This window comes from Carassius carassius, chromosome 4 (assembly GCF_963082965.1).
Source record: "Carassius carassius chromosome 4, fCarCar2.1, whole genome shotgun sequence".
Lineage (NCBI taxonomy): Eukaryota > Metazoa > Chordata > Actinopteri > Cypriniformes > Cyprinidae > Carassius > Carassius carassius.
The window spans coordinates 28,693,891-28,838,069 of record NC_081758.1 but is presented as its reverse complement, the minus strand read 5'-3'; the positions used below and the strand labels follow the sequence as shown (position 1 = coordinate 28,838,069).

General features: G+C 37.8%; 6 protein-coding genes, 1 long non-coding RNA gene and 1 pseudogene across 14 annotated transcripts; 3 read left to right on the top strand and 5 right to left on the bottom strand.

Moving 5' to 3' along the window:
* Positions 1-35,012: 35,012 nt before the first annotated feature.
* Positions 35,013-36,060, bottom strand: LOC132130884 (uncharacterized). The gene is made up of 2 exons (XM_059542736.1): positions 35,932-36,060; positions 35,013-35,850 (listed from the first exon to the last, which is right to left on the bottom strand). The coding sequence occupies exons 1-2, from the start codon at positions 35,934-35,936 to the stop codon at positions 35,199-35,201; spliced, it is 657 nt and encodes a 218-aa protein (XP_059398719.1). The 5' UTR covers positions 35,937-36,060; the 3' UTR covers positions 35,013-35,198.
* A 753-nt stretch (positions 36,061-36,813) lies between these two features.
* Positions 36,814-42,553, top strand: LOC132130876 (POU class 2 homeobox associating-factor 2-like). Its single transcript, XM_059542728.1, has 5 exons — positions 36,814-37,118; positions 39,397-39,497; positions 40,566-40,608; positions 40,730-41,034; positions 41,748-42,553. The coding sequence occupies exons 1-5, from the start codon at positions 37,106-37,108 to the stop codon at positions 42,162-42,164; spliced, it is 879 nt and encodes a 292-aa protein (XP_059398711.1). The 5' UTR covers positions 36,814-37,105; the 3' UTR covers positions 42,165-42,553.
* Positions 42,554-43,303: 750 nt separating this feature from the next.
* On the top strand, positions 43,304-54,449 carry LOC132130872 (serine/threonine-protein kinase 36-like; annotated as a pseudogene).
* Positions 54,450-57,014: 2,565 nt separating this feature from the next.
* LOC132139696 (uncharacterized) lies at positions 57,015-62,299 on the bottom strand. Its single transcript, XM_059548250.1, has 4 exons — positions 61,536-62,299; positions 59,824-60,069; positions 58,312-59,512; positions 57,015-58,096 (listed from the first exon to the last, which is right to left on the bottom strand). The coding sequence occupies exons 2-4, from the start codon at positions 59,963-59,965 to the stop codon at positions 57,910-57,912; spliced, it is 1,530 nt and encodes a 509-aa protein (XP_059404233.1). The 5' UTR covers positions 59,966-60,069; positions 61,536-62,299; the 3' UTR covers positions 57,015-57,909.
* Positions 62,300-71,078: 8,779 nt separating this feature from the next.
* Positions 71,079-110,699, bottom strand: LOC132139694 (pleckstrin homology-like domain family B member 1). 8 transcript variants are annotated; one of them, XM_059548242.1, is made up of 24 exons: positions 110,516-110,699; positions 103,930-104,031; positions 102,332-102,455; positions 101,101-101,271; positions 97,357-97,482; positions 90,722-91,929; positions 86,324-86,560; positions 85,425-85,562; positions 85,032-85,169; positions 83,922-84,050; positions 82,075-82,230; positions 81,844-81,954; positions 80,395-80,481; positions 79,836-79,955; positions 78,446-78,565; positions 77,998-78,156; positions 77,603-77,746; positions 76,636-76,705; positions 76,298-76,541; positions 75,105-75,195; positions 74,612-74,758; positions 73,195-73,414; positions 71,917-72,002; positions 71,079-71,603 (listed from the first exon to the last, which is right to left on the bottom strand). In XM_059548242.1, the coding sequence occupies exons 2-24, from the start codon at positions 103,987-103,989 to the stop codon at positions 71,463-71,465; spliced, it is 4,227 nt and encodes a 1,408-aa protein (XP_059404225.1). In that variant the 5' UTR covers positions 103,990-104,031; positions 110,516-110,699; the 3' UTR covers positions 71,079-71,462. The 8 variants fall into 8 exon arrangements, with proteins under 8 accessions (XP_059404225.1, XP_059404226.1, XP_059404227.1 ...); XM_059548243.1 differs by having other exon boundaries at positions 75,105-75,192; XM_059548244.1 differs by having other exon boundaries at positions 82,075-82,227.
* A 3,063-nt stretch (positions 110,700-113,762) lies between these two features.
* Positions 113,763-123,603, bottom strand: LOC132139693 (coatomer subunit delta). The gene is made up of 10 exons (XM_059548241.1): positions 123,434-123,603; positions 121,883-122,146; positions 120,137-120,316; positions 118,701-118,900; positions 118,449-118,613; positions 117,669-117,834; positions 115,604-115,751; positions 115,398-115,506; positions 115,039-115,243; positions 113,763-114,631 (listed from the first exon to the last, which is right to left on the bottom strand). Exons 1-10 carry the CDS (start codon positions 123,434-123,436, stop codon positions 114,542-114,544), a joined length of 1,530 nt encoding a protein of 509 aa, XP_059404224.1. The 5' UTR covers positions 123,437-123,603; the 3' UTR covers positions 113,763-114,541.
* A 14,854-nt stretch (positions 123,604-138,457) lies between these two features.
* Positions 138,458-139,128, top strand: LOC132130864 (uncharacterized). Its single transcript, XR_009428795.1, has 3 exons — positions 138,458-138,555; positions 138,748-138,861; positions 139,108-139,128. It is a non-coding gene; the product is annotated as an uncharacterized LOC132130864 (long non-coding RNA).
* Positions 139,129-142,000: 2,872 nt separating this feature from the next.
* On the bottom strand, positions 142,001-142,611 carry LOC132130855 (histone H2AX-like). The gene has a single exon (XM_059542698.1). The coding sequence runs from the start codon at positions 142,573-142,575 to the stop codon at positions 142,147-142,149; it is 429 nt and encodes a 142-aa protein (XP_059398681.1). The 5' UTR covers positions 142,576-142,611; the 3' UTR covers positions 142,001-142,146.
* Positions 142,612-144,179: the final 1,568 nt, after the last annotated feature.

Here is a 144,179-nt window from a genome sequence, read left to right as displayed (position 1 = left end):
TGTTCATGCGTATGTCCACTTGTTTATTTGGTTTATCAGAATACAAAATTGTATAGTGGAATGGATATTATAGTGATATATCAGGGTACGTGTGGTTTATGATTAAATGTATAGGGTAGTCATAATTCAGATCGCTTAAAAACGAAATTTAATTAAAAAAATGCACGTGCATGCAGCATTTTAGTGTGTGGTGCTACTGTAGGTGTACGGTTAAAATAAATAATTAAACAGCTTTTTGAAAAAGATATGATATAAAGATGGATATAAAAGGTTTTAAATATAATATAGAAAATGTTTTGCAACGATTAATGTGAAATGAATTTAACTGAATTGTGTCAACGACACATCCGGGTTCCTCAATAGACCATATTCTTCATTGTGTTCAATTATATATTTTTTCCCCGATCCTGGTAAAATGTATATTTTTAGTGATGACTAAAACGAATGTAAATGTTTTGTTTTATATTGTTTGCGAATGTATAATGTGTTTATATTCATTAAAAGAAGAAAATAAGACTTGGAGACGAATGAATGTATGAGAGGGAGAGAGAGAGGGGTACAAGAGATGCTAGCCGCGCACCAACCGTAATTCATAGGTGAACCGTCAGAAAACTGTCAAAACACGGTACTCCTGCGTGAGATACGTTAGTTTTAATTAGCAATGGCTTTGAAGATATTGTGATTTTGTAGTAAATTCGGACGAGTGTGCACTGTAGCGTGCAGACGTAGACAGTGGGACACAGAGGGTCAGGATCAAAGCTGATGTGAAAACAGCTTCTTCTGCCCCCTAAAAAAATGGATCTTGTTTTATTTGAAACAGTCGGTTTCGGTATATTTTTTAGAAACGTTTCATTTATAACCTTTTTAAAAGTACACAATGTTTTTCAACCTTAGTTAAATTGCTTTTAGATTATGTATATTATATAAAAGATAGAATATAAAGAACGGCATGTTTTTCAACTTTAGCATGATAATTAATTATATTATATAAATTATATAAATATTATATAAATTATAGAATGTTTTATATATAAATGTGAAATAACTAAAATGTTTTCAACTTTAGCATGATAATTATTATATTATATAAATTATAGGCTGTTTTATATATAAATGTGAAATAACTGAAATGTTTTTCAACCTTAGCATAATTAATTATATCATATAAATTATATAATGTTTTATATATATATATGTGAAATAACAATGTCACATATATGAAATAACTAAAATGTTTTCAACTTTAGCATGATAATTATTATATTATATAAATTATAGAATGTTTTATATATAAATGTGAAATAACTTAAATGTTTTTCTTTTTCAACTTTAGCATGATAATTCTAATATATAAATTATAGAATGTTTTATATATAAATGTGAGATAACTGAATGTCACATATATGAAATAACTAAAATGTTTTTTAAACCTTTAATTAATTATATTATATAAATTATAGAATGTTATATATATAAATGTGAAATAACTGAATGTCTCATATATGAAATAACTAAAATGTGTTTTAAACCTTTAATTGTTTTAGTAATTTATATAATGTTTTATATATAAATTATATAATGTTTTATATATATATATATATATATATATATATATATATATATATAAATGTGAAATAACTAAAATGTTTTCAACTTTAGCATGATAATTATTATATTATATAAATTATATAAATATTATATAAATTATAGAATGTTTTATATATAAATGTGAAATAACTGAATGTCACATATATGAAATAACTAAAATGTTTCCAACTTTAGCATAATTATTATATTATATAAATTATATAATGTTTTATATATAAACGTAGAACACACCGATCCCATTTATACACTGCTCAGGAATGTGATGGGAGGGGGGAGAAGCCATATAATCACACACACACACACACACACACACACACACACACACACACACACACACACACACATAACCGTATAACTGGGATAAAGTTCAAACAAGTTAGCTGGCACAAACTTCAAACAAGCTAACTGACACAAAGTTCAAACAGCTTCTGTCAAAACCACATGATCGATGCATCGGGAGGGTTTCCTAAAACCATGATTTAGAACTAACTAGGGCAATAGGGTAAAACTTTCTGTCAAAACCACTTGATCGATGCGTGGGGAGTGTTTCCTTTACCGTTTAAACTAGCCGTCAAAAACTATAATTTAGTACTAACTAGGTCAATAGGGTAAAACTTTCTGTCAAAACCGCATGATCGATGCGTGGGAAACGGTCATAGGTTAGCCCCTGAACTCATTCCGGAAGTTCAACCCATCCATCATAAGGTCACCGGAAGTTCAACCTGTCAAAAGGTCAAAGGTCAAAGTCATAAATCATCATGACAGAAGCAGTAGAATAATTACTACTGACAGCTATCACCTTGTAAACCCACAGTCTTCCGTCATTTAACGAGATTGTACATTTGTCCTGACCTGGTCTTGATTATCACAAATCTGAGCTTTTGGGAAAAGTAACAATATTGACATTGGAAACACTCTCAGTACACAATGTAACCTTCCTATCTCTCTTATTTCATATCAAACAAAATCACTGCATGTAAAGTGTCTGCTAAAGATTTCAGCTTTTCACAACTGAACTGGCTTGTCCTGGTCAAAGGTTCACGGTCAAAACCATGAACATCATTTGTCAGTTCAGGTTTTCAAAGCCAACTAGTCAAACGTTTTCTCATAGTAAACAGACAAGTCAGTGTAAGACAACAACAGAACAACACACATAATTTGCAGGCGCAAATGAGGTCTATTTCATAAACAGATGCACATTGAGCAAGTAAACATGTCAGTCTATGTTACGAGAGAAACCGTACTGAAGCCAGGATGGAAAAAGATAAAAACAGATTAATTTATCATCTTTAACAAAGACGTTGGAGCCCCCCTCTTCAGACAAAGAGCTTATTATTGATTTACACCCCATCATGAATCGTTCTGCACACCTCATCTTCACTTGAGCTTTGCAGTTAGCATGCTGTGTTCACCATACAATCTGCTCGATCTGCCATAAAAACACAATGAAACATTCACATTATTATTAGTACCATAACTGAGCAGCTGAAATCACTGACCTTGCACTGATGGGCAGTAAAACTGACTCTGCTTTCAATTATACTTGTCATCATGAATGACAAACACTTCAGCTTCTGCTTCATCCATCTACAGAATCTGGGAAATTTCGATAGTGTGTAAGGCCACCATCTCCCTTTTGGCACAAAGCCCCCTGCGTCATCCTTTTGATTACAAGTGGTCTGATCCTCTAAATACTTTCTGACATGAAGGACTGTGAAATCTAGACATAATGACTGCTGCAGAGATGTGGTTAAGATGAGTCCATAAAAGTTTGGCATTTTCATTTCAGGCCAGAGTAAATTTTTGGCAGATGTTTTATTAATTAAAGCAAACAATAGCACACTTACTACAAGAATGGTCCCCAAGGAACAATTACATATCTGGCTCAAGGACACAATGATGATAGTATGCTTATGAGTCTTTGGTCAATGCCACTACAAAATATTTTTCATTTAAATGTATCTGTAATATTCAAGCATGAAATTGCAAAACTTATCAATTTAATCAAATTATAATTAATGAAGAAAGCTATACAGAAGAAAATCTATCATGTTAAATTAAGCGATCATGGTTTGTTTATTCATTGGAACTGATGGATCCTCTGCAGTGAATGGGTGCCGTCATGTCCAAACAGCTGAGAAAAACATAATACAATAATACAATACATAATACAATAATTCACAAGAAAAACATCACAATAATCCACAAGAAATTCACATGACTTTAGTCCATTAATTAAGAAACAAGCTGTGTGTTTATATATATATATATAAATGGTTGCACTTTAAATAATGAATGTTTCTTACAAACACAGCTTTTCACTTCACAAGAAGTTAATAGTTGGGCTGGAGTTCTGCGGATTACTCATAGATTATTGTGATGCTTTTATTTGCTCTCTTAACTCTCATTCTGTGGGCACCCATTCACTGCAAAGGATCCACTGGTGAACAAATGATCCAAATCTGTCCAGATGAAGAAACAAAGTCATCTATTAGAACTGATGTAAGTTAATCTTAACAACCTGCTCTAGTAAATGCCACTCGCACAATACAAACAATATTTAGGCAATAATCTGACAACACAGCAAATGCAGATCTGAAAGTGCAACCATTTATATAATTAGTGTACCTGATAAATGTGGAAAACTGCCTCCATTGCTGATACACAAAAATAAACAATGAATATTGACATGCAGTAAAACATGTCATTGTTTATTATATATTTATATTTAATGCATTTGCCCAGTGTCCATAGCTCAAGCTTTGCAGGACATGTTTATTCACAAATATGAGCAAATACAAGGAATACTTATAAATTAGACTTTATCTTCCAGACAATTGTTTAAATTCTTGTGTTATACACTGTTTAGTTCTGGCTATTGGTCTTAAAAGACTGTTGAAAGCATTACATCTGGTGTTTGAATCTGAAGTCTCTGTACACCTGTTGCTAACATGCAGTCATCACACTTGAAAATCTAGCGCGCAAATCAAGCTGAAACAAGTACACAAAGTTCTTCTAGAATGTGTGCGTGAGTGTTTAGTAAACCACCAAATAATAACACATGGATTTTATTATAGCCCCAGACAATTGATGGCTATGCATGTGAGAATGAAAATAACAAGAAATTTAATCTAATTCTGCTTCACTGGCTTCCTTAATAAACCTGGCTTTGGTTACAGATGTTTAAAACAAGGTCCAACTCTGAAACCAGACTTGCAAGGCCAAGTGACTTGGAAATAGCAGTCTGGCCATTTTAGGTACAGACTTCACTGTTACAGCAGCCAGATTCATAAATCGAACCCTGTGGGCTCATTCTGATCCTCCACTGATGATCTAGCTGGGCTCTGCTCACTCTCAGAGTTTTTTAACATTAACCTCCATCACCAGTGATAAATATATGATCTCACTAAGATCAGTATAGATATTGTAAATATTATATTTGTTATAGTAAGTAACATGAGAAGATTAATGTGTGAAACATTCCAGAAACCTTTTCATTGAATTTAACTGAATAATACAGAAAACAAAATGTAAGACATATAGATTACTGTTCAAAAGTTTGGGGTTTTGGTTTAAGATTTTTTTAAGATTTGTATTAAATCTGTTTGATCAAAAACACTAAATATTGTGAAATATTATTACAATTTAGCACAGCTAAAGCAGTTCAGTCAGTGTACTGTTTGAGTAGATGAATTACTCCGGGATATTGGTTTATTTTAACTCAGAGGGATTGTCAGCCACATTAACAAAGTTAACAGCCTAAGTCATTTGTGGATTAATGCTTATTGGAGACGTAAACAGTTTAAAACGATTCAGTTCGATTTGGTGAACTGGTTCAAAAAGATCCGGTTACATCGAATGATTTGTTCGCGAACCGGATATCACAAACTGCTTTGTTTTGAACTCTCTCTCACAACAGACACGGAGGAGAAGACAATGCTGAATAAAGTCGTAGTTTTTGCTATTTTTGGACCAAAATGTATTTTCGATGCTTTTAAAAAATTCTAACTGACCCTCTGATGTCACATGGACTACTTTGATGATGTTTTTCTTACCTTTCTGGACATGGACAGTATACCGTACACACAGTTTCAATGGAGGGACTGAGAGCTCTCTGACTAAATCTAAAATATCTTAAACTGTGTTCCAAAGATAAAAAGAGGTTTTACTGGTTTGAAACGACATGAGGGTGAGTCATTAATGACATAATTTTGATTATTGGGTGAATTAACCCTTTAAATACAGTGCATGCCATTTTAAAGTCTATCCCTCACAGCCTCGTTTCCAATACAGCGTCCATCCTGAATAAAGTGCATACTGTATAAATATATAAAATGTTCTACATTTACATTCAAGAGTCTATTCGAGCGGCCTGTCAGGACTATGATGTGAAATGAAGGTCACTTCAAATTTAGTTAGAATGGACAATAAGCCAAATGGTGCCTTAAACCAGTGCTTCTCAACTGGTTCAGCCATGGAACCTAGATTTTCCCATGGTCATCAAGCTGCGACCCACTTTAGAATATATATATATATATATACTTCAGAACTTGATGATGTAACAGAAACTATGGACTCTCTCTTTTCTAGCACTTTAAATACAGTTGCTCCTTTACGCTTAAGGAAGGTTAAGGAAAACAGTTTGACACCATGGTATAATGAGCATACTCGCACCCTAAAGAGAGCAGCCTGAAAAATGGAGCGCAGCTGGAGGAAAACAAAACTAGAGGTATTTCGTATTGCTTGGCGGGAAAGTAACGTATCCTACAGAAAAGCATTAAAAACTGCTAGATCCGATTACTTTTCTTCTCTTTTAGAAGAAAACAAACATAACCCCAGGTATTTATTCAATACAGTGGCTAAATTAACGAAAAATAAAGCCTCAACAAGTGTTGACATTTCCCAACATCACAACAGTAATGACTTTATGAACTACTTTACTTCTAAAATCGATACTATTAGAGATAAAATTGCAACCATTCAGCCGTCAGCTACAGTATCACATCAGACAGTGCACTATAGACCCCCTGAGGAACAGTTCCACTCATTCTCTACTATAGGCGAGGAAGAATTGTATAAACTTGTTAAATCATCTAAACCAACAACATGTATGTTAGACCCTATACCATCTAAGCTCCTAAAAGAGGTGCTTCCAGAAGTCATAGATCCTCTTCTGACTATTATTAATTCCTCATTGTCATTAGGATATGTCCCCAAAACCTTCAAACTGGCTGTTATTAAGCCTCTCATCAAAAAACCACAGCTTGACCCCAAAGAACTAGTTAATTATAGACCAATCTCGAATCTCCCTTTTCTGTCCAAGATACTAGAAAAGGTGGTATCCTCACAATTATATTCCTTCTTAGAGAAAAATGGTATATGTGAGGATTTCCAGTCAGGATTTAGACCGTATCATAGTTCTGAGACTGCTCTCCTTAGAGTTACAAATGATCTGCTCTTATCATCTGATCACGGGTGTATCTCTCTATTAGTTTTATTGGATCTTAGTGCTGCGTTTGACACAATTGACCACAACATTCTTTTGCATAGACTTGAACACTTTGTTGGCATTAATGGAAGTGCATTAGCATGGTTTAAATCATACTTATATGACCGCCATCAGTTCGTAGCAGTGAATGAAGATGTATCCTATCGATCACAAGTGCAGTATGGAGTACCTCAAGGCTCAGTACTAGGGCCGCTACTCTTCACGCTTTATATGTTACCCTTGGGAGATATCATCAGGAAACATGGTGTTAGCTTTCACTGTTATGCTGATGATACTCAACTCTATATTTCTTCGCAGCCCGGTGAAACACACCAATTTGAAAAACTAATGGATTGCATAGTCGATATAAAAAACTGGATGACGAGTAATTTCTTACTGCTAAATTCTGAAAAAACAGGTGTTAATTATAGGACCTAAAAACTCTGCTTGTAATAACCTAGAACACTGTCTAAGACTTGATAGTTGCTCTGTCAATTCTTCATCATCAGTTAGGAACCTAGGTGTGCTATTTGATCGCAATCTTTCCTTAGAAAGCCACGTTTCTAGCATTTGTAAAACTGCATTTTTCCATCTCAAAAATATATCTAAATTACGGTCTATGCTCTCAATGTCAAATGCAGAAATGTTAATCCATGCTTTTATGACCTCAAGGTTAGATTATTGTAATGCCTTATTGGGTGGTTGTTCTGCACGCTTAGTAAACAAACTACAGCTAGTCCAAAATGCAGCAGCAAGAGTTCTTACTAGAACCAGGAAGTATGACCATATTAGCCCTGTCCTGTCAACACTGCACTGGCTCCCTATCAAGCATCGTATAGATTTTAAAATATTGCTTATTACCTATAAAGCCCTGAATGGTTTAGCACCTCAGTATTTGAATGAGCTCCTTTTACATTATAATCCTCTACGTCCGCTACGTTCTCAAAACTCAGGCAATTTGATAATACCTAGAATAACAAAATCAACTGCGGGCGGCAGATCCTTTTCCTATTTGGCGCCTAAACTCTGGAATAACCTACCTAACATTGTTCGGGAGGCAGACACACTCTTGCAGTTTAAATCTAGATTAAAGACCCATCTCTTTAACCTGGCATACACATAACATACTAATATGCTTTTATTATCCAAATCCGTTAAAGGATTTTTAGGCTGCATTAATTAGGTAAACCGGAACCGGAAACACTTCCCATAACACCCTATGTACTTGCTACATCATTAGAAGAATGGCATCTACGCTAATATTTGTCTGTTTCTCTCTTGTTCCGAGGTCACCGTGGCCACCAGATCCAGTCTGTGTCCAGATCAGAGGGTCACTGCAGTCACCCGGATCCAGTACGTATCCAGACCAGATGCTGGATCAGCACCTAGAAAGGACCTCTACATCCCTTAAAGACAGCGGAGACCAGGACAACTAGAGCCCCAGATACAGATGCCCTGTAAAGACCTTGTCTCAAAGGAGCACCAGGACAAGACCACAGGAAACAGATGATTCTTCTGCACAATCTGACTTTGCTGCAGCCTGGAATTGAACTACTGGTTTCGTCTGGTCAGAGGAGAACTGGCCCCCCAACTGAGCCTGGTTTCTCCCAAGGTTTTTTTCTCCATTCTGTCACCGATGGAGTTTCGGTTCCTTGCCGCTGTCGCCTCTGGCTTGCTTAGTTGGGGACACTTCATCTACAGCGATATCGTTGACTTGATTGCAAATAAATGCACAGACACTATTTAATTGAACAGAGATGACATAACTGAGTTCAATGATGAACTGCCTTTAACTATCATTTTTTCATTATTGACACTGTTTTCCTAATGAATGTTGTTCAGTTGCTTTGACGCAATGTATTTTGTTTAAAGCGCTATATAAATAAAGGTGACTTTGACTATGTATGTATGTATGTATGTATGTATGTATATATATATTTGTTAAAAAAAACATAACATAATTTTATGAATAATGCAACAATTCTAACCCCATACATAACAAACATAAATTGTAAGAATATGACTAATACTGATGAATAAACAAATAGCAATAAATAGCAGTCCCAAACTAGTTTTTGTTAATACAATTAAGTTGGTATGAGCAACCACAGTAATTTAAACACATACAAAATAACACAAAGTGAAAATAAAATAGCATTTTTGGGTTATGGAAACAACAGTTACGTACACTGCTCCTGAATAGAATGAATAGCATACCTTCATGCAAATCCTTCCCAGCTAACACACGAAGTACAAGTCATGTGGTTTATTGGTACTTATGTTTTTTTTCACATGTTGCATGCTCGTAGTCTCTTTTTGGCTTTAGTGAAATGATATACAGTGTGTGCTGCCGCATTTGCGTGTGCAATTGAAGAGTGCGTGCTACAAGTATAACATTTGGCAGGAGAGGATAATCATTTTTTTCTGAGATGAGAGATGTTTTATTTCATAACAAGTTACAAAAATAACAATAGAATAATGAGACTAACATTAAATCTGACAACATCTCATCTGACAGCACATACTGTACTGAAAACATGTTTTTCTCAGGCAGTCTTAACTTAAAAAGTGTCAACAGCTTTCACGCATATCTTTCATATCTTTTTAAGGACTGGTGTAATAGCTGCAACTTTAAGGGCCTTTCGAACTGAATCAGTAGTGAGGGAGGTGTTCACAATGTTCAAGATAAGGGGACAAATTGAAGAGAGACACCCCTTTAGAACAAATGTTGGGATTGGGTCAAGAGTACATGTAGTTGTATTCATTGCCATCACTAATTTCAGAATACAATCATTAGTGACTATGTTAAAACTAGAAAATGCACTTTCGGGAAAACTAGGTGGAAAGATCACAGGAACTGCAGAGCAGGGTACGAAAGTGATAGACCATTTCTCTGCTGTGTGGTGCACGTGTCCCCTGAGCTCTTCACATGTCATCTGTGTGACTGACAGTGGGAAGCTAAACTGATCTCCAGGGTCGCGTGCCTCCTCACCAGAAATAGCGGCCAGAATGATGTGTTTACACTACACACTAACATACACACAGAAACACTGAGACAGACATTGTTACGTTCGTGACCCAGTAAAACACAGGGAGAGAGAGATCCAAGAGCAGGTATGTTTATTAGGGTAATCCAAAACGTAATCAAAACAAGCTGAGGTAAAAACCAGAAATAAACCAAATAAACAAACACGGAAGGGACAGGAAGGGAACAGGAACTCGGAAAGCGAGGAACTCGGGAGATGAGAAGACTGGGTATGGCAGGAAACGTAAAGACACGTAAATGCGGGCGTACACGGTGCGAATTCGGATGGTCGGAAGATCGTATGTCCACGCACACGGCACGAGTGAGTTTATCTGAAAATCGTACGGACGAGATGATATACGACACGATTTTACAACCTGCGAATTCCAGAAGCAATCGCACGAAGTTGATAGACGCGTTCGACTTGAAGCACCGCTGCACGCACAGAAGGTATGACACTAAAGTACCGCGAGAGCGCTAAGAGAGCACACATATCCAATGCATTCGAATCGCTCTCGCGGTACTTTGATGCCATACAGGTGATGTCATTCTGTGCAGCGCTGCTTCAAGTCGAACGCGCCTAATATAACTGCTCTCCCTCTCCCATAACTGCATATACAATATTGATACAAGCCGTGACTGTTTCCTACACGTACATGTTATTTTTCAGCAATAGGAAACCGGGACGTTTGGTCACCCTGTGTGTGTGTGTGTGTTCTTGTAGGTTTATAAATATCTGAAATAGGTATTACAATGTAAACATGGTTTGTGAGGACAATTCCTGTGCCCTCGTAAACCAAATGGCTTTAAAAAAATACTATACGGTGTTTAATAGAAATTTTAAACATGCATTTTCCGTAATGGATAGAGGTAGTGTATGGGGATATACAGTATAGAATACCGTTACGTCTATGGAGAGTCCCTGTAAACTACATAATGCGTGTGTGAGAGAGAGAGCGCGCGCGCGAGAGAGAGAACTAAAAAGCATGGTACACGTTTCTAGAAACATCATACAGCGCTCGCTGTTCCTGTCAGACTTCAGCGAGTTTATCCTCCTGGTCAATAGTCCACATTCGCCGTGGCGCTGCCCTGTTCGTGTTTCCTCTTCTGTGGTTTTCCTAGTTCGTGATTGGTCAACTTCAGATAAATCAACAAATCGGCTCGTTCAACCGCACACGTGTCACGAATTCAAACCGATAGCTCACGAACTTTTTAGACATGTTTAAAAATGATCGGGAGGTCGGGAAGTGCTCGTAAGCCACTCTGCTCGGCTCGTAATTCATCGTAAATGATACGAGCCGCGACCATACGAGCATATGCGATTTCCATACGATTGGAAAAAAATCGCATGCGAACTCGTACGACAGCAAAAATCGCACCGTGTACGCCCGCCTTAAGGCAAGGACTCCATACAGACAACAGGAAAAGACTAGTAAATATACGGAGGCTAATGACTATTAAATGAAGGCACCTGGTGCAATTAACAGGAGTGCGATTACTGTGATGAAGGGACAAGGCTAGTGGGAATTGTAGTGCCTACGGTGAGGTGCCCAAGGGGAAGTGAGCCCACTAGTGGACACCCAGGGAAACAAAGATCAGGCAGCGTGACAGACATATACACATAAACATATTGAAGGAAACTAATTCTGAACTGAATATGATTGATATTCATTACTCAAAATACTTTTTTTGCGGAAACTACCACACAAACACATACCTCCAATGCCTCACTTGTGCATGCACAGACACAGACTAAAGAAATAGGCATGCTGCACAGTGGAAATAGGTAATCAATGTCGAGACCACAAAAATCTTCAAGTAAAATATGAGGCAACAAATAAATTATTTTTCCCCTTTTCATATTATTATTATATTATAGTTTCATTGCATTAGGGTAAGCTATAAAAATTAGGATACTCTATGAATTCATTAAGAAGAATTTCACAGAAAGACTTTCATATCACAATCAATAGCTCTCATTTTTTAATAATGAAACTATGCTAATGACAATTAAATATGGAATGTTTTGTCAACCTAAATGTAAAGAACATTTATAAACTAAGACAATTACAGAAAGCAGTTTTTTATATTTTAAAATTATTTGAACAGTTGTGGAAATACAGAATTTCTGCTAATACCTGACTGACAATGTTTCTGCTCTTAATCATATTGAAAAAAAATTGTTGAGACTTGACATATAACCTCTGTGAGACATCTAACAACTACAAAAGATCACTGTATTCTTTCACAATAAAAAAGTACTGTACTTCCACATTGCTTTCTTTAACCTAACCTCCTCTCACTTAAAAATAAATACTTTATTGATTTTGATTCTCAACACACAGTCTTCTGCCAAGATGTAAAAAGAATATATGGTGAGGCATTAGTTAAGATAACACAAAAACCATAAAAGTGTTGAGTTGTACAACAATCTGTTCTTGTATAAGTATAAATAGAAAAAAAATATCAAATATGACCCCTTGACAGGCAGGTTTTTATCTAACAATCTGTGTGTAACAATGTGTATAAAATAAAATGATAAAAAGAGAAAGGGAATAGGCAAAAGACAAAACAGAAACATACAGATTCAAAAGAGAAGCTCTGTACCAACTGATCACTTCAAAATCATTGCACACACTTCAACATACTTACTGATGTTTACCTCATTCAGTTCAAGTAAAGACGTATAATGGTTACCACAAAAAAACTAAGCAGCAAATCAGTTTGTTATACTGATTTCTGAAGGATCATGTGACATTGAAGACTAAGCAGACTACAGTTCCATAGCACTGACTTCAATCATGATGAAGTGCTTTGAGAGTTTAGTCATGCACAACTTCAAAACCAGCCTCCCCAACACACTTGATCCGCTCCAGTTTGTGTTACCCGTATCAGGGCTTAGAAGCCTGAATGGGTGAGGTGAATTAACCACTTCTGCCGGCTCTGTAGAAAGATAAATGAAACGCTGTGAGACAGGAGTACTGGCTGTAAGCTCCGGCAAAGTTTAATTAACTCTCTCATTTTTCTTAGTTCTCAATGTATTCACAACATTCACAGATTTAACTTTTCAGAACAATTACTTGTTTCTTTGTAACACATTCCATTAAAGAAAATAACTTTTCAATAAAGACTTTTTCCTAAATTACTTTTGTCTATATTGAGTTGTTCTGAAACACATTATAATCAATCACAATATATTGACCTGCTACTGTTTTCACATGTTTTCACATCCTCATGAACACTAATTCCATTTTCACACGATCACATAAATGAATCTTGCATTTAGTTTCACAGTAACCTCATGTTTTACATGCAAGACACCATTTTGCCTCTAGTTCACAAATACATGCACTGCCATTTTGGCTCGAGATAACTCCAGTAGCCATGGTTGCCAGGGTAGCGGTTTTCCCGCACAATTGGGCTATTTTAGAAAAGGAGTTGCGGGAAAAAATACAGAGTTGCGGGTTGCAGTTTTTTGGGCTACTTTCATAATGTTCCGCGGCCTCAAAAAAATAAATAAAAATAAAGTAAAATAATTGTTGACAAAGATAAAAGGGAACCTTTTATTAGTGGGTGTTGATCCCCGGGAATGCATACTTGGCAACAAACGCTGCTTCTCGGGAGATGCGAGTAGGCGCGCGTGCCACATGTGCTTTGACATCACAAATCAAGCATCATCACATCAGTTACATCATGAGAGCGTTGTAGTCAGAAGCGTCGGTTCGGTTGTCTGTGGATGAACAAGCAGCATTCTAAAATGTCAGGTAAATAGGGAAAGTATGGAAAGAAGTATCGCAAAGAATGGGAGACAGAGAAAGGATTAAATGAGTGGATTCGAAGTGTTCCAAATGATGATAGAAAAGCGTTGTGCAAATATTGCAAATGTGAAGTAAGAGCTCACCACAGTGATCTGGTAGCTCATGCTGTGACTGAAAAACATAAAAAAATGCGGCTCCTTTCTTAAATGCGCAGAACATTATTTGACACAGGCAGTTCCTTTCTAAGAAATAATGCACCTGTGAAAGAGGCAGAGTTGAAGCTGGCTGCCCATGTTGCTTGTCACTCAAGCACTTCAACTGTTGACCACTTAGGAAGTGTTGTGGAAGAAATTTCGAAGGCATTAGTTTACATGCACAGCACTAATTAATTCAGTGATAGGACCAGTAGTACATGAAGACCTTTTGGAGGATGTAGGAAGTGGACCATACTCTCTAATTGTTGATGAGAGCACTGATGTCACACCCAAAAAACAACTGTGTATAGTCATCAGATATTACAGCAAAAAGCCCTCACGAATCATTAGCACTTTTGCAGGAATGATCAATATAGCTGGTGATTCACTTACCATAGCAAATGCTTTTTTCAAATTTCTGGATGAAAACAAATTGTCCATACTGAATTGCATCGGTCTTGCAACTGATGGCTGTAACACAATGTGTGGGCAACATAATTCAGTGCTACAGAAATTCCGTGACCGCAATCCTCATATTGTCTACATAAAGTGTGTGTGCCATTCTCTTCAGCTCTGTGCATCAAAAGCCGTCAGACATGGTTTCTCAGACCTACAGTTGGTTTTCAAATGCCACCCAGCGTCTCCAAAAATATTCGGAACTGTACAAAACCATAAATGTAGGTGAAAGCCCACTGAAGATTCTTCAACAGTCTGACACTAGGTGGCTCGCTATTAGTGAGTGCATCAACCAGATCCTTGCACAGTATGTGGAGCTTAAGTTGCATTTTCAGTTGACAAAAGACAATAGACAAAAGAGCTATGCTGCGGAACTGCTGTACCAAATGTATAGTGACAATATTAACCTGATATACCTGAAATTCCTCCAAACAATTCAACTTCACAAACCTGATCCTGCAAAACTTCTTACGTAACTTCTAACATTTTACCGGTCCCTGCTTGAGCGCATAGGTTTGCCGAAGACATTCCAGAGCTGGCAAGACATCATGGAGTTTAACCTTTCTGATGAGAATCTTTTGCCACTTGATGCCGTAGACTTTGGGGTGCAGTTCTGTCTTGCTTTGTTTGAAGTGAAAAGTGAAGTGACATTCAGCCAAGTATGGTGACCCATACTCAGAATTTGTGCTCTGCATTTAACCCATCCGAAGTGCACACACACAGAGCAGTGAACACACACACACACACCGTGAACACACACCCGGAGCAGTGGGCAGCCATTTATGCTGCGGCGCCCGGGGAGCAGTTGGGCACCTAAGTCGTGGTATTGAAGCCAATGGAATAAGTGACCTAGCTGAACAGGACATGAAACGCACGTACAGGGACTACGTGCTAGAGTTATCTAAGGAAATTAGGAAGAGATTCCAGATAACATTAAACAGTTAGAGGCTCTCAAATTCCTGTCACCGAGTCATATTCTGTCGTCAAGTAACCCAAGGATTGATGATCTTCCCTTTTTCCACCTCTTCAAGGGAGATGTAGGAAAAGCAGAGCAACAGTGGAGAGTAATTCACACTCTGGAATGGAACAATGCAAAAGATGGTAAAACAGAGGACTTCTGGGTAGAAGTTTCTGTATACACAGATACTGCGGGTGATAGAAACTTTGAAGATCTTGGGAATTTTGCATTGAGTCTTCTTGCTCTACCATTCAGCAATGCAGCAGTTGAGTGTTCATTTTCCCAAATGTCACTGATAAAGAACAAGCTACGAAACAGGCTAGAGCAGAAATCTTTGCTAAATATAATGAGGATTCGAGCTTACATGCAAAGAAGAAACATATGCTGCCATGAATTTAAACCATCACCACGGATGCTTTCTCTCTTTACTGCTGAAATCTATTCAGCACCACCTTGAGAAGGGTGGGGAAGAGAGCACCAATGTCTAAAATAAAATTATTTGTAATAATATTGATAAAAGCCAGTGTATGTTAATTTAGTTTAACAGTGTGTTAATTTTAATATTGATGCTTGTGTGAAAACAGAACAGCTGCAGATCTGGAGAGACAAGCATCAGAGAAAGTGCTGAGAAGAGAAAAAGTAAGTACAAGTTAGTACTTCTGACTAGGGTCAGAAAATATCAGAGAGGATATGTTCTTATTTGACCTTTATTGTATGAGATTGTGTATAAAAAAAAAACACAGTGTGTGATATTAAGAATTTGGGTAAGACAAAAGGCGAATACTTTAAACTTAAACTTATATAAATTTATTTTAACGCCCTTTGTGGGAATCCAGCCGTTGTCTAATCTGATTGGACACTGAAAAATTGGGCTAGTTTTCATTCCATTTGGGGGGGTTTTGAGTTGTCATTGGGCTGGAAATATTTCTGGGACCTGGCAACCCTGCCAGTAGCAAATATACATTTAACTTGCTTAAACTTTATAATCCAATTACAATCAACATATAAAACACTTTAGGAACATTCCTAAACTCTTCCCAAATGAGTATTTTCTCTCATTTCGCTTTAAGTTTACATATCACTCGTGTGTGATCTGATATTTGACTCATTACTACTGCATGCATATGAACAAAACTAACAGTCTTTCTCAGTAACTTAACAAAAATCTACATATACATGTTTGAAACACAGTTTTTAACACCAGTTAAACCTTAATTAAACAGCGCTAAACGCCCTCTACAGGAAACAATAATAAAAGCAACATTTTCTTTACCCACAACAAAGAATGTAACGATGAATTTACCCATCAAGAAAAAAATGTTGAAGGCATCATTTATGAACAACACAAAATTTTAAAGGGGGTGTCCTTTTTTTCCTCTTTAATTTTAACGTATATATATATATTTTTTTTTTTTTCAACCTACTACACTTGCATAGCGTACAAACCGCTCTACAGACGATGCAATTTCCTCCACCCTCCACCTGGCTCTTACCCACCTAGAAAATAAAGACTCCTATGTTAGAATGCTGTTAATCGACTTCAGCTCAGCATTCAACACAATAATACCACATCAACTCATCAACAAACTAAATCTGCTGGGCCTTAACAGTTCCCTCTGTAATTGGATCCGGGACTTTCTAACCTTTCTTATTAAAGTTCTTAAAACTTTTTAGACCTCAGTCGGCCACAACACCTCAAGTACTACCACACTGAGCAAAGGTGCCCCACAAGGCTGTGGGCTCAGCCCACTGCTTTTCACGCTGCTGACACACAACTACACTGCCAAGTTAAACTCCAACCGCATCATCAAGTTTGCAGATGACACAACGGGGGTAGGTCTCATCAGCAACAATGATGAACATACTACAGAGAGGAAGTGGCAAAGCTGGCTGAATGGTGTGGCACTAACAACCTGTCCCTCAATGTGGAGAAGACAAAGGAGGTTGTGATGGACTTCAGGAGAAACTCCGTTGACCAGCCCCCACTGACCATCGGCAGCTTGACTGTGGAGAGAGTCAGCTCAGCAGCACTAAATTCTTGGGGGTGCACATCACAGAGGATCTCACCTGGACCACCAACACCAGGTCACTCTCCAAGAAGGCACAACAGCACCAACACTTTCTCCGCCAACTGAAAAGAGCAAGTCTCCCTCCACCAATCCTCACCACATTCTACTGGGACACCATTGAGAACGTGCTGACCAGCTGTATCACTGTCTGGTACAGCAACTGTAGTACAGCAGACCACAAGACCCTCCAGTGGACAGTGAACACAGCTGCAAAGATCATCGGTGCCCACTTCCATCCATCCTGGACATTTTCCTTACACAATGCTCCAGCGAATCCAACAATATCATGAAGGACTCCACCAATCCCTCCTACAATCTCTTCCAGCTCCTACCTTCGAAGGCAGTGCCTAAGCATCAGAGCATCAAAGCATCAAATCACCCCACCCTCCTCTGAAACCCTACACAAACCCCCTACCTCCTGAAATGTGGACCATCTCACCTCCTCCACATCACAGAAAAACTGTCTGAAACATAATTTTTTTTGTGTGCAATTCAAATCATTTTTGTGCAGTTCTCCTCTATGCGCACTAGACACTTTTCACACAATGCTGTATGTACATAATTCCACAAAAGACTCAGTAATATGCGTGTTTACATGCTCATTCACTACAAATCATCTTGCACAGTTCCCCAGCCAGTTGCTTGACTTATGTTTCTCTTTGCACATGTACAGTACTATGTGAAGCATTCGTATAGTCTATATATTTTTTTTCAGTCTATGTATAGGTAAACATTTATATATAGTACTGTATATTCATATTCAAAATCTGTCAGTAGGTTAGTTGTGTATAGGTACAGTGTTTATGTGTACCATTTGTATAGTTTGTATTTTTTAGTTTATGTATAGGTAAACATTTATATATAGTATATTTAAAGTCAAAATCTGACAGTAGGTTGTGTATAGGTATAGTATTATGTGGAGCATTTGTATAGTCTGTATTTTTTTTATCTCATGTATAGGTAAAATTTTATATATATTTATATAAAAAAATCTTTCGGTAGGATACTTGTGTATAGGTTTATACTGTTCTACTAAAGTGTTGTCTGTATGTCTGTCTGTATTTATGTAGCACCGTGGTCCTGTGAGGCACGACATTTCATTCCACTGTACGGTATGTCCACACATGTAGCGGAATGACAATAAAGCTCAACTTGAACTTGAACTTGAACTAAAGTAATGGCTGCTGAAAATTCAGCTTTGCCATCACATGATTAATTTAGATTTTAGAAATATATCAAAATATAAAACAGAGAAATTATAAATAAATAAACAAACAAATAAAGTTTATGGTCAGTAAACAATACCAGATCACACACTTGTGCAAAGCGCAATAGTGTAAATCGAACAGAATGATGGTGAATGCTGCATGCTTGTCCCACCATTCATGTGCATTTTTTTATATCCTGTGCTGTGTTTTGAATTCTCCATTGACTGAACAGTAAAGACAGCTGACAGAGCTAATTTGATTTGGTTAACTGTCAGACACAATCAGACAAATTTTTCAGATCACCTAACAAAAAGGCAAATGTCTAGCAAAAATAAAAAGACAGCTGTCTGAAAATGGCAAACTCTAAGCTAAGGAAATTACTTCTTTTGGGAACAAAGGAAGAAGTATTTCTGCTACTCTGACTTTATAATTCATCCCTAGGACATCAACCATATAACCACTTATGTTAAGAAACAGACTTTAATGGTGTGTGCTGCCCCATTGTGGTTAATCAATAATCAACCTCATGATAAATGCATATGAATGCCCTGGTGTCTGCTGCTTTGATGTCTCCCGACATGTCTTAGAAAAACAGAGAAAATGCACAAATATAAGGCTAAGTACAACCTTTTATTTGTTTATTTATTTTTTGAGTAGGGTTTACATTTGTGTATTATTTATGTTTATACCATTTGTAGAATGATCAGCATCAGACCATAGAATGATCTTCATTTTATTGAGTATGGCCTGGGATTTTACAGCTTACCGTGTAAGTGAGTTCATGCAGTAAGTCATCTACATCTGTTCAAAATTATTTCCAGCAAATCTGGGAAGTGTCATCTAAGAAAGATCAGCCAGCAGTGGTCTAATCCTATTGATACTCCAAAACTAGTGAAGAAATCCTGTCATAATGAAAAGAGCAAGATATTAACAAACAAACAAAAAAAAAAGCTTTCAGTTTCAAAAGACATACATTTCAGTTCATCACAAGCTCTCTGGAACCACCAAATATGCTCAAATATGTTTTTTACAACTATATAGATTATGTATACTACTAGACATGCATGTGATGTCGTTCTCAGAATTAGGTTTAATTAATCGGCATAAGGCAACATGAAAACAGAACATCAGATGATTTCTAAACACACAGACCATAAGGACTCAACTGTATTCAGCCAAGATGCTCTTGTGGTGACACAAGGTCTGCTGCAGAAATATACAACCTACTGTGGTGTTTATGCTACCACATTTAATGGGCATCGCCAAATTCAGCGACTGGACGAAACAGGATCTCTTCAGCACTGAAATCAAAAAGCCCAATGCATCCTAACCCAGTGAATTTATAGTAATGTCAGTGTACACACCAAAAACATTCCTGGCCCACGTTTGGTTTACATTATCAGTGGGACATTTATTCTTGCATTTCAAGTGGGACATTTTATACTTAGACAGCAGCACGCTGCTGACAAAAGACTGGAGCAGTTTGTTTGTCTGGTGTGCATTACATGCTGATATTAATTCTGGTTTGCAAGTGCAAAATGTGGCCTATTTGGACATTTGTTTGTAGGCCAGTAAACTGCACATTATGTCCTAGAAAACATGGAATTTCAACTATACAAGCATTCACCATTTGATGTTGTGCATTGGCTAAAAGCACTAGGCCGGTGATAAAAATCCACAGCTGCAAGGAATGAAGTCCTTGTGACATATAAAGCCTCACTGGAAGATATAAAGTCATAACTGAAAAATTCAAATTCAAATTGTGAAATATTCTTATATCTGAAACATATACTGTCTTGCATAGGTTTGAGAACAGCAATAACTTTATCAACAAATTTATCTTTATCAGCAAACATTGTTGGAACCTTAAAGCTGGCCTGTAACTAAAGTAGCAACAGATCTTTTCTATGGAGCCAAAAGAGTCTCAATAAAGATAAATGCACACACTACATTCACATATGCACACATAGGATTCATACATGCACACACATAATTCATAAATACACACACAGGATACACAAATGCGCACAAAATTCACAAATGCACACACAAAATTTAAAAAGATTCACAAATGCATAAAAAATTCAGAAATGCACACAAAATTCAGAAATACACACACAATTCAGAAATGCGAACAACATTTACAAATGCGCTCAAGATTCACAAATGCACAGGACAAGATTCAGAAATGTATTTCTGATGCACACACACATATATCTTGATTTACAAACTGCTTGCGGTCTGTGAACTTCACTGCATTTGTGTGTGAATTTTGAGACTCCCCTGACTTGGCTCGACACACAAATGCCATTTTTTAAACAGGGAATGATCTGCAACCAATCAGATATCTCCCTTGTTTAAGCCAATCACAAGAATGCACCCCACGTGGGGGATTGTTTACTTATAAGCCAATCAGCGAACAACACTTTCCTCAGCGAACGACTCACTTACCTCACGCAGCCGGCGACCCACTTTGCGCAGCCGGACACCCACTTTGCGCAGCAGGAGACTCGCTTTCCGCAGCCGGAGAGTCACTTTCCTCTCGCAGCGAACGACTCACTTTCCTCACGCAGCGAACGATTCACTTTCCTCACGAGTCATGCAGCGAACGACTCATTTTCCTCACGCAGCGAACGATTCACTTTCCTCACGAGTCACGCAGCGAACGACTCACTTTCCTCAGCGAACGACTCACTTTCCTCACGCAGAGAGCAACTCACTTTCCTCAGCGAACGACTCACTTTCCTCACGCAGAGAGCAACTCACTTTCCTCAGCGAACGATTCACTTTCCTCACGCAGCGATCAACTCACTTTCCTTAGCGAACGACTCACTTTCCTCACGCAGCCGGAGACCCACTTTTCGCAGTCAGAGAGTCACTTTCCTCTCGCAGCGGACCACTGACTCTCTCTTCATTTAGGGACCGAATATTATAATTAAAGTGACTTCTATATTGCATCCAAAAGAATATTTAGATATATTTAAATATTCAAAAAGTTGTAAACATTTTTTTTACTTTCATTAAAATATTTCAATAAAATGAAATAATTGCCTATTGCAAATTTATGAATCCATGGTTAACTTTTTTTCTGCAGTCACTGGGCTATATGTATTGAGACATTTTTAAATTTATATTTTGTAAAAAATAATAAAAAATAAACCTGAATTGTAATCTAAACATCTGTATTTTCATACAATTTCATAAATAAATAGGCTATAATATGCCGCACCACAGGCATATCGCAAAGCGTTCATGTGATTGGTTTATAAGTAAACAATCCCCCATGTGGAGTGCGTTCTTGTGATTGGCTAAAAGAAGGGAGATATCTGATTGGTTGCAGATCATTCCCTGTTTAAAAAAAGGCATTTGTGTGTCAAGCCAAGTCATGGGAGTCTCAAAATTCACACACAAATGCAGTGAAGTTCACAGACCGCAGCAGTTTGTAAATCAAGATATATGTGCGTGTGCATCAGAAATACATTTCTGAATCTTGTCCTGTGCATTTGTGAATCTTGAGTGCATTTGTAAATGTTGTTTGCATTTCTGAATTGTGTGTGTATTTCTGAATTTTGTGTGCATTTCTGAATTTTGTATGCATTTGTGAATCTTCTGTGCTTTTTAAATTTTGTGTGTGCATTTGTAAATTTTGTGCGCATTTGTGTATCCTGTGTTTGTATTTATGAATCATGTTTGTGCATGTATGAATCCTGTGTGTGCATATGTGAATGTAGTGTGTGCATTTATCTTTATTGAGACTCTTTTGGCTCCATACTTTTCTTCCGTATTGAGACATAGATCTGAATGTAACAAACTATTGAAACAGGGAAAAAATGTAGGGTAGAAACCGGTTGCTGATAGCACTAAGCTGGCTGAGTGTGAGATTGTAGCCAATTGTAATAAAAGAGTGGAGTTCAAGTTATTACATTTTGATTAGAAATTCAAACAAAAAGGTCCAAAAATTAAAATATGTACAGTAGAATCAATAATAATAAAATCAATAGCATGCATTAAGAAAATAGATATGGTGAATATTTCATGCTGCAAGGCATTTAATGTCACGTCACTTACAATTATGTTTAATTTTCAAATAATAATGTGTGTGCTTGTAATATTTTAACATTCCAGCAAGATCAGTGGCTTTTTTTTTTTGTATCGGCACTGTTCTACAGTACATGTGCAAAGCATGAAGAGTGTGTGTTAAAGTCAAAGCACACCACACACATTGAGCACACAGAGAAAGAAGCAAATGGACCAAAACCATTACATAATAACCCTGTTTGAAGATGTTCCATCCCCAGTGATGCCAATACATGCTTTGAGCCACAGAGAGCCATAAGTTCCCAGATTCTTCTCTAGCTAAGCACCAGAGAAACTCCTTAGTTCTGAAACAGCCAACAGAAAGCTTTCATGATTATCCTGTGGCAAGTTAATCCACTTGAAAAAAATAACTGCTGAGGGACCAATGATTCAATTCAAAACCAGACAGATAAGACACTCTTGCTAACAGTTTGAAAACTGTTTGCCAAACTAAAACTAAACAAACGCATTACTGACAAATGGTGAAATCTGTCTTCTCACATGGTAAATGTGAAGCAGTCATGGACAGTCCTAAAGCGCATGTGAGCTGGCCTTTAGGATGGATATATCATATATAAAAGTTGTGGCTAATTTACAAGGCTGAGATGTTAACATGAAGATGAAACTCGCTCAGTCTCCAACCCCTTATCTAATCCCAATCATGCTTTTTAAGTCAAAATCTATCACAGCAAAGCTCCTAAAAAATTAGTGTTAGAGAAAACGACAAGCCTTACCATATGTCTGACCAAATCTGTCTTGACTTTAAAGGAGACAGAATGGAGAGAGAAGGTCAGTAAGGCTTGAATATTTGTTTCCTGTTTCCATATTATTAGAAATCTCCAGAAGTCTGGGTCCCAACAACATGCTGTGCTGAAATCTGTACTTAAAAGTCAAATGTTTACCAGATGGATTCATGAGAGATTGAAGACATGAGGGCCTCACACATCCTGTAGTCGTGGCCTGGTGGTTAGAGAATCGGACTCCCAATCAAATGGTTGTGGGTTCGAGACCCGGGACGGCAGGAATTGTGGGTGGGGGGAGTGCATGTACAGTTCTCTCACCACCCTCAATACCACGACTGAGGTGCCCTTGAGCAAGGCACTGAACCCCCAACTGCTCCCCGGGCGCCGCAGCATAAATGGCTGCCCACTGCTCCGGGTGTGTGTTCACAGTGTGTGTGTGTGTTCACTGCTCTGTGTGTGTGCACTTCGGATGGGTTAAATGCAGAGCACAAATTCTGAGTATGGGTCACCATACTTGGCCGAATGTCACTTCACTCACTCACTCACTCACTTAGAAAAATTATGGGACACCTAGTACAATTTATAACTAATAACTGTAGGCATTTTATACTCTATGGAAAGAACTAAACAAAAAAATAAACTGATTACGACTTACTAACAATAATTTTATATGGGTTGGCAAATAAACCTGAAAGAATACCCTGCAGCTCTAAGGAATTGCTTTTTTTCAGGAACAAATGTAACCTCGTTAAAAGATTGCTTTCCAGCAGCAGCGCTCCCCTATCAATCTTCAGCACCACAGCAATAGAAATCATATTTTACCTGAGTGAATGTGATTTTGATGGGTTTACTGAATGTGACACAATAAAAAGACTATTGAATATTGGAATATTGGTAAGAAGCATCTTTCAATTGAGAATATACAGCATGACCAGTGTAGTCTGATTCCAAAAACAAATTTAGGGAATATATATATATCCTGTCAATACATTATTGCAGTGTTATTCAAATCTTGCCCTGGAGGGCCAGTGCACTGCAGAGTTTAGCTTCTTTGGCCCTCCAGGGCAAGATTTGAATAACACTGCATTATTGTGTGCAGATATTTCTATGCACACACACACACACAGACAGACCAAAACCAGTACTCAATAACAAGTAAAGCAAACTGAGCAAATAACCTCTGCATCAACACTACATTTAAAATCCAGCATCTAAACTAATCTACCTCTCACCCCATTTCCAGCATTGAACATTCTGTGCACCTCTTTTACAGGAAGTATTCCTCTAAAACTGCAACAGTCCTGATTATGCTTAGTATCATTTGTTGTACTGACCTCAAACCACATGGAATAAAACATCCCGGAGTAATTGCACATGGAATAGTTAAGACGATGTCATGCGTAGAAAATAGCTTTAGATTCAGCTGACATAAGATGCTGATTTTAGCCACACTAATTAACACCTGTCCTGTTCTGGTGATGTCATACAGACGAGGGCAGCCTCAACTGTCACATCATTTAACAGACTTAAGGCCCATCCTAATACAACCCGAATTCCGGAAAAGTTGGGACGTTTTTTAAATTTTAATAAAATGAAAACTAAAGGAATTTCAAATCACATGAGCCAATATTTTATTCACAATAGAACATAGATAACGTAGCAAATTTTTAAACTGAGAAATTGTACACTTTTATCACTTAATTAGCTCATTTAAAATTTAAAGCCTGCTACAGGTCTCAAAAAAGTTGGCACGGGGGCAACAAATGGCTAAAAAAGCAAGCAGTTTTGAAAAGATTCAGCTGGGAGAACATCTAGTGATTAATTAAGTTAATTGATATCAGGTCTGTAACATGATTAGCTATAAAAGCTTTGTCTTAGAGAAGCAGAGTCTCTCAGAAGTAAAGATGGGCAGAGGCTCTCCAATCTGTGAAAGACTGCGTAAAAAAATTGTGGAAAACTTTAAAAACAATGTTCCTCAACGTCAAATTGCAAAGGCTTTGCAAATCTCATCATCTACAGTGCATAACATCATCAAAAGATTCAGAGAAACTGGAGAAATCTCTGTGCGTAAGGGACAAGGCCGGAGACCTTTATTGGATGCCCGTGGTCTTCGGGCTCTCAGACGACACTGCATCACTCATCGGCATGATTGTGTCAATGACATTACTAAATGGGCCCAGGAATACTTTCAGAAACCACTGTCGGTAAACACAATCCGCCGTGCCATCAGCAGATGCCAACTAAAGCTCTATCATGCAAAAAGGAAGCCATATGTGAACATGGTCCAGAAGCGCCGTCGTGTCCTGTGGGCCAAGGCTCATTTAAAATGGACTATTTCAAAGTGGAATAGTGTTTTATGGTCAGACGAGTCCAAATTTGACATTCTTGTTGGAAATCACGGACGCCGTGTCCTCCGGGCTAAAGAGGAGGGAGACCTTCCAGCATGTTATCAGGGTTCAGTTCAAAAGCCAGCATCTCTGATGGTATGGGGGTGCATAAGTGCATACGGTATGGGCAGCTTGCATGTTTTGGAAGGCTCTGTGAATGCTGAAAGGTATATAAAGGTTTTAGAGCAACATATGCTTCCCTCCAAACAACGTCTATTTCAGGGAAGGCCTTGTTTATTTCAGCAGGACAATGCAAAACCACATACTGCAGCTATAACAACAGCATGGCTTTGTCGTAGAAGAGTCCGGGTGCTAACCTGGCCTGCCTGCAGTCCAGATCTTTCACCTATAGAGAACATTTGGCGCATCATTAAACGAAAAATACGTCAAAGACGACCACGAACTCTTCAGCAGCTGGAAATCTATATAAGGCAAGAATGGGACCAAATTCCAACAGCAAAACTCCAGCAACTCATAGCCTCAATGCCCAGACGTCTTCAAACTGTTTTGAAAAGAAAAGGAGATGCTACACCATGGTAAACATGCCCCGTCCCAACTATTTTGAGACCTGTAGCAGAAATCAAAATTGAAATGAGCTCATTTTGTGCATAAAATTGTAAACTTTCTCAGTTTAAACATTTGCTATGTTATCTATGTTCTACTGTGAATAAAATATTGGCTCATGTGATTTGAAAGTCTTTTAGTTTTCATTTTATTAAAATTTAAAAAACGTCCCAACTTTTCCGGAATTCGGGTTGTATAACCTTCCAGAAAAACAACATTGGCTTACGTGTATCTCATTTTAATAAGGGCGAGGCCAAAATTCTAACTTTATCCCAAACCTAAATAGGGCAATGTGAGAAACACATGCTCAAAGTCACCATGCAAGGCCTCAAGGAGAATTGCAGACAGACGGCCTACTTATTTAATAAAGCACTAAAATCTGAGCATATATTATTTTACAAATACAAATTTGAAATTACATTTACATTTATGCATTTGGCAGACACTTTCAACCAAGGTGACCTAGATTGTATTCAAGGGGATTTATTTTCTCTCAGGTTATGCATTCTATAGAAACTGAATTACCTGCAGTACTGCAGTATTTACTTGTAAAAATAAGTCAAAGTAATGGAATGTGTTCACATGCAAAGTCTTATACCGTTTATATGTAATAACCTGAAAATGTCATAACACATGCCTTATATTGTGTTCTTCTATTAAATAAAGATATTGAACTGTAGCAAAGACAGCAGACTGTGTTTGAATGAGAAAAAATCATGCTAATGGGCATAATCAAGACTTTTGTTCATTGCCACGATTTACTCTTTATGCAAACATTTTCACTGGAATTTACTAGCACTGACATGTCTTTTATTTTAGATGACAGAGTTAAAAAACAAAAACAACAATGCAATATAAATGCACTTTTAATGGATTAATTATGCCAGTAATACACCTTTAATGCACTGTACGATCACATGAATATTTGTAATACATTTTAATGCTTATCTTTTCATTATTACACCTTACGGAATTATGATGATTTCAAACAAATTTAAGATGTTACAAGGAATCCGCAAATATTATAATTCCTTTTAACTTTGGTTACAACCTTTCATGAAAAAGTATATAATGCATTACAGTATACGTTATTAATACCTTTATAATATATTATAGATACATACAGGCAAGTTACCTAAACAATTTCACAATCTTGTGTAAATATGGCTTTCTTGCATAGTCATATTTGGAAATTGTAAACTATATTATATTATTACTATATATTAGTATAGTAACATTTATATATTTTGATTCCGTACTTGTTAAACCAATAAACAACTTTTGCTAAAGTTGTGTTGGAAAACATAGGCCTGCTGAAAGCACTGATGGAGGATATTTCACTGTGCGTGCAACAAATATCAACACTGGCACGAGGAGTGAGGTACTCTGGGGAAGTGAGAGCACATGCTGTAAAAATGCTGTAGTCCTTGTGAAAAAGACATGAGCTCACAGGAAGTGTCAATAAAACCATATGCATTGTTATGATTCTTCCTTTTGCAGTGAGAAACACCTTCAAGTTTAACAGGTGATCAGATAACACAGACAGTCTACTACAGTCACCATATGTTTATCAAACATATCACAGAGCTACTTCTGTATTTTTGCATGTGCATGTGCAGACCAGATAACAATCTGCTACCCTACATGAGACAGCTTGTAGGGTACTGAGACTTGACTGAGACTGTTGCCTTATCTACAATAAATAACAATCGATAAACTAAATGACTCATTAATCTTGGGACCATACAGCAAACCAGGCACAGTGGCCTGTGAGGTCTTTTCACAACATGCTGCTATTTTTTTTCCGCCATCACTTTTCAAACTGCTTCTGACAGCTTACATATGTCTGGCCTTACACAAATGACGCAAGCCTCTCGAACCAGATGCAATACTGTTGAATAGCTCACTGGCCAGTTATCAGCCAGCCCTGCTGCTTTCCAATCACCTTCCTGTGCTTTGCCCCTCAATTACTTCTAACTGGGTGGAGTGCAGCACATGCATGAGAAGCTCTGCTTTCCATGCTTCTAAAAAATGTTTTGTTTCCTTTGAAGTGTGATAGAGACTCATTTAGAGGAATGAATGGGCAACTATTCATTGCCCAAATATTATTATTTGCTGATAATAACTGTGGGACACACTACACTATTTATATTTATATACACTACACTTTTTATCCAACACACATACTTAGCGTACACGTAAATCTTTTGCACATAATATACATGTACATACATGGAACACACTACACTACTTATATTTATATTTATATACACATACACTTATTTATCCAACACACATACTTAGCGTACAGTTAAAATTTTTCCACATAATATACATGTACATACATAAATGCTCTTTTTAATATACCTGCCATACATTGTCAATTTGTATATTGTCAATCCTTACCCACCTATTTGTATTTTTTTGTATTTTTTATTCCTTATTGTGTTTTTTGTTCTGTCGCTGTTATGTTGCACTGCGGAGCTCTGTCACGAAAACAAATTCCTCGTATGTGTGAACATACCTGGCAATAAAGCTCATTCTGATTCTGATTCTGATTCTATTAATTATCAGCCTCACCCAAAACAAATGTTCACTTTTCTATATGTGTGTGTGTGTGTGTTTGTGTGTGTGTGTGTGTGTGTGTGTGTGTGTGTGTGTGTGTGTGTGTGTGTGTGTGTGTGTGTGTGTGTGTGTGTGTGTGTGTGTGTGTGTGTGTGTGTGTGTGATGTGGATCAGCTTAGAGTCATCTGGTGCAAGCAGTGAGCCTAGTTTAATTATAAAAGATTATTTATACTTAACATGGTAAAACAATGAGTATCAAACCAGTTTTGGTTTCCATTAAATTGAAAGTCTGCGAGAAGCGAAAATGTTGAAAGAACATGAGGAAATCATGACAGAATTTTCATTCTTGAGTAGACTGTTCCTGTAAATCTGAACATCGTGGTCAGCAAAGTGATTACTGCTTACAGTGGGGAAAATATTTATTTGATCCCCTGCTGATTTTGTATTAAGTTTGCCCACTTACAAAGAAATGAAGGGTCTGTCATTTTATGGTAGGTTTATTTTAATGGATAGAGACAGAAAATCAACCAAAATATCCAGAAAAAAAACATATATAAAATTTAGAAATGTATTTGAATTTCAGTAAGTGAAATAAGTATTTGATCCCCTACCAACCAGCAAGATTTCTGGCTCCCACAGATTGGTTATGTCACCATGTGGAAAATAGATAAGTCCTGTCACTTTAAGAAGTTACTCCTCATGTCAGCTTGTTAGCAAGTGTATAAGACACTTGTCCACATGATCGGTGTCTTCCATTCCAACCTCTCCCACCACCATGAACAAGACCAAAGAGCTGTCAAAGGATGTCAGAGACAAGACTGTAGATCTGCACAATGTTTGAATGGGCTACAAGACCATCAGCAAGAAGCTTGGTGAGAAGGAAACTACTGTTGGTGCGATTATTTGGAAATGGAAGAAATACAAAACAACCATCAGTCAGAAATCATTTTCCCCACTGTAATAAGTAATTTGATCATTGTTACATACACAGGGTAGATTATAAAAGAGCCACCACAAAATTGACCCTTCAAATCCCTTGAATTACTAAGAATTAAAATAAGAGTTATCTAGTGACTGTACCTCACCTTTCAATAAAAGTGCCAAAGAGAAATCTGATGGTTTTCCATATGTTTTCTGTGTACAGCCAACTTTGGTCCTTCATCAGCAAACAAGATATTCATACTGATGTCTGCCATGGCAGTGTCTGCATCATTACAAACAGACAGCAGTTTGAAACATAAAAATTTGGCAGTGTAAATTAGGGTTAAATTGTATCAGATAAATGCTTTGATTTCATATAAAATAGTTAAAGCTACGATACGTTCAATGTAGTTCATCAACACTATACTGCCCTCTCCTGTTTGATGTTCAACATTGTATGTACAATATCACACATATCTTTGCAAGTGAAATTAAAGTTCCCAGTCACCTTATCCTACACAATTTTAATTTTTATGTACTTTTTTTGAGTAAAAAGTACATAAAAAAGTGTTCATGCTCTGGCTTTTGAATTTCTTAGTTGATTTACCTGCTCCTCTTTCTCCCTTTTCTACAGTTCTCTTCTCTTTTTATTGCTAAGTCTTACTAATTGTATTTTATTTTTATTCAGTTCTTATGTCAGATGTGTATGCATGCATGTATGTATCTATATATGTACCAGGAGCACCTTAAAGAAAAAAAAACACAACAAATTCCTTGTGTCTTTGCGCACACCTAGCGAATAAAGCTAAAATAAATTCTGATTCTCATGTGTCCTCCTCCCCCACAATGACTCTTGACACCCCTGTCCATCTGCTTCTCCTGTTCCTCCACAAACCCCTCCAGATCTGACTGGGAGAAACCCTGAAAAACCTAAAGAAAGTGAGGAAAAGAGATGTGTTTGCAACTGGAACACAGAAAATCCATTAAGAGCCAGTTACTGGGAGTACTTAATAAGGTTTCAGGGGTACATTTCAAAGACCTTGACTTACTGGAGCTGAATAATGACACTATTGTCTTGCCATAGCTGCTTTACAGCAGAAAGTCAGAGCCAGTCTGCAGATTTTGGAAAATGGCCATTCAGAGTTGACAGGTTTCACAGAAAAACATGTAATGATGGGCACAAGCTCTGATTTTTTTTTTTAGCTTCAATGGGAGGATATTTGACATGATTAATATTTTAAGCCGATTTTACAACCTGTAGCCCTGGTTTTACAGACAAAGTCTAAGCCAAGCCCCAGACTAAAATGTAAGTCTGAGCTGTTTCAATTGAAAGAAACTTGCACTGATTTATCTTAAAATATGTCATTGCCCTTGTTTTGTCTCAAGATACACAGCAGTAATGTTTTTGTTTTTTGTTTTTCTAAGGCATGTTTATAAAAAATTACACAAGAATTCACAAGAAGATGCAAAAGAATTAACCATGTAATCATCACCATTCACACCTCCTGCATCCCCCCTCTCCCCCACACCTGCAATCAAACCTGATCAGCGAGGATGCGGTGCGCCAGGTCTTCAGGAAGCAGAAAAGGAAAAAAGCACCAGGCCCAGATTGTGTTACACCAGCCTGTCTGAAATCCTGTGCTGACCAGCTGGCCCCCATCTTCACAAAGATCTTCAACAGATCGCTGGAGCTGTGCGAAGTCCCTTCATGCTTCAAACGCTCCACCATCATCCCCATCCCAAAGAAATCCAAAATTACAGGACTAAATGACTACAGGCCTGTGGCTCTAACGTCTGTAGTCATGAAGTCATTTGAAAAACTGGTGCTGGCCCACCTGAAGGACATCACTGGACCCTTGCTGGATCCTCTTCAGTTTGCCTATAGCAAACAGGTCTGTGGACGATGCAGTAAACATCGGACTGCATTATGTTCTGCAACACCTAGACAGACCGGGGACCTATGTGAGGATCCTGTTTGTGGACTTCAGCTCTGCCTTCAACACGATCATCCCAAACCTCCTCCTGCCCAAACTAACTCAGCTCTCCGTGCCCACCTCCGTCTGTCAGTGGATCAACAGCTTCCTGACAGACAGGCAGCAGCTAGTGAGGCTGGGAAAATACACATCCAGCACCCGTACAATCAGCACCGGAGCTCCCCAGGGCTGTGTTCTCTCCCCACTGCTCTTCTCCCTGTACACTAACGATTGCACATCTAAGGACCCCTCTGTCAAGCTCCTGAAGTTTGCAGATGACACCACACTCATCGGCCTCATTCAGGACGGTGACGAGTCTGCTTACAGACAGGAGGTTAAAGAGCTGGCTGTCTGGTGCAGTCTCAACAACCTGGAGCTTAACACGCTCAAAACAGTGGAGATGATCGTGGACTTCAGGAGAAACCCCCCTGCACTCCCCCCACTCACCATCATGAACAGCACTGTGACTGCAGTGGAGTCATTCAGGTTCCTGGGCACCACTATCTCTCAGGACCTGAAGTGGGACATTCACATTGACTCCATTGTGAAAAAGGCCCAGCAGAGGTTGTACTTCCTTCGCCAGCTGAGGAAGTTTAACCTGCCACAGGATCTGCTGAAACAGTTCTACTCCACCATCATCGAATCCATCCTCTGCACTTCAGTAACTGTCTGGTTCAGCTCAGCTTCTAAATCGGACCTCAGAAGACTACAGAGGGTAGTCCGGACTGCTGAGCGAATTATCGGTACAACCCTCCCATCTATTCAAGAACTGTACTTATCCAGAGTGAGCAAAAGGGCTGTTAAAATCACTCTGGACCCCTCACATCCAGCACACTCCCTCTTTGAACTGTTGCCATCTGGTCGACGCTACAGAGCACTGAGCACCAGAACGACCAGACACAGGAACAGTTTCTTCCCTCAGGCAATCCATCTTATGAACAGCTGATAATAACTGTGGGACACACTACACTATTTATATTTATATACACTACACTTTTTATCCAACACACATACTTAGCGTACACGTAAATCTTTTGCACATAATATACATGTACATACATGGAACACACTATACTACTTATATTTATATTTATATACACATACACTTATTTATCCAAACACACATACTTAGCGTACAGTTACAATTTTTCCACATAATATACATGCACATACATAAATGCTCTTTTTAATATACCTGCCATACATTGTCAATTTGTATATTGTCAATCCTTACCCACCTATTTGTATTTTTTTGTATTTTTTATTCCTTATTGTGTTTTTTGTTCTGTCGCTGTTATGTTGCACTGCGGAGCTCTGTCACGAAAACAAATTCCTCGTATGTGTGAACATACCTGGCAATAAAGCTCATTCTGATTCTGATTCTGATTCTGAGAACAACAACTCCAAGAATGCTCCTCTGCCACAGTAACTCAGAGAAACTCCAGGGATTTGGATTGGCAACACTAGGCATTTTGTCTGAGACCTTAATTTAGAAAGAGATGCACTGTCAAATAAATAATTATTATAGTTATATAAAAGTTAACTAGCAAATAAATTTTGTTCAAAATAAAATAAAAAATGGTAAAGTAAGCACAGAAGGTAAAGCAAACCAGTTGTTTTTCAGGTAAATCAAATGAATCATGTGGCAGATCATAATCAGATTTTTTTTTTTTTTTTTTTTACCTTATATTCACCCTCAAGTCATCCTAGGTGTGTATGACTTTCTTCTCTTAGACGAATCCAGTTGGAGTTATATTAAAAAAAGTGTCTCACACGGATCCGGGGAGGTGAACAAAGTCCTCCTGTAGCGAATCAATGCATTTATGAAAGAAAAATAACCACATTTAAGACCTAATAATCAATTTAATCTAGCTTGCGCTCCCTGTTGTACACAGAAGCAGTTCCGGGGGAATGACATTTGTGAGGTCAGCTTTGTGCATGGGCCTCTCAGAAGTGACACACGAAAGTGCAGCGGAGATATCAAAACAAAACAACTAATCAGAAGTACAAAACGAGAATTTGTAAAGAAGAGAGTCCGAGGATTTCGATATAAGCCAAGAGGAGACTTGTTTTCCTCCTTTACTCCTGTTAACAAAGTTGGTTTTCACAAGACTCACAAGCGCATGCACAGCGCTGACTTCCTACGTCATGTTCCCGGAGCTGCTTCCATGTACAACTGTTGGTGCAAGCTACATTAAAGTGATTATTACGTTTTGAATATGGATATTTTTCTTACAAAATTGCATCGATTCGCTACAGGAGGCCTTTGTTCACCCACCGAAGCCATGTTTTTATGGATGGGTGCTTTATATTTCACTTGTTTTGGACTGAAGTACGGCAACACCTGCTGAGTGATCAGAGACAATTTTTTTTATAGAACTCTGACTGAATCCGTCTGAAAGAAGAAAGTCATATACACCTTGAATGAATTGAGGGTGAGTAATTTATGGGCAAATTTTCATTTTGGGGTGAACTAACCCTTTAAGTGCCTTGTTTTGCCATGACTTACCTTACCTTACCATCTGGCACTACAGACCCAGTGGTCACTGGCTTCTACAACCATCCTCTTCCATGCTTGCAGCTCGAAATTGGGCCGCAACCTTATCCTTCTTTGAACGGCATGTTCCACAAGTAAAGAAGACAAGTGAAGGAAAGGAAAGGAAAGGACGTGATGTGTGACCAAGTATGTTGACCTTGTTCTCTGCATTTCACCCATCCACGACAGCAGTGAGAATTGAACAAACACACTGTGAACCACACACCCAATGCTGAGGCACCTGGGGAGCAGTTGGGTATGCCTTGCACAAGGGTCTCACCTCAGTCGTGATATCAAATCAATTAAAAAAACACTTTGTGAGGATTTTTATAGCCTATTTTCTTTTCTAATCTCCATTACAAAGAACAACACTTAGTTTATTTAAACTTAATTAAAAACTTTTTAAACTTTAACAATTAAAATAATTTAACAGCTCAGTTCATAATAACATAAAAAATAAGAGCAATATGTTTCAGCTTACATAATGTGAAAGTGATTTTTTTTTTAATGATAATTAAACTTATACATCTATACACGATTACACACAAAAGAAAGATGAATTAAACAAATACTATTTAGTGTTCAGGAAATAAAAATCATAAGGATGTACAACCCAACACAGAAGTCAGAAAAACCTATAATCTGAAAGATACAGGGAGATTGTTAGGCTACACCATGTTTCTTTCGCTCAACTTTCTTTTACACGCGTGTTTTTCCTGAAAAGGGCAGATGTCTTTCTGGCATTCCCAGCACGGCTGAACATCATGGCCAACAGAAGCGTCGAGATGGCAAAGACTGCAGCCGCCGGTTTTCAGCTTACTTTGAATCATCCGTCGAAGCTCCCTGCGTTTCGAGTCATCCACACAGCACGCCACGTCTACCACACTGATGCGCTTGGGGTCCCACACGCAATCCTCTTCGCGACCAGACTTGATGGCGGAGATGTTGCTTTTTGGCGGAACCCACGCGCAGTCGTACCCGCTGCTGTGCCACGATTTCTGGAGAGGGTGATTGTCACAGTCTATTTTCTTCACTTTTCCAACTCGCACCTTCAGTTTAAAAACGACTTTGTCGTTCTTGTCAGTTTTTGGCGGGTAACATTTGGCTTTCGCAATGTTACGACTGACATAAACCCCCGGGCCCAGCATTCCATCTTTAGAGGGTTCAAATCCTTTATTAATGATGGTCACGGCGTTTTTCAAATGTGTGCCGTGGAACATTGTATATTCACGGCCAGACTCCGGTTCCTGGTTCTCAGACAGAGACTTGGTGCGGTCTTTAACAGCTTTCCAGCCAAAGAAAGACACAACTCCCTCCATTCTAAGATTGAAAACGACAATTAAATAGTTTACACAAACTAAAACAAGCTTTTATGTTTAAAATGTATTGACATTTGCTCACCTCATTCAGTATCTTCTATGTTACCCGGTAACTTTCTACTTTCGATTTCGTTTCATAAGAAAAACACCGAGAGAGAGAGAGAGAGAGAGAGAGAGAGAGAACATCGCGAGATTCTAAAGCGGTTTGCCTTTGTTATCGTCGATCCCACGAAACAAGGTGTGTTAAGCTTCACACTAACACACAACGGATGTTTTATAGATGTGTTTTTAAAATAATAATAATAAAAAAAAAACACACGGTGCTGGTTTATATTATTCCCTTTCTGAGGAAAACAAACGTTTAACATCCCCACGACAAGTTGCTATTTTTTAAATAGTCTAGGCTATATTAGGCTATATAGGCCTAAATTAGTTTTTACAGATAGAGTAGGACCTACTGTCCCTCTGGAACATTTCTGATGCACTGTAACAAAAAACTAAACTTTTCATCATTTGATCAACCATCCATTATAACTTTGATTTAACGTTAAAGGTTATGGAAGCAAACTTAGTTCTTTTCCCCCTTTTCCAGCGGTGACAAGCATGAATCATCCAGACATTAAACCAGTCTTTACATAGCCTAGCCATGTACCCCGTATACCTCATTTCCTCCGAAAGGAAAGTTTTTGGCAAAGGGCCTTTTTATAATAATAATAATAATATATATATATATATATATATATATATATATATATATATATATATATATATATATATATATATATATATATATATATATATATATATATAATTAAAAACACCTATAAACCATACATTTATATATTTGGGATTCTGTAGGCTTATATTTTCTCTTGTCTTCATCTTAATGTGGCACTGAGAAAAATGACCTTCCTCTTTTTTTCTTTTTTTTATTAAGGTTTTAATACGGCTGTCACACTCTCCATTTTTCAACAGTGCAGCCTTAATAGTGTACTCTGATCTACAGTAGGCTACATGCAAATTATTAAGAAACGTCTCCAAGCCAGTTATTTGCATTTAACCAAATGATGAAGGCTTCACAAGCGAAACCATGTGAAGGGTATGAATAAAGGTGCGTGAGCTTGACCATATGTATGTCTGCTTGGCTTTTTAAATCTTCTTTCTTCCTTTGGTATAATGAATGTGGTGTATGAGTGCTGCTGGAATAGAAAACAAAACTGAAGAACTGAGAAACCTGACTGCGCTCAGCTAACATTATGATGGAGACAGGTGAGAGTTACTGAGATTGTTCATGAAAAATTATTACTATTTTTTTTCGATGTTCAGTTTGTAACGCATTACTGGGGTTGTAGCTACATTTAGCCTAAATTTAAATGTGCTTACGTAAGTATTTGTAAATTATAATTAAACACCGTTGTTGTGTTACAAATGTTTGTCGACGACAGCATATTTGTTTATAGCCTAATAATATATTTGTTCGCTCTTTTCATATAAATGTAGGCTGTAGGCTATTTAAAACATCTACTAGCTAAATCTACCTTTTCTGGGAAAGAATACCTCGCTTTAAAGTAAATGTTTTTTTTGTTTTTTTTAAAGCCTTCCTTGGCCCTATTGTAAAACTTAAGTAAATAAATAAAACAATTAAATAACTATACATGTTAAAATCTGTATGGCAACGGACACAAGCAAAAAGTGCTTTGGAACGGATTTTACATAGGCTTGTGATGAACGTTATTAAGCTATAACAGAAATGGGAAGTAAACAATACAAATAACAAAATTATATGGCTACATCAGTGTGTATTTGACACTCTGATTTCCTTTTTATTTATTATTTTTTCCTAAGAATTAGTTTCGTCCCAGGTGACTATAACAGTGGTCTTAGTGGTCAGACCAGAGAGTGTAGTAAATATGACTAAAGGTAGTCATTTTCTGCAATCAAACCAAGGACAACATTAGCATTTCAAGCCCTCTCGTCTTAATCTATATATCAACTGCCATTTATGGTTGTTAATGGGTGGATTATGATATCAGGCAAAAGAACTGTGCGTGCACACCCTAGACCACAGGTGTGTGTCTGAGAGAGAGAGAGAGAGAGAGAGAGAGAAAGACAAGATAAGAGTCTAACACTGAAAACGGAAACAGGCCATATCAGAATATAAGAGAACATGAGAGAAATTCCATTCCTAACAACACAACTGCTGTTTGCCTATGGATCTGAAATATGCCAATTCCCAATACTGCAAATTATTCAGCAGTATTTAACACTAAATGTTTTACAATTATTTTTCCCCAAGCTGGGGTGTGAAAAATAGTTAAGTATGTGCTCTCAGTAACTGTACATTAACAGATTTTATAGCAGGAGTTATTCATTTAGAGATTAACATTTCTGAAAGGTTTAGTTTGTTTTCTATTGAAACTTAAGCCCATGCGTGGCTGATGTTTGAATAGAGTTGATGGAATCTCCATTCACAAGAACATAATGTTTATGTTATTTAAATTACTGAACTGTATGAATAGCTGCTAATCAAGAGCACTTACAGTGTATTAAATCTATTTTACTCACACAGTTTCCACCCCTAAACCATGCTATCTCATCAACAAAAGAAAACAAGCATGAATCATTTATTTATTTATTTTATTTTTATTTTTGCAATTAGGGACTTATTTGTAAGAAATGCATACTGTTTAAAACACATTCAGTTTTATATTTAACACATTATATTGATCTTATTTGTATTATGAGTTTATTTAAAACAACTGTGGTTGTACACAATGGTTTAAGCAATAAATTCTGTATGCTTTTACACAGTCCAACTTTTAACAGATATTTTAAAATTAAAAATGTAAAAACTTTTAATCAAAAAAAAAAGTTTGAATAGTTTGGTCAGGTCTGTATTACTGAAGCTACAGGTCAGAAGAAAGCATGGGCCTTTTCGAAGTTATAAATAAAAGAAAGATTACCGGAGTAAGTTTTACAAGAAAACACCATTTCTTTCTTCAAAGAAGTCTTTCATCTTCAAAAATGTATGTTGAATTCAATGTATTGTGAATGAACAGTGCCAACGAATATTCTGCAAAACTATGAATCTTGTAGTTTCCAGTAATGGCCACCCTGTGAACACTGGGGAATTATGCAAAAGATACTTATAGCAAACTTACTCTGAACTGGTGTTTTAAAGTTATCTGTAGTGATATGCCCAAGTGATATTTTTATTCCCAAAAAGACTTTTAATATCCTCACTGTTAGGCTAATGTTGCTTTGTTGAACCGTAAAAGTCACAGCTCTGAAGTATAATGTCACTATCAATGTGGAAAGCTTTTGGAAGAGATGTCTTTATTATATATTCATATAAATACATGTAGTCACCCCCCCCCCACACACACACACATTTATTATTGCCGGTTATTCATATTAAACAATTCATACTAACCAGAAGGTTTATAAAGCATGGCATTCTTGTTTTTCATCTTTTTTAATTATTTATTTTCTTTGTTTCCTAACACCAGACATTAAACATCGTAAATACATTTCTTTCTCTCCACAGAGTATTCCAAGCGAGTATACCAAGGTGTCAGAGTCAAGCACACAGTCAAAGACCTTCTTGCAGAGAAGCGATTACGACAAACAAATGCACCCCGATTCAGTGTAAGTTAGCCATCCCTCTCACCGTCTGGTCTGATTTTCTCACATATTATCTTGATCATTCCATATCCAGAAGTATTATACTCTTTTTGTCTTTTGCTTAGTATCTAAATCCAAGAACTTTACATTCCCAACATTCAAGCAAATATAAGTGTAAGATATCTCTCACACAGCAACACTGTTTAGCGCAAGCTTGTCATGTCCCTGTTACTTTTAAGAGATAAATATCACCTGCCAAAATCAGATCTACCTTCCTGAAAGGGGACAGACAGGTATTGTTACCAGTAGACGGTTAAACTCAAGCCTTAACTGAGGTTATCACTAAGGGGTTTGCAACAAAATACAAAACAACAGACAGTCCTTGTGCTAAAGTGAACTCTGGGTTAAAGTTGTTGTCTGCTTTTGTTTTGTTTGGTGTCCTTATTGAAACTAATGGACAAGTCGGTTCATGCAAATGCCTCAGATGAGGTGGTTGTCCTCTATATATATATATATATATGAACAACAGACTAGCAAAGAGATACAAATTACATATTCTAAATGATGAATTAAAAACATTATAGAAATAAATAGTTAATTACTATAAGAATTCTCTTAACAGAATATCCAGGATATGTTGTCATGTAGTGCCTGCAAGTCTCTGACAAAGAACAATATCTACTAAACAAATTATCTTAATTCCACTGTGTTCTTCCCCAGCACATCACAGAGTCAACTGGGGTATGTTCCCAGTCATCCAATGATTTCCTTAGATCCTTGTGGCAAAATCTCATGAGAAGAGCACACACTCCACCGGAGGGAGGTGTTCATTTAGAGCGAGGGGGGAGCGCTGTTGTCACACTGGCAAATCATATTCAAATATCCTCCCACATGATTTGCCTGGCTTTCAACAGAACAAGCACCAAAACTTGCCTTCCTGACTTTTTCTCCATATTCTCACTGGCTTCACTGTTTCTCTTTGCCTTTATGTTGTAGGGAGATTCATTACATGCCGTCTTCTTAAGTGAAGTTTAACACACATAGACAGACTGTGTTAGTATCAACTGACTCTATAACTTTTTTGGTTTTCAGACGAGCAGTAGTTCTTCTCAGCCAGCTTTTGTGCCAATGCCTGGTGAGTCCTTCTGGTAAATCTTATACACAACTAGATCTAATTAGATAGACAGGTGTGTTCAGTGAGAGGCTAATTCCTCTTGAATCAGGGAGTTCACAGAATTTCCTGCTTCCTCTTACAGGATCGCATATGCTTCCTGGTTACTACAGTATGCGAAGATCCTTCCTCCCAGACTCAGAGCTCTGCCATCCCATGAAGCAGTACTCACCAGACACTTACTCTTCGGGGCTGGGAAGCAAGGCCTTCTCGTACGACCACCCCTCCTCTTACCCTTCCTTCATTGACAGCTATTACACTCCTGATTCATATGGAGATTACAGAGGGCCAACATCTTATACCACCAGTGGAGGGTCACTGTTTCCACCATCTACATTACCAACACTACTACCAAGTCTGTCTGGAGAGACATCGTCACACTTGCATTTGGTATTCACACTTCCTGCAGCATTAGAATCTCTCTCATTTATTGTAAAACTCATCTGCCAAGTTCTGTTTGTGTTTATGTTGGTTTTTATATGGTTTTGAAAATGAAAGTTTCAATTCAATGGCTCTAAAAAAAAAAATCTGCCAAGAAGAAATAAGAATAAGACTACACATTATTAACAAGCACATTTATAAATATATTTTTCAAGGAATTTTCTTTTCACAAATATAATGAATTTGTAAATATTGTATAATGTAATATAAGTGGTGAGTTGCACCACTTATTTATTTTATTTTATTTTATTTTGTAAGAAATTAATACATTTATTCAGCTAGGACATTAAAATATTCACAATGTTACAAACGATTTCAAGGTTTCTCTCATAAGAGAATTTTAAAATAATTACTTTTGAAAAAACCTTTGAACAGTAATATACAACCTAATGACATAAAAAGTTTTTTATATATAACAAACTTTTTTTTCATATACAAAATTTGTTACTAAAAAAATCCCCAAGAAATAATAATAAAGGATTATGCAAAACTACTTCTATGCCAAACAGGTTTTTCGTCTTGTTTCTTTATACACATCAAAAGGAATTTTAATACAGAAATGTATTTTTGAATGAATTAATAGATAGGAGAATGTCATTGACCCCTTTTCTAACCAAATTAATGAAAAGATTAATAAGCAATGGTGTTTCTCTATGCTACAGAGAGACCCCTGGGATCAGCCATCAGAAGACCCGGTCAGTCAGTCAGAAGTCATATGTCCTGAGGGTCCAGCTTCTGTGGCAGACTCCCCATCCCTGGGAGGGCCTGATTCTGGGAGTTCCTCCCCATACCGTCTATCCTCTGGGCGCAGTGGAAGCTCCATCCCATCCAGCTCTCAGACTTATACCCTACAACCCTTGGAAGACGTCCCGTACCCAGCAGCATCCTACACCACTGCTTCCAGCTACTCCTGCCCACCGTACATGACCTCACCTGGAGATCTGGCTGTGGTGAAGATGACACCTGTCACCACAGAGGAGGCTGCTGGTGGAGTGGTGTCTCTCAGTGACACTACATCCTGGGCTAAAGATGATGGAACTGGCTCCTGGTTGTCATATGAGACTAGGAGGGCTTTTTAAGAGGCTTAAATGACAATACAAAGACTGTGGACTGATCATTTGCAATGACACAGTCTCTTTATCCTTATAGAGAAGGAGATCATACAGGTTCATCATCACCTCCTCAAGAAATGCTGGTCACAATATACAATTTTAAACTGTTTATATGTTTAATGATACAGCAAAAAAATATGTGTTAATAGTTTAGTTAATTCAGGGTTTAATTATGCATCTTACATGCCCAGGCGTTCAAGAATAAATTAGAAGAAATGCTCGCTTTTTTTTCCCTTTCTTAGATTTTCAATAAGTCCTCTTGAGACTGGTCTCGATTATAAATCGCAAATGATATCAAAGAACACTCTTTAAACAACACGCATGTTAGACTTCTGTCAGGAATGGCAATATAAAAAATAAACATGTTTTGGTTTGAAGAAAGTGTCTTATCTTTATAGAACAGAACTGAAGGAGCCAACGAGCGCTGTTGTTAGGACGCCACCTCGTTGTTAAGTAAGGCCCCCTTGGTGACAGGAGTGAATGAGGAAACAAACACATCGCCTGTGCAAATATATCTCACTTCAGTTAACTTATCTCTTATAAGTCATAAATGTATCATGCAATTAAACGCCTAACTAATAAACAAAATATGAATCTTAAAATATACAAATCAAAATAAGTTATTTACTTTTGTACTAATTATTATAAGGGCTTCTATTGGCGAGCCATAGCGTTGCTAGGCGCTTTTTGTTTTTGTTCGTCTGGACAGCAGCGCACGTCAAACTTTCTGAAGTTTGTTTTACATTTGTTATGTTAGCATATTGCTTTTTCAGATGAAAGTTATGTGTACTAGTCTTACTGGCCAACTTTAGCTTCGGTAACGTTAGTATGAATCGTTAAATAGACGTTGTTTCGCAGTTCAGATGTTAAAGTAGATCTCAGAGGAAAAAAACATGTGACGTTAACCTGCTAGCTTAGCCAAGTGTGTCCATTTCGCCTCAGTCTGTAATGCTTTAGTTAGAGGTTACTGTTGTGCTGCGATACAAGCCATGTGGAGAAAACATCTAAATTATATCCCTAAGTGTGTCCACTTTATATTCACTTGGACTAGCTTTTTACCTGAAAAGACACCGGAATTCCTCTGGGTCAATGTTTCCTCGCTGATGATGGATCAGTATCATATTTTGGAGGTTATCGGGGAAGGGTGATTAAGCCGAGTGTACAAAGGCCGCAGGAAGTTTAGTGGCTAGGTGAGCGCTGCATGTGCGCCACAATGTCAGAAATGCTAAGCCTTGTTTGCCACTTTGAACTGAATTTCATGGGCATTTTTATGATTGTTTACCCCCCTAAATATGAAACACCATCGCATCAAGTCCATGTAAGTCAAATTATAATTATATTGCTTGTCTAACAGACATTTCTTCCTAGATGATGGACCATCACCTTCAACTCAACCTTGCCAAAACTGAACTGCTTTTGATTCCAGTAAACCCATCGTTTCATCACAATTTCACCATCAAGTTAGGCACATCAACCATAACTCCTTCAAAAACAGCTAGAAGCCTTGGAGTTATGATTGATGATCAGTTGACTTTCTCAGACCACATTGCTAAAACTGTCCGATCCAGCAGATTTGCTTTATTCAACATCAAGAAGATCAGGCCCTTTCTTTCGGAACATGCTGCACAACTCCTTGTTCAAGCTCTTGTTCTGTCCAGGCTGGACTATTGCAATGCCCTCTTGGCAGGTCTTCCAGCCAATTCCATCAAACCTTTACAATTAATTCAGAACGCGGCAGCAAGATTAATTTTTAATGAGCCAAAAAGAATACACGTCACACCTCTGTTTATCAACTTGCACTGGCTTCCAATAGCTGCTCGCATAAAATTCAAGGCATTGATGTTTGCCTACAAAACTACCACTGGCTCTGCACCCATTTACCTACATTTGTTACTTCAGACTTATGTGCCCTCTAGAAGCTTGCATTCTGCAAGTGAACGTCGCTTGATTGTGCCATCCCAAAGAAGCACAAAGTCACTTTTACGGACTTTTAAATTAAATGTTCCCTCCTGGTGGAATGACCTCCCTAATTGGAGCAGCTGAGTCCTTAGCCATCTTCAAGAATCGGCTTAAAAAACATCTCTTCCATCTTTATTTAACCCTCTAACTTTAACACTCACTATTCTATTTCTATTCTTAAAAAAAAAAATCTAACTACCTTTCTAATCTTTTTGTATTCTATTTTCTTTTCATTTATTATGCAATTGTATGTGTGTGTGTATATGTGTAAAGACCTCTAACACTAGCTTGCTCTATTCTTTTTTTATTCTATCTGTTTTCTTTTTATTTATTATATTATTTATAATCCCATGCTACGTGTACTGTGTTAACCTAACTGAGACTTGTTATAGCACTTATATATCATTGCTCTTTTTGTTGTTTTTGATTGCTTCCACTGTCCTTTTGGATAATGGCGTCTGCTAAATGAATAAATGTAAATGTAAATTTCATTTGGGAGAAAAAAAGATTGTCTGTAAAGTAATCAGAATCAAACATTCTAGAGTCTCGTGGTATCCAATACATTTGAATAAGTGACTTGACTCTGAATACAAAACAAGAAATAAATAAATATAATAGTAACTGACTTTATGAAAGACAGAGTTCCTCTCTGTTTGAGTAACAAACCATTTTATTTTCTAGGTCGTGGCTCTGAAGTTCATTCCCAAAGTTGACCCCTCGGAGAAGGACCTGCGCAGTTTGAAAAGAGAGATTGAAATCATGAGGGGGTTTAAGCATCCCAACATAGTGCTGCTTTTAGACAGCTTTGAGACAGAGAGGGAGGTATGATTGTCATGATCTACTCCCAAGTCATGTTACATTTGCCACTGTTGAATCTCTGTTCTATAACCTGGTGCTTCCAGTATAACGGCTTGTCGAAATGAAATATAGCTCCCAGGGATCACAATTTTCACATTCAAATCTCTATGGAATAATTCTCGTTGGCAAAATGTAGTTTATGTTTAGACGTTAGGATATTGGCATCGGCACAAATGCACTAACCTTGGGACTTTGATCTTCCCATAAAGTGTGTAACTGAAAAAAAAAATATTGGTGAGAACAGTTAAAAAAAAAAAAAAAAAACTGAATTTGTGTCAGAGGAATAATTAGAGCATGTATTCCTCTGGCAGGTGGTAGTGGTAACTGAGTATGCAGAGGGTGAGCTGTTTCAGATCCTGGAGGATGATGGGAGTTTATCTGAAAATCAGGTACACACTGTTTTACAGTAACTGAAAGCTCAACGAATTAGATTTTTATCATTCCTAAATACAGAATTGATTAATTCTGGTGTGTTATGCTGGAGTTATCTAGGACCTGGTTAACATTTAATATCTTGCTACATGTTATAAACTAACAATATAAACACTGATGCCTATAAAAGTTAAAATATGTCATGCAAATTTGAATAAACATAATATTTAGCCTAGAGTAAAGGCATTTCTGAAAAATGCATATAGTTCATCACTTATATTTCTTTGATTTGATGATATGCTTGATTTTTTTGCTGCTCTTACCTCCTAACAGGGACACACCCCCTTGCTAACCTGTTATTTATATCTTGTGTAAGTGTGTGAAATAGCCTGCCAGCTTGTTTCTGCCCTGTATTATCTGCACTCCCATCGCATTTTACACCGTGACATGAAACCACAAAACATCCTGCTGGGAAAAGGAGGAGTAGTAAAGCTCTGTGACTTTGGGTTGGTGTTGCCAATTGGTGCAAGTTCAAACTACTTAGTGCTTCCCACAGGTTTGGAACATACTTGCGGTGGTAGCCAGATGGAAAATCCTCCTGTTACACGCGCCACAAAAATGGTCTACTACATGTGACGGATAACAAATAATGTGTGATTTCACGGCTCTAGACTAACTTTTTGCATTGGTGCGTCTAAGACAAAAGTTAGGTGCACCCAAATTTTCGACCGCATCACATTTAACACTGCAGTTTACAAGTTAACTTTTTTTTTTTTTCGTTTCCATATAGGCAATATTGACTTGTAAATGATTAACTAACAGTCTGGACTATAGAAATGTTCTTTATTTGAAGCACAATTCTACAAGAAAGGTAACTTACTGAAAAAGTGTTGGTGCTTAAAGTGCTTGACTGAGCTGAAATTTAAACTTAAAACATCTCAAGATAAATGAAATAAAAATCAAATCTAAATTAAGTGTTTTAAGGGCTTCAAACTGAACATCTCATGGCTCAGTGTCTTATGGACTATCCTCCACTGCAGTCACATGCCCCTCGGATGGCCAACTCCTGTAGTTTGTCCTTCTTGATCTTTGGCCTTGGCTAAACCAGCTGGCCACACTCTCTAGCATCAAAATCCTCCAGACTTGGCCCCTCTACACCGATTCTGATCAGATCTTCCACTGTGTCTGAATGAAGGGATGCTCTGCCTGATTTCAATAGCTAAACAGTCCCTAAACAGCTTATACTACTGTTTCAGCTATTAAAATAGTTCAATTTTGTATGTAATACATACAAAACTTTTTTATTAAGTTAATTTAGTAAAACATTTGGAGCATTGTTTGTTAAATATAAGTTTAATTTATAAGTTTAATGAACAAGCGGCCAGCGGCAGACAGTGAGCCTATGTTTGATCAATTTAGCCTAAAAATGGCGATGGATTCTAGTATTTGAGGAAGCTTATCTTGGCATGTGTGAATTAAAGCAGAGTGGATACATCATTTTAATCCTAATGTAATCTCTAAAAGCATAGTGAAGTTATATTCTCTTGACTCCTCACAGATTTGCTCGTGCCATGAGTGTGTCCACCTTGGTGTTGACCTCTATTAAAGGGACAACTCTCTACATGTCTCTGGAATTAGTGGAAGAGAAACCTTGTGACCACTCGGCTGACCTTTGGTCCCTGGGCTGCATCCTCTATGAGCTCCACACGGGGGCGCCTCCGTTCTACACCAACTCCATCTTTCAGCTGGTGCAGCTTATAGTGAGTGATCCAGTGAAATGGCCAGACAATATGAGCCAAGACTGTCTGGTACAGAGAAGTTTGCTTTCCACATGAACGCCTCAGACTCTGTTTAAACCTTTTTTGATTGATCAAAAAAATTTGATTTAGTGTTGGCACAGAGATCCAAAAAAGTAGAAGTGTTACATTATGTCAGTTTGTGCTGGTTTTGGTAATGTTAAGTGATGTATAGTATATATTACACAATTTAAAATCCTTTACTTTAATTGTTCTGTCTGTTGTTTCTCTTAATGTAGAGTTTTCTGAAGAGACTGCTGATGAAAGACCCAGAGAAGAGGTTGTCATGGCCCGACCTGCTTCATCACCCTTTTGTTAAAGATGGAGTTTTGAGTGAGGACTGCTTAGTATTTTATTTATGGCAATGTTTTTAGAATTACTGTTATAGTTTTTATCGATATTGTGAATTGGCATTTATTTTGATATTTTCAGTTTTTATTTTAATTTGAGTTAATATTAGTTTAAATCTTTTATATTGCTATGTGCTTTTGTTATCTTTTACAGTATGTCCTTTTTAATATTACTATTTAGGTTTAATTTATTTTTATTTTGGTTCCGTTTCTATTTTTTCTTTTAGTTAGTAATTTTAGTGCTTCAACTTAAACTAAACAAAAATTACAAATGTTGCTTTGGCCACTAACTGAAATAAAGTTTTTCATCTAATGTATAGATTCGATTTGATTTCAGCTTTATTTTAATTAACAACATTTTTTAATAGTTTTAGTTAACAGTAATAATGCTGATTTATGGGAGAGATTCAGTCCTCTAAAAAGTGAAATAGCCTATATGAAAATCTGTAAACACCTATGCAAACATACAAATTAAAAATAACTAATAAAATATTAAACAACTTTTACATAGATTTTACATAATCTATATCAGTCCTTCATCGCAGAATGATGTGGTTTAGATCATACCGTTTGCTTTGACAGCGGTGTCAGATGAGGGTTCGAGCAACCCTCTGACAGTCCTACCCACCCCGGACCTACAGGCCCTGAAACACCAGCAGGCTGCACAGAAGACAACGGCATGCGGTGGAGAGGGCAAACTACTGAGCAAAGCTAGAGAGCTATGGGAGAAAGAGAAGATTTACAGACGGGTAAATAACAGCACACATAAACAAAGATGTGCTTCTTCGGTAAGACAGCTTCTGCTGGAGGAGCCCCAAACACTGGCCACTCATTGGGCAGCACCTTTTCAGTGCATCAAAATTCATCTCAGCCAGCAACCAATCAGCATCAAGCAAATGACAACAGTGTTACCAGGTAGTATTTCCATCTAGAAACTGAATTGGAAAACCTGCGGGCCTCAACTTAAAAAAGGTTATATTAACAATGCTGCCGTGAGAGTGAAAATTATGTTTTGACCAGTGTGAAAGAATGAATAATATAATAAAACCAAATGTAGAGGACTAAAATAGTCAAAAAGCTGTTTAAAACAAGGATAAATGGTTTTGTGAAGTATTATATTACTAAAAGCTAAATGCACATTGTACATATATCCTGTTGAAATAGCAATTTTAAAATAACTCTAAATGGCCCTTAAGCATGTTTCTGTTTCATAAGAGGACCAGAAAAACGTATCACATGTATATTTGAAATATTTTATATTGATTTGTAAATATGAATTTGTTTTGTGCTTTACTCAATTGAATGAATTTGGTATATTGTTTATTGAATGTTGAATCTGTGTCTGCCATGCAACATGCTGATATGGCAATAAATACTGTAATACAGCAACAACATCCCCATGTACACTTTTATTTTTAGAGTGCGCTCAGCTCCACATAAAGGCCAGATCAGTAGAGACTTTGAGAGGGAGTTCCCTTCGGTTGAAGTGGGACCCCGGCAAATTCTGAAGCATCCTGAACATGCACGGACCAGTCTGGCTTCTGTCAGGGTGGACAGTGACCTTGTTATTGTGATCATTTTTGGATTTAATTGCAGGAAACTGCTAATATGAGAACTGTCACATGTTTCTTCCACTAAATTTAACATTAAGAAACAAGATGTCGATGGTGATTATGACTGGCAATGATTGATTGAATTAAGTGATCAGGGCCATGTAAACACTTCCATCCTTCAGAAGTTAAAAACCAGGTTGCTTGTAACCAAAAACCAGGTAACGTTCAGTTAAATGTCACAACATTTGAACTTGGTAAGTGGGTGTGATTTGGTGTTTTAAGACTCCCTGATCTGTCTAGCTATTGGTCAGGAAGGGTGAAGAGGCCCCTTCAGTTCTACAGCCACTGAAGATCCTCAGGAACATTGTTCAGAACTGTCAGTCTGGTGATGCTGAAACACTGGGCAGAGAGCTGGAACTCCCTCATCTACTGTTCAACCTGAACATTCCAGATCTAATGCAGGTCAGAAAATGCAGAGACAGTATTTTTTTTAAATGAATATATATGTTCTATTTATATGATTATTAAGTAATTTTTCTTATGTAATTGTATTAAAATAGTTAATTATTAATTGTGAATGAAAATGTAACATTTAAGAGAGATGATTTCCTTGTAATGATTTCAGTTAATCTATGGGAGCTCATACTTGATTTCTGACTGGTTTTTATTTGATAAAGGACTCACAGGTGAGTTGTTATTGGGAGATCTGATGAATGTTCTCATAATGTACCTGGAAAAGAGCCCGGGCTGGGAGATAAAAGGGAGGAGGTATGGATTTATGAATTGTTATTAATGTACACTTAACGTATACCCCCCCGCCCCCCAAACAAAAATTCAAGTAAAAAAAATTTTAATGAAAGACTATTTGGTGTTAATTGGATGACTCTTTGTTAAGCTGTTGTTATCCCAACTGCTGCTGGGCTTTTAGTGAAATTTTTATATAAAATAAAATATTATTTCTCATCAGAGCTGAGGATCTCTGTCAGCAATTTATATCGGTATTTCTCTGTCGAGACCCAAAGCGTTCAGCGGTAAGTGTCTCTAGCTGAAATATAATTTCTTTCTAGTTTGCATCAAATGCACTTGATGAAGAACTAAATGAAGTACTGAAATCATAGGATGTCTGGTTTCATTTGCATTACAGTTGTGATTTTGTGGTCTCTCCCACAGCTTTTGGCAACAGCGGTCTTAACCTTGTTCACTCACTGTGGTATATCTGTGAATGTCAGTATGGAAAGGCTTACAGCCTTTTTGGGGAATATTTTGACAGACACAGCAGAGGTACGGTTTCATAATTTATACTGTGAATAAGGTTAACTCTGTTTGGAGTAATTAATGTCACTGATGTGATGAAATCCAGTGTAGTCATTCCCTATTCTCTTTCTCTCTTTTTCTTTTCCTCTCCCCCTCCCACCATCTGTCTGCTCTGTCTCTCTCTCGCTGTATAGGCACATAACCCCTTACCTGCAGGTTGGGGTTTGTGTGATGGCCTTCTGTCACTGATTCTCCACAGACTATCTGAGGTAATTCCTCTCAGATTAATTCTCCTAAAATAATTAGACAAAAAGATAATCGGTTTGGCTGATTAATTGGGTTTCGATTATTTAATATTGAATCTATAATAAATGGCACCAGTTGAAGTCTCAGCTGAATAGCATCCAACAACATTATTTACATAAAGTTACTGAACTTTTTTATATATATATATAGTCTAATATATATACAGTACATAACACATAAATATATTACAAAATGTTATTATTATTGATCAAATACGACTATTACATCTCCATATTTTTTTTGTTGTAATATAATTATCATTTAATTGTTAGTAGTTATTTAGTAAAGTCATAAATTAGCAATTAAAATCAGCTGGTCATATTGTTATGGGACACTTAAACATAATCTGGATCACTAAAAAGCACTGTTGGTCATCTGTTGTGTTAAAGTCGCCATAAAATTGAATTAGATATATATATTTGTTTCTGTATTGTCCATTACATCCCAACTGATTATCAAAAAAGAAAAAAATGTAGGGAAGGGACACAGTTTTTTTCATTGGTTGTGGATTGAGCTCACTGAATGTGGCTATGAATGTAGCTTCACCTTAAATTACGAGGACAAATTTAAAAAAGAAACATTTTAGCGTTTCACTCTAAGATCAATAATATGCATATACAAAATAGTTAGGGTGATTTTTTTTATGTTGTGCTGACTTTAAAGTGCTGCCTAATTGCCTTTTTTTCTTCACTGATGAAAGTGTGAGAGCAGCTCAATGCTCGACTTTCAGGACCCTTGAAAGCCCACTGCTTGTGGGCTAAAGTGAACACCACACTGGAAAACACAACACCACAGAGTTGCCTTTTTTCTCCGAATTGTACTCAACATCAAGATAACTTTTATTTATTTCTATATTGCAGCTTTAATGTACTAGTAATTTAATAACATATTTATCTGTTTTTTTTCTCACAGGTCTGTTTGTGTTTCTCTCTCTCGCTTTATTGGTTTTCTCCAGCGATTTGTATAACTGTGTGGCTCTCCTGTCAGATATCTCCACAAACTGCTCCTCTGCCCTCAGCCACCAATTGGTTAGCTTCAAACATTGCCTTTAAGTCTTACTAATGGTAACACTTAAAACCAGTCATAAGTGTTTTTTCTCAATTTAGATTTATACATCATCTGAGAGCTGAATAAATAAGCTTTCCATTGATGTATGGTTTATTAGAATAGGAAAATATTGGGCCTAGACAAAAATCTAGAATCTGAGGGTGCAAAAAATCTAAGTACTGAGAAAATGTACTTTAAAGTTGTACAAATTAAGTTCTTAGCTATGCATATTACTAATCAAAAATTACATTTTAATATATTTACAGTAGCAAATTTACAAAATATCTTCATGGAACATGATCCTTACTTAATATCCTTATGATTTTTGACATAAAGAAAAATCAATAATTTTGACCCATACAATGTATTTTTGGCTATTGCTACAAATATACCACAGCAACTGGTTTTGTGGTCCAGGGTCACCTATTAGTGTTTATTTGAAGTGCATTTCTTACAGGTTTACAGTATATTTCTCTTTTTATAGTGCTGCGTTGCTTGAGTGCGGTATTTTCTGAAGTGACTTCTCAAAAGTAAGCAGCCTATCAGTGATGAGCTGTCAACTTCTCTGCATCCCCTTCTCTCTGGAGTTACCCCTAGAAAAACTTCTTTCTGTTCTCAGATCGTATCAAAGCTCAAATGTTGTGGCTGGTTTAGTTCAGGTATGGTTTTATTAAATTTTAAGTATTTCAGACGGCTGATGTGCCGGTCCATTGGAATATTGGAAATGTAATTATTGTCTTTTGTATTTTTTTGCTGACTTGTCTTCTTGTTCAGATGATTCAAACTCTTCCCATTGCCCTAGTGGTGCTTCCGCTGTGTCTTCTGAATCGTCTACTGCTATCTGACCTGCAGCACACCGCTCCATGCCTTATCACTGCAGCCCAGGCCTGCTCTTTCCTCCCTTACAGCACAGAATACTCAGACAATAGAGTAGACCACACTCAGAATCAACTTAACCACTTAGGGAATGGTGTGGAGCAATTTAAGAGCAATGGAATCGCAAAGAAAACCAAGACAGGTCATATCAAAGGTGACATCAAATCAAAGAAGAGGTTAGAGTGGGTCAAAGCCAATGTAGATGCATCTAAGGAAAAAATGATTCTATAAAGACTCAATATCCAAAAACAAAACTGAGAAAATCTGAGACGCCCAACCAAAAACCAAAATACATCCAAAGAACATCATGGACCATCTAAGATATGAAATAGAGCAGCAGAGCAGTTGTATAGAGGAGCTCATGGACAGTTTGGAAATCCATGGCAGTTCTGTAGGGCTTCTCCAATATCTCCCATCTCAGCAAGGGTGCTACATCAGCTGGCTTAAAGACAGTCTGGAGGAGTTAAGAAGTTGTGATGACCCCAAGGTCTCCACGGCTAAAATTTGATCCTCACCAGAAGAGGTCAGAACAGCAGGTTCCCTGTTGGCTGTTTTGCTACAAAGTGAACGTTTCAGTGGGTGCGCAGTGGAACTCCTTATCCTTCTCTCCCAACTAACACGTCATCTCACCCATCAGTCTTCCTTCTTTCCTCCTGCCAAAACCACCCGACTGCTGTTTGCATTGCACCACTGAGATGATGGAATCCGAGCGACCTGCTGTGTCTTACTGGGCCACCTGGGCTTAGGGGTCAGGCAGGTCATCGGTGAACCAAGTTTGACTTATTCCAGGACCTGTTAGGTTGCTAGTGCGATCCTGCTCCATCCGTTCGTAGGGCAGCTTGCAAGGCTGTGGGAAACTGGCTGAGTGTAATGGGAAAAACTGATCTAACTATTTCCAATAAAGGTTTCAAGTATACGACTGACATTAATGCCTTGTCGGTACAAGAAAAATTGAAGAGGACACCAGCAATGGAAGGCATCAGTCATAGTGAGAGAGACGAATGGATGGAGCTGGCCATAGGAGCTGCTCGTCCCCTCGTGTCTCTGCTGTCAGATGCTGATAATGTCATTCGACAGCACTGCTGTGGGGCCTTGGGTAACCTGGCTGCTTTTGGTGGAGGAGATGGAGCACTTTTCAGTGCAGATGCTCCAGGCTTGATTCTCCAAACTGCCTGTAATGATTCCCATCATGCAGTGCGGCGAGCGGCTGTGGCTACCTGCGTGTGTTTAGCCAGCAAAACACATTACTGCAGGTAAGAGCAGTGTGAATCAGTTTTGCATAATATATTTAGATGTTTCGCATATATATATATATATATGCAAAGAGTGCTGTTCTTGTTAAATTGTATTTAAACACTGAAAAAGAAAAATTAATATCGAGCTGATTTTGTGCTATCTTGCATCATTTTGACAATTGTGCAAAAAAATATGAAAGACAGACAAAGCTGATTAAAAAAAAATCCTTACTGTCATTTTCACATTTTTCCCTTCCTTTCCTGAAGGCTCTGAGGTTTCTAGATGCAGGAAGAAAACTCTGTGGCACATACCAAAGCTCTTTATTTCAGAGGGATTATCAATGGCTTGTCAGCAAGTTGGACAAGTCGTTTGAAGGAAAAACATAAACATCAGCCTCATAGTTTGTGTGTAAGAGAGAGGATGTAATTTCACATTATTTAAATATGGATTGCTGGCTGCTTCTGTGGCTGGGAAAGCTTTCTTTTTGTCTGAATTTATTTTGATCTGTGAGTTTGACAGAAATTGTGTTTTTGAGAAAATGGCAGTACCTCAAAAACATTGTATCTTACATTTAAATTTAGGCTACATTTAATGTACGGTTTTTTTTAATGTTTTTTTATTCAGCTGCAAATGTTTGCATTTTTGATACACGCGTTATATTGAAGACTGTAGAAGTTGTTTGCGCTTTTTTCTGTATATAATAACTAAACCGCACTTGTGATTTTATGAATATTTTGCAGCCTTAATTGTTTGTATTTATTATTTGCAGTTATTTTATAGAAATTAAGCCATGCGCAAAAACTTTAAATAAATTGTATCTATGTACCAAAAAATTGGGTGACGTGTTTCCTAAAGGATATAGTCTACTGTAATGTCGTAAAAGTAATTCTTTACGGGGGGAAATAAACGTGAAATCCGGTTTTCATAGTCACATTCTTATTTTGTTGTTTCCATTATAAAAATCCTTGAATGGACCTACATAAATAGAATTTTATAAAATATGTCTGTCTGATCTGTGATTTTTAGTTTCGCTTTTTGTCTCGACTTGACAAATCGTCTTACCCTGTCAATTTAATAAAAAAAATATAAATCGAAGATGGCTGTTTTATCTGAGATTGCTCTACAGAAAACATCCAAACGTTTAAATTTTCAAACGTGTTTGTCAGAAGAAAAGCATTTTTGACGTGTATCCGAACCACGCAACCTCCTAAACATTTGTTTTTAGGAAAAATTATGTTATCTAAATGATATATTAGAATTAATATTAGTTCAAATACACATAAAAGAAACTTAACATTGAAAAAACAGATTGTTTGACAGACGTGAAACTTACTAAACGAACACTAGCCTATAACGCGCAGATTTTCATTTCTTTTTTTCCCCCAGCTGTAAGAATCCTTAAAAAAATCAGTACAATTAAAATAATTGGGGGAAAGGGGAAAGTGAATTGTAGCGTGTGAATCAAATTAATAAGTTTTATAGGCTATGTGATTATTCACTTATGTCCTCTGAAATGACACTGTCTTGGTCTTCTTGACACTCAAGCACAGAAATATGGTTATACTTTAAATTTGTGTCTGATGATTTTTGATCATATGTTTCCACCTCGTGTGTGTATGAAAAAGACGAACATCAAGAATACATTTAAATAGGCTACTGTTTAGTAAAAGTAAGAGAAGAATTGAACATTAAACACCAGGGATGATCGGTGTTCGGAAACTATAAATAACCGGACCCGTTAAAATGGGCTCGAAATAAATATGAATGAATCAACCGCTATACAGAAATAAGACTTTTGACAGGAATAAAAACGTGTATGTATGTATGTATGTCTGTGTTTGTATATATAATATAATATATAGCTATAATTTCCCCTCCTATTTTCTGCTCCTTGTACCTTTTTTTACGTAAATGTTTACTAATCCAAAACTACTATCATGACACATAAAGAAGACGTAAAATCTACATTTAATTATAAAATACAACGTCTCAATATATTTAGACATCCTACATTTCTTATAATAATTATGTGAAGCTATTGTTTTTTTCTCCCTCACGCACGTATGCTAGCTGACACTCTGTGCATGGAATGATTTGTTTTTCCTTTTCCTCCACGTCGTGCATTAGAGGAATCAGGATAGGGAATAGCACTGCTCACTGCTCCATATTTTGGCTTTTAAAGCTGTAAACAATTTTCCTGCCAAACAAGGGATAAACTCAGTTTATCCGTTAAACTCAAGGTCTACCGATTAAGCTCTAAATATCTCACATGAAGCCATCATCGCCACAGTGCACTGCTGCTGACACAAAGCACTTTATTTGAATTCAGTTAAATAACAGGAAACACAAAGAATTTAATCGGAGACGATACATCGAAATGCCTCGTACAAAATGACTAGTCTTAGTATTATAGCTGGTGTAAACTCTTGGAAATCGTGTGCCTTCATGTTGGATTGTAAAAAAAAAAAAAGGGGGGGAAATAAAATTCTCAACTACACAAAATGACCATACAACACAGCGCATAATTAGCTATATTTCATAAACATGATTGTATAACGCCAAGTAAAACATATTTTAAGTCGATATGCTATAAGCTCTCTCAGTATCTAGGTTGCTTATTTGGAGGAATTAAATGATATTTGCAATATTGCTAAGTAGTAAGGTACACAACCACACTTTGGAAAAAAAATTAGAAAGAAAAAAAGGGGAACTAATCAAAGCCTGATTTGCAGTTGATTTCTTTGTTATTGTTGTAACTGTGATTAATGCACGTCTCCTATTAGAGCAAGTCACTAGACAAATAACCAGAAAATAATAATATTTGATTGCAAATGCAACATGATTGCAAATGCAATAAATAAAAAAAATAATAAAATGGAGTAATTTGTGTTGTTGATGAAATATTGCTAAGAAGCTTGGAAGTCTGCAATCCTAAAGCCACCACAATCATATCAGTGATTATTAAAAAAGCCATATCACTACAAAGTTTTTACATTCTGTCCCCCAACACAATCTTGCACATTAGAGCAAACAAGCTTTATAAAATCACAAACCCTGATTGTAGTCGCAATAACAGCAGAGACATTGGGCCAAACAGTAGTTTGTGAATCAAATGCCACTCATTCACCTCTAATGAAACGTGTTGGCTAAGAGAATACAAAATAGGACTTCTTATGCAAGAAAGACTTTTGCTGTAACGTCATTCAGACGCAAGAAAAACAAACTTCTTTATAAAGAGCCATGAAATCTTCTGCATGCAAGAACAAAAATACAGGGAATCAACACACATAACATTATTAGGCAGTGCCATATCTTTAGCATTGAGTTACAAACTGACATACCTCCATGACTTTGGACATAAATCGTATACCTGAGCTGCAGGACTAATCTAAAATTGGGGATTCAAAAACACATCATCAGGTTCATTATTCCTGAGGGAAATTTATTTTGAGAAGTGCTTCCCCTGAAACTCGATATATAAGAAACAGATTGCTTTTAATATCAGTTCTCATTCCTTAATTAATATATGGAAGGAAAAAAGTAACTATCAATGTTGTACTGATTGTACATCATTAGTATTAGAACCATAAATGTTAAAACTGCTAATAAATAAATGTAAAATAATAAACAGCTTCTGTATAAATTAAAATCAGTGCAGGCCATATGCGGAACTTGTGATATTACCTTACAGCCTATTCTAAATAAATGAAGATGTGTTTGATTTGATCTTGCGTTATTCAGTGGTCAATCCTGAACAGTAAACGCTCCGTTGTTAAAGTTCATTTATGGAAACCAGAAGATGAGCCATCAAGCCACTCTTGAGAAACATAGAAGAAAACAATAAAAAAAACGGCTGTCATTACAATCAAAGTCATAATCACAGTGCATATCGACTGATCTGGAGTTATTTCTGAGAAAGTGGATGTCTGTGCTGCAGCTGTTGATGGACTTTTGTCAGTTTGTAACGAAAATGAAATGATTGAGTAACGTGTAATAGTACAACCTCCACCACATCCTAAAAAAAGACACAACTCAAATCTCCATTGCCTTTCAGACTGCTAACAATTCTACTTGCAGGACCATTGTCAGGTGGTCGAGCTTTTGGTCAGGTGCTGGTTTCCTGTTTGAGGCGTTGGCTGCGGGCCTTGTACACCTCAATCAGGAGGTCTTTCACGTACTGGATCTCCCGCTCCACCGATTCTGCCTTGTCTCGTAGCTCACGGTTTTTACCCTCCAGACCATGTAGCTGATCCTCCAATGTGTCCAACTCTGCTCGCTTCCTTTGGCGATACCTGTAAAAAAAGATGAATAAAGAGGAAACTCAGTTTCACTTACAGGTGTGGTCTTTTAAATCCCACAAGCAGCTACTTTGTAATGCCCGCAGGTATTGTAGTCTGAAACATAATACAATTTTTCCTCTCAAGTATTTTTTACTTTCATGACTAATTGTGACTTCAAAACCCTCTAAAATCTAAAATACAAATGACACCACTGATTCTGAAAATACCTGTGAGCTGCAGTCTTGTTCTGGTCTCTCTTCTTCTGTTTGCGTTCGCCATGGTTCACTTCAATTAGTGGCACTTCTAGGTCTGCTTTCACAATGCTTTCAAAGACTCCTCTGGCACAGGGGGACCCCATTTCAGGTCCGTGGCGGTCACCGCTCAGGCAGTCGGGGCTTTGGCCTTCGAGAAAGCCACAGTGGAAGTTATGTTGCCGGAGGATCTCAATGCTCTCCGGCTTCACTGGGTCATTGATGGCCCCAAGGAAGCTGTGGTAGGCCTCTTCTTGGGATGAACTTTGGAGGAAACAGCTTTCGTTGGCCTCGGACTTCCAGGGGATGCTGGCCTTCACATCATTAGCACCATTCTTGACTTCACTCATCATCTCCATCTCTGCACTTCCTCCTATGCCACTTAAATTGACTTCTCTAATGCCGTACATCATAATTTCTTCTTTCTTGTGGGGAATTTGATCAGATCCGCTAAAATTGTACCCACTGCTGCTGCCGGACTTGTTTGTGCCGACGGCCTCTTCCGTGTAGCGGCAGTTCTTCTCCTCTTTGGGTAAAATGGCACTTCTCCTGATCTCCACTGCACTGCCTAGGCAGTAGCCTTTGCCTACCACCCGTTCATCTTCAGCACAGCTGTAGCTCCCACCAGTTGCAACAGCTGAGTTACCTGAGGAATTTCCTTTGGAACTCCAGATGCTACTCTCGTAGCTGTCACCCACCCTCACGCCATCGGAAACTCTCTTGCGGCTGCAGACGCTGCTGTTGGGGCGGCTGCAACTGTAAGGGGCATGTCTAGCAATCTTGGTACGGCCAATGGGACCCCCACAAAAGCTCAGCAAGTCAAGTTCCCCAGTTGCGAGGGTAACAAGTAGAGGGCTGGATTCGGATTGGTTGGAAGTAGAATATGATGCGTAGGGCAACTGGTAGTACGAGGGTGGACCAACTGCCGATGGACTCTTGTCGCATTTGCCCAGTTTCGAGGTTTTTTCTGGGAGTGGGTCAGACAGGAAGTAATCCTCCAGCTGAGCAAGCTCCTCCTGCAGCAGAGAGGTCATGACCTCCAAATCTGAGGGCACCTGGATGTCATGCTGGAGGGGCGAGGGGGGAAGGGATGCATTGGGGGAGGGAGAGGAGTGAGGGGTTGGGAGGTAAGAGGAGAAATCTACTTCTTCCGTCATCCAGTCACTAAGACCATCACCTATGGGGAAAACAGAGGTCAGCATGTTAATCACTGGCCTAGAGATCCAATGTAACACAATTATTTAAACCAAATAAACTATACCAGTAGTATTTTAACAAACCGTTAAAAAAAAATAGAAATCGCATCTCAGTGTGCTTACTAAATCCAAAATGCGAAATGTAGCATTAAACTAGCATGTTATCTACAAATAATATAAAATAGATCCACGTTGGTAGTTTTACTCACTGTTCAAGGAGAACGAAATGTGCTGCAGTGCGGTGCCCACCTGAAACTGGGAAAAATAAAAAACTGTATTCACTGCAACTCACCAATTAAGTGCTGGTTCTCCTCTGGCCCCTCCCCTCTGCGCCCCTCCGATTGGCTCTGGTTAGCCTGTGGGTGAGAGAGAGTGAGGGGGTCTGCCGGGCAGACGAGTAGAGTCTTCCAAATGGGTGCTGACATTGTCATCATCCTTTCGGTTGGTCCTACAATTCAAACGTCTGAGCTTACAGTGCACGATAGTGAAGTTTGAGAGTTGAGCCACAGAAAATAGGGCTTGGTGTGCATTATGAAACCTAAAAAAAAAGAGGGAAAATATGATGAAGGACGATGTGTTTAAACACATTGTCTATGGAGATTTAGGTGTATCTGGTATCGAGATGACACTATCACACCAACTGTAATTCTTCAGTTGCTAAAGTAGGATGAAGGAAAGGAGGGTGGAAAAACTATTATGTCCTAGTTGGTGGGACTTTCCATTATAAACTTATCTTGGCTCTCCTAAAATATCTAAAAATACCTCCAACTGAACATTAATCCATATTTTCAGAGTGTTAACAATTAGCGATGAAGTGCAAACTGAATAAAATAACTAAAACCCTCCCATTTTGCTACAGCATCAGCAAAGACGCACTTGTGATTAGCGAGGGACCAATTTAGAAAACTACCACTCTCCCATCCATCAAAGTCCCTTGTGCCAACTTAGGGGAGTTCTACTGGGATCCAAGAGAACCAGGTAAATGCTCTACTGGTGGGAAATGTATTAGCAGCCTAAATATACAAGACACACTCAAATGTAAAGCCTCTTCGGATCATATTTTGGACCCTGACAATAATAAATCACAATATCAAGGACTTTATCAATATAAAAAAACAATATCAAAACTTTATCATTTTAATATATTTAGCGCTGATTTCTACAAGTTACCTGGTCTACAAGTTACTTTGTCTGTATGATGCAACCTAAGGTGCCTCCAAATGTCCTAATAACCTTTGTGCCTATACTCATTTCCAGTGTTTACAGTCTAAGCTCAGACACTGACAAGCATTTTATACTGACAGAGACTACTTTGAAAAATGGCAAAGAGCAGAAACAAAGCTTTTTTTCTTCTACTTTTCTTCTGCAATCAAGTCATTTCTAGCAGTATGGCAGGTGCAGACTCTGAACTCTGGCACGTGGGTTACACTCTATGACGTAATGCAAAAGCAAAAACAGCAAATCTTCGTGAGAGCTTTACTACACATGCTTTTTAACAAAACGGCAAATTCTAAAAGAGCAATCACCGTCCGCTGCATGCAACATGCAACTGGCAGATATGGATGTCAAAATAGGCAAAATAACAAAAAAAGAAAGAAATAATGACAGAAGAACCTGTGTAGCCTCATCTATTTAATATAGATAATCACTATTTAAAAAGCTGTTAAACAAACAAGTGTCACTTGAAAGTGCATAAAGAATGGAATGTGTGTCAAAATAAATTTAACATGTCAAAATATTCATTAACTATGCCAGATTGATTATTCTGAGATCATTCCTAATGTTACAAAACCTTTGTAGCAAGACTGAAAGAGCTTAAGAGTTTCTGAAACTTTTCTCAATAAGCAAGCCAGTGTGCATAAAACATCGCCTGAAGCACTGTTTTAAGTGACAACACGCTCAACAACACTTAAACAAAAGCAATACACCTAAAAAGTACAAAGCCAAGAGACAAAACAACAAAAGCCTGAACAAAAGAAAAAAAAAGTAATAAGTTGTACTTACTCCATTCTTGCTTAAATGTTTTGGGCTTGGGGTGCGTTGCAAAAGCAAAGCACGGCGTTTCTTTAGGATCGAATTCTCTAGTAAATTAAAAAGCCATGTCTCCTCCGGAGTGTCTAGGACTAAAGTGCTTTTGGTCTTGCTTTGTTGTGATGGAGTTGATGACTGAGAATCGGCTAATTGAGTCAATGCATTAGGTCACCCACACCTAGCAACCAGCTGCGTCACGCGCTCAGCCCCCAGTGCTAGAGATTCCTCCGCCCTATGGATGTAAGTTAGTGGTCCAGATAATTTCACTCTCCGGGCCGGTGTAAACGCCTACAAGAATTAGGACTCACTTTCTCACTTCCGAGAAACACAAAATCCCGCTAGCACGTTCCTTAACTTAAAAATGAGAAAAGAATATGTAAAGAAAGCGGTTGGTCGCGAGAGTTTGAATGATTATCATACAGCTGCAGTATCTGGTAATACATAAAACATTCATATCATAACACGCATAGCATACACTGCTGGTCAAATATGTATTGTTTCACAGGGACTACTTGATTTCTTCTAGCGAGGAAGAACACTTTCTGCTACCCAGGAGATACGTGGCTGTAGTTGCAGGTTAGTTGCATCAGCGCTTCAAGCTGCTAGCAGATTCGCTGGACGGACCGACTCTGTCGTGCAGCGATTGGCTGAAGAGGAGCTGTTGTTTTCTCTCATTGGCTGCCGACAGAGAGACGTTGCTTCCCAGTCGTCCTCGGTTTTCCACTCTCCGTGCACATGTTTCACGTAAACATCCCGAGAGCAAATTCAGAAAGTGGTTAAACTTTCATTTTCGCGGAAGGGCAGTTCATGGAACTTTACAGACAAAACATTGTAACTTTAGTTGTGGCATTTATTATACTCTTAAAACGCTTGCTTAGCGGTTCGGTTGTCTTCTACTAAGCTCTGTAAATATTCTAATTTTATTTTCATTTAGAACATAGGGCTTATTTACACGTTCCCTTCATTAACTGACACTGCAGTTACTCAGAACAGATGTAAAAACGTCTATACTAGTGTGAAATCAACTTTATTTACTTATACTGAATATTCTAATGGAGTGCGTGTAACAGGTGGCGTCTTTAACGTCATTATTTTCATGTCAGCATCAGCATTTCTATAGCTGCCCTTAGAGAAGCGGATGTTAAATTCTGCGATTGAGCAAAACACGACCACTATCTAGCGGGAGAAAGAAAATAGATAGTTTTTTTAACCATTGTTTGTCATATTTTGACTATCCCATCTGAACTTCAGAAGGACCGGCGCTACATTATGCTGAGCTGTTCAAGTCATGCGCGGTCAAAGACAAATAACCCTCAAACTCAGAAGAACAACTCGTTTAATTCCCGTTGATAACGGTTTTTCGAAGAATCGAGCTTTGTTTCCCCCCTCAGCAAATCCTAAAGCTGATTGAAGCAGCCATGTCTTCCTGTTGCTATAGTAATAGCGAACACTGCCCTCTATTTTAGACGTGTTTTCTGGTTGCTGTTGCCATGGGATTTGCAACGAGCTCTCTCGCTCTCTCTTTCGTCCCGTGTTTTTCAGGTTGTCCCCTCTGAATTTAAACGACTTTCACTGAAAAGTTACTTTAGTCTTAAACAAACGTAACTGAAACAAGTGTCTTTGATTGATCGGTTTCATTGAAATGACTTGTTTGCTGTATTGTGTCGGCACGGCCTTCACAGTCTAGACCTCAGAAATGTTGAGGTGCAACAGATAGATTTATTTTATTATGAGACTTAGCTTTTTGGTTTATTGGGGATATGTAATTAAAGGAGGGCAAAACATCTTGCAAAAACAGAAAAAAAGTCAACACAGGGAGAGAAAAGTGTAAGACTGTCAGGTGGAATATTCCACAGCTTTTAGCAGAAGCTAACGTCTTCCTCGAGGAGATTTTGATTGTATTTACACTTAATATCCCTGCGTGAACCAAGATGACATTGCTTTCTCGAGGAGCAGTCAGAGAGCGACGGGATCAAAGAGGGGCTTCTGGAGGTACTGTGATACTGTAATTCCTCTCGTGAGTCGGCTCAGCCACGCAGTTGTAGAAGTGAGGCCTGATGCAATCTTCGTGACCGCAGTCGTAACGTTGAAGAGACTGAGATAATAATGGTTGTTGAAATGTGGGATCTCTCCCAGGAAAGCGCTGACTCTCCCAACTCGCCCTGCCTTAATTGGTCCGTGGGGGCGCCCTGTTTGCGCAAAGCGTGAGAGAAAGTCAGCAGTACTCTCTCTCTCTCTCTCTCTCTCTCTCTCTCTCTCTCTCTCTCTCTGTCTCTCTCTCAGTTCAATTCAAGATACTTTATTGGCATGACAATTGTTACAATGTATTGCCAAAGCATAGTGTTTACAGGTGCATCTCAATAAATTAGAATGTTGTGGGAAAAGTTATTTTATTTCAATAATCCAACTAAAATTGTGAAACTAGTGTATTAAATAAATTCAGTGCACACAGACTGATGTAGTTTAAGTCTTTGGTTCTTTTAATGGTGATGATTTTGCCTCACATTTAACAAAAACCCAACCAATCTTGACAAATTAAAATACTTTTTTTTTCATAAAAAAAAAAAAAAAACTAACAAATTTTTAGTGCATTGTTGGTTTTCCAGAAAGTACAAACCTGATTCCAAAAAAGTAGGGACACTGTAAAAATTGTGAGTAAAAAAGGATTGGAATAATTTACAAATCTCATAAAATAGAATATAGATATTATATATAGATACTTTCAACATATCAAATGTTGAAAGTTAGACATTTTAAAATGTCATGCCACATATTGGCTTATTTTGGATTCCATGAGAGCTACACATTCCCAAAAAGTTGGGACAGGTAGCAAGAGGCCGGAAAAGTTAAATGTACATATAAGGAACAGCTGGAGTACCGATTTGCAACTTATTAGGTCAATTGGCAACATGATTGGGTATAAAAAGAGCCTCTCAGAGGTGCAGTGTCTCTCAGAAGTCAAGATGGGCAGAGGATCACCAATTCCCCCAATGCTGCAGCGAGATATAGTGGAGAAAGGAGTTTCTCTGAGAAAATTGCAAAGAGTTATCATCATATACAGTGCATAAAATCATCCAAAGATTCAGAGAATCTGGAACAATCTCTGTGCGTAAGGGTCAAGGCCGGAAAACCATACCTGATTCCCGTGATCTTCGGGCCCTTAGACAGCACTGCATCACATACAGGAATGCTGCTGTAATGGAAATCAAAACATGGGCTCAGGAATATTTCCAGAAAACATTGTCGGTGAACACAATCCACCGTGCCATTCGCCGTTGCCGGCTAAAACTCTATAGGTCAAAAAAGAAGCCATATCTAAACATGATCCAGAAGCGCAGACATTTTCTATGGGCCAAGGCTCATTTAAAATGGACTGTGGCAAAGTGGAAAACTGTTCTGTGGACAAGGACAACCCAAGTTGTTATCAGCTCTCAGTTCAGAAGCCTGCATCTCTGATGAAATGGAGTTGCATGAGTGCGTGTGGCATGGGCAGCTTATACACATCTGGAAAGGCACCATCAATGCTGAAAGGTTTATCCAAGTTCTAGAAGAACATGTGCTCCCATCCAGACATCGTCTTTCAGGGAAGACCTTGCATTTTTCAACATGACAATGCCAGACCTCATACTGCATCAATTACAACATCATGGCTGTGTAGAAGAAGGAACCGTGTACTGAAATGGCTAGTCTGCAGTCCAGATCTTTCACCCATAGAAAACATTTGGCGCATCATAAAGAGGAAGATGCAACAAAGAAGACCTAAGAGAGTTGTGCAACTAGAAGCCTGTTTTAGACAAGAATGGGACAACATTCCTATTCCTAAACTTGAGCAACTTTTCTCCTCAGTCCCCAGACGTTTGCAGACTGTTATAAAAGAAGAGAGGATGCCACACAGTGGTAAAAAATGGCTTTGTCACAACTTTTTTGAGATGTGTTGATGCCATAAAATTTAAAATCAACTTTTCTCTCTTAAAATGACTCATTTTCAAAGTTTAAACATTTGATATGTCATCTATGTTGTATTCTGAATAAAATATGGAAATTTGAAACTTCCACATCAGTGCATTCTGTTTTTATTCACAATTTGTACAGTGTCCCAACTTTTTTAGAATTGGGTTTGTATGTTCATTTATTGTACATGTACTCAATACTTGACAGGGGCTCCTTTTGCTTTAATTACTGCCTTAATTCGGCGTGGTATGTAGGTGATCAGTTTGTGGCACTGCTGAGGTGGTATGGAAACCCAGGTTTCTTTGGCAGTGGCCTTCAGCTCATCTGCATTTTTTGGTCTATTGTTTCTCATTTTCCTCTTGACAATAACCCATAGATTCTCGATGGGGTTCAGGTCTGGTGAGTTTGCTGGCCAGTCAAGCACACCAACACCATGGTCATTTAACCAACTTTTGGTGCTTTTGGCAGTGTGGGTAGGTGCCAAATCCTGCCAGAAAATGAAATCAGCATCGTCGAAAAGCTGGTAAGCAGAAGGAAGCATGAAGTGCTCCAAAATTTCTTGGTAAACAGGTGCAGTGACTTTGGAAACACCAGCAGATGACATTGCACCGCAATTCACCACAGACTGTGGAAACTTAACACTGGACTTCAAGCAACTTGGGCTATGAGCTTCTCCACCCTTGCTCCAGACTCTAGGACCTTGGTTTCCAAATAAACTTGCTCTCATCTGAAAAGAGGACTTTGGATCACTGGGAAACAGTCCAGTTCTTCTTCTACTTAGCACAGGTAAGATGCCTCTGATGTTGTCTGTGGTTCAGGAGTGGCTTAACAAGAGGAATAAGACAACTGTAGCCAAATTCCTTGACACGTCTGTATGCCTTGATCTCAGCCTCAGTTCATTACTTGTGAAGTTTACTCAAATTCTTGAATCGATTTTGCTTGACAGTTCTCATAAGGCTACGGTTCTCTCATTTGTTGTGCATCTTCCAAATTATTTCCTTCCACTCAACTTTCTGTTAACATGCTTGGATACAGCACTCTGTGAACAGCGAGCTTCTTTGGAAATGAATGTTTGTGGCTTCTTGTGAAGGGTGTCAATGATCGTCTTCTGGACAACTGTCAGATCAGCTGTCTTCCCCATGATTTTGTACCCTATGAACCAAACTGAGAGACCATTTTGAAGACTCAGGAAACCTTTGCAGTTGTTTTGAATTGATTAGCTGATTGGCATGTCATCAAATTACAATATTTTGCGATTGTGATTTGGTGGGTTTTTGTTAAATGTGAGCCAAAATCATCACAATTAAAAGAACCAAAGACTTAAACTACTTCAGTTTGTGTGCATTGAATTTATTTAATACACAGGTTTCACAATTTGAGTTGAATTACTGAAATAAATGAACTTCTCCACAACATTCTAATTTATTGAGATGCACCTGTACATTGAATCTGAAACAGATATGTATTTAAAAAATAAATAAATAAATAATGAAATACAAAAACACATGCATGTGTATATAATTAAAATAGAACAAACCAAAATTTTTTATTCTATGAACAATTTGCCTTTCTAATGTCTTGATAGTTAGGGCAGCTGGTGAGGAAGTGTTGCTCTACACTTGGTCTACACTTCTCCATGGGTACGGGCAGGTGCAGCTCTCTTTGGGCAGCCAGTGCTGTCGATATCTGTCCATCTCTATAGTTAGAGTATGATTGCTCAGTCTGTACCTCATCATTTGTCTTCTTAATTTACAGTCTTTCACTGTACTCAGATAATCTGCAGTTGTGTAATCTCTATTTAGGGTCAAATAACATTCAAGTGTACTTTGTTTTTATGTTGTTTCTGTCCAATAAGTTAGATAATTTTCTTTTTGTGCTTTTATAATTTGGTTGAGCCGAGTTTTGTGGATGAATATTTCAGTGTTCTGTTGCTGGATGTTGTTAGTTATGTTAGTTTGTTTTTGCAGCTTCAGGACCATCTGAATCGGGTCTTTTTTTCGTGGTTCACTTCATGGATTTGAAGGGCCTTAAAATGGTAAGAGTTGGGGTCACTAATTTTTAGGTGTTTCTAAAATTTGATGGCTCTTTTCTCAATGTGTATTAGTAAAGGGTATTGGCCTAATTCTGCCTTGAATGTGTTGTTCGTAGTGTTCCTCTGTACTCTGAGTATTCTCTCTCTCTCTCTCTCTCTCTCTCTCTCTGCACCTCAGCCACAGACTGCTCCAGTGATATTGGGCCATCATACTTGAGTTTCTGTTTGTATTGGGATTTTTCCACCTTAAATAGCTGATGTTGCAAATAGAGATGTAGGTCCAGGCCATTGTGTTAATTAATCACAGCTTTAAAAACGCTGCTTGTAGTGATAAATCTGTTCCCTTCCAGAAATCCAGCTGTCCATATGTGGAACTATTAAAATAAGCTCATTCAAACAAACAGTTTTAGAATGCATATTCCTAAATCGATAAACACTATTAAAAGCAAATCTAATGATTTGATGTTTATTTCTTTCATTTAGCCTGCTTTGTTTTGGCTTTTTTTAAAACCTTCTCCAGCATTCTGTATGTTGGTCGGAAAATAAGTAAGGAGTGGGTGAGAGAGCAAACGCACCATGCCAAGTTCATGTATAGCACACATTAGTAACAGTTACATCACAATTTCATCACCATCTCCTTCTGAATTCATTGTTGTCTTTTATTTTCTTTCCTCTGCACGAGCGATCAAATCGTTTCAAGTTTCGATTACTTGCGGTAACTTACATATAACATCCAACATGAATCATCTAGTAGATATCTCAGCAAAATTATTCTTATTTCCCACCGTGTCGTGGGAATAGGGATAACGTTTCAACAGGTTTCAAGAGGGTTGACGACCCCTCCCCCCAAAACATACCCTGTTTAGAATAACAAGCTTGCAAGATAAAGATAATGTGACTAAAAACCTGTGTTGCATTGGGTGAACTAAACGCAATAATTTCACTGACTGTTCCTTCGGGGGCGCGAGGCAGCGTTAAAGTTGTTTGATTTTGAGAAAGTGCATTTGTCTCGCGCTTCCCGCGGGACGCCGCTGTGTCTGGGGTGCGTCTCTCATCTCAAACAAAAACACGAGCCATTAAAGGACAAACTCAAGTATTTGAGTTTCCCCCATTCCCTATCCCCTCCACCCTTGGTGTATTCTTAATTTTTCTGAATGGATTTTATTTAAATTAATGTGAATTTGCATTTGTAATCACCGAAAGCTCCAGTGTGTGCGAGCTTCTGTGTGAAGAGGATGCTCGCGGTTCTCATGGCTGGATTAGGTCGGCCGATCACGGCTTCAAAGGTGTGGAGGGCTCTCGATTCCCGAGTGGCTCCCCTCAAATGTCTCCGAGTTGATCTTCACCACCGTCTCTACAGTTGATCATGTCAGCTCAGTCCCTAGTGATTTTAAGGCACAAACCTTCCCCTTTTGCTTTGATATGTGAGACTTCTACTGCTCTTTGAAACTCAGAGACTTATAGGTTTAATTAGCGTCTTTGTTGTTTGTTTACACGTTACATTTTGTAATTAAATGTGTTGTTAAAAAATAGCGTGCCGTTCTTTGCATATATTATCTTTATTAGGTAGGTTCCTTTTGCTTTTATGTTGCTTAATTTTAAAATGAGATGAATTTGCATCAAGTGATAAATTAATTGCTGGCGGAGACAGATGGCATCATTATAACGCTGAAGACATTTGTAGTTGCATTTAACTGTTATGGTAATTAATGGGTGCGAGGCAGAGAAGAAAACAAGCTCAGGGCCCCAGAGCCTCAGCAGAACAGAGCGGAACGCAGATCCAGTCCTCGCATCTGGAGCATGAAAACACGCACTGGAGCGGTGAGACGTGACGAGTGGCGCCCTCTACCGGACAGACGGGGAAAACCAACCGCTTGACGAGCGCGAGTTCAGTTTATCTCCAGACATAATTCCTCAAACGGAGAAATGCAAAAAGAGTTTTAAACTTAAATGGTTTCTTTGTCAAAGTTCAAAAAAAGTCACTTGTTTTCCATCTTTAAACTTTGTTTATGCTGTGGGACTGTCTTGGGAAATTCCCTGTCCATAGATACAGTTGTATCTGATGCCTGTTTAAGTGTTTTCTGCGGTTACAGCGATGAGTCATTTGCAACTGAACCCTCACATTACTGACAGTACATGCATGTGGGAATGCGGAACTGACCTCCTGCTGTAAAAAAATTTTTTGTCAGTTAGGCAAATATGGCACTGGCTATGGCACACTGGCTATGGCCTAATGGTTTGTGCAATGTGAGTGATATCATAATTTTAGGTACAAGATATAGTGAGAGGATCTTATTTTGTGAATCATTTAAATGCATCGATCACGGTGGTTATACCAATACGATTATATAACCTTTTGAGCTCAAAATGTTGATGAATTATCCAAACCATTTTTTTTAAATGAAATGAAAAAAAATAATAATTTAGTTACATCTGCTTGGAACAAAAATTAACAAAATAAAACCACACTGAGATAAATTCAGCTTTGAGTCAATTTAGTTCAGTACAATTTGATAATTACAATATTTGTCCTAAACCAATATTTTTCTTTTTTTTTCTTTTTTGTATGTTATCTTTTCCCTTTTGCATTTTCATTATTGTTTTGTAAAAGTTGTTTACATTTTGTCCTACTACTTGCATTCAATGAGCTTGGAAAAAATGGTGGAAATGGCCAAACATTTTGCAGTCAAGACTTTAGAGTTTGTGTCTATGCAAAAATGTACTTTTATAAATAATCAGTACTTGAAAAATATTAATTGGAGTAAAAGGTGTGACAGCTTGCTCTGATTTCCTCTGTATGAGCAAAAGAAAACCATAACTTTTGTAAGACTTTTTTATTTGCCTCAGAGTAAATGCTTCTTGTTTCTGTCAAATGAAAAAAGCTCATATTTAGAAATACATTATTACTGTTATAACACTGAATTATCAAAAGTTCACACTGTTCTTCTTATTAACTTAGAGGATGTTCAAGAGGATATCAATAATCTGAATAGCACAATACACAAAATATCGGATTATAAATCATAATGGCACATTTTAAAACCCTGAAATAAAATTTGGGCAAGTCAGAGTACACATATCAACACGGGTGAAGCTTTGGCAAGACTAAACCTGTCGGTACAAAAGTACCAAGATCTTGAAAACAAAAATATTTACTGCAATGGTCCCTCGCCAAATAATCTTGTATGATAAAGTTACAAATCAGGAAACAGGCATACAGTTTTTAGCTACACATCTGAGCACCTGAGCCATTTGTTTAATAATCTTTGCAGCAAAAACATTATATATATATATACGACACAAACAACACATTAATTGCAGTAAATATCTTTCATAGCATTACAAAATGTGAATGCTGCATTTCCACCTAAAAGGAGATTATGACTGCTATCACATGCTATTAAATTTAATCTCATTGTAACCATGTAACTGCACCTAAATAACTGAAAGTAAAGATAATTGTTGCTAATACACTGATACATCTGAAGATTGGCACCATGAAACTATACTTTTATATACAGTATATATATATATACCTGTATATATATATACTGTATATAAAAGTACTGAGCATATGATTGATTTGAAATGCCAATGCTGTAAGCCCTGTCACTGTCTCCTGTCTTTATTACAATGGTACAGAGACAAACATTATCGCTTCCACTCTTTCCATCTATATATAATATATATATTTTTCAATTCTCTTTTTAGTGACATAAAATCTGACCAACAGTTGCACAATAATACATCGTCATCAAGCCAGCCTGCATCCAGTTCTTCTCTAGTCGCGATGACAAAGAAATCAGTCAGCGCTGGCTGAAGTTTTTTAGACATCATTTTGCATAATGTTCCACGTCTTGTTAAATGAGTCCTGTCCGCTCTCAGATCACGGCAGGCAGAATGGCATCCACTCTCCCTCAGGTCATAAACTGCGTGTAGCCCTCGGCACCTGTTACTATGACGTCCATCCAAATACGCATGGCCTCTGGGGATGGTGCCACCATGAAATAAAGTCGATCATGAGTCTTCACACAGAAGGTTAGCGAAGGATTCGGACTCTGTAAGAACAGAAAAAAAGACAAAGTGTGCGTTAAAGTGTGAGGAGACGGAGAACAGCAGGGCAGGCGATAAAAGGCATGTCGCTGAAGTGAAAAAGGAAAGCATGACGAAATGTACATGAACATGAAGCCACCTCTGATCTCTTTTGCCTTCTGCTGTAAGAAATTGTCTTTATAAAAAGACGGACGCTGTTAAACTTTCACTGTGTGCTCACTAAAGTTGGTGCTGTAGTGTGAGTGGGATGGAGCTTGATTTGTTGACGCTGACAGTAAACAGTTGTTGAGAAAAGCACAACATCGGTTCACTCATTACCTTAGTTCCACTGCGCAGGTGATCGTAATACACCTCTTCTATGGCTTGGAAGTAGATGACACCTTTCAGTTTGGTCTCGTGTTTATCTGAGGAATAAAAACCATGAGGAAAAGTAAGGAAAATTCTGTTAATAGAATTTTTGGAGAAAAAAAAAGAAAAAAGCTTTATTATTAGGCAGAGATTGCATTTGCCAGTTTCCATTTGGAGTTTATTTGCATTACACACATTTGTTTTACATTTCAGTAATAGCTTTTTAAAAAAATATTTGAAATATCTTTTATTCTGAGATACTGGAATAAAAAAAAGGAAAACATTTTAAAAAGCTTTTCCGCAGGGATTGAGCTAGCATAGAGTTGAAGTGAATTCTAGTGCACAGAGCGATTCACCTAAAAGCATTGTCTGTCTCAATTTAACACCATCTGCCACCCACTGAAGCTTCTCTGACAGACTTCCTTTTTCAAAACTTAGCGCAAATTAACACCTCTCTTCAGACTGATTCTATCATGCAGATGATTTGAAACCACTGTGTTGTCAGCCTCCAGTGAGCCCCCTCACAACTGCCGACACAGAAGATTAATTACTTTCCCCTTTGAACAGTTTCTTTTTGGGGGCTCGCCACTATTTGTTACACAAATCTGCTTAGTAATGGGATAAATTGTTTTTGTTTTATGTTTTTGTAGAGTTGTAAGTGCAGTATTGTTACTCAGAACTGAGCCAGGGGTAAATCTACACCCCATCCCTCACAAACGCTGGGCAAGAGAAAGCATTGCCATTTATTTCATCATCTTCATCATCACCACCATCATCATCACTACTAACATGGGGAGTGAGGGAGTGAAAAGGCTTACACACATGAGCAAAGCCTATGTGTGAGAAAGAGAACATCTGAAAGAAAGACAGGATCATCGGAAATCGAGCGAACTGAGATGAAACATTTCACAAGAACTTGCCATAGGATTGCTTTTAGTTTGTTTGTTTGTTTAACCGTCTTATTTCATCTCTTTTTCTTTTTTCACCATACATATTATATATATTTTGAATTATACTAAGCAAAAGCAGAAAATGTATATAGTGCATTAAATCCAATACACTATCAATTTGTCAGAAAAATACATTTGTTTTATAATTACACAGAAAAAAAAAAAGCTGCATTGAATAAAAAAAAATGCATTACACACTTAAAGAAAATCCCCCGCAAAAAGTAAAAAAAACTACCCAAAAAAATTCATTACAACTATTTGTTAATTTAATCATGAATAAATATAAAAATGATCTTACCTATGTAATAAGAGAAGGTCCTTTTAAGTCGATCAAAGACAAACCAGCGTTTTTTCCAGGATTTGATCTTGCCGCCCATCTTCACAAGATGGCCCTTGCACATTTTCTCTGTAACAATGACATATGCACATGTGTCCACGCAGTGGCCTGATGACTCCACATGAGAACGCAGGTCAAACTCCTCTTTTCGAATAGGCAGATAGCGCGTCATTGGCCGAGCCTGAGGAGGGCAGCGCTCAGATTAGCTACTGTCTCAAATATTTCCATAAAATCGACTTGTTCAGGTACACATAAAAACAATTTATTTGTTGGAAATATTACATGATCATTTTGATGCTGTGATTACATTTAAGAAGAGAAAATGTGACCCAATAAAAATCGCAGTTCATACAGCAGTGAAAAATCACAGGTTGATTCCATTGTTTCGGTTATGTCATCTGTGTTTAAAACATTGGTGTCCTACTGCCCTGCCCTTCCTTGCCTCTGTCTCACACCCCTCCTCTTCCTCCAATCTTATCTTCTTTCTGCTGTCTTCCTCTCACCATCTGCCTGCATGTCTCCTCTCATCCACCTGCTGTGCAGAGCTGCTCCCGTCTGGCCCAGTCAAGCTGAGCCAGTGAGCTCATGAAGACTTTTAAAGAGCAACTCAAAACACTGGCTGACCTCGGAGCAGCACACTGCTGCGTTCAGAGTTGTACGCAGACAGTGAGACTGTGTGTGTGTTAACATGGTGTTACATTTTATATACACATTATATTATGCTAAATATTTCAGTTAATGTTTATACAACTAGTTAGAAATGTAATAAACTAAAGGGGTCCTCTCTATTTTTCGGGTTTCTGCAGGTTGTTTATACCACACTGATTTTGATTTGACAGAAAGGTAAATACTTTAATAAATACTACTGCTTCCCTGCTTTTTTTTTTTTATAATAATAAAATGCCACACTACTTATGCCAACATTTCTTTTCATGAAGCCTTTTAAGGAATTTTTTTTTTGCTGGACAGTTACACATAGACTCATTTTAAAAAATAAATTATATTAAATAATAGCGTAAGTTAAATAATATAAAAACATAAATATAATAAAAACAATAAAATATTTATAAGAGGTGTATTCAAGTAATTTCTTAGTTTGAATTATATTTTTGATGTATTTATGAATAACCTTAGCATCACATCACTGACCCAAATATACATTCATTCACATACACATACGAATGTACATGAACTACTGCTCAATCAACCATTATGATTATTAATATTTATTAATGACTTATTAATGCAAGCCTTATGCACTGGCCCTTGTACCTCAATGGAAAATGTGAGGATTTTATGTCTACCTAAAAAAGACTGGGCAACTATCTGTACTGCTGATCTGAGAGCAGTTTATTGAGGTGTTCAGCAGAGTACTGACCTGGGAACACTGTTTCTCTCTCAGCTTGACCTCTTCCTCCACAAGTCTCTGCCTGTGCGCAGTCTCATCTTGCAGCCTCCTCTCCATCTCCTCTCGCCGCCTTCTCTCAGCCTCCAGCAGCTGCTTTCGTGCCTGGACTTCCCTCTCCTTACAAAAAAATAACAGACAGACAGATTACGACACAGAGGGGCTTCAAATCTACTGTGAGAAGATTTAATAGGTTATAGGGGGGAAAAATGCATACAAATACATGAAACACCCAGCGCGGAAAGACTGGGGATGCATGAAAAATAATTCAGGAAGACATTGTCTAAGTGAGTATTACTGTCGGAGAGCTTGTTAAGAACCAGCCTTTCATGTCTATCACTCTTTGTAGGTAAGAAACAATCTTTAATGTAGTAATGCCAAAGGGACCATGGGCTTCCTTTTTAAATTCATTTATATGAGAGACCAGGAGATATTTAACAGACAATTAAAGATTAATGGTACTCACTCGGCTCTCCACCAGTCTGGCTTTCTCCTGCTGGGCCTCCTTCAGCATCTTTTCCATCTCCTCCAGCCTCAGTCCTGTCAGCCCATTGCTGCTAAGGGAGAAACGGATTCTGATACTGTTGCTGTGGTGCTTTCATTGGCTGAAGACATGCTCACTCTAGACAGATTATTTCTGCCTTCAATTATCCAGTATACATACACTGAAAATGTATTATTGAATTATAATAATAAACAAATATATATAATTGTTAAACATTATATATGCTACCATTTAGAAGGTAGTGGTTATTAAATATTTTATGTTTAAAAAAAATTATCTTGTGCTCTGCAATTACAAGATTGCATTTATTTGATTAAATATACACTAAAACAGTACTTTTGTGTATTAGTATAATAACTGAAAAGTGTTTAGTATTCTTTTTTAACAGAATTGTGTATTTAATGTAGCCCAGTTTGTTTGGTTAAAACTGCAGAAATCATTTATACATATATTTGCATTTGGTCAAATGTCTAAATATGACTTTTTAAAATCTACACCTTGATCAGTAGCAAGATGCTAAAAATACTTTGCTTTTACTTACTTATTTTATCTTGTTGATGTCTTATCTTGTCTAAGCCATAGGCAACCAAGTTTTTGCCACTGGTAAAAATGAATAAATAATAAAAATCATGTGTATCATGCTCCTTCCTGCAGGGTCTGGAGTATGTGATGTTTTCTGTTTCACTTTTAACTGAGGACCTAAATGCTTTTTCGATGGGGCTCCTTTACCAGCTCTAAGCAAAATGTTGATTGAGGGCGAGGAGGTGCTGTAGGAGTTTAAAACTGCTGAAACATCTAACTGAAATGTAAGAATTTGTGGTCAAAGATTCTTGTCCAGACTATCAATGCTGAAGAGTAGGCCAAAACACTGACAGCATCTGACAAAACACCTGAAGCCTCGCTGGCTCAAAGGAGTGCATACTTTAAAATGACATTCTGTGCTCGTTCTGCCTCGGGACAAGACCAAACTTTGAAGACGAGAAGAATAGCATGTCTATTTGTATTGATGTATGTGTTGTCAAGGAAACAACTCAGGGACTATTCTGGGAAAGGCTTAAAAAAAAAAAAAACATTTACGGGGAAATTGGGCAGCGTGACCCATTGTCAGGAGAATGGAAGCAGAACGAAAGGTTCCCTTGACAACTGTGCCTCACCTTTCAGGTGAACAGGCGAAGTTGTTGCCGGTAGATACGCTGGTCTCCATGCTGTCAGAGCTCTCTAAACTCAGGGTGTCATACGTTGACTCTCCAGCTGGGGGTGCGTGGTGGTGCAGAATGGAGTAGTGTACCATAGGAGAACCTGAAGGTGGGAAATGGGAGTGAGAGTCCTGTGGTGCCCCCCAGTTACTCTGTTTAGGATCTGTAGGGCTGATTCTGGAATCATCACATGTATAGAGCCCTAGAAAAATATATCCAGAGAAGATCATGGTGCTGCAACTTGAATTACTCAACACACATTGATTACAAACTAAAAATAATAAGTGATGGGCAACCTCTGCCCTGTTGATCCGATTGTCTCTTGGAGTCTAAGTCCAAATAAGCAGGAGACAGATCTGGGAGACTCTGAAGATGTAAAAGAAAACATAAATAAAAAAGTGTCGCATTTGAAAACATTTACACAGTTATAATGGAGCAACAGTGGCCTTTTATTTTTTTCATTTTCATCATCATCTATCTATCTATCTATCTATCTATCTATCTATCTATCTATCTATCTATCTATCTATCTATCTATCTATCTATCTATCTATCTATCTAATTCAACTTCTATTTCTTTCTCTCTCTCATTAAATCTGCTGATTACACAATCTTTTATCTTGGTGTTTTGTCCAGTTTTTAAAAACTGTAAGGTCTACAATGTTATTCACCTCATTGCTAGTTGGACTGGTTCATTGCTAATATCTCTTTTTAATCAGGGATTTATTCTTTTCTAAGGGAAAAAAACTTCTGATTTTGCTCTCTATACTTCAGCCCTGCAAAAGTTGTATTCAAAAATGCAGACTGTATATTGTGGCCTTTTCACAACAAAAAAAGAGAGTTTTTGACAGTCAGAGGTTATGGTCTAACTGTCTTACTTTGGTGGGTGTGTTTCTGCCTGATGCAGTCATGCTGGAAGGCGGGGGTGTACAGGTGCCATTGGTCTGTCCCAGTTCACCGTCCCGCTTATAGATCTGACAAACAAAACATCTCAGTGTTATTAATCCCTCATTTATTCATACTATCCATCCAAATTGACAACTATGGCAATTTGCCCCCACAGTAAGAAAGAAGACCACACCAAAGCACCCAAAACCAGCAACAAAGACCGAACCTCAAGTGCATTACGTAAAAGTACTGCTTTTCATGTCATTTTATATATAAAAAAGTGGATTTTTTTTTCAAAACACAACATACACTAAGGACAGATAAAAGATTAAGGATGCAAGCAGAAGAGAAAACAGACAAATGATGAGAGTTTACCTGCATAGGTTTGCGTGAGGAGATACACTTAGCTGGCAGAGGGGGAGGAGAGGCATGACTGGGGTCCCCAGCTGCCATAATTTCCTGGTACCAGCGCTCTGAATCTAACCTGGGGATCGAAGGCCTAATCCATGCAGGCTGGGTCTGAAGTGCAGTCCAGGTAAAGGCAGGATGGATGAGAAAAAGAGAGGGAAAATACAGCAAGGAAATATTAGATACATGCATAGAAATATGGAGTGGTATTTAGATCAGAAAATTAAAAGTAGATCTCATAAAACCACAAAACTAAAAAGCCTGGACTCCCACATTATTCAAATATTCAAAAAGAACAAGCCAGATCGACACAAGCTATGTTCAATAAAATTATGAACACCTCGACAACAGGAAGTACACACCTCAACAGGAAGTGACTGCGAGGAGCCACACTGGGATGTGTGGCTGGAGTGGACAGGGTCAGCGACAATAGCTTGGAATGACTGGACTGAAGATGTGGGGGAGGGGTCAACTTTGGGCATCCCGAATAGCTGGTTTAACTGACTGACTGTCACATACTCCTTTGTACAATCAAACCATCACACACAAACAAAAAATGTAATGAGGGCATTTTAGGTATAGAAAAGCATAAAGCTGGCATAGCAAAGGCTGATACAACAACAACAAAGACAGCTGGAAAGAGAGTTGGGAAGATATGAAAAACAACAGTTTCAAGAGAAGTTATTCTGACAGCATCGGAAAAAGAAAAGCCACAAACTAGGAATAAATGGCATTGGAAAGAAAACGGGAGGTGGTGAGGCAAGGAAAAAGATTCTGTCATGGATGAAAGCGTGAGTGGAGGAGTCATACCTCACGAGGTGTGTCTGATGTTACAGCCAGCGGTAGACAAAGAGCGTTAGAGAAGGCAGTCTGGGCGGGGATACATCCGTTCCCATACATCTTATAGACATCTGAGAGTTTGAGGTACTCCTGAGCACACACATTCATCCATCCACACACACATCCACAAATGACATCAGTTCATATCTCAAACGACACATGAAAAACTGTACCAGAAATCTTCATGCATCTACTGGAAAAAGTATGCTTACTCCCAACACATCAAAACATGCCACGCATTTCAAAAAAATATCCAATGTACACACATGCAGCATGTGCCATGTCCACCATAGCCCAGGCAGTAACTGTTTGTAACACTGCAACTGTGGCCAGTACAACTGATGAATGCTCAAAAAGACTCAAATAATATATGCAAACTACAGTGACCACCCATTTGTCTATTTACACTACCATTCAAAAGTTTGGGGTCAGTTAAGAATTTTTTTCAGTGAGAATGCATTAAACTGGTTCAATGTGGAATTACTACAAAAATGTCTATTTATATCTCAATATAAATGCTGTTTTTTCTTTTTTTTTTTACAACTTTTTGCAACATCGATAATAATAAGAATTTTTTCTTGAGCACCAAATGAGCACATTAGAATGATTTCTGAAAGATCATGTGACACTAAAGACTGGTGAAAGCCAGTTATTTTGAACTATCATAATATGTCACAATATTATTGGTTTACTATATATTTGATCAAATAATTGCAGGACCTTGGTGAGCATAGAAGAATTCTTTCCAAATCATTCAAATATACAAATAAATACTACATATCAGTACATACTAATTATTCAAGTTTATTTGTATTTTTTTTTTTTTTACGATAAAAATTATACACAGCAGTTGGGTTGGGAACCAAGAAGTGATTCTTATTTAAGGCTGTTTCAATATATATATATATATATATAAAAACTTTCATTATGTTTCACTAATGGGTTTTACACATGCATGTGGGTGGAATATATTTTCAGTAATACTTATTCAAAGATGCCACAACACTACTACTTATCTGAAAGTCTAGATAAAGACCAAAACTAGACATTGTGTCAGAAGTATTACACAAAAATAAATGAATTAAATTTAGTTTAGTACTATTGCTGGTATTATCGAAACCATCTTATCATTTGGTAATGAAATAGCATTTCTTTTAGCGCTAACAACAACAAAATCGTTAGTGGGACCATTAAGGAACCATAATCATTAAATTCATTACAGTTCCCATCCCTACTCATCAGCCACACAGAAACATGTTCCTTAAGAAGAGTGAAATGCCTGAACTGCACAAGTTTGAATGACATAATGGTTTTGTTAGTTTTTAGATCCCTCACAGTTGTCCTGGGGTCATGCTTTTACCTCCTGTGGCCTGTTAGAATATATCTGAGGGGTGGATCTTTGACAACAAGTCGAGGGGAGCAGAGAATTTTGGGTAGGGAGTTCATCTAAAAGGTCAGGTTCACTGATGTAAAGCACTTCCTGTTTTGAATATAAAGACCGAAGTCAGAGACACCACTGCACAGAGTGTTGCACAAACCATGCCAAAGAACATTTTTATAACATTATTTGTCTTATAAAACTTCAAATTCCCTCTAAATATTTTATGGCTGATCAAAGAGGCATCAACATGAAGCTTATCGCCGATGGCGATAACCCAGAAAAAACGTGCTCATTACTGCTAAGCGGGAGTTGAGTGTTTCCCCATGGACACCACCATCAGGATGTACACAACGATACGTTCAAACCAATGCACTTAATACTGAGAAACAGAACAAATATCTTGTGAATTATAATGATTTTATGAGTTTAGATCACAAGGCATCTGTATACAGCCTGTTCACCAGCTTAGAGTAAAAAAGTAGTTTGCTTGCCAACTAAAAACAGGCCAGTTACCCATTTGGATGTTGAATGTTCTTACCTCCTTCATGCTGGCAGGCTTGGAGAAAGTCTTACCACCAGTCAGGCTCTGGTATCTCTTCTCCAAGATGGACAGTCTCTCCTTTTCCTTAAAGAGAAAAATTATACAGGGTCAAATTCACCATTAAAGGAATATTCAAGGTTCAATCATTTTTAAAATAGTTTTTAGTGTTACGGTTTTTATGGGGTTACATTGTCATGCTAATGAAGTTTTAAAATTAGATACGACACCATTGAATCGACACCAAACTAAATGGAGCTGAAGGACACTATTGACATAGCTGCTTTACAGCTAAAATTGAAGTTGTATCATGGTGTCTTTTGCTAAATTAACACTGTTATACAAAAAAGTAACCAATTTTTTCACACTAAAATGGCATAAACATTTTGTTGCAATATGATATTGATAAGACTAGTGAAAGTCACAGTGTAATGGAAAAAGTAACAAATCTTTTATTCCATAAAATCCATTTCTCTTATTTATCAATTCCATAATTCCGTTAAATTGATTATGAATGTGGCCATTGCACACAAACATAATGCACACTTAAAGTCAGTTGTGGAGAGGCAGGGTTTAAGCGGACTAAATAATCGGAGAAGTCCAGCATAAGTCACCAGAGAGAAGTCTGACATTTCATTGGAAGAAGGACATTTTTATTAATCATTACAAAGTTTAAAAAAAGAAAAAAAAACATATACACGGGATAATCATTCACAATTAGATCATTAACAAGAGTTTACAAAATAGATAGGGGAATATTAATATCACGCCAACTTTGAAGTTTATGAGTTAATTTCTATTTTATACTAAAAAAAACAAGTTGAACATATGACTCTGTATTCCTGTGCCGAAGACACCCCTTCAGGGTTTATATAAGTTTGGGAATTTTTTTTTTTTTTTTCAAGTATGGCCCTGTATGATGTCATAAAGGGTGGAATTCCTTGTATGGGCACTTCTCCAGGAAGAGCAAACAGAGCAAGAGCAAGAGCATGCCCATCAACATGCTTCATTTGGGTTACGGAAGTCATCAGCAGTGCTGCACAGGATTCAATATAGTCAATAAAGTGTTTGTTCCTGTTTTATTTATGTCGATCTGCCCCTTGCAGACGATTGCTACACAAAAGCCACACATGCTTGTGACTCTTTAGCTCAGCCCACAGCATGCATCCAGTTTTCGGAGAGAAGCGTTAAAGCTGTATATGTTTTTTATAAATCTGATAAAACTGAAGACACTTCAGAGATATGAAGGATGCAATACTACTCAATAGGTATAAGATTAAAATGAAATTGGCAGAAACTCTGTGTGTTATGTCCCTGTGTGTTTGACCTGTATTCAACCTGTAATATTATATTACCTGTATAACCAGTATCAAGTTGTAATATTTGTATCTTTTTGTGTAAAAGACACTTTGCATGAAGTGTAGATAGAAATGTAAAAAAATTCTCAACCTTCTGGAGCATCTGTAGGGACAGGGTTCGATCTTTGGCCATCTTTTCACAGTCCTGAGCTGCCTGAAGTCCAAGCTGGTTAACCTGGATCTCCAGAGCTGCCATTTTCTCCTACATAACCAAGAGAAATGTTTCAAAGGTGGCTGTGGTTGTATGTTATTCCAGTCTAATACAATATCAGCACAGACTTTGAGTACTGTAATAGACCTGACCTGAGATCAGTATCATTACCTTCCTTTTGGCCACACTCTGGTGATACTCTGCCTTCTCTTGCAACAGCTGCCTGCTGACCGTCTCCTTCTCCTCCTCAACGCCACTCTCTCGCTCCAAATGGCGAAACTCCAAATCCTCAAAGCGCTTAGTGGCCGACTCCAGTGCCTCCACCTTCTATAGACACACACATACACAGATGGACAGAGAGACGGAGTGGGAGAGGGAAAGACAGAGGCAGACGAACAGATGGGATAAACAAACAAGCAGACAGACAAATGTTCCTCAATGACATGCTGAAGAAGATCACTCTGTCTGCCAAACAACGTTTGCTGTATGGAACACTTTTTTTAAAAAATTTTTATGTATCTCCTAAAAAAAACATTTAATAAACGTCCTCTATTTGGTGCTTACTGGTTAAAGTGTACAAAGATACAGAAGACAGAGGCAATTCGCTCAGTTCATTACCATATCAGTGAATTAGTGAGATTTAGTAACAAAAAAAAAGCACTTAAGCAAGAGTGGACAGCAAAAGACAGACATACAGTAAATTAATTCCATGCATTTTCACTGCCTAAAAGAGCAGAGGTGCATCATAACGATCATGGTCAGTCAGTGTGTAAACCCTTTATTGCCATGAGCATATTGTTGCTCAAGAGGGAGCACAGACACACAGCCAACACTCACCGCCAAAGAATATTTGTGCAGTTTGTACAGATCCAGATTGTAACAAGCTGTCCAGTTAAGGCTGTTATATCATGTCATGTGTTTTGCCAATTCATTTCTGGTGATACTGGAAGGTGATATACTCCAATGGTTATTTTTCACAGTGTGTCTTGTGTACATACAAATGTGATTACATAGGAGTAGATACATCAGTCTACTCTGCTAATCTCCAATGTTTTTTTTTTTTTTTTTTTGCTTTTACTTAGTAAAAGAATAAATTTGTAACGTGTTTTTGCATAACATTAGAGTTTTTTTATATATTGACATTGTTATTTAAATTTGCATGTTTATTTCCTTTATTTTGAGATTAACCTTGCATTTACCCTTTCTAAATGTCAATCATTTAATAATTTAGTACATGTAACTTTAAATATCCATTTGTCATACTGTGCATAATATTTAAATACAAGTTTAAATATATAAATGCACTTAGCATTTAAACCAACTGATATCATATTTTACTATTTTATTTTTTTATTATTTAGAGAACTGTAATGCCAGCTTGTTGTATGAGCCAGAATTATAATATTGGTGCATCCTTATTTATTAATTAATTTGACTATCAATTTGAAATTATAACTGTTCTATAGTGTTCTGACTTATTTTTAAATACCAGCTGCAATAAGAGACCACTACAAGCATCTCTGTTTAATACACACACACACACACATACAGACACAACAATTCTGTAGTAGAGCTCTCATCTATGCTACTGTTAACAATGGAGAAAAGTTTACTTAATAGCCTTTTTTCTTTTTTTACAAATTACATCCACATAGGATAATTAAGAGTATAGTCATTTGCAGTTACATATTTAATAGAAATACCATTGAAGCTTTAGTATTAAAAATGATGAGTGAAAGTGAGAGACTAACAGCAAAACAGCTTTGTGATATATTATTTTACAATGTTTTTAAATAAAATAACAAAATTAATTAGAGGCAAAATGAAATTCCAAAACTAATTCCGTGAACTAAAAAAAAAAAAAAAAAAAAAAAAAATTAAGATCAATCGCTAATAATTATTTTAATCTACTAACAATCCTATTTTTTCTTTTCTCCTGCTTTTCTCTGAAGTGAAGTCGTTGTATATGTTCGATAATCATTGTGACTCTCTCGGGCAGTATCAAAGCACACACTGACCCTGGCCAGTTGTTCCTGTAAGTGCTCCCTCAGTGATTCGGGGCATTTATGAAGCTGGCACTTCAGCTCACTGTACGAATCCCTCAGCCTGGCCAGGACATCCCGCTCAGCTGAGACTTTTGCTCTTTCCTACAAAAACATTACACACACGTAACATACACACTGGTAAAATACACTCGCAGTGAGCCAGTGATGGCGGAGAGGGGTGAAAACAAAGAGGAAACTGCTTGGATAAAGACACCATGCTGTGTTAAACCAGAGCTGTAGATATGGGGTTGCCATGGCAATCAAAGCCCATATTGCAGCAGACTAAATCTAAGGGAGAATAAATATTTATACAGCAGTCAGCACTACTCAATACATCTATTCATATATAATATCGTATTACTATTAAATATCTCAGTTTAGCATTAGGATTGACTGTTTTGTGATATCTGTTGCCTTTTATGACATTTGCACACATTTTCACACATTTGTTGAAATTATTATTTAATTATTACTTTTTTTATTTTAAATACAGTACATTAACTCTTCTTTATATTGCGGTTTAGAACAAGGTGGCTGTAGCATTATCTACCTTGTTTTGCAACCTAGGTTTCTCTGCTGTTTACTGCGAATCTAAAAGATTTACTATTCATTAGCCACTCTAGGTGAATAATCAGAAGAATAACAAAATGCAGTAAATGGTAAAACCGTTTGCGCTACAAACCAGCATGTTTATGATTACGATAATACATTTAAATTATATTATAACAAATACAAGTCTGCAATATCAGCAGCATAATGGGATGTTTTTGCACAGGTAAAATAACTGAAAGTGGATAAAATCGGAGGCCTTGCACATTCAATTTACAAATGGCTGCACCATTCTTTCGTGAAAAATAAGGAGGATATTGTAGATTTCATGCCAAATAAACTTTTATCAAAATACTGATATAAAAGTGCCCACTCAAACATGCAGTGTAATCAGTGTCGTTTAGATTAATGAAGAGTTAGACGTCAAGCTATTAGAAATTAGCATGATAGTAAAGATGCATCCACAAAGTTTTTCAGGAAAAACAAACAGGAAACAGGAAAGCATGCTTCATAGAGTGTGTTTGTTGTCAGTACCTTCTCTTTCTCTCTCTGAGTCGAATTTTCCACTTCATTCAGTTTCAGCTGAAGTTGATTGATGATCTCCAACTCTGCCTCCACTTGATCAAGCTCCGCCTTCCGTTCCCCCTGCAGTAATGCCCTCTCCATCTCTGCCTGCCAATAAAACGACAAAATCAACAGTCTGTTCACTTCCATATGTCTCTGTTCATATGAATAGTGCGGCTCTGCTGATCAGGCAAAATCCTGTATTCACATTGATTTTAATATGCATCACCAAAGATGTTTCTATGCATGACAGATGGTGATGAAGACGACTCTACATCTCTCGCTCTCATTCATGTAGTTATGACAGAACTGAGGGAAGTTAAGTGCACTGTGTAGGTCTGTGGGTTTATAATTCAGTCTAACCTCTTGTCTGGATTCCTGTATTTGCTCTTCCAGGTCAGTGACATGAGTCTTCAGCTCTTCCACCCGAGCCATAACCCTGATACGCTCTTCCTCTAGATTTGCTCTCTCCTGCTGCCCCAGCACTGAAGAATCTTCATGCTGAGAAAGCATTTGTCAATTACAGCAAATTGTGTTTATGCATCTGTGTGTGTTTTTGTGTTTGTGTGTGTGTGTGTGTGTGTGTGCGTGGTGAGGTCTCTCAGACAATGATATACAACAAATAAACTCTACCTGCCATTCTAACAGTGACCTAAATTAATGAATACCATTTTTCTCTAAAGAAAGGAAGAGAGAAAGGCTGAGAAAGACGTGCTTACTAGCAGAAGAAATGCAAAATGGGACTACCAATAGACCAAAAGAGATTTTTATGTTTTATGTTTACTTTTCCACATGCAGTATATACAAACCTCTACAAGCATATAATGAAGTCTAAAGTTCTGAGACCACTAACTCTTCTATTTTGCATTTTGATACACATTTTAATGGCAATTTATATTATTAATGTTTCAATTTGAGTGTAATCATGTTCTCCCATGTTTTAAGATGATTCAAAGAGCATCTTGAGCTTCACTGGGGTTCATCTGCCCATCTTTATAAAGAGTCACATGATCAGTGTCACAAATTTACTTATTTGACTAGTGCAGAATCTTATATATTTCTTAATCATTTTGTTTCAAAATGTTTCTTTGTTTAAAAAGATCCAAATCCAAATCCTGTGTATTTAGATTAGGTTTTGAAGCTCAATGTGATCTCAGATCTTTGCACCTTACTATATTTCTCTCTCTGTATGTGCATGAGTTTGTTAGTGTAATAGTGGGAACATATCTGATAGTTCGTGTGCACGAGTATGTGTGTTGTACCTCCTGGTGCTGGCTCTCAGTGCTGCTACATTCCTCTTTCAGGTTCTCCTCCTCACTCTCTCTCGGTCTGTGAGAGCTCTGGGCCAGCACACTCGCAGGGTCAGGACCGGGTCGCCGAACAGAGACCTCCTCCATCCCTGGAAACTGACACGCCCTCCCTCTGTCCACACCAACAGGAGGGTCGCTCTTATTATACTCAGCACACAAATTCAGGATGGTCTCAAGCCTCTGCCTCTCCTATAAACAAGCACACACAAAAAGTTCTGAAATGATGTAAACACATGTAGTTAATACTCTCACTTGCTCTTTTAGGAGCTTCATCTGGTATGTTCTAGACTAAATGCAACTTGACACCAACAGAACATATCGAAAGACCACTTATGACACGGTGTGACCCCTTTAACGTCCTAGTGGATTCATTGGGCACTTAGCACATTAAACTCAGTATAAATGTAAAAATCCTGAACATCTGCGACAGTGCTTGAGGTGTGATACAAATACACTTTGCAAAAACTTTCCTTTAGCCCAAATACAGACCCCCCAGACTTCTGAGCACCCTCAAACAATCTCTCACCTGGTTGTGATAGTCAGCTGCTGCCATCACTCTACCTAGATTGATTATGTGTGTGTGTGTGTGTGTGTGTACATTATCTACTTACAGGCTGCCAAATTCCCGGTGTTCTCTCGTAGCTCTAGCCAGACTAACTAGCGCTCTAGGCATTGGGGCTCATTATATGGACAATACCCAGCTCAGCTTGGCTGGATGACACGAGTGGCATTACTAAAATTGCATGGCAGGGGACGGTGCTGTCACAAGCCATCCATTTCAGCTAATCAAATTCAATTTTGATGAATTAGGGAATCATTTACACAGACATAATTAACAAAAAGACAGACCAAAGACTCAGACCTCTGAAACTGAACAGTATTATACAAGACAAACTTGGTGTTCAGTGCTGTAAAAGTCTATTGTATATTACTGAGCCATTATCTCACCAGTCCGGTCAATAAAACGACTTGAAACACATGCTCTCTGCTTTTAACGAGGTCTCCCCTGTCAGGAGAGAGCAGATAGAGCACTGGAGCATGTAAACACTAACTGATGGGTAACGTAGCAACAGCATTCTTCTCCAACAAAAGGGTGTCAGCACAGCTGGTATGCATGCTGAAGATGCCACGACACACACCAACGAAAAGCAAAGCAACTAAACCTTTGTGTGCAGAAGCCACAATATGACATGTCTGTTGTTTATTTGGGCCCTAATCCTAAAAGAGAGAAGGTGATTTTAAACAGATTCTTAATCTAACCTAATAATAAAAAAATAAAAAAATACATATATATATATATATATATATATATATATATATATATATATATATATATATATGTATTTAAAGTTTTCATTAATTGCAGTGGAAAACTGTGTTTAATGTTAAAACTGATTTTTAGACGCTTTACATCTGGTAAACAAAGAAAAAAATAAAAAAGTTATCTTTCATTTAAAATTTGGTGCCATATCGCCCTCATGTGGTTTACAGTATGAAGTGCTTTAGTTCTCTGTAGCTTCCACAAACACACTGACAGGAACCTCCAAAACTTAAGTGAGCCAGAGAGAAACATTTTGAAAGATTTTGAAGACAAAGAGTATGTGTTTGTGTGGGGTTACAATGCAAGTTCTCTACTCGAGTGTCATGACCCAAAAATAATAAATGAAATTAGACATATCCCTTTGCTTAGTTAGGTTAATAAATTGATCACAGAGTTTTAAAAGGGAGGAGAAAATACTCCCTAATAATACTCATTGACATCAACTTACTTGGCAAAAATAATTTGTTCCATGTGTTAGGCTGGAAAAAAAATTGTTTTGAATGGTAGTATATACAGTGGGGAAAATATTTATTTGATCCCCTGCTGATTTCGTAAGTTTGCCCACTTACAAAGAAATGAAGGGTCTGTAATTTTTATGGTAGGTTTATTTTAATGGATAAAGACTATGGATAAAGAATATCAACCAAAACATAAACATATATATAAACATATTATATAAATGTTAGAAATTTATTTACATTTCAGTGAGTTAAATAAGTATTTCCAAGCAGCAATAATTCTGGCTCCTACAGGCAGGTTATGTGCCCATGTGGAACACAGATTAGTCCTGAAATTACTCCTAAGGTCAGCTTGTTAGATGTATAAAACAAACATACCGCCAAGGCAACAAAGTGGCTCAAGAAGAAGCACATTAAGGTCATAGAGTAGCCTTTCCAGACCTCAATCCTGTAGAAAATCTGTGAAGGGAGCTGAAACTTCGAGATTTCACTCATTGAAATGCAAATCAATTTATAACCTTCATATAATATTTTTTCTAGATTTTTTGGTTGGTATTCTGTCTTTATACGTTAAAATAAACCTACCATAAAAATTACAGACCCTTCATTTCTTTGTAAATGGGAAAATTTACAAAATCAGCAGGGGATACAAATTCACATTTCCCCACTGTATTTCATTACCTTTGCTCTGTAAACAAATTTGTTTCAGTGCTGGGTTAACATTTGATGTTAGATTTATTATCTTGTTTCTAAAGGAAAACCAGTTGAGAACCATTGTTGTTAAGAATGCGGCTGTCTAGAGAATATATGTCTGAATTTGTGTATGTGTGTGTGTGCTTGTCTGTAAGATAAAAGGCAGGCGGAGCAAAGAAATACTACAGCAGGATAGAGAAGAAACCTTTTCAAGCCAACTAGGCCATGAGCTAGAACTGAGTAAACACAGATTTAAGAGAAAATATGACATTAGCCCATAAGCAATATTATCTCATTTCAGGATTAGTAGAAAAGATCAGATTCCAAATGCTTTTCTCTTGTTTCTAATTCACTTCTTGCCTTCATTTTTTTTTTCTCCCAAATACTTCTCTGTTCAAGCACCAGTTGAAATCTCAGGGTATTTTCAGCATGTATCACTTCAGTTCCATCTTTATTCCCACACACATCTTAACACTGAAATGCTCTGAGGTCACATCTCTGAAATATCATTTTTGAAGCTAGCAATCAATGTCTGTGTATTCTATGGCATTAGGATGGAGATTAGTGCTAAATACAGCTCATTTGGGCTTTAATGTGGCAAAAGTCCTTTAAAAAGGTGATGCCAACCTGAGAGCGGCTTTTAAAAAGAGCATTCAGCTTCTTTTGGACAAAACTAGCACCACCTTTCAAATTGCCACACTATTGGACAGAGCTGTGCTGTAACCATGACAACAGTGCCAGACAGACCAGAGACCACAGGACAAAGTTTAACCCAAACAGAGTGAAAACGTGTTCATAATACACTGAATGATCCTGCCATTGTCTTGAAATGCTGACCGGAGACTTATCATGGAAAACAACTTCCTGTTCTTTATTAATTCAGTTCTGTCTCATAGTAAAAATCCTAAAATAGTTTTTCTCAAGAGAATAAAAATAATTTTCTGTGGCTTGCCGCATATAATTAGGTTTGTCTGTGTATTTTATTTTAAAGAAAGGTTACAGTAATTCATCATAAAAACGGCATTAAGGAGTTGGTTAGAGGAACAGTAGATGCATATAATTTCATGGATAAATAAGGTGGAGAGTAACAAAGATGATAAATGGCAGTTCCATATGGGAATTTGAGATGCACCCGAGGAGTGTCTGGGGTTTTTAATAGGTTTAAATGAGAGAGATGATGTCTATATGTGGTTAATTTAGGGGATATGGTGGAGACACATGTTTAGACTGCTAGAGGACAGTATGTGTGTGCATATGAGGAGGAGGGTAGCTCAAAGCACTGAGATAGTGTTGGGTAAATATAGTCTTCGGGCAGCCACTAGTTCTGCATATGGGCTTTTAAAAAGGCCTCGGGAATTTACATCTGTGTGTTATTTCTGACTGCTCCATGTCTTCACCAGAAAACTCTCACCATATAAACCTCTAGCACTTAAATCTAGGTCCACTCCAAAAGCCAGTGACTCTCAAATTTAAAATAACTTTTCTATTTTAATATAATGTGAAAATGTAATTAATTCCTACGATGGCAAAGCTGATTCTTTCAGCACCCTTTACTCCAGTATAAATATATTTTTGTGTAACCCATGATACATTTTTTCAGGATTCTTTGATGAATGGAAAGTTTAAAAGAACATCATTTATTTTAAATAGAAATCTTTTGTTACTTTACAAATGTCTTTACTGCCACATTTGATCAATTTAATGCATCCTTGTTAAATAAATGTATTAATTAAAATCTTACTGGCCCAACACTTTTAAAAGGTATAGGGTACCTACATCTTATTTTATATTTTGATGATAAAACTAGTACTTAATGTGTGTTACTTAGTGTTTGCAATTTTTGACAGATACTGCAAATACACACAAGTTCAGCCATACCAGCCTCTCCATCTCCTGCTCACGCATCCTTTCCTCTCTTTGCCAGCGATGGTACTCAAGTAGGTCTTCCTCTTTGTCGCTGACCTCTGAAATGCTGTTCTTGCGTTCTCGTGTGCGCGACTGAACCTGCAGAGGCTCCTTTGGCTTCTTTCTCTGGTTACGGGGACTAGTGAGAGGAGACACACCTGTCTGAGAACCTAGAGCTGGGGTGATACCTGTCTTCTGCTTACAGCAAGGCTGGTCCTTCAAAAGAGCAGATACAGGAGATGGACTTCTGGCATTTAATCTTGTATTTCCTACTTCTTCCTCAGCTGTGGCTCGTCGTTGAAGACGAGGACTCTCTGGTACAGTCCGGCCACATGAGGTCAAAGGAACACCGGGTAGAGCTCCAGGAAGAACTGGCACCCCAAGGACACCTCTGCGTGCTGTAGAGGGGCTGAGAGGAGGAAGTTCATGCATGCTGGTTAGTTCTACACCATGGTGGGATGACTGGGGACTGTCTGGAGGATGAAGTGCACATGAATGGGACTGAAGACTGGAAGACGTTTTTTGGACTGATGAGCCAACACTGGATCTGGGGCTAGAAGATGATGGTGAGGATGAGGAGGTGACCCTAGCATTGATCTGTCTGCCTAAATCTCCAGATGAAATTGAGACAGATCCAGAAGAGGAACCATGGGCCAGGTGTGGACTCTCGACTATACAGTTTGTAGAAGGGCCTGAGCGGGTTTCAGTCAAGGCTTTTTGAAGCCTGGGACTTTCTATATCCTTTAGCCCTCCGTTGGAACTACTGGTTTTGGATGCAAAAGTGCGCGGATGTGGCAACGGGGTCTTCACAGTCTGGGTGTAGCTGGTGGAAAGGGTATTAGCGGAGTCCAAACAAGCCTCTGGACTACTAACCACAGAGGGGGTGGAGAAGGGGGAGAACGGAGGACTGGTATTTTCATAGCTGGAGCTTACAGACAAAGTGCCAGGACTGGTTGGAGGGGAGACAAGACTATGGCCGCTCCCGTTGGGAATGGCAGACTGTGGAATGGGGTGGCGTTTTGTTTTACATTGCTCAGATGAAGAAGTCTGGCCTTCATCCATAGACAGAGAATTCATAATGTCCTGAATATCCTTCTCAATAGAGCGCACAAGAGTGCCGTGTCCAGGACGAGGTCGCTCGTGCAAAGGAAGGTTGTTGCCATTGACTTGCCCATGGGTTTCTGTGGAGAATAAACAACATTACTTGACAATCCTAAATATGAACTGATATCAGACATAGCAAACTCATACAAGATATGTACCAGGTTAACAAAAATTGTGATAAATATAAATATATATATATATATATATATATATACAGTACAGACCAAAATTTTGGACACACCTTCTCATTCAAAGAGTTTTCTTTATTTTTATGACTATGAAAATTGTAGAGTCACACTGAAGGCATCAAGGGCTATTTGACCAAGAAGGAGAGTGATGGGGTGCTGCGCCAGATGACCTGGCCTCCACAGTCACCGGACCTGAACCCAATCGAGATGGTTTAGGGGTGAGCTGACCCGCAGACAGAAGGCCAAAGGGCCAACAAGTGCTAAGCATCTCTCGGGGAACTCCTTCAAGACTGTTGGAAGACCATTTCAGGTGACTACCTCTTGAAGCTCATCAAGAGAATGCCAAGAGTATGCAAAGCAGTATTCAAAGCAAAAGGTGGCTACTTTGAAGAACCTAGAATATGACATATTTTCAGTTGTTTCACACTTTTTTGTTATGTATATTATTCCATATATAATTCCACATGTGTTAATTCATAGTTTTGATGCCTTCAGTGTGAATCTACAATTTTCATAGTCATGAAAATAAAGAAAACTCTTTGAATGAGAAGGTGTGTCCAAATATATATATATATATATACTAACATTTAAAAGTTTGGGGTTAGCAATAAATGGTTTTGAAAGAGATCAATACTTTTATTCACAAGGATGCATCAGTTTGATCCAAAGTAACAGCACCGACATTATAGACATTTTATAATCTATTAAATAAATGTCACAAAAGACAAAGACTACTGTAAAAAGAAATATATCACAGTTTATAACAATTAATAAATCCATCTGTTTTCATCATTGATAAAAATGAGAAATGTTACATATTAGCACCAAATCAGCATATATAAATGATATATGAAGGATCATGTGACACTGAAGACTGGAGTAACAGCTACTGAAAATTAGCTATTTTATCCTAATATATTTTAATATAATAGATTCAAGCATATTTAGAATACTTCATTAAATCTGTTTTAACTGAATAATCAAATTAATGCAGTCTTGTTCAAAATAAGAGACTACTTCAACCCCGAAACATTTTTTAAAAATCAAACCCCAAACGGTCCGTGTACCTTCGTATAATTCGTTTTTTAATTTAATATTGAAATCTGAAAAATGAAAAAACTGCACGTGTTTCTTTTTTTCATTTGTCCAAACAAAACGAAAAATTAAGACTTCGGCTTCGTTTTTTCGTTTTTATGTTCAGGGACAGAAAACGAATAAACAACTTGAATATCCGATCCCTACATGTGGGCGGGAATGAAACGCCCCCCTCTGCTGATTGGTCAACCAAACATTACAACATAATGATAGTGCTAAAGACATAATAGGAGTCCTACGGATTCTTAACGTGTTTATTTCTACCACATTTTATCTCTTTCTCTGCATCATTTTGGTCCTTTGGCACACGACTGTTTTATTATAGTACCCACCTATCAAAATCTGTCTGGCAAAGCTGTGCGACGCACTGCAGCTCGGGGAGAATGTAGCCTATTGTAGCGAAGCGCAGATTTATGTCAACATGTAACATTAGTCATAACTTTTGTTTTAGACAATATGCTGCACTTTAAACCATGGGGGAACTTAAATAAAATGACAGATATGAATATAAATTAGCACATATATTATTTTTCTATTTTGAGTTTTATTCATAGAGCACTTTATGCAAATTTCGGAAATCATAGGTTGTTTTCCCACTAGCATGGGACTAATGGTTCGTCAGAGTGCTTGTTCCAGTGATTGAATTTAGTGAAATGTGAATTCGACGTCATGATTTGAATGTAAACTCATTTGAGTTATAAGAACATATCAAAACCCTGAAAAAACACTTCGAACAATAAACCATAGATCAGTGTCAGAAATTACCATTCCCATAAAGGGCACCTGATTTTCAAAAAAAACATTAGAATAATATGACAATAGGCTGTTACCAATTAAATCAGTATTCAGAGATGATACTTTTATAGATGTATTTACAGTTTAATGCTGATCAGACAGCTGTACGTGCATTTACATAGCAATTACAAATGTATAATGATTTAAGATTAATGTTTTATACAACATTTTTAATACATAAATATGAACAATTTTTTTAATGAAATGAAAATGATACTTGAATTATGAAAGTAATATCACCACTAGGAGGCGGTATTTCATTGTGTTAATAAAGAAGACTTTTATTCAATCTATTCGTTCAAAATGCTTCATTCATTGATTCAGAAATAAAATCTGTCTCAGATAAAAAAAAGTTGCTGTCTATGATAATTGGTCAGTGAATTGTTGTCTATAATAATGGTTCTTTCAAAGACTGTGATTCTTTAAGGAACGATACACCATTCTTTGCTCCTGTCACACAGCTGTTGTGTTACTTGGGCAGCGAAAATAAAAAAAATCTATGCTATCAGTTAGATGGCCAATACCCAATATGAATTAAATAAACTCAGCCTATTGTCTAAAACTACCTATGTTCACATAAATGAATAGTGGTCTGCGCTTGTCTAATACATTCTCGCCGCGCTGCAGTGCACAAAGTATAGTGCAGGTGCGAAGTAAATTAATATTTACTTGATAAACTAAATGTTTCACTGGTAGGTTGCATAATTTATGCCTACACAAAAGAAAGTTCTGTAGGGTTTGCCTTGGTACGGTTTGTGTCAAGCCATTCGTTAATCTGGGCTGCGTTTCTCGATAACGATCGATTTTAGCGCTGAAGACCGTTTTCTTCGAGTCATTTTACGATCGTCCGTTATTGTTTCATGTGCATTTCCCAAAAATGCACTTAACACAGTCGCACGTAGCTGTGCTTTAAGTGCTACTTAGGCGTCTCTCCGTTTGTCAAGTGATGAAATGTCATCTTATAGAATGGCTCGGAATTGTAGTAGGCCTACACAATCTATATATAATTATATTATATTATATTATATTATATTATATTATATTATATTATATTATATTATATTATATTATATTATTATGGTATAGTGTATAATTTTACTTTATAATAATATTAATAATAATAATAATAAATATAGAGAGAGAGAGAGAAACGTGATTTTCAGCTATTTTTCTTGCATGTCAGCAAGTTGTTGACAGAACCCACCGCCCCCCCAACCCCCAAGCATATTTCCTGTATTACTTATTTTATTTTTTCAATCATTTAATTTAATGTATTTTTATTTTTTCAAGGCAGAAAAAATTAAAATACACATAATGTAGGAAATATACTTCAAAATTATACACTGATAATCTATAAATGACTTGCTGATTTGCACGAAAACCAGCAACCTATTGGACCCCAAAATAATGTCTCTCTCTCTCTGTCTCTCTCTCTCTAGGCTATATAATAATAATAATTATTATCATTATTATTATTATGTAAAGTATAATCTTATTCGTATAATGCAATATAATATAATAAAAATATTATATTGTATCCGCGTTGTCTGGAACACAGCATAAGGTAAACATTTGGGACAACAACCAATGGTTTCTGAAATTTGCATAAAGTGCTTTATGAATAAAACTCAAAATAGAAAAGTAATAAATAATAGATGTGCTAATTTCTATTCATGTCTGTCATTTTATTTAAGTTCCCTCATAGTTCAAAATGCAGCATATTGTCTAAAACAAAAGTTATAACTAGATGTTCACATAAACTGAAAGCGGTCTGCAGTTGGCTATATTCTCCCCGCGCTGCAGTGCGTCGCGCAGATTTGCCCGACAGATTTTGATAGACGTGGATACTATAATAAAGCAGCCGTGTGCCAAAGGACCAAAAGGCTCTGCCTCTGTATGGTTTGTCTCAAGCTATTCTTTGATCTGGCTGTTTGATGAAGAGAAAGAGATAAAATGTAGTAGAAATAAACACGTTAAGAATCCGTAGGACTCCTATTATGTTTTTAGGACTATCATTATGTTGTAATGTTTGGTTGACCAATCAGCGGAGGGGGGCATTTCATTACCGCCCACATGTAGGGATCGAATATTCAAGTTGTTTATTCGTTTTCTGTCCCTGAACATAAAAACGAAAAAACGAAACCGAAGTCTTGATTTTTCGTTTTGTTTGGACAAATGAAAAAAAGAAAAACGTGCAGTTTTTTCATTTTTCAGATTTCAATATTAAATTAAAAAACGAATTATACGAAGGTACACGGACCCCAAACATTCACAAGCTGTTCTTCAAATAAATAAATAAATAAATAAATAAATAGTTCAATATATTTGTATGAAGGTTAAAACTGACTTTGAACCATTTTAATCTGCTTTCAATTTTTATATATAAATTTTTACTTTACCCAGAACCATACTTTAAACATTAAACTGACAATCCATTATATAAAAATTATTTACAACTTTTTTTTTAGGAATCCCACCATCAGACCAAAGATCAGAGCCGATGTCTCGGCATGACTCATTCTGCACAAGACCAGTTGAGTTCGGTTCATGTTCAGTGTGACAACACTGCTTCATAAGGAACAGCTATTTTCCTGTTTGCTCATAGCTTATATGATGAGAAATAATTTTATTTGTTCAACAAGTAATTGCAAATGTGTTTCATTTTGTTAAATATATAATGCATTTTAATTATTATCAAAAATGAATAGCAAGTTAAGGTTTATTTTTCCAAGTATAGACAAGTATCTATTAAATCAGTCCAAATAATAATTTCAATGATTTTTTTTTTAACTAATGACTAAAAGACCTATAGGGTCAGACAAAAACAAAATGATGCACACAACAGTTAACACCCACACTGGCATCACAGCAACGTGATATTCATCACTGTCATGGTGTCATGTTCTTTTAAAATGTCCAATATGGTGTTCAAGGATTCTAAACTAACAAGGTCAAAGCCAAAGTCACCCAGCAGGGACTTTCCAGCAGATGACAGAGTGCCTGCGGCCATTCAAATTCCCTTTTTTTTCCTAAGCGATTTCTCCTCCAAAGACATCACTTCCTGGATTCTAGACTATTTCAAATGAGTCAATACTGAATGAGTGAGAGCAGTGTTTTGAATGGGCAAAGATACAGTTGGAGGTTTCTCCAGTAACACTGATATTGAAGAGGGAGGACTAGGGTGAATTATTTTAGGCAGATTTGATTCACCTGAGCAGTGTCTGGAACTTGTTATCTAGGGTACAATGCCTCTCTGTGCCCCATTTGCTGTAAAGTTTAGTAATTAAATAGATGGAATGTGCACCATTATTCACAAATTTAGCTCTCTCTCTTGCCTTCAGCGGTTTTAGCTCCACATTGCATCCAGAGCAGTTGCCTTACACTACAAGATTCCAGGCCAGTGTAATCTTGCTTCTGTATATATACCTGAATGGTTCTTGTAGGTACTGGTAAATCCAGGGCTTCCACCAGGCATCAAACTCTTCATCCTGATGGCCTCCTCTGGGTGGTTAAAGCGGAAAAAGGATGACTGACCAAAACACAGCATACACCCTGAGGAAAGAAGCATATGTAAGCAAAACATAAACAAAACAGAATTACCTTACCAATAGAAATTAAAGTTCACTGTATAATAAAAAAGTGCTTTATGAGGGCATTCTAAACCAAATGTTTTTATCCAAGTGAACAATATTATAAAAAAGACTGAATTAAATACAGTACCTTTTAACAATTAAAACAATTGAAACTGCCATAGGATCTGTAAAATACACAGTGTTTATAAGTTAGCTGACATTTTCTGTGACCTTTTTTAATAATTTTATCTAGTGGAATTGCCAGCCCCATACCCAACAACTCTGAATGGGGCAGTTTACCTCACGCAAAAGTCATCTTTTGCTTCCATCTGCAGAAAGTGTAATTATATCTTCATAAATATTACTTTATTATATCAAGGTAATCTAGAGCCTCTGAATGAAACAAAACAGGGGTGTGGATGAAACATAATAAAGCCAAACAAAACGCAATCAGTACAAGTGATAAAGTGTTTGTCTGGCCTGAATCTGTGTCCTTATTTACATGGTTTATTGCAACTCATATCTTGGCTTATCTCACCATATCATAGAGTTCAAACAAAAAGATTAAACTGAGATCGTCTATTAGTAGGAAATGCACACATATAGCTTCTATATATTCATATATTTTTGTCCCTCTGCCCTTATAAAAGTGGTGTGATTATTGGGGCTAAGGAGTCAAAATGCCAGTGAATTATGAGTCCGACATCCATTTCATAATGAACACTGGCACAGAAAGCACAGAGAGAATATAACATCAGTATGACTCATTGCTGACTTACATTACAGTAGAGGACAGGATATGACATGCAACACTAACATGAATTCCACTTAATGCCATTCCGTTATTCATCAGAAAATGTAAATCCCTATTTTCCACAATTGCTCACGAGTGTACATAAATCACTCTTTGTTGCTGAATTGTCAGTCTTTTTAAAATTAAACTGCTTTCTCTGTTATTACCATGTCAAAGCTGAACCTCATACAGTGTCCATACTCTGTAGTTTTGCCACATATATGTACAGTACAAACACAATTGAGAACATGGACATAGCCACATATTTGAGATTACAGGAGGAACATACTGTAATATTTAAAAAAATCAAACAAATTATTAAACTCAGTAATAGTCTAAATGCTGGGGTATCTCAGTATCTATAATAGTTACAGGCCACTCTGAGAATTTACTCAGAAAAACAAGTGAAAGAAAATATTTAGTTTGTATACATTACTTCCTAAAAATGTGGTACAGAACAAATAAGGTAAAATTATTGATGACAGACTATAACATCTATTTACACAACTAAAACTAAACAATAAAACAGGCGTTTGGCACAAGTGGGCATCAGAGGGGTCAGGCTGGGTATAAGGAGGTCAGAAAAGTGTTTTGTAGTATTTCAGTAGAAGGTCAAAAAATAAATCAGAGAAAATGCATTGATGTTTTATTCTATTAAGCCCCATAAAAAGTTTTAAGAGCATTACCAAAAAGTGCATGAGAGCATTAAATAAGTCTATACATTTTAAATCATAAGTGTGTGAAGACCAATAAACAATATTTAAGTTAGTTGTATATTAACAATTTACTATACAAATTACTGAAATAAATTGAATGTTAAGCCTCTTAAAATACTAACTTGAAAAATATGCAACAAGAGCTATATATTAGTTTGGCTATACTATTTATTATAGTCCGCTACAGTTTAGATTTTTGAGCTGAACAAAATAACAAAACAACTTGGTTCTAATATAGCCTACGTAGGCTATTAATAATTTGTTATATGACACATTAAACAACACAATGGTTAATGGTGTATATGCAATACAAAACCGCAACAATTCAGCCTAAGAGGTGAATAATTGGTAAAATATTGTAGAATATTGTATAAATATTGTAGCAATTTCACCTACCAGATTTGGAAAATAGAACTCTTTAAACTTATATCCAATCGACTGTAAATACTTGGAATCGCTGAGGAACGGCGGGCAGTGTGTTTGTGTGAGTCTTGAGCTCTCGTGCGTCGCGTGAAGTAAAGCGCGCTGAGCTCCTGTGTGTCCGCAGCTTTTGTGATGTTAATGTCAAGCGCTACTACAAACAGCACGTCCACTCACTGACTTCTGCTACAACACAAAACAGCACAACTGTCACCTGCCCGACTGTCATCGCCAGACCAAAGAAAACGGACAAGACAAAAAGTAGCAGTTAATTCGACAAAGTGTCAGATATCCGGGGAATTTAAGATTTAAGAAATTTGCTCCTGTGGCGAAACTCTGGACTTCGCGGATGTTATGCTAGAAGTTGATTTTATTTTGTAACCCCAATTTTTTTTTGATAATCTGGGTTAAAAAAAATAAATAACACTCTTAACGAGCATTAAGACTGTTGAGGACTATTGACGCCTCATTAAGACAAATGTAGCTGTTGCGTGGCACGTTGGACAGCTGTCCTCTCGCCTGCTGTCTCATGTTATTGTCAAGCATAGAGTTCTAACAGAGGGACTGACTGCAGATCAGCTCATCTGGATCAACATGATCACTATCCCTTATACTCGAACTGGTATTAAACTAATTTCTCTTAGATAAACGTCAAAAATATATGATTAGGTGCACCATTAAAAGCTTAACATTTGCTATAGATTTACACAAATAGTTACAGCGGCTGTAAATGAGATAAAACACATATTCTGAGAAACCAAATAAAACATCACATTTCTGTAGCATTACACTTTCCCAATGTATAGAACTAATAAAGAGCAATGTGATTCAAGAGTGTGTGAAATAACCAAACAGAGCAGGGCAAGGTCAAGTTCTTCAAATGAAAGGTTAAACAAGCCCTCATCATTATCATAGTGCAATGTCCCCATGTATAACACAAATACACACGAATGTGATTCCAAACTGGACAACCAGGAATAGCTCAAGAGTAGTGTAAGGTCAAGGGATGTTCAAACAATTCCTTATCAGTATTAACACAAATTGGGTAAATACATAGCCTATAGTTATTTTAGCTTTGGACATGCAATCTTGTGAAATGGTAAATATCTGATGTCATGTCAGCTGTTGCATTATGCAGAAGATTCACAGTGTTCTGAATTTAAGCAAAGGCCTTAACTCTTCTTTACTTATATGCCACCTTCTAACTTTAGAACCAAGCAGACCATTCAGTCTGATAATAGCTGAAACGTTTGTCCACTGGAGCCACTCGATGACGAAGTCTCTTAGAATGGTATTTGGAAATGTATTTTACTGATGTGGAGGCTGAATCCATTGATTTACTGTCAAAAGATTTCAAGGCAATCAGTTGAATATGAAACTAAAACTCCAGGAGAAGTACTAACATTAATAAACCATCAGCAAGTAACATTAATAAACCATCAGCAAGACACATTGTGCCTTTATTTCACATAAATAAATAAAGGAATACAAATGTATCCTCAGATACTAAGACTCTAAATCTAAGACTGCAATGTATCCATTCTAAATTCCACATTAAGCTCCTTTTGTAACCTATTCTACATAGCCTACTGTATATGGAAGTAAAATCAGGTTCATAAGCTTCAGAGCAGCCTTAACCTAGACCAACTGTAAATGAGGCATTGCTTACCTTGTGTGAGTCTGACAGGTTTGGAAACTGCTAAGCCATCCATTGAGCAAAAATTTCCACAGGGGTATAGAGTGATGGCTCCCCCCACATTTTCTATGTAGCAATGTTGAGCAGTCACACCCGGACCCTGAATATTAATGTCTGTGTTCCCATGACCAAGTTTAGTCTTCCCTGCAACATGTGACAGAGATTCAGTTGATTATTGCTGCATAAAACTGAAACTAATTAGACATGAGGATGGCCAATATAAGGTTTAAAAAAGGATGTATTGAAAAGATGACACTTAATGAATTACTCATTTGAAATTGTAACAAAACTTAGAAAATATGTTAAAATAATAATATTTGAAATAATGTAGCACAAGGCTTGCAGCAAAAGGACAAGTTCATATCTGCTTCTTTAACAAAGACAAGATAGACAAAACCCCTACACCCCTCCCTCCAGTGAATGGACTTGTCTGAGTTATTATTTCATTCAAAGTGTTTATGAAGCAGATGTGAGTAAAAGAGCCATAACCCAAGCCTACTGTGAGAGCAGATGTGACCGAGACAGTGGTAGAAAGCAAGTGATAGGGGTGGGTATATGCTGCACTTTAGACTGAAGATGAACATAATTCATTTTTTAAAAGAAGACATTTTTTAGGCAGTCATACAAATGTGCTCTCACTCAATCAAGCTCAGCCACACAGTGTGGAGCAACAGGGGGTTGTGTCAAAGTCAGGTCATAGCCTCGTAATTCTGTCTCTTGTTCTAAAGCCACTGCCATTGTGAATGCAATTTACAAGAAACAGCTGAAACCTACATACGCAGTCCTATATAGAAACTTCAATAAATACTAGACCCATCATATGGGTGAATCTCACCAATATATTAATATAATTTATTAATTATAATGATAAATCTATCCATCCTTCCATCTATCAACATGTCAACAGTAAATTATTATTCAATCCATTATAAAATGATTCACTGATGAATAGTGCACTAAATTAACTTCCTCTGGGATTTATACTTGCTCTCATTCTTCCTCAATGTCAGGGGAGGAGAAGTCCTCCATTTGTCATTCTTCATGAGATGAAGCATAGTCAAGCTAAGAGGACAGTACAATGAGATTTGTCCTCTCTCGTGAACTTCCTGTACATCACCACACAAAAACATGCCGATACTAATCTTAATTCATAGTCCCCAGTTTTTAGTTGGCATCCCTTCTGTTTGCACAATCATATAATTACCCTCTGGCAGGGGCAGCAGGGTTATAGCCGTACTCAGACGGCCACTTCCTAAGCTGACAAGATGGGCTCCTTCTGCCTGGACTTTGAGAGTCTTGCCTGTTTCAATCAGGTCCAGTGGTGTGCTCTGTGAACATATGAGGACAAAAAAACATTAAACCTTTTAATAATGGATCATATTTTACAGCATTTGATGACCATTAAAGTGACCTATACTTTTTTGGATGACTGCTCAGGGTTTCTAAAACAGGATTAGTGTAATTCAGTTAGGACCACTGAGTACTGCAGCGACAGGACCTAACTAGACTAAATGGGTTTAGCTCCATCAGGTACCACCATGCAGGCTAAGAGGCTAACAGGATTTAGCTGTTAAATGAAAGACAAGGGACGAGATCAATAAATGACCAAAGGAGAAACATATTTGGCCTCAGCATGTCACAGATGGAGGTTCTCAAGGGCAGCTTGGGGATTATTTGCTTGATAAGCTTGACAGAGTGCTATTCTGCATCGAAACAAATGGTATAATTCATGTTTTTAATAAGGAAATGGCATATTTAATTTAGTTTGTGTCTTTAGATGATGTTAGAATTCACACAAGCTTCGGTGCACTAGAAAGGATTTTGGAAAGTGAGCAACCAGTGGAAATTTCACATCAGACCTTCTGGGATGTAAAACTCTGACTTTACTAGAAGTTTATTCTCTTTTCGAATATGCTGGCATCATAAGGATTGCCCTGGATAAGTTACAGTGGCCACAATGTGAAAATTCATGAAGTAAAATATAGTAAACCCCAGTTAAATCAGGGAACATTTGCACTGAATGCACTTGTTATACATATAGTGGGTAATTATCCATTACATGGGTATATAAAGCTGCTCCACAGTTTTCATTGTCTTCTGACATTTTTTTCCATATACAGCTCAGTCTCAGCTCAGCTTGTTTCTGTGTGTATTTTCATGTGTTTTTGCATACTCTTTGCTAGTGAAGTTTTAACAGGTCCATTGAACTAACTGCTTGATGTTTAGGAGACCCCACAATGTTTGAATGGATGAATACTGTGCAGTGTTTGAGCAAGATTAAATGCAGACAGAAAGGCTGAACTCAGCCTCTCGAATCAGCAGTGATGAAGATTAACCCTATAATTAGGAAACAGTTCACCCCTTAATTTCCACAGACTCCACAGTTAGGTGACAAAACCTAGGGATTTTGCAGAATTCTTTGCTGATGCTGATGCATCAGATAACATTTTAACTGCTTATATTATATTCTGTTTTTATTATTTTAATGATGAATAAGTAGAAAACCAACATTATAACACTCTTTATGCATCCATTATACACACTAACATTCAAACATAACTTTTGAATGGTAATGTGTGGGTGGGTGTGAGCGGTTCTGTTGTTTTCTGCATTATGAGTATAATATAAAACAATTAAAATAATTAAACCGGCAGTATAAAAACAATTAAATGTAATGTCCCCATAAAACATGAAAAACCAACATGTGTGTGTGTGTGTGTGTGTGTGTGTGTGTGTGTGTGCGTGCGTGCGTGTGAGAGAGAAAGAAAGAAAGAGAGAAATAAATTACACTCACACACTCACCTGTAATACCTGATGAGTCTGACGGCCATGTTCTGGAACATTCTGATTTAGCCTGTCCATGTCTATGGATTTATTGGTCACTTCATGACATTCGTTAAGATCCTGGAATTACAGAAAGATAAACAGCAATAATTTTTGTCCAAATATGACCAAAAATTCTTAGTCAAAGAGGTGATTAGGGTCAGTCTCATAAAATGCGAATGGACTTTCATGTAAAGAGTCATAATCACAACATATATTGGTTTTATGTATACAACATGAACAGACTATTAGAATAAATATGCAAAGCTGGCAAAGTTACAACATTTCAAGCTTGTGTCTTTGATCCTATCAGTGAACAATAAAACACATCAGGTGTTTACTACTGTAGACAAAATACAGTGATGCAACGAATTAACAAAAGCATACTGTGATTAACCAACTGTTGTGAACAGACCGGAGTCTGCATCTTAGTTGAAATGCACAGCATGAGTCAGTGTGACTCATCACACACACACACACACACACACACACACACACACACACACACACACACACACACACACAACCAGACTAACAGTAAACAGATGCAGCCAATTATCTATGGTACAGACATAGGCACATTAGTGTGAACAAACCAGAGTAGACCTCAGGTCAGTACACACATCACAGCAGATCAGTCATTTTGGAACATCCCTAACCTTAAATCCCCCTCTCCTTCCCTTACCCCTCCTCCGTTTCTGACACATACCACTGTCTCTCAGAAAAAACACACTGGGAATCAAGCAGAAACAGATCCGGAAGACACACTGAGCATCAGGGTCTATGTGTGTATGTATCAGTGTACATAACAGCCATTGTGAATCTGTGAAGGGCAGTAACGTCACTAAAAGTAGCAAAGCTATTTGTTGAACTACATTTCTCAAGGTGGCACTGTAACTTAAAATCACGTAACTTCACAGTGTGATTTTATTTATTAGCAGATTAGCTGTTTACAATGAGAACAATTGGCACAGATTTAAAAGAGCCATTTATTTTGAGTCAGAAAAATTTGTTCTGATTCTAAACAACCAACAGAACACACTGAAAAAAATCCCAAGGGATTCAGAACTACTTGTTCGAATCAGTTCTTTTTAACCAGTCTAAGTAAGTAATCAAAAAAAGTTATCAGTTAAACCAAAAGCTCTTAGCTTTAGTTCAGCTAATTTCATTTTAGCATAGCTATAGATAGTTTGTAGCTTAGCTACACAACTATATTCATAATTGAACCCCTCTTCTGTAGCTTAGCTATAGCTACATAGCTGCATTCAACATTTATTGTCAGGTACACCAAAACATCGTAAACAGACCCAATATTTTCTACTAATATAACATAATTTAACAGATTACCTTAGTCTGCCAGTTGTCCAATGAATCAACTCTTTCCGTGAGGAGCATCTAAGTTTGAAAGGCAAAGCTAAGTGAGATTAATACAACTGTTTCCTCTGCTGGCATGTCCAGTCAGGGAAACAACTGGAATGAGACGCTTTGCTTCTACAAACAAGCGAAGACAGGTTAGGTACAGTGAATGCATATTCATTAAGATGATGATGGACATTTACAGTTTTTAACTCAACAGCTGGTATAAAATCAAACTTCCTCTCCTTTTGCTCCTACTTCTAGACTCTCTTTCCTTTCATTTCTAATGTCATGTTTGCAAGTGCAGCTGGCAAGTGCTGCAGTCCGCCTTTCTCAATCACGTCCAGAGGGAAGAAAGAACAGAAAGCCTCAGTCACTATACTGAAAATGGTTACTGCTCTCACCATCACACACACACACACACACACACACACACACACACACACACACACACACACACACACACACACACAACTGGACAATACAGAATCACTCACAATAAGCATACATAGACAGATATTGACGGCTTGAGTCAAATACCTGTACAAACAAATATGCACCTAATAGCAGTTCATCTGGAGTTTTTCATGCTGGTGAGTGGCTTGCCTCTGAAACATGTCATTAAGTCTGCAGTTATGCCACTGTGCCCTGCCCTCTGCAGCAGAAAATAGACTCAACCACATAGCCCAAACCACAAAGCTCTTCTTACAGGGGTTATAATCACACAGGGTACACATATATAGACACACACACACACACAACCTTACACTGACACACGCAGCATGTAAGAGTTACAGGGAGAAGTGAGGAAACCACAGCAGGAACATACAGCTAATATAATAGTACAGCTAAATGTAGCACGGAGGTGAATCTGGGAAATGGAAACCAAAGACTGGAAACATGAAGGACGGATGGCTTTTCTACTCATGTTAATACCACGAAAATGTTAAATCAAACTGAGATTTAAATTGTCTTATGAAAAAATCATAACCAAGACAGGCAGCAGTTAAATATATACAATAAACAACACATTGAAAACATAAATAAAAACATATGCTTAAAATGAATACATAAATATATACTAACAATGAAAATGTAAATATATTCTAATATTAAACTATAACATTTTAATTTATTTATTAAACTAAAAAGTTATATTTTAAGTATTTTGATTCAATGGAATGTATAATATATTTAAATTATATTATATGGTTATTTTAGCACTCATGTTCTCTGCATAAATCTGATAAATAGTATGCAATGTACATTGATTTAGTGCAGCATTATACATTTCTTCAGTCTCTTATATAGCTGCCCAAATAAATTAAGTACTAAAATTAACCAAAATTCTTAGAGTATTTTGAAATACCAAATACCAAACTCATATATCGACCCATTACAGAAATCATTGTCTATAAACTTGACACATCTGTACTTGTATGCTGAAACTTACTGCTCAAAAACATGCTAAACATTAAATTAAATTAAATTAAAATTAATTTAATTATTCAAGGGATAGTTTATCAAAAAAAACTTAAATTCTATTATCATCAAACTCTTATCTTCTGTGGGATGTAAAAAATATATATATGTATATATTTTTTTTTTGAGAAATGTCTCATTGTTGTTGTTTTTTGTGTGTGAGTGTTTATTTTGTCCAATGATAACCAAAACTGATTGGTCACCAACATTCATCAAAATATCTTCTTTTGTGTTCCACAGAAGTCCTACAGGTTTGGAATGGCATAAGGGTGAATAAATGATGACAGAATTTTCATTTTATTTCTTAAATTCCCTTTAAGAAATATATTTATTTGTTACTGTTACATGCCTTTAGAAGACGATCGTTAAGGAATTGCTGGAATAGTATTAAAATTGTCAGATCACCAACAGTACAGCAGATGGACTTATTTTGAAAAACAGATTTGAGTTTACACGCTGCTGTGGAGAACGGAAAAGATTGTAATATTCCATGTGGAGTCCTCCTACTCACTTCCTGTTCTTCAAAACAAAAATGTTGTTTTCCATTTGATGTTGAACAGCTGCAAAACTGCTGATGTGGGTCACTTTAAGAGTATTTGTTACATAATTAGATTTATTTATGGAAAAAAAATGTCATAACATTTTTCATGGAACTCTTAAGCAAACATTTACATTTTGTCTCTTAGTGAACATACACCCAAGCAATCAATCATACACCGAGCCAGACTGATTGGTAACAACCTTAAAAAACACGGGAAAGCCTTGAATCAGAGTCCTGGAGAGGAAAACATCTGTCTGGCGGAGAAGGAGAAAGGCTTTTTTCTCGATGACCTTTGCCAGTAAGACAGATGTCAAAAGAGTCCAAACACATTAAAAAATGAACACAAACAAATCTGAACAGCAACTAGGCCAGCACAGCTGGAAGAGGAGCAGACTCTTCCGGTGTGGGATCCTAAGCAGGGACTCTTCCTGTTGGCTGACCCTATGATCTAGCCACTCACTGGGAATAAACAATCTCCAGCTGGCCCTTCTCACCCACAACTGAGAAAAAATGTCAACAAGCCTGATAATGTAAAGTAGTCCTATGTTCTGGACCCCCAGTGTCTTATTATAGAGCCATATTTAAGTTATTTATGTTTGTTGTCCTCTGAAAGTGAAAATTCCAATGACTTTATGTGAGGAAATGATTATTCCACCAAATAACTTCCAACATTTATATGTTATGCCATTAGTTTAGAAGTCCAGAGCGACTCACATGTGAGGCTGCCATGGTCAACACATGGCAAGCACACAAGTTGGAAAGCTGCTGGATAACTTTCCATATTTCCATGCTGGACTGCTATCTTGCAATAACACATGTGATATCAAAGCTAAGCATTTTGGTCTCACTCACAAATTCTTCTAGGGCAGGAACATGCAGCATTAATCCTTTGCTACATTTTGCAACAGTCTAGTCACTTATTATAGTATCAGAGTAAAGCAACAAGGCGTCAGAAAGATTGACCACAGATTTCACCCCAGAAAACAGTCACAGTGCTTGCTTGGCAGAAGCGCTTGAGATCAGAACAATATTTGTATGAGAGTATGTTTGTGAAAGAACGACAAGAAGAACGCTTTGTTTCAATGGCACAGTAGTATAAAAAATGTACAGTACAAAATTCTTGCATCATGCACTTTTTTTTGTTCCATGCATTTTTACTCTTCCATGCAAATTATTTGAAAACAAAATTGAATTTTGATCTATTCAGTTTGCAGTCCTGCACAGCATTCCATCACGCAGTGTTTGTATTTCCTTAAAGGGATGGAGATATTAACTCTTATGATGATCAAATGGACAATTTATTCCATTTGAAATTATGGTTTAAGCAGACAGGGAGAGTTCAAAGATTGAGAAGATAAGAATACTTGGACCTGGAGCTGGTTAAGACTCACAGAGCTTGACTTAATTATTGACATAAATTGGTCAGTGAAGTGTGTGTTTGTGTGCTGTCTAGAGCTGGTGAGACCCAGACTGATTGAATGAAGCTGTGGGCATTATAAGAAAAGCTTGAGCAATCATGGTCACTAAATCCTGTTTGGCACTGTTTCACCAAGTCTGTGCTGGTGTTCATTTCCACCTTTTTGTTACTCCCTGATGTTCTTTTCATCCACTCCCTCTTTCTTTTTCTCCTTGCAACATGCTTGATGTTCAAGTTAACTTTTATACAGTATTAAACTCACAACAACTCTCTAAGTAACTAATTTTTACTAATGTTTTAACTTTTACCATTGCAGCAAGTAATGCATTAAACAAGGGGAAAGCCGGTGCACGTGTTCACGATGTGGCCTAATCTCTTATGCCTGGACTTTACAGTCATTTGGAAATTGAGAACACCAACTCGACTGCAACAGTAAATATAAGACAGTAAGAGACCATGTTTTTGCCTTCGCCTGCGCTGCTTTTCCATTGTTTTTTTTTTCTATGTAAAGATATGATTTTTCCTCTGGCATCTTTTGAACGTCTTGTGCACGACAAAGTAGTCATCATCTGGGTACTTTTTACCACTGTTTTATGAATACTGTGAATTATATACAAATAATTTTTTAAGTACTTTTTCAAGTTTTACCTTCTTTATAGTTAATTATGCATATTCAGATACAGTCACTTACTCGTGGCCATCTGTTGATGTAATTATGTATCCTGAAGAAAGAGTCCATAAAAATTCCTGCAAATTATGCACAGACTGGAATGTCACTCATCAAATTTCTGAACAGGAGCAAATTTTTGTAGCCTATATAAGTATGTCACATAGACGATTCCTTAGCTGAATTATTAAATGTTCAATCTATGACTGCTACATTGCAAATGTCGTACATAACACAGGTGCAGAATAAGTATTGTATGTGTTTCACAAATTTTTCAAACCACCTGTTAGTCAGCCTCTTTTAGTGGAAGTAGCATTGCTGGTGCAAAAATTCATGTCAGCAGACCAGCACAGCCCTCCTGCACACACAGGCTTCTCCTACACTGGTGTGCACAGTGCTATCTCTGCTGGGACAATAGTCTCATTGTCCATGCTTTAGGTCAGGGCCATTATTCCCATGTTGGTCCAGTGCTATTTTTTTCTCAGAAAGCATAGACATTGAAAAACTAGAGTTCTCCATTGCTCACATGTACCATAACTAAAATAAAGAAATGCATTCATGTATGAGATCATTCATAACTCATAATATATCATCATAGTGTCCATATTGACACTGTGTCACAGTCCAAATGACTGTTACTTTTTAAAGACAGGATCCCCATTATGTTTTGGCAAACGTCATTTACTAAAGTTTCCATTTTCTTCAGAAATCTCTCTGTCTCTCTCAGTTCCTCTTTCAATGATTCAAAAACTGATTCTAATGAAGACTCCAAAAATATTTGTTTTAAATGGGTTGACAGACACAAACAGACATGTGGTACAATTTATATTAATTAATTTGTGCTTTGAATAAATAAAATACAATTTTACAAATTGAAAATACATTAAAAGGTCCTAAAATCTAACTCTGGATCTGTGGAGCTTATTTACTCCTAAAGGGTGCATTTTAGTACCTTAAAGGTACATATTAAGTACATATTAGTACCTAAATAGTACATATCATTACCAAGTCTTTTACCATTTTTTTTTTGAGAGTGTAGCATTACTCTAAATGTATTCAGAAAACTTTATCACACAAACCCAGCTGTCAATCAAAGCCTTACCTATTAGTTTAGTTCTTTACTGTGGCTCTGCCAGTCCCATGTGTAATCCTGAGAGCTGGAGACAGGTGTCTTTCTAACTCATGCTCACTTTAAGACACCTTAAACTCTGTTGAGCACCAGAGCAGGATGGACAAATCACATTCAGAACTCGAAATGTCTTCCCTCGCTCTCTCTGTCCTGCATTATTCCCCCACCTCTACATGCTACTCTCTCTCTCTTTCTCTCGCTCTCTCCACCCCTTTCCCTTTTTCCAGCCCTCATAGTTTCTCACACTATTCTTCCCTCCCTTCCTTTTTCATTCTACTGCCACAAGGCAGTCTTTTATACTCACAGCTGAAGAGGTCCTCATTTGTTCAGCCTCTAGAACAAGACACCCATCCTGAGCCAAGATCAGGAGACATATGAAAAAGAGATAGATAGTTAGGCAGGACAGGAGCACATTAGGGGTGACTTATCACCAGAGATTTCAGAAATGTCTCGTAAAATTACATTTGTGATATCAGAAGCATATTGGTATATGGAAGCAAGTCCTCTCTCCCTCATGCCCCTGGTCCATTAAATTCTCTGTATAAAGAAATCTAATTTCCACAGCATAGTTGAACTCTGGCCAAGCCAGATAGGCAAAATGTGAAATTAAATTCAATTACAATAAGCCAATAAAGCTGCCCTCTATATACGTTAAATTGCCTTCTGTAAAATGTCTTATGACAACAAGAGACAACAAAAATGCAAATACTCTAAGTAAGTAATAATACTGGAAGATTTTGGATATTGTGAGATTACATTATCTCTTTTAAAACAGAGAAATGGTTGTTGTAATACTCTGAATAAAGTCTTATTTTAGTGTCCAAATGTTAAACACCCCAAATACACACATAAACGCAATAGTGGTTCCCCCTCAACCTAATCTAAGCCATGAGACATTCCACCAACGAATGTCATGGAGAGGACACTGTGTAGGATGTAAGAGGGTACAAAACTTTGGGGAGCTTTACAAGTCTGTGAAGTTGCAAAGAACGGCTTGTGAATTAAAAAGGACAACTTACAAATCTGCCTAAAAAATATTGAGTGCGATGGGATGGGATATGATCAGACAAGTCAGTAAACAACTGTAGGTAAATACAAGGCTGCTGCCTATCAGGGTCGATGGGATAACTTGAAAATGCTATATGCAAGTGTATGAAGGCAGGGTAGGAATATTCATTGGGGGTTCTCGAATATTTTCCCATTCAAGTTTAAAAATGGCTAAAATAACATTTATTTTTCATTAGTTACCATCCATGTTGTCTGAGGTATCAATATTTGTCTAGAACAGCCACTATAAGTAATTATGTGGTTAAAAGCCAATTTGCCTCGTTTCTTTTCGTCTTTCTTTATCAAGGATTTCCTCCCTCTTATTTATCGGAACTCCACAAATTAAATTTATAGGCATTAAATCAAATCAGACACTAAATCATATGGCCTGAGATACAGTAAGGATAGAAATCATCACAGCAAAAACATTTTAGTTTCAAATACGCACGGTGTCAGTCCGGGTGGCTGTTTCCATTCACAAGACACACACCATCAAGCAAAGAAGAGAAGATGAAATGAGGCAAAGGAAAGGATGACCTCTTGTGGTCGTGCAAATCTCTTTCATCTATTCGTTTTCCCCCTTAAGCCTTGTAACTTCTAACCAAGTTCTGGTAATAGTTGACAACGTGGCTTGTTTTCTTCAGTGATTAGAAAATATTTAATTTAACACGCATTTGAACACATTATGGAGCAAGATGTCACAATGTCAGCCTGTAACTTACTAGTCTTCTTAGGCTTTTCATATATATATATATATATATGTATATATAGCTTTTCAGCAAAATGTACATTTAAATGCCTTAAATAATTTTCCTCAATTAAATATCAAAGGTGCAAAAGGAAACTTACTTGAAAGCGAACCCTTTTAGGGGCCATTGTGGTCCTTGGTTTGTAAATAACAGGAAAATTATTGAAAATGGTCCTAAGGAGTGGGATCACAGACTGAACTAGATGAATAGCTCAGTAGCTCCTTTAGAAACTCTGGATGTAGTGTAGGAGGTAGAAAGGGTTTCCATCAGAACAAGTCACTTTAACTGCTAAAACTATTTTATGCATATTCTATCAAACTAACATTGGTAAATCTTTTTTCTTGCGCCATGTTTCTTTCAAAAAGAAAATCAAAAACTGTATAGTATTTAATCCCCAAAAATAAGGCATGAAAAAATAACTCTCCTTATTCCTTTTCGCTTGGCCCTCGGTCCACTTACAGTCCTTCTAACTCTTGCATTCAGACGGATATGAGAAGAGCACAGCAAGTAATTCTTTTTACTGAAGTAAAAAAAAAAAAAAAAATAAATAAAAACTCTCCACCCCCGGTTTTAAGGTTGGGGAAACAAAACAAAAACCTTGGAAAAGCATGAATCATTCAGTGTGGTAATTGAAATACTGACTATATGTGACTGGGTGAATATAGTAGCACTGTAATATGGGCTTCACTGAAAAAGGGGTAGACTTACAGGGCTTCATAAAAACCCTGTAAAATCAGGCAAACTTAAACACATTCTAGACCGTTTATGATTTTAAACTAACCACCGATTTCATGGTTATAACCATTCAAACAAAACACAATGACTGCAGAAAAGAACAGATAACAAAAGATCCTTTGCTTTTTAAACTCTTTAATGATTTTTTTAATAATTTTACACTGGAATGTTCTTCATCATGAATCCCTAATTCGTTATTTTAAAAAAATCTCTGATGTCTTTATACCATTTCCCAATCCACATTATGATTTAATGAAAACCGAAGGGAAAAAAAATAATGAAAAAAGATAAACAAAAACATTCTATACGCCCTTCCCCTCATCAAAATACGCAGAGACATTCAAGGCATAACTGGAAACCAGGACAGTAAGGGAGACCTCTTTTCTTCAGCGGGGGGCCATGTGGGGTTGAGACTAAAGTTTGGGATGATGGCTCTGCAGGCTGGGAACCACTCATAATGCTGATAGGAGACCAGAAGACCCTCCCTGAAAACTTACTCACAATCATTGACAGTCAAGAGACATACATGATCCTGATCCTCCACTAAAGGGCTCTATCTACAAACAACACATTTCAGATGGGGAGCAGGTTGCCTTTTAGTAGTATGAATATCCAAACCTGAAGTATTTGGTATCAATAGAAAACAAGAGCTCTCATTTTTGAAGCAATAAGTTTTTCTGACTGCAATGTTGTCATCTTGAAAGAAATCAATTATTTTAATACAAGTTAATGGCTTTAAATATTTTCCATTCAAATGTCCATGATACACCAAAACAAATTTCAGAAAATGTCCTACAGGCTCAGTTTCCTTAAAGGTTGGCAATACTACACCAAAACAATGTAAAACAGGAGAACAGAGAGCCAGACAAGAGTTAGACAAAGATCCAAGCACAGACGTCTTAAACATGTCAGATGTTTTACAACAGACAGAAACGGGAGATAAAATATATATTTTAGACAAAACAGAGTCTGAATGACAAACACAAGAGACAAAACAATTACTATGAAATGGACGAAAGGGCGATTACAAGCAAGGAACAACAACCTTCTAGTGTTAAAAAAAAAAAAAATTCAGTTTGCAGCACATTGAAAATAAATCTTTAGAAAACCACAAACTGAGAGGAAAGACAAGCAACATGACTTGACCCTTACAGTGGAGGTATGAATCATCAATTCAAACATATACTGCCATGATGGCTTCAAATGAATACATTTCCAGCAGTCCACTCCCTCTTTTCAATGCAGTCTCCATTTTAGCCCCAAACCTTGCTGACTGGCTGCTTTGTGAACCATATTGGGTACAAGTAGAGCCAATATTGCTCTGTTAAAAGTACTGCTGAAGATGATAAAGATTGCATCGTCCCCTTCATTTTTTTGACTCTCCCTTCTTTTATTTATATGAATGTTTTCAGTCCATTTATCTGCTCCTCTGACAGGTGGGGTGGAATTTTGTTAGGGATGTTTCCTTTTAAAGTATTTCGTACTTGTCGACCACAAATGAGGTTTCTGTGGAGAACCGAACTGGGCTTTCCCCATCCACCTGAGACACCTTAGTGACCTGGCAGGAGAGAACATGAACAGAGAAAAGAGGAGAAGGTGAGAGAATCTCAATGTTTGCTTTTGAACTGTGATTTATAATTGAATATAATGAATCTAATCTATTAACCCATCTACTAACATCAGTACTCTACTATCGAAAAATACCTTAACCCAGGGATTCACAAACTTTTTTGTAAACTGAGCACCTTTGACATAATATATTTAATTGAAATAGCCTCCATGATTTAAAGGCAATGTCTCAATTATTTAACAATACATTCGCATGTTCAAGGTTCTCTGACGCGTTTTTATTTTTATTTCAAAAGGATTATTAGCTTCTCATCAACTCCTGAACTCCCTGAAGTTCAATCAAGAACCCCAGTTTGGGAAACCCTACCCTAATTTCTAATTAACCTCTTTTCTTACCTGAATGTCACAGTAGCTTCCCTTGGAGACGAAGGAGACATTGACAGGGAAAAAGTCATTGGGCTGGCCAGGTATGCTGAATTCCAGACTACCAGTCTTATTTTTCACATCAATCACAGGCAGACACCACTCCAGGATATTCCGTCTGCTGTCATGGCGATATTCTCCGTCTAGATCACCAATCACAGGAGCTCCCACCCCCGACCTGTGATTAAATTGTTGCAGTTGACAAATGTTAATAACAAGCCAAACGATTCCAAAATTCTTCATTATACACAGGGAAACAATGTGATTTATTATGCCAGTAAAAGTGTATAATGTGTGTGAATTAGAACTAAATCAAGTGAATCTGAACTCACGGTACAGGGATAGAGATGACTACATCATTGAGTTCCAGACATTCATCCTGTAGCTCGTACTCAATGTTTACATCACAGCCAGCACCACTCTCAGAGGGCCAACAGTTTACTACACAAACAGAAATTAAATAAGTCATGTGACACTCCTGGGGAGATGAAAGCTGTTAACTTTATTGGTAATACTAAACCACATGTTTAGGACTGACTTGTTAGTGGAATGAAAGATTCATCTGTCGTCTGTAGCCTCCACTTCAGCACACCCACGTCACTTTTCAGGGGGAAGGATTTGTCTGGGTTTTTCAGGCCAATCACAGACTCTGCTGTGAAAAGTTTTTTGTCCACATTTGGATGGGTCTACAAAGAAGTCGTTAGAAGGGAGTTACAAACATAGAACACATTTTCTAAAGGTTTATTATATATATTTATTTTATGTTCGTTTTGGAAAACATACTTTTAATAGTTTTCAATTTTGGTTTTAGTTTAATTGAGATTTTTCTTTACTTTAGTTTTTTATTAGTTTCAGTCCTCGTAATTTTGGGCTACAAATTACCTACAGCACTATGCATGATAAAAAAATAAAATAAAAAAATTCAGATTAAATCTTATAGTTAGGTTTTCTTACAACCCGAATTCCGGAAAAGTTGGGACGTTTTTTAAATTTTAATAAAATGAAAACTAAAAGACTTTCAAATCACATGAGCCAATATTTTATTCACAATAGAACATGGATAATATAGCAAATGTTTAAACTGAGAAAGTTTACAATTTTATGCACAAAATGAGTTCATTTCAATTTTGATTTCTGCTACAGGTCTCAAAATAGTTGGGACGGGGCATGTTTACCATGGTGTAGCATCTCCTTTTCTTTTCAAAACAGTTTGAAGACGTCTGGGCATTGAGGCTATGAGTTGCTGGAGTTTTGCTGTTGGAATTTGGTCCCATTCTTGCCTTATATAGATTTCCAGCTGCTGAAGAGTTCGTGGTCGTCTTTGACGTATTTTCCGTTTAATGATGCGCCAAATGTTCTCTATAGGTGAAAGATCTGGACTGCAGGCAGGCCAGGTTAGCACCCGGACTCTTCTACGAAGAAGCCATGCTGTTGTTATAGCTGCAGTATGTGGTTTTGCATTGTCCTGCTGAAATAAACAAGGCCTTCCGTGAAATAGACGTTGTTTGGAGGGAAGCATATGTTGCTCTAAAACCTTTATATACCTTTCAGCATTCACAGAGCCTTCCAAAACATGCAAGCTGCCCATACCGTATGCACTTATGCACCCCCATACCATCAGAGATGCTGGCTTTTGAACTGAACGCTGATAACATGCTGGAAGGTCTCCCTCCTCTTTAGCCCGGAGGACACGGCGTCCGTGATTTCCAACAAGAATGTCAAATTTGGACTCGTCTGACCATAAAACACTATTCCACTTTGAAATAGTCCATTTTAAATGAGCCTTGGCCCACAGGACATGACGGCGCTTCTGGACCATGTTCACATATGGCTTCCTTTTTGCATGATAGAGCTTTAGTTGGCATCTGCTGATGGCACGGCGGATTGTGTTTACCGACAGTGGTTTCTGAAAGTATTCCTGGGCCCATTTAGTAATGTCATTGACACAATCATGCCGATGAGTGATGCAGTGTCGTCTGAGAGCCCGAAGACCACGGGCATCCAATAAAGGTCTCCGGCCTTGTCCCTTACGCACAGAGATTTCTCCAGTTTCTCTGAATCTTTTGATGATGTTATGCACTGTAGATGATGAGATTTGCAAAGCCTTTGCAATTTGACGTTGGGGAACATTGTTTTTAATGTTTTCCACAATTTTTTTACGCAGTCTTTCACAGATTGGAGAGCCTCTGCCCATCTTTACTTCTGAGAGACTCTGCTTCTCTAAGACAAAGCTTTTATAGCTAATCATGTTACAGACCTGATATCAATTAACTTAATTAATCACTAGATGTTCTCCCAGCTGAATCTTTTCAAAACTGCTTGCTTTTTAAGCCATTTGTTGCCCCCGTGCCAACTTTTTTGAGACCTGTAGCAGGCATTAAATTTTAAATGAGCTAATTAAGTGGATAAAAGTGTAAAATTTCTCAGTTTAAACATTTGCTACGTTATCTATGTTCTATTGTGAATAAAATATTGGCTCATGTGATTTGAAATTCCTTTAGTTTTCATTTTATTAAAATTTAAAAAACGTCCCAACTTTTCCGGAATTCGGATTGTATAATTAGCCAAAACTGCTACATCAACAAACAAAAAAAAACACTTACCTGCAACTGCACGCCTCTCTTGTCATTATTGCTGACTTTCAGCCTAATTCGCCCATTCTTTTCATCAGACACTCTGAGGGTAATCATACCAAGCACTTCCATGTTCTGAAGGCCACCGTCACGGCCACATGTGAGAGTGATTTTTTCCTCAACTCTCATATGCACACTGAAAATTAGACAGAAATTGTTTGAAGATTTAAGTGTTGTTAAATTGTGGATCTAAAATTGTGTGATTTCTGGGTTATTGCACTGACAATGCCCTTTAATAAAAGGAAAAAGATCAAGAGTGGGTCATTGAGAACTATTTGATTGTCAAACTTGCATTTTAGATTAAGAGGGAACTGCAGTTAAATCCCCATTTAGTTATGTGTCTTAAATGGGTTGATGAATAAGTGCAGTTTCACCATAAGTTCTGCTGAATTCAGCATGCAAGACGCAACACAAATAGGCTCAGCACTGAAACTCTACTTGACATGCTGCTCACGTGTAAAGCATGAATACTGCAACTGTTAACATGGGCACTGAAAAGAATATGTACGGCTCACATGCTGCTAACATGAGATGAGTGAGGTCTTACACTGAAACTTAAGCAAGTAGTAAAGATTTAAAATTCATGTCTAACTTGTATTTGCAAACCCCGCAAAGAGACAAAACACAAAAAAATTAGTTTTATCGCATTAATGAACAGCACTGCAAAATATTTTAATTGAATAAGAACACACTCCACTAATGACTATACTCAATATGATTTCTGCATTTCAAACACTGACATATCATTACCTCTCTGTGTGGGTTGGAGGCGGCAGAGATTTAGATGCCTCTGATGGTCTTTTGCCTGTGCTGGGCAAGATGATATTTTCTCCCTCTGATTTTAGTTTGTCCACAAAGTCATCCACCTCCTTACCTTTGCCAAGCAGTTTAAGTGCTTTACTTGGACCACTGGACCTAAAACAAAAGGGCATTAAATTGCAGCTAGCTGCTGTTTTTATACAGATTAAGGATTGCTGTAGTCTCTTAAGAGTATGGCAGTACCTGACAGGTGCAGGGGTGGGTTTGGGTTTCTCTGCCTCGATTAGTGTGTCTGTGATGATGGCTGTGCTGCTGCTGCTCATGCCCGAGTTGCCAAAACCACCAAAGCCTGGTCCCTTCTTTCCACGCTCGCCATCACGCCGTATCTGCTGAAGCTCTTTAGCCTTCCGTCTCATCTCTGCCTTAGCCTCACGCTCTTGAGTCTGATGAACAATTATTTGAGTGGTTTAGAGGTTATTTAAAATGTAGGTTATTTTTTTTACAAAACTTACTTGTTAGAATTAAATAATGAATTTCTTTTATAATGACAGTGCACTGAAGGTTTTGAAAATAACTATAAATCAACTATAAATCAATTACTGCATTTGTCGCAACATTTGTAGATGGTCTAATTAGCAAAAAAAAAAAGTACAAATTCTGATGATCTTTTAGAGCTCTTTGTATTTAAGTTTTAATAATACATGTGACTAGTAGGGTTGGGTACCAAAACCTGGTACCAATATGGCACCGGTACCTATGGAACCGGTATGCACCGAACCGAACCGATCGCCTCAGAGTCAGTCCGCTTAAATGTCATATGAAAATGGCAGCAGATCTGTCTTCTCTCCATCTTTCAGCGCGCTCTTTAATCCACAGACCGCAGCGGAGCAGCGCGAGCGGACTCAAACACAAACAGAGGACACAAGGTGTGTTTATCGATTGATTGATAGAATATCTGTATCAGTGCAGTTCTTTGTCATAAATACAGTTTACAAAAGGTCACGAGGGAGCAATCGGTTTTTCATCTACTGTAAAGTTCACCGCTCATCACACCACAGCTGTTTCCTCCAGCGAATATCTAGCCCTTAACACATATGAAAGCATACTTTAATTATATTCGATTTAAATATTCTTAATCTAATTATACGTACTTTATACATAAAATACTGTGCAAAAGTCTTAGTCTTAGTGCATTCAACAATCTCACTAGAATATTATTAAAATGAATGGCAAAATGAATGTTTGAAAATGTAAACTGATATTTCCTACTGACACACTACAGCAAAAGATATAAATAACTGGCCTAAACCCCTTTTTTGGGGTGAAAAATACTAATGTGCCTAAGACTGTAGGCTACTTTACAAATGACATTGTTGCTACTTTATAAAGAATGAGCATACAGTCATTCACAGAACTGATTAAAGACAGGTGACAGACAGCACTCAGATTGACTGAGATACAGTGGAAACACGAGGAGGAACTTATTGATCCTCCTCGTTTGCATTCTGCACCTGAGCTAAACAACTCTATAGCAGACTGGAGAAATTTCTAGAATGTCATGTCATAATATGCTGTAAACTCTTGGGGAATTGCCAGATTTGTTAATTAGAAAAGATGCCAGTATACTTTTAGCCATTGAGTGCACGACAACAGTCAAAAGTGTGCATTGCTATTCCTACCTCTCTGACAGCGCGGAACACCTTTTCCTCATGGGAGTCCATTTCTGTAAATGTCCGGATCTGGGCCAAGTTAACATTTTCTCTATAACCGAGGGCAACAATCTCATCAAAGGCGAAGATGAGGTCAAAGCAGTGCTCAGAAATCTCACTCTCCTCCAGGACACGACAATATTCGGGAATCTACCAAAATAAAAGAAAAATGAACATCAGTCAGCTTCCTTTCAGTACACTGATTTTAACAGAACAACCCACGATAAACACATACAAGTTTCTGTTTTACAAACAAACAAATAAAATAAAAAAAAATTGACAAGGCAAGGACCCCTTTGGTGATGGGGCAAGGTTCCCTGATACAAAATGTGTCAAGCAGAGCTACATATTAAGTATATATACTTCGATATTAATAGAAAGTACCCAATTATGATGAAGAATAAATTATGTTATGTATAATATGTTAAGACAGAAGACCAGAACTATGCCCATTATTGTGGCTGCACATGCATCAATGCCTGTATATTACTTTTTATTGTTAAAATGAGATTTACGCATCATAAACAACATGTTGAGATAAAAATATAATGCATTAGTTGTTTGCAGTTGTTGTAAATTATTTTAATGGATTTGCAGTGTCATACATTTTAATTGTACTATTCAGCAGGACATTTACATGAACTTTAGCTACTAATTTATTAAAAATTCACATTTTAATTTTACTGTCAGATGAACAAATAAACATTACTTGAACCTTAGCTTCTACAACTTAACTTGTTTATTTTTCTGTGAGATAGACAATTAAGAATCAAATCATTGAGTATCTGAAATTTTTTTTTTTTAATAAAGTGCTGATGTAATGTGTAAGCAACGGCTCCACCATAACAAGAATAGCAATGTACAGTGATACATAATATAGGGCATTACTTTCACAAATAATTGGAATGGAATTTAAAAATATGTTTATACAAACATTTTTTCTAGTAATCTATTAGTCTGCACTGAAATTGCATATATATTTTGACATGCCACATTTTTGTCCCATGATAGCATCACTATGTCAATTGCACCTTCAAAGTGAATCACGTATATATATATATATATATATATATATATATATATGTCACTTTCAAAACTTTGCAATGTGTAATTGGCAATATGTCCTCTTACCAGCAAGAAAAATACTTTTATTCAACATATTATAGCTATATTGCCTGGAAAGTGTGAAAGACAGCTTACTTTACTATGAATGAAAAGCTATCACTCAACCCAGTTTGTGATCTCAAAATGTTTCATTTAAATAAATAAAGTTGTCTACACTGCATAATAAATCTCTAACACGCATTGTGTCATTGTTTGTTAATGAGAGATGATTCGCAAGAGTGAGCATATATCTCTGCACCTTAAAGATCGGTGAGTGGATTCAAACTTAAACACATGATTTCCCATTGCAGAGATCAACAAACATGTAATTTTTTAACCCGTGTTATTTATTTATTTTAATTACTTGAACATTAATTGGTGTACCCCCTGCAGTAACCCTGTGGACCCCCGGTTGAAGACCCTTGCTATAAGATGAAAAATATACAGGCACTGTGATCCCGTAAAGCCTGAAACATTCATTTTACAATTAATTTCTCATGACGAAACATGAACAATGAGATGTATCAAAAAGTGAAAAAAAACAACAACAAAAAAATTAAGTTAACCATTAAAAAGTCTTTTATTCCATTGTGCATGCTGTTGCTATCATACCACGCGTGAGAAGAGACGCAGTGTCTCCAGGTCCTCCAGTATATTACTGTTCTTGGTGGTGACCAGCACCATGTAGAGCTTCTCCAGAGGCTGGTAGACATAGCGCACACTCTCAGTCTCCACAAACGTGTGCTGTTTGCCGGTGTTCATCAGTTTGGGGAAAGCAGCCAGCAGACCCTCCACTCTCGTCCGTGTCATCTCCACAAACTGCCGTGACACCAGGGCTTTACCTGCCTTGGTGCAGACTGCTGCTGCCAACAGCACCTGGAGGAGTTATGCAACAATACTCTTAAGGAGCCATTTCAAAAATGCAAAGAGGTTTTTAATGGTATTGCGGAAAGCAGTGGAAGTAAAATAATAGATGCCCTCAGCCACATTAAAGTCCAAAGTCTGGACCCACCTCAGCTTTTATACCATTGATGGGACAAACAAAATCGACAAAGAGTACGCAATATGCAAGAACTGAACTGCATTATTTGAATGTGCTTTCTTAAAGCCTTGCTGGTTAAACATTTCATTCGCGTCCTGTTCTGACGTGTCCTTTTTCTGAGAAATCAAGAAATCATTGGGATGAAGAGTTTTGTGGATGAATTCACGGACTGCATTTCTGATTAGACAGCTGCTATAAAATACTACAAAGCAACGCTCTGAGACAAGCTAGTACCCATTACAAAACACTGAGCAAAGACTCTGTATACAATATATATAACTTTCCATAAACAGTTTCCAACTGTACAAAATCTATCAGATAATAAATGAAAGTATGGCTCACAAAACACAGCTTCTATCCATCTATTCTTATTTTATGAACGAAAACCTGAGGTTTCTTTCTTTCTGATGTGCTCTATTCTTGGGAAAATAAAATGTTCCAATTTAAATAAAAATTTACAGAAAAGCTTTGAAACAATTCATCCGGTTTCAACTGATCTGACAGAAATTAAGCAATTTTGTTTAGTCAAATTGCATGAATACAAATACTAGTTGTAACTTTAACAAATCAGTCAAAAATAAGACAAAAACGTTTGAACTGATCTAAATGGTTGTTATTTTCATGATAAATTATTGCAGTTTTTCTAAACATTAATTATGCAAGCAGTGAATTCAATGCCAACATAATGTGACCACGTCAACAGATGTTACAAATGACAAACGGGTTAGGTATTTTTTGACAAAAAGTAATTTAGCCACACTGTTATTTATCACAGGTTTTACATATCTGATTCGTTATCACAGACACGTTTAATTTGAAGCTGATAGACTGAGTTACACGCCTGCTGAACAGCGCGTATTTGACTCTGGTGTAGCTCATATTGACCAACCTTATTTGCGAGTTTAACATCTCTAGAAGCGACATTATACACAGACATGGTCACTGAGCTAATTTTCAATCTTACAATACGCTAAATTTAAAGTTTATATTGATTAATACGCATACCAAACAATAAACCAGTCTGCGGTTAATTTCGTTAGCTAGCAGCAATCTCTCATCTAGAAACCGGAACCCGTCGTCAAAATCATTTGTTGTACATTAACGAATAAAGATGAACTCACCATTTTCAGGGTTTGATGTGTTTTCTGCGTTTAATCTTCTAAACGCCGTTTGTGTGGTTGTATAAATGCTGTGGGGAGGTAAATAAAACTGTAATTTGTGTGCAGTGCACTGCTCCGCGGCTCAATATGGCAGAAGTATAAGCCACGTCTCCAACCGGAAGCGGCTCGTCAGCGGGGTAAAAGGGCAGAGCAACATATGTGGAGGATCCAACATCAGCAGCAAGAGCAGCAGCATTGCCCAACCCTCACACAACACTAGAGCTTCCCTTTTAACGTGTCCATCACTACTATTCTATTCTATTCTATTCTATTCTATTCTATTCTAAATAATATATTTATTTAATAAAAACTTTGTCAATCATAAATTATAAATTAAGAAACATGTCACACCCTATATATGTATGTAGCCTACTGTATGTAATGTATTGTTTGGATTTGTCACTCTTAGAAAAATAGAATAATGCTACAGCCTATTCTTTTTAATTTTTTGGTACTGTCTTTCATGGCCAACATCTATCTATCTGTCTATCTATCTATCTATCTATCTATCTATCTATCTATCTATCTATCTATCTATCTATCTATCTATCTATCTATCTATATCTATCCATCCATCCATCCATCCATCCATCCATCCATCCATCCATCTATCTATCTATCTATCTATCTATCTGTCAGTCTGTCAGTCAAAGTCTAGTCAAGTCAAGTCACCTTTATTTATATTGCGCTTTTAACAATACACATTGTGTCAAAGCAGCTTTACAGTATCAAAATAGGAAAAATGGTTTGTCATTGCAAAAGGACAATAGCAAACACTCAATTTTCAGTTAAAGTCAGTTCATCATTGAATTCAGTGATGTCATCGTCCAGCTCAGTTCAGTTTAAATAATATCTGTGCAATCAAGTCGACGATATCATTGAAAATTAAGTCTCCCCAACTAAGCAAGACATAGGTGACAGCGGCAAGGGAACCAAAACTCCATCAGTGACAGAATGGAGAAAAAACCTTGGGAAAAACCAGGCTCAGTCAGGGCCAGGTCTCCTCTGGCCAGACGAAACCAGCAGTTTAATTTTAGGCTGCAGCACAGTTATATTGTGCAGAAGAATCATCTGTTTCCTGTGGTCTTGTCCCGGTTGCCGTCTAGGAGACAAGGTCTTCACTGGGGATCTGTCTCGGTCTCTGCTGAAATTCAGGGCTATAGAGCTCGTCTCTAGGTGCTGATCCACCATCTGGTCTGGATACCGACCAGATCTGGTGGCTGAGGCAGGAGGTGAGGTTTCGCATGCATAAGTAGCGTAATGTAATAAATATCCAGTTTTGTTTTTCCTATTTTTTCTTTTTGGTTGCAATACACTTTTATTGTATTTTTTTTTAACTCCAGTCTAATTTTATGTTTATTTATTACACTAGAAACGTGGCTTTTGAAAGAAAGAAGAACACCAGTGTTCCTAACTAATAATGAAGAAATGACAGATCTCTGCTCTGGTTTTCTGTCTGTGTATTCACTGTTTGTCTTTTCACCTTTTTCATACACAAATAATCTCAGTTGGCGGTTATCTAATTTAAATATGTATTTTAACATGTATTTATAATATGTTTTACTATATTTAAACCTACCTTTTACACGATTTTACACTTGATTACACTTTGTGGAAGTGTGTACTTTGTCAGAGCACTACAATTCCACAAGGCTCATTTATCAGACAAAGATTTGTTTATTATAAGATTCATTTATCCGTTGACTCTTGCATTTAACTGTTGTATAATATAAATAAAATTTTAAAACAATTGTAACTCATTTCAAAACAATATTTGGAGACATCAGTGTCTATGGGTTTAACTATGCGCTGTGTGGCGCTGCATGACGAGTATGAATACACACGCAGCCCAACGTGTTCTTGGCATACGAATATGGCAAACTTTTAACATTAAATACCTCTTGCTGTACTAGTCATAATTTAGATTTGACTGGTCAAAATTCCAATTCCAGAAATGTATTCTGCAATTTGGAATCATCGTAATTGGAATTAAGATCTCTACAATGTGATTATGACTGGTCATTTTATGCAACGAAGATATCTACAATGCTATTATGACTAGTCATTTTGTTCCATTGACTTCCATTGGAAAATATTTTTGGATATCTACTAATGAGCTATCTCTAACTAACTAGTCATAATCATATTGCAGATATCTGCAGATAATCAAGATGGCAGTGCGTCCATATGCAGTGGCTTTTCTCTCTCCCTTCAGAACAGTGTTTTTGTCTTGTGAGTTGCAGTGTTTTTGTATGTCTTCATCGCGTCTACTTGTCTTTAAGCGCACATACAGTCATGAGTTTCTACTCAATGTCGGCAGAACCACATTTTTAGAGTTAAACCCCTACTGCATCTCACCCACAGCGGAGGCGCCACAAGCGGCATGAGAGGAAGCAGAAGAGAGGTAAGCGAGGAGGTTTCCGGGCTAGGCTAACAGCTAACCCACATGGCCGCGGGCGGTAGTGCCGTAATGCTGCTGCAGTCTGCAAACACTGCTCACCCCTGGTGGAGTTTATGATTATTAAGTGCTGGCCGCTCTATCTATCAAGGGAATATACAGCCATACTGCTCGTTGCTGTATACATCCCTCCCAGCTCCAACAACAGCAATATGAACAAGGCACTAAATGAACTGTATTAGCACATCAGTGAGCAGCAGACAGCCCACTCAGATGCTTTTCTCATCCTAGCTGGAGATTTCAACCAAGCAGACATAAAGAGTGTGTTCCCAAAAATACACCAACCTACACGGGGTAACAACACTCTAGACTTTGTTTACACCACCCAGAGAGGAGCTTACAGTTCAGCATTCAACACAATCATCCCTCAACAGCTCATTCACAAACTTATCAAGCAGGGGCTCAACATTTCGCTGCACAACTGGCTGGACTTTCTGACTGGAAGACCTCAGGCAGTACAGGTCAAGAGCACACATCCAGCACAATCACATTGAACACTGGGGCCCCCCAAGTATGTGTGCTGAGCCCCCTCCTCTTCACTCTGCTGACACACGACTGCACACCGTCACACAACTCCAACATCTTCATTAAGTTTGTGGATGACACAACTGTAGTGGGTCTCATTAGTGACAGAGATGAGACAAACTACAGGAGCAAGGTGAGCCACCTGGCTGTGTGTTGCAGTTACAACAATGTCTCTCTGATTGTGGAGAAGATGAAGGAGATTGTTGTTGACTTCAGGAGAGTGCACACTCAACATGTTCCTCTGAGCATCAACAGTGTCACTGTGGAGAGAGTGAGCAGCACCAAGTTCCTGGGTGTGCACATCACAGAGGACCGCTCCTGGTTTGACAACACTGCAGCATCTAGCCAAAAAAAAGCTTAGCAGCGTCTCTACTTCCTCCGCAAACTGAGAAGAATCTCGAATCTCCCTTTTCTGTCCAAGATACTAGAAAAGGTGGTATCCTCACAATTATATTCCTTCTTAGAGAAAAATGGTATATGTGAGGATTTCCAGTCAGGATTTAGACCGTATCATAGTACTGAGACTGCTCTCCTTAGAGTTACAAATGATGTGCTCTTATCATCTGATCGTGGATGTATCTCTATATTAGTTTTATTGGATCTTAGTGCTGCGTTTGACACAATTGACCACAACATTCTTTTGCATATACTTGAACACTTTGTTGGCATTAATGGAAGTGCATTAGCATGGTTTAAATCGTACTTATATGACCGCCATCAGTTCGTAGCAGTGAATGAAAATGTATCATATCGATCACAAGTGCAGTATGGAGTACCTCAAGGCCCAGTACTAGAGCCGCTACTCTTCATGCTTTATATGTTACCCTTGGGAGATATCATCAGGAAACATGGTGTTAGCTTTCACTGTTATGCTGATGATACTCAGCTCTATATTTCCGGTGAAACACACCAATTTGAAAAACTAATGGATTGCATAGTCGATATAAAAAACTGGATGACGAGTAATTTCTTACTGCTAACTTCTGAAAAAACAGGTGTTAATTATAGGACGTTTTTAGCATTTGTAAAACTGCATTTTTCCATCTCAAAAATATATCTAAATTATGGCCTATGATCTCAAAAAAACGGAACTGGGAACACTTCCCATAACACCCGATGTACTTGCTACATCATTAGAAGAATGGCATCTACGCTAATATTAGTCTGTTTCTCTCTTATTCCGAGGTCACCGTAGCCACCAGATCCAGTCTGTATCTAGATCAGAGGGTCACTGCAGTCACCCGGATCCAGTACGTATCCAGACCAGATGGTGGATCAGCACCTAGAAAGGACCTCTACTGCCCTGAAAGACAGCGGAGACCAGGACAACTAGAGCCCCAGATACAGATCCCCTGTAAAGACCTTGTCTCAGAGGACCACCAGGACAAGACCACAGGAAACAGATGATTCTTCTGCACAATCTGACTTTGCTGCAGCCTGGAATTGAACTACTGGTTTCGTCTGGTCAGAGGAGAATTGGCCCCCCAACTGAGCCTGGTTTCTCACAAGGTTTTTTCTCGCCTTGGCCATTCGTTGTCGCCTCTGGCTTGCTTAGTTGGGGTCACTTCATCTACAGCGATATCGTTGACTTGATTGCAAATAAATGCACAGACACTATTTAACTGAACAGAGATGACATCACTGAATTCAATGATGAACTGCCTTTAACTATCATTTTGCATTATTGACACACTGTTTTCCTAATGAATGTTGTTCAGTTGCTTTGACGCAATATATTTTGTTTAAAGCGCTATATAAATAAAGGTGACTTGACTTGACTTGACTTGACTGTATGCACCAAGGGTCTGAGAATAACACAATTTCAATTCTCTGTATGTATGTGCTGTACATGTGGAAGAATTGACAATAAAGCAGACTTGACTTGACTTCATGATTTCTTAAAGATATCCAAAATACATTTGTAGATATCTGAAAGTAATTTATTACTAGTCAAATTGCAGTTGTAGATATCTTGAATTGGATTTTTGACTAGGCAAAACTTAAGATTAATCTTGAATTGGAATTCCTAGTTAAATATCATTTAAAGGGGGTCATACAAAATTGATAAAAAGAACATCATATTGTGTATTTGGTGTAATGCAATGTTTTTATGTGGTTTAAGGTAAAAAAAAAAAAAAAAAAAAAAAAAAATTCCACATAAAGCAAATTATTGTTGCTCCTCTATGCCCCGTGTTTGAATCATCAGTGGCAAATTCTTTAAATATAAAACATGTACTTACAGGCTGTGAGTCAGAAGTGCCAGACTGTCCTTGAAAAATTGTAACTGCCTCACTTTATAGAACAGCTTTTGAGCACAGACCCATTGTAGGCTAGTCTGCAGGTTCAGGAAACTGCGTCACACACTGCGGGCTTGAGTGAAGAACGGCCGGCAGGTTAGAGAACAGTGGCGCAGGCGGATTCGACAAAGGACACATGTGACAACCCTGGGCTGGAGCTCTCAACCCACGGTGAGAGCCGATCCGATGATCCACAGCGCATAGTGAAAGTGAAAGTGACGTGACATTCAGCCAAGTATGATGACCCATACTCAGAATTTGTGCTCTGCGTTTAACCCATCCGAAATGCACACACACAGAGCAGTGAACACACACACACTGTGAGCACACACCCGGAGCAGTGGGCAGCCATTTATGCTGCGGCGCCCGGGGAGCAGTTGGGGGTTCGATGCCTTGCTCAAGGGCACCTAAGTCGTGGTATTGAAGGTGGAGAGAGAACTGTACATGCACTCCCCCCACCCACAATTCCTGCCGACCCGGGACTCGAACTCACAACCTTTCGATTGGGAGTCCGACTCTCTAACCATTAGGCCACGACTTCCCAGTCGAAATACAGTTGATATGTATTTCCTCAGCAACCAGCACAGATCAGCTTTAGGTATGATGAAGCGGATATCGTCCTCTTTTGGAAAGTAAAACAAAGAAATAATAAATTAATAGTGACATTTTATCTCAGAATTTTGACTTTTTTTCTCAGCATTGTGAGATATAGCTAAACACATTCCAACTTGCATGAAGCTAGAATTGTGAGTTATAAAGTTTGTAACTCACATTGTTTATATTTCACAATTCTGAGAGAAAGAAATTAGGGGTGCACGATATATATCGACAGATGATTAATGCGCATCTCATCAGTAAAGCCGGTTATCTAATCAGCAGTAAATTCCATCGGGTGCATGATTTCACATAGAGAAACTGTTACTACACGGAGCCATTGTTAACTGATTAGATAACCGGCTTTACTGACTAGATGCGCATTAAACATCGGCCGATATATATCGGTGCACCCCTAAAAAAAATGTCAGAAGTGTAAGATAAAAGGCTGCAAATTACCTTTATTTTTTTGTGCCATGGCGGAAACCATAACGACCAATGCTATAACGACACAAGTAAACCTGAATCCATATACAACGTAATGTAACCTACTACTAAATGTCATCAATGCCAGTTAAATAGTTTTATTCATTTTATTAAATTGTAATCTTTTTAAAATCAGCCTTCACCTTTTTTGACTGCATCTGATTATGAAGCATTGTTGATGTTTGTTTATTTATTTGTACTAATTTTCATGTTTTTGTTGCATAATTCCATTATTCTTCATTTTGTCTAAATATATAATAAATAAATTCTAATAATTTATCTAAAAATAAATAAACTAGTCTAAATTGAATTAGAGATATTTCTAATTACCTTTGCTTATGTTTGATGCATCTGTTGAAGATATCTATGACGCAATTACAGATATCTTAAATGAGTTTTGACTAGTCATAAAGTATTTAGAGATATCTCTAATCAGATTTCCTACTAGTGTAATTATAATTACAGATATAATTATCATTTTGACTAGTCAAATTATAATTATGAGTAGCCGAATTACAATTCTAACGGTCTGAAATATATTTTATGGATAGTCAAACAAAAGTTTTAAATGCGATACTAGTACAGCAGGAGGTATTCAATGCTAAAACGGCTTGCCATGCATGCGCGTTAACGTACTCGGTTACTAACGTAACCTCGGTTCCCTGAGATGAGGGAACGAGTACTGCGTAAGCTAGCTTACGCTATGGGAAAAGGTCCCCTTTTCTCGAGAATATGAAGCCAAAAATTATCCTTAATTTTTAAATAATGTAAAACGCAGTGCTGCGGCACAGCAGACCTAAGCGAAGCGGCTCGCGCGCTTATTGGCTGTGCTGTGGCAACTGCAGCAACCTATGGTGAGGCGGAGGAGAGGAACGAACCAATGGGGGCGCTTCGCGCCCATTGGACGTCAGAGCGCGCCAAAATAGGCGTGGCTGGAACTATATAAGCCACCGCTTCGCCATAGGGATCAGGTTTTAAATCGACTGAAGCGATCACCCGGTCCGAGCACATAGCACGGCAGGTTACGCAGTACTCGTTCCCTCATCTCAGGGAACCGAGGTTACGTTAGTAACCGAGTACGTTCCCTTTCGAGAGTACTCTCGTACTGGGAACACAATGTAAAACGCCGTGCGTGCTCGGGAACTTCGACCTGTCACAGCCCGAGGCGAGAGCCCGGGGCTTTATAGCAGGAGAAATCCCAGTCCCAACAGCCAACCTTAGTGAGCTTTATATAGGGAACGAAAAAAGGGGGACGTGATAAGGCTTAGCACGACTATATAGCAAGTACCCTGGCCTGCAGGGCAGGGACTTGCAGATTATAGAATCTAATAAATGTGGACGGAGAGGCCCAGCCTGCCGCCGCACAGATATCATCCAGTGGTATCCCGCAGGACCACGCCCATGACGAGGCCATACCTCGGGTGGAATGGGCTCTGATGCCGAACGGGCAGTGAAGGCCTTTAGATTTGTAAGCCAGCGAAGGCCTTTAGATTTGTAAGCCAGCGAGATAGTGTCTACTATCCATCGCGATAGGCTCTGCTTCGTGGTGGCGAGACCTCGGGTGCGCCCACCAAAGCATATGAAGAGCTGGTCCGACCTCCTGAATGAGGCGGAGCGCGCAATATAGGTTTTGAGAGCCCTGACGGGGCAGATGAAGCTCGCGTTGCTTTCGTCGCTTTGCGAGGAAAGGGCTGACAGCGAGATGACCTGTGCTCTGAACGGTGTTGAGAGCACCTTGGGGACATAGCCGTGTCTTGGTCTGAGAATGACTCTGGAGTCATTAGGCCCAAGCTCGAGACAGTCAGCGCTTACAGATAGCGCATGTAAATCCCCCACTCGCTTGACTGAGGCCAGAGCCAGTAGAAAAGCCGTTTTGAACGAAAGAAACTTCATATCGACAGACTGAAGCAGTTCAAAAGGGGGGCCCTTTAAGGCCTCTAGGACTGTAGACAGGTCCCAGGAAGGGATTGAAGGGGGTCGGGGAGGGTTCATCCGACGAGCTCCCTTAAGGAAACGAATGACCAGTTCGTTTTTTCCCAGTGATAGGCCGGCCACCGGAGCATGAGAAGCTGCAATGGCTGCCACATACACTTTGAGCGTAGACGGGGATCTGCCCGCATCTAAACGCTCCTGTAGGAAGGAGAGTATCTCCGTCACGTCACATAAGTGAGGGTCTAGGTTCCGTGTCCCGCACCAGGTGGAGAACACTGACCATTTCTGCGCGTAAAGGCGCCTGGTTGAGGGCGCTCTGGCTTCCGTAATGGTCTTTAACACTCCCTCAGGGAGGTTCCCGGGTACCCGTTGAGGGGCCATACATGAAGGGCCCAAAGTTCGGGGTGGGGATGCCAGAGCGCGCCATTCAGCTGCGTGAGGAGATCTTTCCGCAGCGGTATTGGCCATGGGGCTGTACTGGACAGCTGCATCAGCTCGGAGAACCAAGGTTGGGTCGTCCAGAGTGGGGCTACTAGCAGCATAGCACATCTGCTCTTCCTGACCCGATCGATGACCTGCGGTAGCATCGCGACCGGTGGGAAGGCATAAAGCGGGCGTCTGGGCCAATCGAGGGCCAGCGCGTCCCTGCTCTTTGAAAAATATATTGGGCAATGAGCGTTGTCTTCTGAGGCGAAGAGGTCGACCTCTGCCCTGCCGAAGATGCTCCACATCAACTGAACCGTTTGTGGGTGAAGAGACCACTCCCCAGGGGGAACATTCATGCGCATGCGCAGCAGGCCCAGTTTGAGAACCGCAGAGGCGGATGCCATCAGACCTAGCATTTCTTGAAATCGTTTGAGCGGGTAAAGAGACCCGGCTTTGAACGACACGGCTAGATGCTGAATAGTGAGAGCGCGCTGTGACGTCAGACGCGCTGTACACGTCACAGAGTCTATGTCTATCCCCAAAAAGGAAATCCTCTGGCTGGGAGACAGAGCGCTCTTGACAGTGTTGATCGTGAGACCCAGGCATTCTAAATGGCTGAGGATCCAGGATCTGTGTGTCGTCAGTAGTTCCTCGGAATGGGCTAAAACTAGCCAGTCGTCGAGGTAGTTCAATACTCGCACTCCCCGCATTCTCAGGGGTGCGAGAGCGGCATCCATGCACCGTGTAAACGTACGGGGCGCTACGGAGAGGCCGAATGGAAGAACCATGTACTGATATGTCTGCCCCTCGAAGGCGAATCTCAAGAATGGCCTGTGATGAGGTGCTATTTGAATGTGAAAGTAAGCGTCTTTCAGATCCACTGAGAAAAACCAATCCCTCGGGCGAATTTGCGCGAGTATTTGTTTGGTAGTTAACATTTTGAACGATCGCGCCATAAGCGCTTTGTTCAAACGTCTGAGATCTAGGATGGGTCTGAGACCGCCATCCTTTTTTGGTACGAGGAAGTAGCGGCTGTAAAAGCCTGACTCGCGCTGCGCAGGGGGGACAGTTTCTATCGCCCCTTTTGCAAGAAGGTTTATCAGTTCGGCGCGAAGGACGTGTGTCATTTCGCTTTTCACTTTCGTTTCGACCACGGCGCGAAAGCGCGGCGGTCTGCGAGCGAACTGGAGCGAGTAACCTCGTTTTATTATATTCAAAACACAATTTGATATGCCGGGGATGGCCTGCCATGCAGCGGCTCGTGCGGCTATGGGTTGAATGTGCTTCGGGCACTGGCCGCCTGTTATGAGAAAAAGCTCTTTTTGTGCTTTATTGAGGTCGCCGTGAAAACAGCGTTTGTGTGCAGGCGTGCGTGCATTGTAACAGGCTCGTTTACTGCAGTATAGACATCTCCAACCGCCTTTAGTGAGGGGATTGGAGGAAGTATGTGAGGTTTCTTGTGTGGTGGTCCGGCCGCAGCGGGACTTAACCACGGTCTTTTCAGCACGAAGGTCAGGAGGGCTTCGGAGGCTCGGGGTTCAGCACAATCCTGGGCCGAGGTCCCCGTCTCTCTGGCGGTTTGCGGCTCGTAGAGCGAGAGCGGTGCTGGGTTTTGGTCGCTGGGCGAGACTGTAAGTCTGGCTGCGATGGCTTCGAGGTCTGAGGGGGCGGCGCATTTCTACGGCGTCCCGCAGCAGAGCTAGAGCGTTTCGGCAGGAAGTGTCTCATTGCTTGTGACGTCTTCTGAGCCTCAGTGAAGCGTTCAGCGAAACCCTTAACCGACTGGCCAAAGAGGCCGGAAGGCGAGATAGGAGAGTCAAGAAAGGCGGATTTGTCAGCGTCTTTCATCTCCGTGAGCCAGAGGTGTCGCTCTAAAACAGCGAGGCTTGCCATGCTTCGGCCGATCGCTTGTGCTGTGGTCTTTGTCGCACGCAGGGCTAGATCAGTAGCGCTGCGGAGATCTTTAAAGTCATAGGTATCTGGGGCAGACTCGTCCAGGTTACGGAGAAGTCTGGCCTGAAAAACCTGCAGCACAGCCATGGTGTGTAGAGCCGAAGCAGCTTGACCAGCGGAGGTGTATGCTCGGCCAGCGAGAGCTGAGGTGGTGCGGCACGGTTTGGATGGATGCACAGGCTTCGACCGCCATCCTGCGGCTGAGGGCGGGCAGAGGTGTGCAGCAATTGCCTCCTCGAGAGGGGGGAGGCTCTCGTAACCATGGTCTCGGGCGCCGTCGACAGAGGAGAGCGCTGACGAGACAGAAGTTTTCAAGCGTGCGGAGAATGGGGCTTTCCACGACTTCGTGAGTTCATTGTGAACTTCCGGGAAGAAGGGGGCGTTTCTTTGCGGAGGGGCCGAAGCTAGCTTACGCAGTACGAGAGTACTCTCGAAAGGGAAACACATACGTGATGTAGGTACGTGATGTCACCGTGGACACACCATCCTAGTGGGTGGCGGTAAATGCACCTAAAGCTGGTTTGCCAACCTTCATAACACGTCAGAGAAGAAGAAGACGTCACTGCGCTACAGTCTGCTGCAAGGAGTACTTGAAGAAATTAGAGTACTTTTAAACAAAACAATTGTGCAAATGAGTGAAATATCTTGACGATACAGGTCGGGAAACAGATCGTGGAGATGTCTGGGAACAGTTTTTCTCAAGCAGTGCAACAACTACATGATTTTACGCAACTGGTATATAGTGAAATATTATTAGCTCGGCCAACTGCCATTTTAAACGTAACGTTAGTCTTTCTTTTGGTGGATGGGAAGGGAAACATATCTAGAAACACGTGGATCCAATAAGCAAGTGCGGAATTTTGAATTTAGGACCATATATGTAAATTGGTGAATATATTTGGTATTTATATTTTAAAATAAATGATTATAGCCATTCATACTTAAATCAACATTCTGACAAAATGGACCGTGATATGGCGATTTATTAAGCCTATAAATGTACGATATAGTAAACAAGAATATATTTTGCTCCAATTTACGTTAGTTACATGTAACTTAAGTGTCATATTCATAAACTTCACCACGTCAGCCAAGCATTTTAAAAGGTTCTTGAGATTTCACATAATGTAATAAAAATGTAATTTTTTATTAGTTGCAGGAAGTAGTCTATTTTCTGAGACTAAACGTCCAATAGCACTGTTGTGAAACTGGTCAAACGTGGTCAACATATAAAAAGTGGTCAACATATATCTGACTCGCAACTACATGAATTGTATGGAGCCTTTAGTTTATCAGTGCTGTCCAGAAACACGCTGTGGGGAATGCAAGGACATTGTATAGAAAACCCCTCAACCAGTTGCCCATTCATTCAGTCATTCACCCTGGACCTCATCTTCTGCAGCCTGAACTGTTTTTTTTTTTCTGCAGCCTGAACTGTAAAAATGTCTACAAAGAACATTGAAGGGCTATTCAAGTATATTCAGGAAGAGTTAGAAGAAAGCTATTTTGATATTTAGGTGAGCATTAATGAAGTTTAGTAATATTCTCTTTCTTGCAGGAAGGAAATGGCAAAGTCGGTCGGATTATTCGCATGGGAACAAGGAAGAGCCAGGTAATGTTTCTTGAGTTATTCAGCTATGTAATTTATTCATCAATAATTTCATCTTCTCATGAGAATATTTTCTACACTTTAACACTGTTTAATATTTAACATGTATTGTTTAATTAGACCATAATGAACTATAACCATTTTTTTTCCACAAACTATACATACAAAGTGTATTTTTTTTTTTAATGTAAAATGTATATCTACATTTTAGTATATAGTATGTTACCTAATGATCTGATAATCATTATATAAAGCCATGTTGGTTTAATAAAACATACATTTTAATGACAGATTTTATAAAGTGCTCCTTTGGAAATGTAGCTTTTTTTCCCCATTGTGGGTCACTTGGTTGGCCGAGGGTCCCACAGTTCTGTACAGGTTTACAACGCGTGACATGGACCATTATTTTGGGTTTTTCTCAATGCAAGCTCAAATGAAATAATAAATGGAGTCAGTTAAGTCAAAAATAGACAAAACTTGCAATTTCAATTTAATCGAGAGTATTTAAATTTTCTGTTCCAGGCAACCATTGTAAATTTAGGGTAGATAACAAAATGTAAATGGGTGTGAAACTAGTGTGCTTTAATCAGATAGAAACTGCCCCTCAGTCTCGCCATTATGATTGCTTGGAGTGACTGCTTACATTTAATCATAAAATTTATGTTATAGAGAATCTTTGAAATGACTTTGACTTTAAATATTGAGAGAGCCACTCTCAGAGTAAATTTATTCATGCATTTGCATCATATATTGCACCAAGACTTTGACATTGATGAAATTACATTTTTGTATTTTCAATAATGAGGTTGTGTGTGTCGCTCATCTGGCTCACATTCAAACAGACAGTGTGGCTGGCAGACTGAAAGAGCTTTATCCAGACGTTCATCTAGAGATAGGTAAATGAGGAAATTTTGCATGAATTCCATCTACTTTAATTGTATTGCATTTGTCATGTCTTTCAATTAAATGGGCAGATTTTCATTTGTAAATGTTGTTTGCACACACACAAACACAACTTTTCATTTTCTTGTCCTCATGCACTCACTGCTTATCTAAGAACAGAGACATGAATGATGATGTCAGAATCAGAAACAGTGCACAACTGTTAACCTCTTAACCTTTTTGTCTGCGTGCATTTCATTTGCCATGTCGACAACTGGGGACACTGCATTATTAAAGGTAGAATTCCATCCTTAATTTCATGTGCCATTATGCCAGTTTTGTGGTGTACATATGAAGAAATGCCTTTGAACTTTTGTGTGCCCCAACATGTACAAATCCATTATTACCTATCAGATGTCAGATCAGATCATATTTACCATGTTTTTGTAACTTGATAACTTGTGTTTTCTTAGACTGGTGAAAAGAGCCTCTTTACCAAAGAGCTGGAGAATGCCCTTGAGAGAAATGAGTAAGTTTGCTGACTTAAAACTGAGCTTTGGTTAGGACACTGATGCTAAGTATGTTCACATGTCAGCTCATATGAAGGTTCCCCTCTAAATCCCTCGTGTGTGTGTTTGTGTGTGTGTGTGTGTGTGTGTGTGTGTCTGTGTCTGAATGTGTGTGTGTGTGTGTTTATTCATCACTAGAGTGGATATTGTGGTGCACTCTCTTAAGGATTACCTACCTCATTGCCCCCTGGATTCACTATTGGAGCCATTCTTCGGTAAGGACCACAACATCGTCATCTCATAAATATTATTTTTATTATGTTTTTTTTCAACTAATGAATAGTTTAATTTAATTGATTGATTTATTAATTTACACTACTAGTCAAAAGTTTGGAATAATCCTTTTTTAAATGTTTTTATTTAGTCTCTTATGCTCTTTAAGGCTGCATTTATTTGTTGGAAAATACAGTAAAACACTAATATTGTAAAATATCATTATTTTTTTAAATAACAGTTTACTATTTTAATATATTTCATTAAAATGTAATTTATCCTTGTGATGGCAAAGCTGAATTTTCAGTAGCCATTACTCCAGTGTTCAGTGTCACATGATCCTTCAGAAATCTTTCTATATGCTGATTTGCTGCTTATTAAGATATATTTCTTATTATTATCAGTGTTAAACAGTTTTTGATACATAATATATTTGAGGAAATCAAGATACACTACCCTTCAAAGGTTTGGGGTAAACATGCTTTTTCTTTTAGAAAATTGACAGTAAAGACATTTAAAACGTTACAATTACAATTTATAATGATTTATATTTCAGATATGTTCTTCTGAAACTTCTATTCATCATGGAATCTTGAAAGAAAATTATTTCAACATTTTGAATGCTTTCAACATTGATAATCATAAGAACCATTATTAATAATTGAGCAGCAAATCAGCATATTAGAATGATTTCTGAAGGATCACGTGACACTGAAGACTAAAGTAATGGCTGCTGAAAATTTTGCTTTACCATCACAAATAAATTACATTTGAAAATCTTTTGAAAATAGAAAACAGTTATTTCAAAATATAACAATTAAATAAGTGTAAATAAATGATCATAAGTATTTTCTTTCAAAAAGATAAAAAAAACTTGCATTAATACAAACTTTTGAACAAAAAGTTACAAACCAGTAGTGTAAATATCCATTTAATTAATGGTTTATCTCATTTAATTTTTAAAGTTAATTTAGGAGCTGCATATTTATGACTTGTAATGACTAAGGGCATTTATGTAACCAAAGCTGTCAGAAACCTTTTGAAACCTTTTTTTCCCTCCCAGTGTGATTGGCACAAGTTCACTTCGCAGAGCAGCTCAGCTAAGGAAACGATTCCCTCAACTGGAGTTTGAAAATATTGTATCCTGCACTTTTCTTTCCTATTGCATCTGTGGAGGTTTATACATTATTAATGGCAGCAGCTGTATCATCGATTTTGACTGGACTGGTATAGCAAGCACATATTTCCTGGGTATTTTTTACACCAGCAAGTTTCCTTCTATTGTATATAGCATTGTAATAGAGTCTTCCTCCTCGACCTTACTGCTATAGAGAGGCAACCTAAGCACCCGTCTGAAGAAGCTAGATGAAAAGGAAGACTATGCTGCCATTATTCTGGCTGCAGCAGGCCTCAAACGTATGGGCTGGGAAAGCCAAATCAGTCAGGTATGTAACAGAAGATGCCACAGGTTTTTTTCTTTTGTGCTATGACATACATCTTGAGGATTATCAAAAAAGAAAAAGAATGTAGGGAATGGACTTGTTTCTATCCATCAGTTGTTGATTCGATGGAGACAGATCTGAATGCAAAAATACCAACTGCTATTCTGAATTTGAAGGTCTCTGGTGACTACAGCAGTGTTTATAGATGCATTTATCATATATTTATAGTAGTTGTTGTGTAAATTTCAGATTCTGTACCCTGAAGATTGCATGTATGCAGTTGGCCAGGTAAGTGTGCAAACATGCACAACCATTCATGAGCTATGCAATTACATTAGGCTTTCATGCATTAGATTTAAAATAGTAGTAAATATTTTCCAGTGTTTATACTCGTCATGCTTTGTACTTATTATTGTGTTGTTCATGCGAGAAAAAATGCAGCTGCAGCCTCAACTGTTAATGCACATTATAAATACTAAAGGAAACACCTGTGTAACAATTTGTTAACAGTTGCAGCCATAAAAGTGCACTTATCTTGGTATATGTTGCATGCAGGGTTTCTGCAGGTTATATGAAGTTAAATATAAGACTTTTTGAGTCGTTTTTAAGACCAAGTAAAGAAAATATAAGGAATACATTGAATGGAGCACAGTATGTCAATATGGTCTCTAAATGTAAATGTCTTGTATAAGCAATGATTCAATGTTTGAAAACACAGCTTCCATCTCCGTTATGTTTTAATTTAAAAAAAGCAAAGAAAAAAATCTTAAAGGGATACTCCAACCCAAAATAAAAAATGGGAGTCTTGTGACTTTACAGTGGTTCAACCGTGACGTTATGTTGCGACGAGAATACTGTTATACTGTACCCGAAGAAAAACTAAAATAATGACTTTATTCAACAATTTGTCTCCTCTGTGTCACTCCACATAAGCTTAGCTTACACAGAAGAGCATAAGCTGTCTGCGTACTGTTTAGATTCTCCAAAATGGCGCTATGCTGATGTGGAGTGACACAAAGGAGATAAATTGTTGAATATGTTAGGTTTTTTTTTTCATTCGCATATATTGTCATCATATAACGTTACAGTGGAAAAACTGATGGCAGATGGACTATTCTGATGATGTCTTTCATACTTTTCTGGACCTTGACAGTGTATTTTACTTGGCAGTCTACGGGACAGTAACAAGCCTCCTGGTTTTCATCCAAAATATCTTAAATTGTGTTCCAAAGACGAGTGAAGCATGTACGGGTTTGGAACGACATAGGGTTAAGTGATTAATGACAAAATTTTAATTCTGGGGTGGAGTAACCCTTTAAGGCTTGAATAATTGTGTGGAAGGGTGACATAATGCATTTCTTTATAACGAAATGTTTTTAGCAGTGTGTGCAGGCCAATCGGGGAGGTGTGTGTATGATATATAAAGAAAAGCTCTCGCGGACGCGGTGGTATGACGTTAATACTGATTGGTCTGCGACTGCGCGCAGTTCAGTGTGCCATTCACCATCAGAGCACGCACGGTTGCGACTCACGCAAAAGATGGCAGAAAACGCAGGGTGGTGTGGTGCTACTTTTCATCAGCTGAAAAAAGTATAATACAAGCAACCTTTTTAAACGCTTGCAAACAACACACCCTGAAACGTATAAAGAGGCTGAACAAAATCAAGATGCCCAGTTTCCGCTGCCCAGTCTTCCTCTGCCCGACAAAAGACATTACAGGAGAGTATTCATGGAGGCAAACCTTATCCAGTTACAAAGAGCACAGTCATTAACTTATTAACTGTACTCCCTGTCTCTGTCATAACCATTAGGCGAATACAAATAAATATAAAGTGTGTATGTTTGTGTGTGGTGTCCTGGTTTTCCTTACATTAGGGACAAAACGCACAAGTAATACCAATACATTTTGACTTCCTGAGGACTTTTTAGGTGTCCATGAGGAGTGCTCCAGAAACTGCTTGTTTAAAAAAAGAAATAAGTAAAACTATGCAGTTTATGTTGTTGGTATTTTTGTTTAAGTAAGATTTCAGTTATTTAATCAATATTTTTTGTAAGAAGGTTGTTTAAACATTTTAATTTGTTAAATTTGATTTTCTAATAAATGAGTTAATAATGGCCAGAATGTTTATGTCATTTGCCTTTAAAGTTTAATAATAATAATTATTATTATTATAAATGTATGTATTTTTACAATTAATAAAAATCACATACACTTTTAAAATTATAAGCAGTATCTGAATCGTTAAAATTGTAACAAAAAGTATCGGTATCATATCGCATGGGAAAAAAATTTGGTATCACCCATCCCTAGTCCATGGTAAAGAGACAAAATATAACTATATTTTCAGGCATTCAGTGGCATGTTATGATGCTACTTCACACAATACGAATCTGAATAAATATTAATAAGGGAGCCAAAGACATTCTCACAACAGCCAGGAAACTAAATGATGCTCAATAGCTGATTTTTTTTTTACATTTTGTGCAATGGAATATTAGATCTACAACTTTTGACATGCTGTCAACTTGGATAAACCGTAAACTATGTCTCTAGAACTAAAATACAACCTTTATTGGCTGTATATATCAATGTATTAATAAACAACCAAAAGGTTACTTCAGATACTATACCTCAGTGCTATCAATGTGATGGCACCCATTTCTCTCGGCTTCTGGTTCAAACCCAAGACCATGACATTTGTAACGTTACTGTTTTGACTGCTGTTGTCTCTTCTCTTTATGCACAGGATTCTTGAAGAGAATTCATGCTGATAGTCCTCCACTTCTAATGATGCCAGGCCTACCCTCTTTATCTATGAACTTCTTGAAAATAAATACCATATACATCCGACCATGATTTCGAATGACGAATTTAGTAATATATTTTACCTTTATTTAACAGCATATCCCTGGTCTCACAACTATGATGCCTTTTTAAAAATTAACCGGAGTGAGTTACAAGCAAATTAAACTAATATATACATATAAACACGGTATACACCCACACAATATAGTTTGAATACCATAAGGTGCCTTTTGATTAACTTACATAGTCAAGTTAAGTCACTCCCGTTGATCACGCGGAATAGTTATCGTTCACATCGGAACAAAACGTGAAAACTTTTTACAAAAAAAAAAAAAAAAAAAAAAAAAAAAAAAACACAGGTAACGTTAAAAAGGCTCCATACAGACTAGATAATTCAGACATATGGGATTTGCTCTTTTTCGGACAACTTGGGTGGCCCTTAAAAGGGCCTTTGGGTGCATTAACTCAGTTCAGCATTGCTCTTAAAACTCCTGTGATTGAGAAGAACCCTTCTTTCCCGATTTACCGGCGCTAGGAACAGCCTGGCCAGTTTTCTTGGGCAGAAGCACGGCCTGGATGTTGGGGAGAACACCACCTTGGGCAATGGTCACTCCGCCGAGCAGTTTGTTCAGCTCCTCATCGTTACGGACGGCCAGCTGAAGATGGCGAGGGATGATGCGAGTCTTCTTGTTGTCTCTTGCAGCGTTTCCCGCCAACTCGAGGATCTCAGCGGTAAGGTACTCGAGCACAGCGGCTAGGTACACGGGAGCACCAGCACCTACCCTCTCAGCATAGTTGCCTTTACGCAGGAGACGATGCACACGGCCGACCGGGAATTGCAGCCCAGCACGAGAACTACGAGACTTCGCTTTAGCGCGGGCTTTACCTCCGGTTTTACCTCTTCCAGACATGTTGTTTATGAAACTTCTTTCCTCAGCTTGCAGAAGAAATCAGTGAGACGATCTGTAGAGCTGCTGCAGTATTTAAGGACTGCCTGAACTGGAGCTGTGTGGTCCCGCCCATCGTTATTTGGATACGCCCAGTAGAGCACGGATCTGATTGGATGTTAAGGCCAATCATAGCGCGGAAATGTTCTCCTATTGGCTTGAACCTGTAGTGCATAAATAGCGCAAGCTAACAAACCAATCCGAGCGCATCTAAATGTGAGCGAGCTGATTGATTCGTACGGCTCGTATGGTCTTTTGCGATGTCAGTCCAATTTGGGCGGTAAATTCAAACCAATTGAACATATTCCCTCTGAATTTTAAGTGACACAGCTTGTCGTAAAATCATGAAGAAATTATTGTTTTGTGTTTAACCCTCACCCCATTTTTTTAGTTTAAGGTGATATGTAAAATTTTATATATAAAATACATTTTAGATTGCTTAATTTACTTTAAAGAAATGAATGTTATTAGTGGGACACTTACGGCAACACTTTCTCTGTTTCAAGTCATATAACGTTAGTAACGTTACATTTTCAAGGGGAAAAAAACCGAAGAGGAATGGTTTTTCAAAAATAGTTTATTTCGATATATTAAACATCAAATTAAACACAATAATATAAATCTCCGAATACATCAGAAGGTCCACTGTCTTCGTCTTAGATTGTTCGCTGTTATCATAACATTCTGGTCATATATAACATGTTCAGGCTTTATGCTCCAGGACTCACACACGAACTGTCATTGATTCATGAACTGCAAGTCATCATTTTATTGGTGAAACGTTTTCCTGTATTAATTAGATTCGGGTTAACGTTACAACCATTTTTTTTTTTCAAAGCTATAATTATTTCAAATATTTGACAGAACCAAATCCTGAAACAGAGTCGTTTGATCATATGCGATGGAGGGGGATACGAAAAGAGAGATTTCTTAAAGAGATAGTTAAAGATTAAAGATTTCTTAAAGAGATAGTTAACACAAAATGAGAATACTTTTCATTACAAACCTGTATGACTTTATGATAACAAGAGAAAAAAGACAAAAATAGATTGTATGCACATCAACAGCCTCGGTCACCACTGCATCTATGATCCATACAAAGTAAACAAGGGTGAATAATGGTAACGCTATAACTCTGTGGGTGAACTAACGTTATACCGTTAACGCGAATTTGTAGTGTATCAGAAAACAATAAAATATTCTGCTCAGTATTATCATTACTATTAATAAAATCTACTTGTGGTAAGTAAAGCACGTGCGGAAGCCCGCTACTCTGTACAAGTTTACTACAACTAACGTTAACCTTAAATGGAAAAAAAAAGAAGAAGAGGAAGAGGAAACGGGGTTATATGTTTCTGGGGTAACGTTCACGCCTGTTTTGTTCAAACCTTCTCTGACAAAAAAGATAGATAACGTGATTAAACATATTTCACCTTTTCATTGTATCCCCTGAGGTTTGTTTTCACATGGACCCTGAAAATAGCACTATTCTCCACTGCAGATTCAGCCTGATTTACAATAAGTTGTGGAATAATTTATAAATATACACAAATGCGTTTTCCCCTGTA

Coding starts and splice junctions, on each gene's coding strand:
- LOC132139693 (XM_059548241.1), bottom strand. Junction 118,614..118,700: donor CCCACCCCTGCACCTGTCAG/GTACTGCCATAC, acceptor CTTTTGTTTTAG/GTCCAGTGGTCCAAGTAAAG. Junction 115,752..117,668: donor AGAGAGGCGTGCAGTTGCAG/GTAAGTGTTTTT, acceptor ACTTCTTTGTAG/ACCCATCCAAATGTGGACAA.
- LOC132139694 (XM_059548242.1), bottom strand. CDS start 103,989: ATGGACAGGCTAAATCAGAATGTTCCAGAACATGGCCGTCAGACTCAT. Junction 85,170..85,424: donor TACAGGAATCCAGACAAGAG/GTTAGACTGAAT, acceptor TTTTATTGGCAG/GCAGAGATGGAGAGGGCATT. Junction 76,706..77,602: donor CCTCACGCAAACCTATGCAG/GTAAACTCTCAT, acceptor TTACATCTTCAG/AGTCTCCCAGATCTGTCTCC.
- LOC132130876 (XM_059542728.1), top strand. Junction 39,498..40,565: donor CAAATGCACCCCGATTCAGT/GTAAGTTAGCCA, acceptor TTTGGTTTTCAG/ACGAGCAGTAGTTCTTCTCA. Junction 41,035..41,747: donor CATCGTCACACTTGCATTTG/GTATTCACACTT, acceptor TCTATGCTACAG/AGAGACCCCTGGGATCAGCC.
- LOC132139696 (XM_059548250.1), bottom strand. CDS start 59,965: ATGATGACAATGTCAGCACCCATTTGGAAGACTCTACTCGTCTGCCCG. Junction 59,513..59,823: donor GGAGAACCAGCACTTAATTG/GTGAGTTGCAGT, acceptor TTTTCCCCATAG/GTGATGGTCTTAGTGACTGG. Junction 58,097..58,311: donor AACAAGACTGCAGCTCACAG/GTATTTTCAGAA, acceptor CTTTTTTTACAG/GTATCGCCAAAGGAAGCGAG.
- LOC132130855 (XM_059542698.1), bottom strand. CDS start 142,575: ATGTCTGGAAGAGGTAAAACCGGAGGTAAAGCCCGCGCTAAAGCGAAG.